Below are 144,179 nucleotides of genomic sequence, written 5' to 3' on the forward strand. Positions count from 1 at the left end.
GCCAAACAAGAGTAAGTTAATAAGCTTGCTAAGCATCTTGCCAGCATTATGGGTACCCAGGATATTGTTTCTTGAGATCTTCTGAAGTGGTTTCAGTTCTGGATTTGTTTTGCTGCGGCGTTTATTTGTGCTGGTCGCCAACTTTCACAACCAGTGTATATGATATGCTGCTTTGTTCCCTATATTTGCACTGGCGGCGAACTTTGATGCCCAGTGGATGTAATATGTGTAATAGCCGTGATAGCCTAGCATTAGTTGATTGCTTATTTATTTCCTTGTTGTCTTGTTTATTTGTTTGCTTGTAGTCATTGCAGTTCTTTTTCCGCGGTTAGCTAGTGGCTGCAATAACCTATTTTTTAAAACTAGGCCACAATAACCATGGGCTAATATTTACTGTAGTGACACTGGGCCTCCTACTAGCCGTAGAAACAATGGGCCTTCTACGGGCCGTAGAAACAATGGGCCTTCTACGGGCCGTAGAAACAATGGACCTTCTGCGGGCCGTATCATCAATGGGCCTTATACGGGCCGTATGATCGATTGGCCAAACATGGGCCAAACAGACCGCATTATGGTCATAAACGGGCTAGAGTTGGAATCGTCCGTTCATGGGCCTACCATAAAGGGCCATCGTTAATAGGTCGTATTTGATGACGCTATGAAAACGGCCCAACATATTAACAGACCACAAATGGGCCGACTGTAACCACGGGCTGAATTTGGCCCACAAGCAGAAAATGACAGTAACGGGCCGTAAGTAAACGAATGCTGGAAATGAGCCCAAGAATAAATGGGCTCTGAGAAGGCCGAAAGATAACATGGGCTGGAAACGGCCCAACGGAATAACGGGCCGTTAATGGGTATAAAGTGATACACTATTCATTACAGGCCAGTTTCACCACGGGCCATTAATGGGTGTAAAGTGATACACTGTTCATTACGGGCCAGTTTCACCACGGGCCGTTAATAGGCCAAGAGTTACATAGGGCCTCATATGGGCCGAAAGACATCATGGGCCATACATGGGCCAGAAGTGAAAACGGACTGGAATCATATTGGGTGGCCCAGATGACGCTACTGGCCCTAATTCGGATAGGGCGTAATGGGCCTTGGGTTAGCGGGCTATAAATGGGCTACATGTGAACATGTCGTTAACAGGCTTTACATGGGCCGGGCCGCCACCTTTTGACCAAGTCAAACGGGCCGGCCTTTTTGCAGGAATGGGCCTCTGTTGGGTCGTGCCACGTGTTGACGTATCATAGGTGCCTTCTGTCCAATGAGTGGATGACATCTGTCCCAACAATGACCCGACACATGTTTCCTCCAGCCAATGATGATTTTACACGTGGAAAATCCCCATTGGTCGGGGCTGTTAACGGGTTATCGGATCCAAAACCCGACCCGATAGCTTAACGGTGTTCCGTTACGGTGGATGCCACGTGTCGGTCACCCTTGACGAAAGCACTTCTGTGACGCGGGATTTATCGTCATGGAAGTGGACACTTCCGTGATGATAATTTTGGTAATGTCATGGAACACTTCTACGACAGCACAGGTATGACTATCTTGATTCTGTCATAAAATCGTCATGGATGTACATGCATGATAGAAAATGCAACCTACTGTGACAAACATGTATCATCATGGAAGTGTATTTTTTTTGTAGTGCCTAGATGCATCTAGAGGGGTGGGCGACGGCCAGGGGGGAGACTTGCCCCCCAAGCAAGGTGGGAGGCGCCCCCTCCCCCAAGGGTTTCCAACCCTAGGCGCCTTGGGCCCTTGGGGGCGCACCATCCCACTAGGGGACTGGTTCCCTCCCATATTCAGCTCATTAAGCCCCCCACGATAGGTGGCCCCACCCGGTGGACCCTCGGACACCTTTCGGTGGTCCCAGTACAATACCGATAACCCCCGAAACCATTCCAGCGACTGAAACTGGACTTCCCATATATAAATCTTTACCCCCTGACCATTCCGGAACTCCTTGTGACGTCCAGGATCTCATCCGGGACTCCGAACAACCTTCGGTAACCAAATACAATTTCCCATAACAACTCTAGCGTCACTGAACCTTGAGTGTGTAGACCCTACGGGTTCGCGAACCATGCAGACATGACCGACACATCTCTCCGGCCAATAACCAACAGCAGGATCTGAATACCCATGTTGGCTCCCACATGTTCCACGATGATCTCATTGGATGAACCACGATGTCGGGGATTCAATCAATCCCGTATACAATTCCCTTTGTCCATCGGTATGTTACTTGCTCGAGATTCAATCGTCGGTATCCCCATACCTTGTTCAATCTCGTTACCGGCAAGTCTCTTTACTCGTTCCATAACGCATGATCCCGTGGCTAACTCCTTAGTCACATTGAGCTCGCTATGATGATGCATTACTGAGTGGTCCTAGAGATACCTCTCCGTCATACGGAATGACAAATCCCAGTCTCGATTAGTGCCAACCCAACATACACTTTTGGAGATACATGTAGTGCACCTTTATAGTCACCCAGTTATGTTGTGACGTTTGATACACCCAAAGCACTCCTACGGCATCTAGGAGTTGCACAATCTCATGGTCTAAGGAAACGATACTTGACATTAGAAAAGCTCTAGCAAAAGAACTACATGATCTTGTGCTATGCTCTGGATTGGGTCTTGTCCATCACATCATTCTCCTAATGATGTGATCCCGTTATCAACAACATCCAATCTCCATGGTTTGGAAACCACAACCATCTATTGATCAATGAGCTAGTCAACTAGAGGCTCACTAGGGACATGTTGTGATCTATGTATTCACACATGTATTACGGTTTCTGGTTAATACAATTATAGCATGAACAATAGAAATTATCATGAACAAGGAAATATAATAATAACCATTTTATTATTGCCTCTAGGGTATATTTCCAACAGTCTCCCACTTGCACTAGAGTCAACAATCTAGTTAGATTGTGATGAATCGAACACCCATAGAGTTCTGGTGTTGATCATGTTTTGCTCATGGAAGGGGTTTAGTCAACGAATCTGCGACATTCAGATCCGTGTGCACTTTACAAATATCTATGTCTCCATCTTGAATATATTCACGAATGGAGTTGAAGCGACGCTTGATGTGTCTGGTCTTCTTGTGAAACCTGGGCTCCTTGGCAAGGGCAATAGCTCCAGTGTTGCCACCGAAGAGAGTCATCGGGCCTGACGCATTAGGAATAAATCCTAGGTCGGTGATGAATTCCTTCATCCAGACTGCTTCCTGCGCTGCCTCCGAGGCAGCTATGTACTCCGCTTCACATGTAGATCCCGCCATGATGCTTTGCTTGCAACTGCACTAGCTGACTGCCCCACCATTCAAAATGTACACGTATCCGGTGTGTGACTTGGAGTCATCCAGATCTGTGTCGAAGCTAGCATCGACGTAACCCTTTACGACGAGCTCTTCGTCACCTCCATAAGCGAGAAACATATCCTTAGTCCTTTTCATGTACTTCAAGATATTCTTGACCGCTGTCTAGTGCTCCATACCAGGATCACTTTGGTACCTCCCTACCAAACTTACGGCAAGGTTCACATCAGGTCTGGTACACAGCATGGTATACATAATAGAGCCTATGGCTGAGACATAGGGGATGACACTCATCTTTTCTCTATCTTCTACCGAGGTCGGGCATTGAGCCGTGCTCAATCTCACACCTTGCAATACAGGCAAGAACCCCTTCTTGGACTGATCCATATTGAACTTCTTCAATATCTTGTCAAGGTGCGTGCTTTGTGAAAGACCAATGATGCGTCTCGATCTATCTCTATAGATCTTGATGCCTAATATGTAAGCAGCTTCTCCAAGGTCCTTCATTGAAAAACACTTATTCAAGTAGGCCTTTATGCTTTCCAAAAGTTTTATATCATTTCCCATCAATAGTATGTAATCCACATATAATATGAGAAATGCTACAGAGATCTCACTCACTTTCTTGTAAACACGGGCTTCTCCATAAGTCTGCATAAACCCAAACGCTTTGATCATTTCATCAAAGTGAATGTTCCAAATCCGAGATGCTTGCACCAGCCCATAGATGGAGCGCCGGAGCTTGCATACCTTGTCAGCATTCTTAGGATTGACAAAAACTTCCGGCTGCATCATATACAATTCTTCCTTAAGGAAACCGTTAAGGAATGCCATTTTGACATCCATTTTCCATATCTCATAATCATAGAATGCGGCAATTGCTAACATGATTCGGACGGACTTCAGCTTTGCTACGGGTGAGAAGGTCTCATCGTAGTCAAGCCGTTGAACTTGTCGATAACCCTTAGCGACAAGCTGAGCCTTATAGACGGCCACGTTACCATCTGCGTCAGTCTTCTTCTTAAGGATCCACTTATTCCCTACGTCTTGCCGATCATCGGGCAATTCCGTCAAAGTCCATACTTTGTTTTCATACATGGATCCTATCTTGGATTTCATGCCTTCAAGCCATTTGTTGGAATCTAGGCCCGCCATCGCTTCTTCATAGTTCGAAGGTTCACCTTTGTCTAACAACATGATTTCCAGGATAGGGATGTCATACCACTATGGTGCAGAACGTGTCCTTGTGTACCTACGAAGTTCAGTAGCAACTTGATCCGAAGTTTCATGATCATTATCATTAACATCCTCTCTAGTCAGTGCAGGCACCACAGAAACATCTTCCTGAGTTGCGCTACTCTCCGGTTCAAGAGGGAATACCTCATCAAGTTCTACTTTCCTCCCACTTACTTCTTTCTAGGGAAACTCTTTCTCCAGAAAGGATCCATTCTTGGCAACAAAGACCTTGCCTTCAGATCTGAGGTAGAAGGTATACCCAATAGTTTCCTTACGTATCCTATGAAGACGCATTTTCCGATTTGGGTTCGAGCTTTTCAGGTTGAAGTTTCTTGACATAAGCATCGCATCCCCAAACTTTTAGAAACGACAACTTAGGTTTCTTCCCAAACCATAATTCGCATGGTCTCGTCTCAACGGATTTCAACAGAGCCCTATTTAAAGTGAATGTGGCAGTCTCTAAAGCATAACCCCAAAATGATAGCGGTAGATCGGTAAGAGACATCATAGATCGCACCATATCCAATAGAGTGTGATTACGACGTTCGGACACACTATTACGCTGAGGTGTTCCAGGCGGCGTTAGTTGTGAAACAATTCCACATTTCTTTAGGTGTGTGCCAAACTCATGACTCAAATATTCTCCTCCATGATCTGATCGTAAGAACTTTATTTTCCTGTCACGTTGATTCTCTACCTCACTATGAAATTCCTTGAACTTTTCAAAGGTCTCAGACTTGTGTTTCATTAAGTAGACATACCCATATCTACTAAAGTCATCAGTGAGGGTGAGAACATAACGATAGCCACCACAAGCATCAATGCTCATCCTTCGCCAGTCTCCGCTTATTCCACAGCTCCTGTTTTAAGTTACAAATATGAGCAACCACACCGGTATCAAATACCCAGGAGCTACTACGAGCGCTGGTAAGGTACACATCAATAACATGTAAATCACATATACCTTTGGCATTGTCGACCTTCTTATCTGCTAAGTACTTGGGGAAGTTCCGTTTCCAGTGACCATTTCCCTTGCAATAAAAGCAAGGAGTCTCAGGCTTGGGTCCATTCTTTGGCTTCTTCCCGGCAACTGATTTACCGGGCATGACAACTCCCTTGCTGTCCTTCTTGAAGTTCTTCCTACCCTTGCCTTTCTTGAAACTAGTGGTCTTATTCACCATCAACACTTGATGTTCCTTTTTGATCTCCACCTCTGCTGATTTCAGCATTGAATATAACCCAGGAATGGACTTCTCCATCCCTTGCATATTGTAGTTCATCACAAAGCTCTTGTAGCTAGGTAGAAGGGACTGGAGGATCTTGTCAATGACCGAGTCATCTGGAAGATTAACTCCTAGCTGAGACAAGCGGTTGTGCAATCCAAACATATTGAGTATATGCTCGCTGACAGAACTATTTTCCTCCATCTTACAACTATAGAACTTGTCGAAGACTTCATATCTCTCAACCTGGGCATGAGCTTGGAAAACCATTTTTAGCTCTAGGAACATCTCATATGCTCCGTGTTGCTCAAAACGCTTTTGGGGCCCCGGTTCTAAGCTATAAAGCATGTCGCACTGAACCAGGAAGTAATCATCACTACGCGACTGCCAGGCCTTCATAACATCTTGAGTTGCTGGGAAAATGGGTGCGTCACCTAGCGGTGCTTCAAGGACATATGCTTTCTTGGCAGCTATGATGATGATCCTCAAGTTACGGACCCAGTCCGTATAGTTGCTACCATCGTATTTCATCTTGGTTTTCTCTAGTAACGCATTGAAGTTGAGGGCAACATTAGCGTGGGCCATTTGATCTACAAGACATATTGTAAAGATATTTTAGACTAAGTTCATGATAATTAAGTTCATCTAAGCAAATTATTTAATGAACTCCCACTCAGATAGACATCCCTCTAGTCATCTAAGTGATACATGATCCGAATCAACTAGGCTGTGTCCGATCATCACGTGAGACGGACTAGTCATCAACGGTGAACATCTCCATGTTGATCACATCTACTATATGACTCATGTTTGACCTTTCGGTCTCTCGTGTTCCGAGGCCATGTCTGTACATGCTAGGCTCGTCAAGTCAACCTAAGTGTCTCGCATGTGTAAATCTAGCTTACACCCATTGTATGCGAACATTAGAATCTATCACACCCGATCATCGTGTGTTGCTTCGAAACAACGAACCTTCGCAACGGTGCCCAGTTAGGGGGAACACATCTCTTGAAATTTTAGTTGGGGATCATCTTATTTATGCTACCGCTGTTCTAAGCAAATAAGATGTAAACATGACAAACATCACATGCAAATCATTAAGTGACATGATATGGCCAATATCATCTTGCGCCTTTGATCTCCATCTTCGTGGCGCGGCATGATCACCTTCGTCACCGGCATGACACGATGATCTTCATCATCGTATCTTCATGAATTTGTCTCGAGAACCAATACTTCTACTACTATGGCTAATAGTTAGCAATAAAGTAAAGTAATTACATGGCGTTTATATTGACTCGCATGTCATAAAATAAATTAAGACAACTCCTATGGCTCCTGCTAGTTGTCATACTCATTGACATGCAAGTAGTGATTCCTATTACAAGAACATGATCAATCTCATACATCACATATATCATTCATCACATCCTTTTGTCCATATCACATCACATAGCATACCCTGCAAAAACAAGTTAGACATCCTCTAATTGTTGTTGCATGTTTTACGTGGCTGCTATGGGTTTCTAGCAAGAATGTTTCTTACCTACGTAGAAGCTAAAGGAAATATGCCCTTGAGGTAATAATAAAGCTGTTATTTATATTTCCTTATATCATGATAAATGTTTATTATTCATGCTAGAATTGTATTAACCGGAAACTTGATACATGTGTGGATACATAGACAAAACACCGTGTCCCTAGTAAGCCTCTACTAGACTAGCTCGTTAATCAAAGATGGTTAGGTTTCCTAACAATAAACATGTGTTGTCATTTGATGAACAGGATCACATCATTAGAAAATGATGTGATGGACTAGACCCATCCGTTAACTTAGCATTGTGATTGTTTAGTTTATTGCTAATGCTTTCTTCATGATTTATACATGTTCCTATGACTATGAGATTATGCAACTCATGAATACCGAAGGAACACCTTGTGTGCTATCAAACGTCAAAACGTAACTGGGTGACTATAAAGATGTTCTACAGGTGTCTCCGATGGTATTTGTTGAGTTGGCATAGATCGAGATTAGGATTTGTCACTCCGAGTATCGGAGATGTATCTCTGGGACCTCTCGGTAATGCACATCACTATGAGCCTTGCAAGCAATGTGACTAATGAGTTAGTCACGGGATGATGTATTACGGAACGAGTAAAGAGACTTGCCTGTGATGAGATTGAACTAGGTATGATGATACCGATGATCGAATCTCGGGCAAGTAACATACCGATGACAAAGGGAACAACGTATATGTTGTTGTTTGGTTTGACCGATAAAGATCTTCGTAGAATATGTAGGAACCAATATGAGCATCCAGGTTCCGCTATTGGTTATTGACCGGAGATGTGTCTCGATCATGTCTAGATAGTTCTCGAACTCGTAGGGTCCGCATGCTTAATGTTCGATGATGATATGTATATGAGTTATGTGATTTAATGAAATGAAGGTTGTTAGGAGCCCCGGATGAGATCACGGACATGAAGAGGAGTCTCGAAATGGTCGAGACATAAAGATTGATATATTGGAAGGTTATATTCGGACACCGAAATGGTTCCGAAGTGTATCGGGTATTTTCCGGAGTAGCGGGAGGTTACCGGAACCCCCGGGGGATTAATGGGCCACAATGGGTCTTAGTGGAGAAGAGAGAGGGCTGGCCAGAGGTGGCGCCCCCCCCCCTTGCCCAGTCTGAATTGGACAAGAGGAAGGGGGCACCCCCCCCCCTCCTTCCTTCTCTTCTCTCCTCTTTCCCTTCTTCTCCTTCTTGGACTAGGAAAGGGGGAAACCTACTCCTACTAGGAGTAGGATTCCTCCCCCCTTAGCGCACCCCTTGTGGCTGGCCGGCCTCCTCCTCCCCTCCTTTATATACGGGGAAGGGGGCACCCCATAAACACACAAGTTCATCTTTAGCCGTGTGTGGTGCCCCCCTCCACAGTTTTCCACCTCGGTCATATTGTCATAGTGCTTAGACGAAGCCCTGCGTCGGTAACTTCATCATCACCGTCAACACGCCGTCGTGCTGATGCATGATACGTATCCAACGTATCTATAATTTTTGATTGCTCCATGCTATATTATCTACTGTTTTGGACATTATTGGGCTTTATTATCCACTTTTATATTACTTTTGGGACTAACATATTAACCGGAGGCCCAGCCCAGAATTGATGTTTTTTTGCCTATTTTAGGGTTTCGAAGAAAAGGAATATCAAACAGAGTCCAAACGGAATAAAACCTTCGGGAACGTGATTTTCTCAACAAACGTGATCCAGGAGACTTGGACCCTACGCCAAGAAACAAAGGAGGATGCCACGAGGTAGGGGGTGCGCCTACCCCCCCCCCAGGCGCGCCCTCCACCCTCATGGGCCCCATGTTGCTCCACCAACGTACTCCTTCCTCCTATATATACCTACGTACCCCCAAACGACCAGATACGGAGCCGAAAACCTAATTCCACCGCCGCAACTTTCTGTATCCACGAGATCCCATCTTGGGGCCTGTTCTGGAGCTCCGCTGGAGGGGGCATCCATCACGGAGGGCTTCTACATCAACACCATAGCCTCTCCGATGAAGTGTGAGTAGTTTACCTCAGACCTTCGGGCCCATAGTTATTAGCTAGATGGCTTCTTCTCTCTTTTTGGATCTCAATACAAAGTTCTCCCCCTCTCTTGTGGAGATCTATTCGTTGTAATCTTCTTTTTGCGGTGTGTTTGTTGAGACAGATGAATTGTGGGTTTATGATCAAGATTATCTATGAACAATATTTGAATCTTCTCTGGATTCTTTTATGTATGATTGGTTATCTTTGCAAGTCTCTTCGAATTATCAGTTTGGTTTGGCCTACTAGATTGATCTTTCTTGCAATGGGAGAAGTGCTTAGCTTTGGGTTCAATCTTGCGGTGTCCTTTCCTAGTGACAGTAGGGGCAGCAAGGCACGTATTGTATTGTTGCCATCGAGGATAACAAGATGGGGTTTTTATCATATTGCATGAATTTTTCCCTCTACATCATGTCATCTTGCTTAAGGCGTTACTCTGTTTCCATGAACTTAATACTCTAGATGCATGTTGGATAGCGGTCGATGAGTGGAGTAATAGTAGTAGATGCAGGCAGGAGTCGGTCTACTTGTCTTGGACGTGATGCCTATATACATGATCATACCTAGATACTCTCATAACTATGCGTCAATTGCTCAACAGTAATTCGTTCACCCACCGTAAAATACTTATGCTCTTGAGAGAAGCCACTAGTGAAACTTATGGCCCCCGGGTCTATCTTCATCATATTAATCTTCCAATACCTATTTATTTACTTTGCTTTTATTTTACTTTGCATCTTTATAACAAAATTACCAAAAGTATTGTATTATCATATCTATCAGATCTCACTCTCGTGAGTGACCATGAAGGGATTGACACCCCCTTTTCGCGTTGGTTGCGGGGAGTTATTTGTTTTGTGCAGGTACAAGGGACTCGCGTGTAGCCTCCTACTGGATTGATACCTTGGTTCTCAAAAACTGAGGGAAATACTTACGCTATTTTGCTGCATCATCATTTCCTCTTCAAGGAAATCCAACTCAGTGCTCAAGAGGTAGCAAGAAGATTTCTGGCGCTGTTGCCAGGGAATCTACGCAAAATTCAACATACCAAGTACCCATCACATACCCTTATCTCTCTCATTACATTATTTGCCAGTTGCCTCTCATTTTCCTCTCCCCCACTTCACCCTTGCCGTTTTATTCGCCCTTTCTCTCTCTATCCTCCCTCTCTTTCTCTATTTGCCTCTTTTTGCCCGCTTGCTTTTTGTTTGCTTGTGTGTTGGATTGCTTGCTTGTCACGGTGGCTCAAGATAACACTAAATTGTGTGACCTTACCAATACCAACAACAATGATTTTATTAGCACTCCAATTGCTCCTCTTACTGATGTTGAATCTTGTGAAATTAATGTCGCTTTGCTGAATCTTGTCATGAAAGATCCGTTTTCCGGCCTTCCTAGTGAAGATGTCGCTACCCATCTAAATAGCTTCGTTGATTTGTGTGATATGCAAAAGAAGAAAGATGTGGACAATGATATTGTTAAATTGAAGCTATTTCCTTATTCGCTTAGAGATCGTGCTAAAGCTTGGTTTTCATCTTTGCCTAAAAATAGTATTGATTCTTGGAACAAGTGCAAAGATGCTTTTATCTCTAAGTATTTTCCTCCCGCTAAGATCATCTCTCTTAGAAACGATATTATGAATTTTAAGCAACTTGATCATGAACATGTTGCACAAGCTTGGGAGAGGATGAAATTTAATGATACGTAATTGCCCTACTCATGGTTTGAATTTGTGGATGATTATACAAAACTTTTATGCCGGATTGAATTTTGCTTCTAGAAATCTTTTAGATTCGGCCGCGGGAGGCACTTTTATGGAAATCACTTTAGGAGAAGCTACTAAACTCCTAGATAATATTATGGTTAATTATTCTCAATGGCATACTGAAAGATCTTCTAATAAAAAAGTGCATGTGATAGAAGAAATTAACGTTTTGAGTGGAAAGATGGATGAACTTATGAAATTATTTGCTAATAAAAGTGTTTCTTCTGATCCTAATGATATGCCTTTGTCTACTTTGATTGAGAATAATAATGAATCTTTGGATGTGAATTTTGTTGGTAGGAATAATTTTGGTAACAACGCGTATAGACGAAACTTTAATCCTAGGCCTTATCCTAGCAATTCATCAAATAATTATGGTAATTCCTACAACAATTCTTATGGAAATTTTAATAAGATACCCTCTGATTTTGAATCTAATATCAAAGAATTTATTACTTCGCAAAAGAATTTCAATGCTTTGATTGAAGAAAAATTGCTTAAGATTGATGATTTGGCTAGGAACGTTGATAGAATTTCTCTTGATGTTGATTCTTTAAAGCTTAGATCTATTCCTCCTAAGCATGATATCAATGATTCTCTCAAAGCCATGAGAATTTCCATTGATGATTGCAAAGAAAGAACCGCTAGGATGCGTGCTAAGAAAGATGCCTTTATAAGAGCGTGTTCTTCTAGTTCCTATGAAAATAAACATGAAGATCTAAAAGTTATTAATGTGTCCCCTATTAAATCTTTGTTTTGCAATATGAATCTTGATAATGATGGGACTGATTACGATCCACCTTTACCTAGAAGGCATTCCAAAAATTCAGAATTTTTAGATCTTGATGCTAAACTTGATGAAAGTGGAATTGAAGAAATCAAAACCCTAGATACTAATAATCCCACTATTTTGGATTTCAAGGAATTTAATTATGAAAATTTCTCTTTGACTGATTGTGTTTCCTTGTTGCAATCTGTGCTAAATTCTCCTCATGCTTATAGCCAAAATAAAGCATTTACTAAACATATCATTGATGTCTTGATGCAATCCTATGAAGAAAAACTTGAGTTGGAAGTTTCTATCCCTAGAAAACTTTATGATGAGTGGGAACCAACTATTAAAATTAAGATTAAAGATCATGAGTTCTATGCTTTGTGTGATTTGGGTGCTAGTGTTTCCACGATTCCAAAGACTTTGTGTGATTTGTTAGGTTTCCGTGATTTTGATGATTGCTCTTTAAACTTGCACCTTGCGGATTCCACTATTAAGAAACCTATGGGAAGAATCAATGATGTTCTTATTGTTGCAAATAGGAATTACATGCCCGTAGATTTTATTGTTCTTGACATAGATTGCAATCCTTCATGTCCTATTATTCTTGGTATACCTTTCCTTAGAACGATTGGTGCAATTATTGATATGAATGAAGGAAATATTAGATTCCAATTTCCGTTAAGGAAAGGCATGGAGCACTTTCCTAGAAAGAAAGTCAAATTACCTTATGAATCTATTATGAGATCCACTTATGGATTGCCTACCAAAGATGGCAATACCTAGATCTATCCTTGTTTTTTATGCCTAGCTAGGGGCGTTAAACGATAGCGCTTGTTGGGAGGCAACCCAATTTTATTTTTATTCCTTGCTTTTTGCTCCTGTTTAGTAAAAAATAATTTATCTATCCTCTGTTTCGGTTGTGTTTTTTTGTGTTTAATTAGTGTTTGTGCCAAGTAGAACCGTTGGGAAGACTTGGGGGAAAGTCTTGTTAATCTTGCTGTAAAAAACAGAAACTTTAGCACTCACGAGAACTGCTGCCATTTTTATTTGGGAAGTGATATTTAGTTAATTCTTTTTGCAGATGATTAATAGATAAATTCCTCACGTCCATCAATTTATTTTATAATTTTGGGGGTTTCAGATCTTGCGCTAGCTACAGATTACTACAGACTGTTCTGTTTTTGACAGATTCTGTTTTTCGTGTGTTTTGCTTATTTTGATGAATCTATGGCTAGTAAAATAGTTTATAAACCATAGAGAAGTTGTAATACAGTAGTTTTAACACCAATATAAATAAATAATGAGTTCATTACAGTACCTTGAAGTGGTCTTTTGTTTTCTTTCGCTAACGGAGCTCACGAGATTTTCTACTTTGAGTTTTGTGTTCTGAAGTTTTCAAGTTTTTGGGTAAAGATTTGATGGACTATGGAACAAGGAGTGGCAAGAGACTAAGCTTGGGAATGCTCATGGAACCCCGAAGATAATCTAAGGACACCTAAAAGCCAAAGCTTGGGGATGCCCCGGAAGGCATCCCCTCTTTCGTCTACTTCTATCGGTAACTTTACTTGGAGCTATATTTTTATTCACCACATGATATGTGTTTTGCTTGGAGCGTCTTGTATGATTTGAGTCTTTGATTTTTAGTTTACCACAATCATACTTGCTGTACATACCTTTTGAGAGAGCCATACATGATTTGGAATTTGTTAGAAAACTCTATGTGCTTCGCTTATATCTTTTGAGTTATATAATTTCGCTCTAGTACTTTACTTATATTTTTAGAGCACGGTGGTGGATTTGTTTTATAGAAACTATATCTCATGCTTCACTTAGATTATTTTGAGAGTATTAAATAGCATGGTAATTCTCTTAAATAATCATAATATTCTTGGTATGCAAGAATAGTAAAAGTTTCTTATGAGTGTGTTGAATACTATGAGAAGTTTGATACTTGATAATTGTTTTGAGATATGAAGATGGTGATATTAAAGTTGTGCTAGTTGAGTAGTTTTGAATTTGAGAAATACTTGTGTTCAATTTTGTGATTCCCGTAGCATGCACGTATGGTGAACCGTTATGTGATGAAGTTAGAGCATGATTTATTTTTTGATTGTCTTCCTTATGAGTGGCGGTCGGGGATGAGCGATGGTCTTTTCCTACCAATCTATCCCCCTAGGAGCATGTGCGTAATACTTTATTTGATGACTTGTAGATTTTTGCAATAAGTATATGAGTTCTTTATGACTAATGTTGAGTCCATGGATTATACGCACTTTTCTCCCTTCCACCATTGCTAGCCTCTCTAATACTGCGCACCTTTCACCGGTATCATACACCCACCATATAACTTCCTCAAAATAGCCACCATACCTACCTATTATGGCATTTCCATAGCCATTCCGAGATATATTGCCATGCAACTTTCCACCGTTTCGTTTATTATGACACGCTCCATCATTGTCATATTGCTTAGCATGATCATGTAGTTGACATCGTATTTGTGGCAAAGCCACCATTCAAAATTCTTTCATACATGTCACTCATGAGTCATTGCACATCCCGGTACACCACCGCAGGCATTCATATAGAGTCATATCGTGTTCTAAGTATTGAGTTGTAAGTAAATAAAAGTGTGATGATCATCATTATTAGGGCATTGTCCCAGTGAGGAAAGGATGATGGAGACTATGATTCCCCCCATAAGTCGGGATAAGACTCCGGACCAAAATAAATAAATAAAAGAGGCCAAAGAAGCCCAAATAAAAAAATGAGAGAAAAAGAGAGAAGGGAAAATGCTACTATCCTTTTACCACACTTGTGCTTCAAAGTAGCACCATGATCTTCATGATAGAGAGTCTCCTATGTTATCACTTTCATATACTAGTGGGAATTTTACATTATAGAACTTGGCTTGTATATTCCAATGATGGGCTTCCTCAAAATGCCCTAGGTCTTCGTGAGCAAGCGAGTTGGATGCACACCCACTAGTTTTTTTTGTTGAGCTTTCACACACTTATAGCTCTAGTGCATCCGTTGCATGGCAATCCCTACTCACTCACATTGATATCTATTGATGGGCATCTCCATAGCCCGTTGATACGCCTAGTTGATGTGAGACTATCTTCTCCATTTTTGTCTTGTCCACAACCACCATTCTATTCCACCTATAGTGCTATATCCATGGCTCACGCTCATGTATTGCGTGAAGATTGAAAAAGTTTGAGAATGTCAAATGTATGAAACAATTGCTTGGCTTGTCATCGGGGTTGTGCATGATTTAAATATTTTGTGTGGTGAAGATAGAGCATAGCCAGACTATATGATTTTGTAGGGATAAATTTCTTTGGCCATGTTATTTTGAGAAGACATGATTGCTTTGTCAGTATGCTTGAAGTATTATTATTTTTTATGTCAATATGAACTTTTATCTTGAATCTTTCGGATATGAATATTCATACCACAATTAAGAATAATTACATTGAAATTATGCCAAGTAGCACTCCACATCAAAAATTATATTTTTTTATCATTTACCAACTCGAGGACAAGCAGGAATTAAGCTTGGGGATGCTTGATACGTCTCCAACGTATCTATAATTTTTGATTGCTCCATGCTATATTATCTACTGTTTTGGACATTATTGGGCTTTATTAACCACTTTTATATTACTTTTGGGACTAACCTATTAACTGGAGGCCCAGCCCAGAATTGCTGTTTTTTGCCTATTTTAGGGTTTCGAAGAAAAGGAATATCAAACGGAGTACAAACGGAATGAAACCTTCGGGAACGTGATTTTCTCAACAAACGTGATCCAGGAGACTTGGACCCTACATAAAGACACAAAGGAGGAGGCCATGAGGTAGGGGCGCGCCTCCCCCCCCCCCCAAGCGCGCCCTCCACCCTCGTGGGGCCCCTGTTGCTCCACTAACGTACTCCTTCCTCCTATATATACCTACGTACCCCCAAAGGATCAGATACGGAGCCAAAAACCTAATTCAACCGCCTCAACTTTCTGTATCCACGAGATCCCATCTTAGGGCCTGTTTCGGAGCTCCGCCGGAGGGGGCATCCATCACGGAGGGCTTCTACATCAACACCATAGCCTCTCCGATGAAGTGTGAGTAGTTTACCTCAGACCTTTGGGTCCATAGTTATTAGCTAGATGGCTTCTTCTCTCTTTTTGGATCTCAATACAAAGTTCTCCCCCTCTCTTGTGGAGATCTATTCGATGTAATCTTCTTTTTGCGGTGTGTTTGTTGAGGCCGATGAATTGTGGGTTTATGATCAAGATTATCTATGAACAATATTTGAATCTTCTCTGAATTCTTTTATGTATGATTGGTTATCTTTGCAAGTCTCTTCGAATTATCAGTTTGGTTTGGCCTACTAGATTGATCTTTCTTCCAATGGGAGAAGTGCTTAGCTTTGGGTTCAATCTTGTGGTGTCCTTTCCCAGTGACAGTAGGGGCAGCAAGGCACGTATTGTATTGTTGCCATCGAGGATAACAAGATGGGTTTTTTTATCATATTGCATGAATTTATCCCTCTACATCATGTCATCTTGCTTAAGGCGTTACTCTGTTTCCATGAACTTAATACTCTAGATGCATGCTGGATAGCGGTTGATGAGTGGAGTTATAGTAGTAGATGCAGGCAGGAGTCGGTCTACTTGTCTTGGACGTGATGCCTATATACATGATCATACCTAGATACTCTCATAACTATGCTCAATTCTGTCAATTGCTCAACAGTAATTCGTTCACCCACCGTAAAATACTTATACTCTTGAGAGAAGCCACTAATGAAACCTATGGCCCCCGGGTCTATCTTCATCGTATTAATCTTCCAATACCTATTTATTTACTTTGCTTTTTACTTTGCTTTTATTTTACATTGCATCTTTATCACAAAATTACCAAAAATGTTATCTTATCATATCTATCAGATCTCACTCTCGTGAGTGACCGTGAAGGGATTGACACCCCCTTTTCGCATTGGTTGCAAGGAGTTATTTGTTTTGTGCAGGTACGAGGGACTCGCGCGTAGCCTCCTACTGTATTGATACCTTGGTTCTCAAAAACTGAGAGAAATACTTACGCTACTTTGCTGCATCATCCTTTCCTCTTCAAGGAAATCCAACGCAGTGCTCAAGAGGTAACAATGAAACTCACCCTCGGCCTCAACTGGATCAAGAGTACGAGGGACGTCACTGAGCTGAACGTGTGCAGATCACAGAGGTGACGTGCGTTTGGTACTTGATCGGTTGGATCACAAAGACGTTCGACTACATCAACCGTGTTACTAAACGCTTTCTCTTTTGGTCTACGAGGGTACGTAGACATACTCTCCCCTCTCATTGCTATGCATCTCCTAGATAGATCTTGCGTGATCGTAGGAAATTTTTTTGAAATACTGTGCTCCCCAACAGTGGCATCCTATCCAGGCCTATGCGTAGATGTTATATGCACGAGTAGAACACAAAGAGTTGTGGGCGATAATGGTCATACTGCTTACCAGCATGTCATACTTTGATTCGGTGGTATTGTTGGATGAAGCGTCCTAGAATGACATTACATGACCGCGTTCATGAGACTGGTTCTACCGACGTGCTTCGCACACAGGTGGCTAGTGGGTGTCTGTTTCGCTAACTTTAGTTGAATCGAGTGTGACTAGGCCCGGTCCTTGTTGAAGGTTAAAACAACACAGACCACAAGAAAAATCATTGTGGTTTTGATGCGTAGGTAAGAACGGTTCTTGCTAAGCCCGTAGCAGCCTCGTAAAACTTGCAACAACAAAGTAGAGGACGTCTAACTTGTTTTTGCAGGGCATGTTGTGATGTGATATGGTCAAGACGTGATTATATAAATTGTTGTATGAGATGATCAAGTTTTGTAACACAGTTTTCTGCAATTGGTAGGAGACATATGGTTGTCGCTTTATTGTATGAAATGCATCGCTATGTAATTGCTTTACTTTATCACTAAGCGGTAGCAATAGTCGTGGAAGCAATAGTTGGCGAGACGACAACGATGCTACGATGGAGATCAAGGTGTCAAGCCGGTGACGGTGGTGATCATGACGGTGCTTTGGAGATAGAAATCAAAGGCACAAGATGATGATGGCCATATCATATCACTTATATTGATTGCATGTGATGTTTATCCTTTATGCATCTTATTTTGCTTAGTGCGGTGGTAGCGTTATAAGATGATCTCTCACTAAATTTCAAGGTATAAGTGTTCTCCCTGAGTATGCACCGTTGCTACAGTTCGTCATGCCGAGACACCACGTGATGATCAGGTGTGATAAGCTCTACGTTCACATACAACGGGTGCAAGCCAGTTTTGCACAAGCAGAATACTCAGGTTAAACTTTACGAGCTTAGCATATACAGATATGGCCTCGGAACACTGAGACCGAAAGGTCGAGCGTGAATCATATAGTAGATATGATCAACATAGTGATGTTCACCATTGAAAACTACTCCATCTCACGTGATGATCGGACATGGTTTAGTTGATATGGATCACATGATCATTTAGATGACTAGAGGGATGTCTATCTAAGTGGGAGTTCTTAAGTAATATGATTAATTGAACTTTAATTTATCATGAACTTAGTACATGATGGTATTTTGCATGTCTATGTTGTTGTAGATAAATGGCCCGTGTTGTTGTTCCGTTGAATTTTAATGCGTTCCTAGAGAAAGCTAAGTTGAAATATGATGGTAGCAACTACATGGACTGGGTCCGTAACTTGAGGATTATCCTCATTGCTACACAGAAGAATTACGTCCTGAAATCACCACTAGGTGCAAAGCCCGCTGCAGGAGCAACACCAAATGTTATGAACGTCTGGCAGAGCAAACTGATGACTACTCAATAGTTCAGTGTGCCATGCTTTACGGCTTAGAATAGGGACTTCAACGACGTTTTAAACGTCATGGAGGATATGAGATATTCCAGGAGTTGAAGTTAATATTTCAAGCAAATGCCCAGACTGAGAGATATGAAGTCTCCAATAAGTTCTACAGCTGCAAGATGGAGGAAAATAGTTCTGTCAGTGAACATATACTCGGAATGTTTGGATACCACAACCACTTGACTCAGCTGGGAGTTAATCTTCCTGATGATATGTCATTGACAGAGTTCTTCAATCACTGCCACCAAGCTACAAAAGCTTCCTGATGAAATATAATATGCAGGGGATGGACAAGACAATTCCCGTGCTCTTCGCAATGCTTAAGGTTGCGGAGGTAGAAATCAAAATGGAGCATCAAGTGTTGATGGTTAACAAGACCACTAGTTTAAAGAAAAAGGGCAAAGGGAAGAAGGGGAACTTCAATAAGAACAGCAAGCAAGTTGCTGCTCAAGTGAAGAAGCCCAAGTCTGGACCTAAGCCTAAGACTGAGTGCTTCTACTGCAAAGGGACTGGTCACTCGAAGCGGAACTACCCCAAGTATTTGGCGGATAAGAAGGATGGCAAAGTGAAAGGTCTATTTGATATACATGTTATTGATGTGTACCTTACTAATGCTCGCAGTAGCGCATGGGTATTTGATACTGGTTCTGTTGCTCATATTTGCAAATCGAAACATGGGCTACGGATTAAGCGAAGATTGGCTAAGGACGAGGTGACGATGCACGTGGGAAATGGTTCCAAAGTCGATGTGATCGCCGTCGGCACGCTACCTCTACATCTACCTTCGGGATTAGTATTAGACCTGAATAATTGTTATTTGGTGCCAGCGTTAAGCATGAACAATATATCTGGATCTTGTTTGATGTGAGATGGTTATTCATTTAAATCATAGAATAATGGTTGTTCTATTTAAATGAGTAATATCTTTTATGGTCATGCACCCATGAAGAGTGGTCTATTTTTATTGAATCTCGATAGTAGTGATACACATATTCATAGTATTGAAGCCAAATGATATAAGTTTAATAATGATAGTGCAATTTATTTGTGGCACTGCCGTTTAGGTCATATTGGTGTAAAGCGCATGAAGAAACTCCATACCGATGGGCTTTTGGGATCACTTGATGCTTGCGAACCATGCCTCATGGGCAAGATGACTAAGACTCCGTTCTCCGGAACAATGGAACGAGAAATAGACTTATTGGAAATAATACATACTGATGTATGCGGTCCGATGAGTGTTGATGCTCATGGCGGGTATCGTTATTTTTTGACCTTCATAGATGATTTCAGCAGATATGGATAATATCTACTTGATGAAACATAAGTCTGAAACATTTGAAAGGTTCAAAGAATTTCAGAGTGAAGTAGAAAATCATCGTAACAAGAAAATTAAGTTTCTATGATCTGATCGTGGAGGTGAATATTTGAGTTATGAATTTGGTCTTCATTTGAAACAATGCGAAATAGTTTCGCAACTCACGCCACCTGGAACACCACAGCGTAATGGTGTGTCCGAACATCGTAACCACACTTTATTAGATATGGTGCGATCTATGATGTCTCTCACTGATTTACCACTATCATTTCGGGGTTATGCTTTAGAGACGGCTGCATTCACGTTAAATAGGGCACCATCGAAATCCGTTGAGATGACACCATATGAACTGTAGTTTGGCAAGAAACCCAAGTTGTCGTTTCTTAAAATTTGGGGCTGCGATGCTTATGTGAAAAAGCTTCAACCTGATAAGCCTGAACCCAAATCGGAGAAATGTGTCTTCATAGGATATCCAAAAGAGATTGTTGGGTACACCTTCTATCATAGATCCGAAGGCAAGATATTCGTTTCTAAGAATGGATCCTTTCTAGAGAAGGAGTTTCTCTCGAAAGAAGTGAGTGGCAGGAAAGTAGAACTTGATGAGGTAACTGTACCTTCTTCCTTATTGGAAAGTAGTTCATCACAGAAATCAGTTACAGTGATTCCTACACCAATTAGTGAGGAACCTAATGATGATGATCATGAAACTTCTGATCAAGTTACTACCGAACCTCGTAGGTCAACCAGAGTAAGATCCGCACCAGAGTGGTACGGTAATCCTGTTCTGGAAGTCATGTTACCTGACCATGACGAACCTACGAACTATGAGGAAGCGATGATGAGCCTAGATTCCGCAAAATGTCTTGAAGCCATTAAATCTGAGATGGGATCCATGTATGAGAACAAAGTGTGGACTTTTGTTGACTTGCCCGGTGATCGGCAAGCCATAGAGAATAAATGGATCTTCAAGAAGAAGAATAACGCTGACAGTAATGTTACTATCTACAAAGCTCGACTTGTTGTGAAAGGTTTTCGACAAGTTCAAGGAGTTGACTATGATGAGACCTTCTCACCCATAGCGATGCTTAAGTCCGTCCAAATCATGTTAGCAATTGCCGCATTTTATGATTATGAAATTTGGCAAATGGATGTCAAAACTGTATTCCTTCATGGATATCTTAAAGAAGAGTTGTATATACGGAAGGTTTTATCGATGCAAAAGGTTCTAACAAAGTGTGCAAGCTCCAGCGATCCATTTATGGACTGGTGCAATGCTACCTCTTGAGCATGCATTGGTTTTCCCTTGAAGAGGAAAGGGTGATGCAGCAAAGTAGCGTAAGTATTTCCCTTGGTTTTTGAGAACTAAGGTATCAATACAGTAGGAGACTACACGCAAATTGCCTAGTACCTGCACAAACAATCAAGAACCTTGCAACCAACGCAATAAAGGGGTTGCCAATCCCTTCACGACCACTTGCAAAAGTTAGATCTAATAAAGATAATAAGATAAATATTTTTGGTATTTTTGTATAGATTGGAAAATAAAGATTGCAAAATAAATAGTAAACTAAATTATAGATCGGAAACTTATATGATATGAAGTAGACCCGGGGCCATAGGTTTCACTAGTGGCTTCTCTCATGATAGCATATATTATGGTGGGCGAACAAATTACTGTCGAGCAATTGATAGAAAAGCGCATAGTTATGAGAATATCTAGGCATGATCATGAACATAGGCATCACGTCCGTGTCAAGTAGACCGAAACGATTCTTCATCTACTACTATTACTCCACACATCGACCGCTATCTAGCATGCATCTAGAGTATTATGTTCATAAGACAGAGTAACGCATTAGGCAAGATGACATGATGTAGAGGGATAAACTCAAGCTATATGATATAAAACCTATCTTTTTATCCTCGATGGCAACAATACAATACGTGTCGGTTCCCTTTCTGTCACTGGGATCGAGCACCGCAAGATTGAACCCAAAGCTAAGCACTTCTCCCATTGCAAGAAAGATCAATCTAGTAGGCCAAACTAAATCGATAATTGAAGAGACTTGCAAAGATATCAAATCATGAATATAAGAATTCAGAGAAGAATCAAATATTGTTCATAGATAATCTTGATCATAAACCCACAATTCATCGGATCTCAGCAAACACACCGCAAAAAGTATTACATCAAATAGATCTCCAAGAACATTGTATTGAGAACCAAAGAGAGAGAAGAAGCCATCTAGCTAATAACTATGGACCCGAAGGTATGTGGTAAACTACTCACACATCATCGGAGAGGCTATGGTGTTGGTGTAGAAGCCCTCCGTGATGGAATCCCCTCCGGCAGATCGCCAGAAAAGGCCCCAGATGGGATCTCACGGGTACAGAAGGTTGTGGCGGTGGAAAAGTGGTTTCGTGGTTCCCCTGGATGTTTTCAGGGTATAAGAGTATATATAGGCGAAAGAAGTAGGTCGGTGGAGCTACGAGGGGCCCATGAGGGTGGGGGCGCGCCTCCCTACCTCGTGGTCGCCTTGTTGCTTCCTTGGCCTCCACTCCAAGTCTCCTGGATTGCGTTTGTTCCAAAAAAGATCCTTGCGAAGGTTTTGTTCCGTTTGGATTCCGTTTGGATTCCGTTGGATATTCCTTTCCCGTGAAACACTGAAATAGGCAAAAAAACAGCAACTGGCACTGGGCCTCCGGTTAATAGGTTAGTCCCAAAAATAATATAAAAGTGCACATTAAAGCCCATTAAACATCCAAAATAGATAATATAATAGCATGGAACAATCAAAAATTATAGATACGTTGGAGACGTATCATGCAAGCATCTCGAAGTTGGAATATACGCTTTGATAGTGTGATCAAAGCATATGGTTTTATACAGACTTTTGGAGAAGCCTGTATTTACAAGAAAGTGAGTGGGAGCTCTGTAGCATTTCCGATATTATATGTGGATGACATATTATTGATCAGAAATGATACTAAATTTCTGAATAGCATAAAAGGATACTTGAATAAGAATTTTTCAATGAAAGACCTCGGTGAAGCTGCTTATATATTGGGCATCAAGATCTATAGAGATAGATCAAGACGCTTAATTGGACTTTCACAAAGCACATACCTTGATAAAGTTTTTAAGAAGTTCAAAATGGATCAAGCAAAGAAAGGGTTCTTGCCTGTGTTACAAGGTGTGAAGTTGAGTCAGATTCAATGCCCGACCACTGCAGAAGATAGAGAGAAAATGAAAGTCATTCCCTATGCCTCAGCCATAGGTTCTATCATGTATGCAATGCTGTGTACCAGACCTGATGTGTGCCTTGCTATTAGTTTAGCAGGGAGGTACCAATGTAATCCAGGAGTGGATCACTGGACAGCGGTCAAGAACATCTTGAAAAACCTGAAAAGGACTAAGGATATGTTTCTCATTTATGGAGGTGACAAAGAGCTCATCGTAAACGGTTACGTCGATGCAAGCTTTGACACTGATCCAGATGACTCTAAGTCACAAACCGGATACGAATTTTTATTGAATGGTGGAGCTGTCAGGTGGTGCACTTCTAAGCAGAGCGTCGTGGCGGGATCTACATGTGAAGCGGAATACGTAGTTGCTTCGGAAGCTGCAAATGAAGGAGTCTGGGTGAAGGACTTCATATCCGATCTAGGTGTAATACCTAGTGCATCGGGTCCAATGAAAATCTTTTGTAACAATACTGGTTCAATTGCCTTGGCAAAGGAATCCAGATTTCACAAGAGAACCAAGCACATCAAAAGACGCTTCAATTCCATCCGCGATCAAGTCAAGGAGGGAGACATAGAGATTTGCAAGATACATACAGATTTGAATGTTGCAGACCCGTTGACTAAGCGTCTCTCACGAGCAAAACATGATTAGCACCAAGACTCCATTGGTGTTAGAACCATTACTTTGTAATCTAGATTATTGACTCTAGTGCAAGTGGGAGACTGAAGGAAATATGCCCTAGAGGCAATAATAAAGTTATTATTTATATTTACTTATATCATGATAAATGTTTAATTATTATTCATGCTAGAATTGTATTAACCGGAAACTTAGTACATGTGTGAATACATAGACAAACAGAGTGTCCCTAGTATGCCTCTACTTGACTAGCTCGTTAATAAAAGATGGTTAAGTTTCCTAGCCATGGACATGTGTTGTAATTTGATGAACGGGATCACATCATTAGAGAATGGTGTGATGGACTAGACCCATCCGTTATCTTAGCACTGTGATCGTTTAGTTTATTGCTAATGCTTTCTTCATGACTTATACATGTTACTATGACTATGAGATTGTGCAACTTCCGAATACCGGAGGAACACCTTGTGTGCTATCAAAGGTCACAACGTAACTGGGTGACTATAAATATTCTCTACAGGTGTCTCCGATGGTATTTGTTGAGTTGGCATAGATCGAGATTAGGATTTGCACTCCATGTATCGAAGAGGTATCTCTGGGCCCTCTCGGTAATGCACATCGCTATGAGCCTTGCAAGAAATGTGACTAATGAGTTAGTCACAGGATGATGTATTACGGGATGAGTAAAGAGACTTGCCGGTAATGAGATTGAACTAGGTATGATGATACCGACGATCGAATCTCGGGCAAGTAACATACCGATGACAAAGGGAACAATGTATGTTGTTGTGCAGTTTGATCGATAAAGATCTTCGTAGAATATGTAGGAACCAATAGGAGCATGCAGGTTCCACTATTGGTTATTGACCGGAGATGTGTCTCGGTCATGTCTACATAGTTCTCGAACTCGTAGGGTATGCACGCTTAACGTTCGATGATGATATGTATTATGAGTTATGTGATTTGATGTACCGAAGATTGTTCGGAGTCCCAGATGAGATCACGGACATGACGAGGAGTCTTGAAATGGTCGAGACATAAAGATTGATATATTGGAAGGTTATATTCGGACACCGGAATGGTACCGAAGTGTATCAGGTATTTTCCAGAGTACCGGGAGGTTACCGGAACCCCCCGGGGGATTAATGAGCCACAATGGGACTTAGTGGAGAAGAGAGAGGGCCGGCCAGAGGTGATGCGTGCCCCCTTTCCCAGTCCGAATTAGACAAGGGGAATGGGGCGCCCCCCTTCCGTCCTTCTCTTCTCTCCTCTTTCCCTTCTTCTCCTTCTTGGACTAGGAAAGGGGGAAACCTACTCCTACTAGGAGTAGGATTCCTCCCCCCTTGGCACGCCCCTTGTGGCCGGCCGGCCTCCTCCTCCCCTCCTTTATATATGGGGGAGGGGGCACCCCATAAACACACAAGGTGATCTTTAGCCGTGTGTGGTGCCCCCTTCCACAGTTTTCCACCTCGGTCATATTGTCGTAGTGCTTAGGCGAAGCCCTGCATCGGTAACTTCATCATCACCGTCAACATGCCGTCGTGCTGACGCAACTCACCCTCGGCCTCAACTGGATCAAGAGTACGAGGGACGTCACTGAGCTGAACGTGTGCAAATCGCGAAGGTGTCGTGCATTCGGTACTTGATCGGTTGGATCGCGAAGACGTTCGACTACATCAACCGCATTACTAAACGCTTCCGCTTTCGGTCTATGAGGGTACGTAGACACGCTCTCCCTCTCATTGCTATGCATCTCCTAGACAGATCTTGCGTGATCGTAGGATTTTTTTTTGAAATATTGCGTTCCCCAACAGAAGCCACAACGGTGATATGCCAATTGCTATTTACCCTTCACAAGGACCCTCTTCATCAAATCCGATTCGACTAAAGCGGGAGAGACAGACACCCGCTAGCCACCTTATGCATCAAGTGCATGTCAGTCAGTGGAACCAGTCTCATGTAAGCATACGTGTAAGGTTGGTCCGGACCGCTTCATCCCACAATGCCGCCGAATCAAGATAAGACTAGTAACGGTAAGCAAATTGAACAAATCATCACCCACAACTACTTGTGTTCTACTCGTGCATAGAATCTACACATAGACCTAGCTCATGATGCCACTATTGGGGAACATAGTAATAATTCCAAATTTTCCTACGTGTCACCAAGATCAATCTAGGAGATACTAGCAACGAGAGAAAAGGAGTGCATCTTCATACCCTTGAAGATCGCTAAGCGGAAGTGTTACAAGAACGCGGTTGATGGAGTCGTACTCATGGCGATTCAAATCGTGGAAGATCTGATCCAAGCACCGAACGGACGGCGCCTCTGTGTTCAACAAACGTACAGACCGGGGACGTCTCCTCCTTCTTGATCCAGCAAGGGGAGAGGAGAAGTTGAGGGAGAACTCCGGCAGCACGACGGCGTGGTGGCGGTGGAGCTCGTGGTTCTCCGGTAGAGCTTCGCTAAGCACTACGAAGGAGGAGATGTTGGAGGAGGGAGGGGCTACGCCAGGGAAGGGGCGCGGCTGCCCTCCCACCCCCACTATTTATAGGGGGAAGGGAAGAGGGGGCCGGCCCCCCTAGATGCATCTAGAGGGGGGCGGCCAGGGGGGAGACTTGCTCCCCCCTCCCCCAAGGAAGGTGGGAGGCGCCCCCTCCCCCTAGGGTTTCCAACCCTAGGCGCCTTGGGCCCTTGGGGGGAGCACCAGCCCACTAGGGGGATGGTTCCCTCCCATATTCAGCCCATTAAGTCCCCCAGGGCAGATGGCCCCACCCAGTGGACCCCCGGACACCTTTCGGTGGTCCTAGTACATTACCGATAACCCCTAAAACCATTCTGGCGACTGAAACTGGACTTCCCATATATAAATCTTTACCTGCGGACCATTCCGGAACTCCTCATGACATCTAGGATCTCATCCAGGACTCCGAACAACCTTCGGTAACCACATACAATTTCCCATAACAACTCTAGCGTCACCCAACCTTAAGTGTGTAGACCCTATGGGTTCGGGAACCATGCAGACATGACCGAGACATCTCTCCGACCAATAACCAACAGCGGGATATGGATACCCATGTTGGCTCCCACATGTTCCATGATGATCTCATAGAATGAACCACGATGTCGGGGATTCAATCAATCTTGTATACAATTCCCTTTGTCCATCGGTATGTTACTTGTCCGAGATTCGATCCCGGTATCCCCATACCTCGTTCAATCTCATTACTGGCAAGTCTCTTTACTTGTTCCGTAACGCATGATCCCATGGCTAACTCCTTAGTCACATTGAGCTTGTTATGATGATGCATTACCGAGTCGGCCCAGAGATACCTCTCCGTCATACAGAGTGACAAATCCTAGTCTCGATTCGTGCCAACCCAACAGACATTTTCGGAGATACTTGTAGTGCACCTTTATAGTCACCTAGTTACGTTGTGACGTTTGAGACACACAAAGCACTCCTACGGTATCCGGGAGTTGCACAATCTCATGGTCTAAGGAAATGATACTTGACATTAGAAAAGCTCTAGCAAACGAACTACACGATCTTGTGCTATGCTCTAGATTGGGTCTTGTCCATCACATCATTCTCCTAATGATGTGATCCCTTTATCAACGACATCCAATGTCCATGGTTATGAAACCACAACCATCTATTGATCAACGAACTAGTCAACTAGAGGCTCACTAGGGACATGTTGTGATCTATGTATTCACACATGTATTATGATTTCCGGTTAATACAATTATAGCATGAACAGTAGACAAATATCATGAACAAGGAAATATAATAATAACCATTTTATTATTGCCTCTAGGACATATTTCCAACATACCCAAGGGAGGCAAGTCCTTCGTGGGCGATGGCCATGGTGGGATAGACAAGGTTGCTTGTTCGTGGACCCATCGTGGGTGGAGCCCTCTATGGACTCGCACAACTGTTACCCTTCGTGGGTTGAAGTCTCCATCAATGTGGAGTACGATAGCACCGCCTACGGAACCACGCAAAAAATCTCCATGTCTACATTGCGTTTGCTCCCTCCAAACTCCTCCCTTTACCTTCATATGCAATGATTTATATTCTGCTGCTATACTCTTAGAATCACATGTGTAGGTTGATTGCTTGACTTGTGATAAGTTGCTAAAATCTGCCAAGACTTAAAATTGGGAAAAGAATAGATTTTTATTTGGTCAAGTAGTCTAATCACCCCCCCCCCTCTAGACATACTTTCGATCCTACAAGTAGTGTTACTATCTACAAAGCTCGAGTTGTCGCAAAAAGGTTTTTGACAAGTTCAAGGTGTTGACTACGATTTTGTCACTCGTATAATGCTTAAAGTCTGTCTGAATCATGTTAGCAATTGCCGCATTTTATGAAATATGGCAAATGGATGTCAAAACTGCATTCCTTAATGGATAAAAGAAGAGTTGTATATGATGCAACCGGAAGGTTTTCTTAATCCTAAAGGTGCTAACAAAGTGTGCAAACTCCAGCGATCCATCTGTGGACTGGTGCAAGCATCTCGGAGTTGGAATATATGCTTTGATGAGTTGATCAAAGCATATAGTTTTATACAGACTTTGAGGTGAAGCCTGTATTTACAAGAAAGTGAGTGGGAGCACTACAACCTTTCTGATAAGTATATGTAAATGACATATTGTTGATCATAAGTGATGTAGAATTTTTTGGAAAGCATAAAGGAGTGTTTGAAAGGATTTTTTCAAAGAAAGACCTCAGTGAAGCTACTTACATATTGGGCATCAAGATCTATAAAGATAAATCAAGACGCTTGATAAGACTTTCAATGAGTACATACCTTTATAAGATTTTGAAGGAGTTCAAAATGGATCAGTCAAAGAAGGAGTTCTTGCCTGAGTTGTAAGGTATGAAGTTGAGTAAGACTCAAAACCCGACCACGGCAGAAGATAGAGAGAGAATGAAAGTCATTCCCTATGCCTCGGCCATAGGTTCTATAAAGTATGCCATGCTGTATACCAGACCTATTGTGTACCTTGCCATGAGTTTGGTAAAGGGGTACAATAGTGATCCAGGAGTAGATCACTGGACAACGGTCAAAATTATCCTTAGAGGACTAAGGAGATATTTCTTGGTTATGGAGGTGATAAAGAGTTCATCGTAAAGAGTTACGTCGATGCAAGCTTTAACACCGATCTGGATGACTCTGAGTCTCAATCTGAATACATATTGAAAGCGGGAGCAATTAGCTAGAGTAGCTCCACGCAGAGTATTGTAGACATAGAAATTTGCAAAATACATACGTATCTGAATGTGGCAGACCCGTTGACTAAACTTCTCTCACAAGCAAAACATGATCACACCTTAGTACTCTTTATGGTGTTAATCACATGGCGATGTGAACTAGATTATTGACTCTAGTAAACCCTTTGGGTGTTGGTCACATGGTGATGTGAACTATGGGTGTTAATCACATGGTGATGTGAACTATTGGTGTTAAATCACATGGCGATGTGAACTAGATTATTGACTCTAGTGCAAGTGGGAGACTGAAAGAAATATGCCGTAAAGGCAACAATAAAGTTGTTATTTTATATTTCCTTATATCATGATAAATGTTTATTATTCATGCTAGAATTGTATTAACCGGAAACTTGATACATGTGTGGATACATAGACAAAACACTGTGTCCCTAGTAAGCCTCTACTAGACTAGCTCGTTAATCAAAGATGGTTAAGTTTCCAAACCATAGACATGTGTTGTCATTTGATGAACGGGATCACATCATTAGGAGAATGATGTGATGGACAAGACCCATCCGTTAGCTCGGCATGTTGATCGTTCAGTTTTATTGCTATTGCTTTCTTCTTGTCATATACATATTCCTTTGACAATGAGATTATGCAACTCCCGGATATCGAAGGAATACCTTGTGTGCTATCAAAAGTCACAACGTAACTGGGTGATTATAAATATGCTCTACAGGTATCTCCGAAGGTGTTTGTTGGGTTGGCATAGATCGAGATTAGGATTTGTCACTCCGAGTATCCGAGAGGTATCTCTGGGCCCTCTCGGTAATGCACATCATGATAAGCCTTGCAAGCAATGTGACTAATGAGTTAGTTGTGGGATGATGCATTACAGAATGAGTAAAGAGACTTTCCGGTAATGAGATTGAACTAGGTATGAAGATACCGACGATTGAATCTCGGGCAAGTAACATACTGATGACAAAGGGAATAACGTATGTTGTCATTTCGATTTGACCGATAAAGATCTTTGTAGAATATGTAGGAACCAATATGAGCATCCAGGTTCTGCTATTGGTTATAGACCGAAGAGGTGTCTCGATCATGTCTACATAGGTCTCAAACCCGTAGGGTCCGCATGCTTAACGTTCGATGACGATTTTGTATTATATGAGTTATGTGACTTGGTGACCGAATGTTGTTTGGAGTCCCAGATGAGACCACGGACATGACGAGGAGTCTCGAAATGGTCGAGAGGTAAAGATCCATATATAGGATGATAGTATTCAGACACCGGAAGTGTTTTGGGGGTACCGGGTAAATATCGGGTCACCAGAAGGGGTTCCGGGCACCCCCCCCCCCCCCGCAAAGATATGGGCCTTATTGGGCCAAGGGCGGGACAGACCAGCCCCTAAGGGGCTGGTGCGCCCCCATATGGGCCGGCCTAAGTGGAGAAAGGAAAAGGGGAGGAGGAAAGGAAATAGAGGCAATAGGATTCCCCCTTCCTTTCCCCTCTCCCCTCTTTCGTTCCCCCCTCCGGAGACAAGGAAAGGGGGATGCCGAATTGGAGGAGGCCTCCTACTTGGGGCGCCCCATGGCTGTCCCCCTCCCCCTCCCACATATATATATGTGGGAAGGGGGCGCCTAGAACACAGAACAAACATTGTTAGCCGTGTGCGGTGCCCCCCTCCATAGTTTACGCCTTCGGTCATATTCACGTAGTGCTTAGGCGAAGCCCTGCACGGATCACTTCACCATCACCGTCACCACGCCGCCGTGCTGAAGGAACTCTCCCTCGTCACTTTGCTGGATCAAGAGTTCGAGGGACGTCATCGAGCTGAACGTGTGTAGAACTCGGAGGTGCCGTACATTCGGTGCTTGATCAGTTGGATCGAGAAGACGTTCGACTACATCAACCGCGTTAAGGTAACGCTTCCTATTTCGGTCTACGAGGGTACATGGACACACTCCCCCCCCCCTCGTTGCTATGTATCTCCTAGATAGATCTTGCGTGATCATAGGAATTTTTTTGAAATTGCATGCTACATTCACCAACAGTGCCTTGCTTCCTTCAGATGATGCTACAGAGTACCGCAGTATTGTTGGTGGCTTGCAGTACTTGACTATCACACGGCTGGACATCTCCTATGTGGTAAATCGTGTGTGCCAGTATCTTCATGCTCCTCGGACTTCACACACTGGTCAGCTGTGAAGCGTATCCTGCGTTATCTCTCTCATACTGTCTCCTATGGCTTGCATCTTCGGTCTACCTCCTCGAGTGCTCTCTCAGCGTTCTCTGATGCAGATTGGGCTGGGAGCCTGGATGACCGGCGATCAATAGGGGGTTATGCTGTCTTCTTTGGTCGCAACTTGATCGCCTGGAGTGCGCGCAAGCAGTCCACACTATCTCGGAGTAGCACTGAAGCAGAGTACAAGGCGGTTGCCAATGCCATGGCTGAGCTCATTTGGGTACAGTCTCTGTTGAGAGAGTTGGGAGTCTCTCAAGAGCAGCCACCGGTTCTTTGGCGTGATAACATTGGTGCAACGTACCTTTCATCCAAGCCAGTTTTTCATGCTCGTACCAAGCATATCGAAGTTGACTATCACTTTGTGATGGAACGTGTTGCACATAAGCTTCTTCATATCAAGTTTATCTCCTCCAAAGATCAACTTGCTGACATCTTCACGAAGCCTCTACCACAGCCTCAGTTTGTAGGTTGTACGCGCAATCTTAACTTGGTTTGTACCTCAGGACATAGTTAAGATTGAGGGAGAGTGTTAGACTATATTTATACCCGGCTTCGTATATGCCTTGTACATTGTATTGTTTACTTCTGTGTACCCCTTTATATATATGAGATAGCCACACCTGTTACGCGTGTCGTGCGGTTTCCCACAATACTATGTTTAACAGTTCGTGCGCTCCTTGCTAGAGTAGTGACTGGAGGCGACACAATGTCGAATTGTGCGGAAATGAAGAAGAAAGAAGTGTGCAAGCTTAGAAAGCCAATTGAGAGAATCAACAATGAAGTCCTAGAGAAAATATTAATCCAACTAGTGGGAGTAGTTATGAAAGTTGGATATCTATTAAAGTGTCTAATTGTTTTTTAAAATGGAGGAGGACCCCCGGCCTCTGCATCTGGACGATGCATGCAGCCACTTTATTAATTATTCACACAAGACCTTACAAAGTCATACAACAGTAAGACTGAAGCCACCGTCTAGGCAACAGAAGTGTCGTTACTCCTATCCAATTGATGAAGGGATGCTGATAGTCTGGGCCTAGTACCAAACATACCTCGCAGGCAAACCTGACATCTAAGACCTGAGGTCCCAACCAGGACGCCTGCCGGGCACCCACCAGTCCGGCGTGCTCCTCAACTAGGACGCCTGCCAGGTATGAGGCCGTCGCGGCCACCTGCCACCAATCCATCTTCAGAGCTGTACTGTTGCATGAACCTTGCCCGGTCTAGCTGCCGCCGATGCCACCACGATGCCACACAGCGTCGACCTCCTGCGCGAGTCCATTATCGCACATCAGATGCCTAATCTTCAGAGCGCCATGCCATCGAGATCTGACACCATCAATGTGTGTGATGAAGCACTGTTCCTCCTCTTGTCACCTCCAGCCATCACTTGCTCCAAAACGATGCCCCCATGAGGGAAAGCGCTATTAAGAACGCCATCATCGTCCGATCCGGGAGACCTAGATCTAGGGTTTCCCCCCGAGCATCCCGAGCATGATGACGCCAACTGCAACAACGATGCCTCGACAAGGAAACGACGTCAAAGACGCCGTCATCGTCCGCCATGACCGTAGTCGGCGCGATTTTTATCGGCAGTTGCGCCACCGGGCGTACGCCGCCGGCCTCACTGGTTCCTTCGACCGTAGCAAACTCCAAAACGATGCCCTAAATAGGGACTACGGCGCAAAAGCACCGCCATCGCTCGATCCCATGGAGATTTAGGGTTTCCCCCGGAGTTGCCCGGGTTGTCAAGGACCAGACAAAGATGGAATTCCACAGATCCGTCACGCTGCCGACGTGTTGCACTCGCCATCGCGCCGACCGTGACCCGGAGACCAAGCTCACGCCTGAGCCCAGATCTGGTCGCGCCGCTGCCGATCTGGTCACGTTGTCGTCGTCCCTGGCAACCGTGGCGCCCCAGATCTTGAAGTCGCCTGCCATGGGGAATGGGATTGCCGGAGCGCCGCCAGCCCCCGTCGTGACGTCCGGCCGCACGCCACGCTCTGGCCCGAGGGTGTCGGCCCACGCCAGCTCCTCACGAGCGGGAGGGCACCTAGTCCCCGCCGCCGCCGGCGACGGAAAGGCTTTGCCTGGCCACGCTCTCGGGCGGCGGCGAGGGAGGAGGAGGACGAGAGGGGGAGTCGGGGGCGACGGGATATGGGGGCCTCCCGGCCGCCGCAGGGGGGCGACTCGGGAGGACGGGGCCCTATGTAGATGTCTGTGGTTCTTGTTTTCTTTGATTTCGTTGTTTGCAGCGAAAAATTGATGAATTATGTACTCTGATGTATCAAATGTAGTTCAATGAAATAAAGAAAGTGCAAGACTAGGCTTCAGCCTGCAGGTTTATTTATGGGCATCAAACAAAGTGCGCCCGTGCAAAACAATTGGGGTATCGAATCGAATCTAATTATGGACGTCACACGAATGCCGGCCGGAATGCATACCCAGCACGCCTGCGGAGATTCAAACCCAACTGCAGGCCCAATCATATTTATAATTAGGATTTTCTTTCTTCTTCTCACGGGTGACAAAGTCCAAAACTTCATTATTGAAGAACACCAAAGGAAGGCAGATGGCTCAATCATAGAGTTGGTAATCAGATCGACATAACCTGCTGTTTTAGCCTCTAATTGCTCCACTCATTCACTCGGCCAAAGCACCATGCCAATTATTATTTTTCTCCTTTTTCAAATACCTGCAAAATCTTTCGGACACAGATATACAGTTGCTTTAATACCGATGATTGTTTGTTTGTTTGTTTGGTAATGGCCGTGCACCATCCATATAAAGAAATTGCTTACGAAGACATAAAGAGTAGAAGACAGTGATGTGCGGTGTTAACTAAGAGAGAACAAAATCCTGAAATTAGGGAGGCAAATATTGTCCCCAACCACTAGGCCTGGCGCCTAGGGGACACTGAGGTGACCCAATCAGCAGCCTGAAAACATCACAAGAGTAGTCTATACAAATTTTGAGGTATGTTAACATTATGGTGAGTATGCAGTGCACACATGAAAAGGTCACGCGGAGATGGATGTGGATGTGACCCTTGTGTTGTGCTCAAAAGCGCGCGACAATACCGTCTTTTTTGCCGGGTTTTATAGGGAAAGAAACATGTAGTAGTGCTGGGTGAACTGCCAAGGCGGTGTGGCAGTCCACATCCTGCTGATAAACACCAGCTGCTGCTTATTTGATCTCCATGGCCTTCTCAATTATGGCAGCCCATATAACAACCTAATTTTTGGATTGGCAACAAGTGACGTGAACATGAATTTGCACGTGTTCCGTTGTGATGCGCCACTCAATTTGTTGCGAGTATAGATGCATGCTTTATGAGATTGCTGAAGCAAATTATGATGATTTGTAGGGTAATGAAGTGGGCATGCTCATCTCCTAATACCCTTTGCGGCTGCTAAATGGCAGAACACGTGGAGAACTCAGGAGAGAAGTTAGAATAATATTCGATTTTAGGGGTCATTTGATCCTTGAACTTTGGCTTTCATTGATTTGTCATGTGACCCAATCAGATCTCTTGCTCTCTCATGCATGCCATGGAGCTCCTAAACAAGTGTGAAAGTTCATAAACCATGAAGGCTGCAAAATCATGGCCTGGTAGACACTGAAGCAGACAGATGCCCCCAAACTCAGTAATCAGGGCCCAGTAGTGGTCACTCTAGAAACTTGGGTTGCTAACTCTACTAGGCATTGCACTCTCGAAGCAAGCAACAAGTGACCACAGTATTTATTCTACTGGATTGCCTTTCTGCAGCTATCTTTAGCTGCCACAACAGAATGTTCCTGTCTTTACAGAGGGTCACTAGGGGTAAAAGTGCTAACCACAACCATTAGCACGTTTACCTTTTGACAGTGTAGCTAATCCACACAGCTTTTGAGGGCACATGCCCATCCTGTGCATGCAATACTAACACAAGCAAGCAGTGGTGCCATTAACTATTGGATGTCTTTTAACAGCGCTGTTGCTCCGCGCATCCACTGGATTTGGGGGCAACAGAGCTTTTATCCTTTCTGGATGATAATTTAACTACCCTAAGTACCACAGCTTCTTAGCAGCAGAATGTTCTGCGCTGACAGTGACAGGGGTCACATTCGGTAAAATGTAATAACAAAACAATAACGACTAGCTTCCCTTTTTAACAACGTACTGCTAGCTGCAAAAGATTATTCTCCGATTGGATCTATCCAAGCTGGTAAAGTAGGATCGACCATGTTCCGTAAATATTTTTAAAGGCGGCCGGGATCAGATCTTGGCGGCAACTAGGCCTGGAAAAATGCTCTGGGTGTCAGGGAACTAACGGAAGAATGAGATGTGAAAGAACATGCATTACAGCTCGAGCGAGGTACAAGTTCTATGCTAATCAAAACTTAACCATGTGCATGCATGGTAGCTCCATGTTGCCCTCACCTCGCGTCGCCACCCATCCTTGAGCTCTGATGCGATCTGAATCCAAATCACTCCCATGATGCTCCTCCAATGCTCGGTGATTACTCAAAGCCTTGTGGTTTGTGAGCCATGCATGCATGTGATGTGTGACACCTAATGTGTCCCCTAACTAACTACATGTGGCCACATGTTTAACCGAATGCAAGCTACAACTAACACTACATGTTTTACCTTATGCGTGTGAAAAAGATTTGACCAAATGCATGCTGGAGTCCATGCTTTTGTGGTGTTGTTACCTACCCCTTGATGGATGGCATTGACTAAATGCATGTCTTATAGCTAGCTAACAAGGAGTTGCTTAGGGAGGATTCATTCAGCTACTGGTAATCAACAACTGATTAACCAGACAACGGATAGATAGACTAAAACTACCGTGCCAAAACTTGTTATCTTAAGAACATGTTATCATCCCTGACAGTCAGTCCCTTGTACCCAAAGACATGCAGATGTTGTTTGTTGCCAAAAAGCTGAGATTCTTTCCGGTTACTTTCCTGCGTTTGCATGCCTCCCTCCCCGCTGTTATTCGGTTCTTTAGAACATTAGGCATGTGATGTGAACATGCACAAAATAGTACAGCATGGAAGATCCAGACAGAGTAATTTTTATTAAGACAGCCTCTGAATTAGTTTAACTGGTGTATTCTCTGTCCATGTGGAACAGTGAAAGAAGAATATGCCTGCGAAATCAAATGCTGCAGAGAATACCACACAGAGTGGAACATGACAGGACAGCCTGCTGCTGCTACTGTAAGTTTTACAGATCTGGAGAAAGAAGCTGCAGTGCAGGAGAAGAAGATGGATTATTATAAGGTTGGTTTCTTTGCTAGTGAGTAGTAGCCAGGTCATCAGTCCCAAGGAGGTTAGATTACCAAGAGCTCAGAGCATGTTCCTCCTGCATCACTGCTGCATCCCTGCAACATCTGCATGCCATCGTCAACAAGTAAATAAATCATAGGACATCAGAAAATGTACTGCCATGCTTAGCTTAACCTCTGGACATCAACCCAGTTCCAGCAGGTACAAAAGAAGAAAAAGTTTCACAGGTCCTAGAACACCGGCCGTACTTGCACAACAACGACAGCTTAATTAAAGTTGGATGGATTACTGAGAGAATTACAAAAGCACCGTAGCAGAACCCGAGGGATCGACCAGGGATGTTTTCACTCTCACCTCCTAACCTGGATTAACAATGAAAATAATCAGTGCATCAACTAGTAGTACTACCTAATGATGGCATCAAGAGCCACCTTCCCTCCATCTTCTCCTTGCTTAAACAAATGCCCATGTTCCTTCCTGATCCACAACTCCAAGAACAAAAAAATTCCACGCTCATCCAGTGTACTGCTCAGACAAACACTCACTCAGACAGTGCACCAAAAATCAAATCTCTAGCTCATTTATTTACTTATTAAAAAGAAGAATATCCTGCAAAAAGCATAGCTAAGCTATATCATTCATTCGGATCCAGATCTCCAGTGGCAAAACCTTTGCGCTATAAACAAACCTAACCCTGGCCGGGGTTTCCCTCCCACTCTACAACCTCGGCCCTCCCAATGCCACTACGATCGTAGGAGGTGCCAAGCCCGGCCTCACTCCACGGCCTACCAATGTCTCCTCCTCCTCCTCGGTTAGGCCTCGCCGCCGTCGCGACGTCGTGGCTGCTCCTCGCGGCGCTGTGCCTCCCGCCGGGCGCCTACGCCGTGAACGAGCAGGGCGAGGCGCTGCTGCGATGGAAGCGCTCGCTCACGAACGGCACGGGCGGGGCCGCGCTGGAGACGTGGAGGGACTCGGACGCGAGCCCGTGCCGGTGGTCCGGCGTGGCCTGCGACGCGCGCGGCAACGTCGTCTCGCTGCTCATCAAGTCGGTCGACCTCGGCGGGCCGGTGCCGGCGCGCGTGCTGCGCCCGCTCGCGCCGTCGCTCGAGACGCTGGTGCTCTCCGGTGCCAACCTCACGGGCGTCATCCCCGGGGAGCTCGGGGCGTACGCCGCGCTGACCACCGTCGACCTCAGCGGGAACGGCCTCTCCGGCGCGGTGCCGGCCGAGCTCTGCCGGCTCGGCAAGCTCCGGTCGCTCGCGCTCCACGGCAACTCGCTGCAGGGCGCCATCCCCGACGACATTGGCAACCTCACCGCCCTGACGTCGCTCACGCTCTACGACAATGATCTTAGTGGCGCCATCCCGGCGAGCATCGGGAAGTTGAAGAAGCTGCAGGTGCTGCGCGCCGGCGGCAACCCGGCGTTGAAGGGCCCGCTGCCGGCGGAGATCGGCGGGTGCACCGGCCTCACCATGCTCGGCCTCGCCGAGACCGGCATGTCTGGAAACCTCCCGGACACCATCGGGCAGCTCAAGAAGCTCCAGACCCTCGCCATCTACACCGCCATGCTCGCCGGCCCGATCCCGGCGAGCATCGGCAACTGCACCGAGCTCACTAGCCTCTATCTCTACCAGAATTCCCTCTCCGGTCCGGTGCCGCCGCAGCTCGGCCAGCTGCGCAAGCTGCAGACGGTGCTCCTGTGGCAGAACCAGCTCGTCGGCACCATACCCCCGGTGATCGGCAACTGCAAGGAGCTCCTGCTCATTGACCTCTCGCTCAACATGCTCACGGGCCCCATCCCGAGGAGCTTCGGCGGGCTGTCCAAGCTGCAGCAGCTGCAGCTCAGCACCAACAAGCTCACCGGCGTCATCCCGCCGGAGCTCTCCAACTGCACGTCGCTCACCGACGTCGAGGTGGACAACAACGAGCTGTCGGGAGCGATCGACGTCGACTTCCCGAGGCTGCGCAACCTCACGCTGTTCTACGCGTGGCAGAACCGGCTCACCGGCGGCGTGCCGGCGAGCCTGGCCCAGTGCGAGGGCTTGCAGTCGCTGGACCTCTCCTACAACAACCTCACCGGCCCCGTCCCGAGGGAGCTCTTCGCGCTCCAGAATTTGACCAAGCTGCTGCTCCTCAGCAACGAGCTCTCCGGCTTCATACCGCCGGAGATCGGCAACTGCACCAATCTCTACCGCCTCCGGCTCAACGGCAACCGGCTGTCGGGAGCCATACCCGCGGAGATCGGCAACCTAAAGAACCTCAATTTCCTCGACCTGGGAAGCAACCGCCTCGTCGGCCCACTGCCGGCTGCCATGTCGGGGTGCGACAACCTCGAGTTCGTCGACCTGCACTCCAATTCCCTCTCCGGCCCACTGCCGGACGAGCTGCCGCGCAGTCTCCAGTTCGTCGACATCTCCGACAACCGGCTCACCGGGCTGTTGGGGCCCGGCATCGGCAGGCTGCCTGAGCTGACGAAGCTTAGCCTCGGGAAGAACCGGATCTCCGGCGGCATCCCGCCGGAGCTCGGTTCTTGCGAGAAGCTGCAGCTGTTGGACCTCGGCGACAACGCTCTCTCCGGCGGAATCCCGCCGGAGCTCAGCATGCTGCCTTTCTTGGAGATTTCGCTTAACCTCAGCTGCAACCGCCTCTCCGGGGAGATACCGTCGCAATTCGGCACCCTCGACAAGCTCGGCTGCCTTGACCTGTCTTACAACCAGCTCTCCGGCAGTCTTGCGCCTCTAGCAAGGCTGGAGAACCTCGTCACGCTGAATATCTCGTACAACAGCTTCTCCGGCGAGCTCCCGGACACGCCCTTCTTTCAGAAGATCCCGCTCAGCAACATCGCCGGCAATCACCTGCTCGTCGTCGGCGCTGGCGCCGACGAGACCTCCCGTCGCGCGGCCATCTCGGCGTTGAAGCTCGCCATGACGATTCTCGTGGCGGTGAGCGCGTTCCTCCTCGTGACCGCCACGTACGTCCTCGCCCGCTCGCGCCGCCGGAACGGCGGTGCCATGCACGGCAACGCCGCGGAGGCGTGGGAGGTGACCCTGTACCAGAAGCTCGAGTTCTCGGTGGACGACGTGGTGCGCGGCCTTTCGTCGGCGAACGTGATCGGCACGGGGAGCTCGGGCGTGGTGTACCGGGTGGAGCTGCCCAACGGCGAGCCGCTGGCCGTGAAGAAGATGTGGTCCTCCGACGAGGCCGGCGCGTTCCGCAACGAGATCTCGGCGCTGGGGTCCATCCGGCACCGCAACATCGTGAGGCTGCTCGGGTGGGGCGCGAACCGGAGCACCAAGCTGCTCTTCTACACCTACCTCCCGAACGGCAGCCTGAGCGGCTTCCTCCACCGCGGCAGCGTCAAGGGCGCCGCCGACTGGGCCCCCCGGTACGAGGTGGCGCTCGGCGTCGCGCACGCCGTGGCTTACCTCCACCACGACTGCCTGCCGGCCATCCTGCACGGTGACATCAAGGCCATGAACGTCCTGCTCGGCCCGGCCAACGAGCCGTACCTCGCCGACTTCGGCCTGGCCCGCGTCCTCTCCGGCGTGGTCGAGCCCGGCAGCTCCGCCAAGCTGGACACGTCCAGGCCGCGCATCGCCGGATCATACGGCTACATCGCGCCAGGTAACAACAAAATTCTTCAAAATCTGTACCCTCTCTAACAGAAATTGTTCTTACTGATCGCGATATTCTTGTGGGAGCAGAGTACGCGTCCATGCAGAGGATCACGGAGAAGAGCGACGTGTACAGCTTCGGGGTGGTGGTGCTGGAGATCCTGACGGGGCGGCACCCGCTGGACCCGACGCTGCCCGGCGGGACGCACCTGGTGCAGTGGGTGCGGGAGCACATGCAGGCGAAGCGGGGGGTGGCGGAGCTCCTCGACCCGCGGCTGCGCGGGAAGCAGGAGGCGCAGGTGCAGGAGATGCTGCAGGTCTTCGCGGTGGCCATGCTCTGCATCAGCCACCGCGCCGACGACCGGCCGGCGATGAAGGACGTCGTCGCGCTGCTCAAGGAGGTCAGGCGGCCGCCCGAGAGCGCCGCCGACGAGGGCAAGGAGCAGCCGCGCGGTGCCCCGGCGCCTTGTCCGGCTGGCCAGCAGCGGTCGCCGGCCCGGAGCGCGCTGCCGATGGGCGGCTCTTCAAACTGCTCGTTTGCCATGTCTGATTACTCCAGCTGAGCTGCTTGATGCCGTTGCGAGATAGCAGCAGCCTTAGCGGGAAGGAAACTTTGTGTAGAAATTTTGGACACATATCAAGCAAGATCAGTAAATTTGTAGGTAATTATTTCCTGAAAATTACTTTAAGGTTGTATATTATGATTATTCAGATGTATTGTTCTTGTGTAAACTAACGGAAATAAATTAACAGACATGGGTGAGCAGTTGAGTTACGCTCTGATATGACTATTGAAAAAAAACAGGAAGAATCAAAAATTGACGTGTATGCATAGGAGCTAGAACAGAGGAACGCTCCCGTGCCGCTCCCGCGAGCGGCCCGGGAGAGAAAACCCTAGCCGCCGCCGGGCAGTTCCCTCCGCACCTGCTCCCCTCGCCGCCGCCGGTGAGCGCTGCCGGGCAAAGCCCGTGCAGCGTCGGCGGCGGCGGGGACGCGGGTTCCTCTCGCACAGGTAGAGCGGCGCGGGACGGCTCGATCTGGCGGGAGAGCGGGCTTGAGGCGCTGTTGGCCATGGTGCTTGGCGGCGTTGGGGCGGAGCCGCGTTCGTGCGGTGCTAGCGCGGTTGCTGGGAGTCAGTCCGCGCGGATCTGGGGGCTGCTGCGTTCCTGGCGGCGCTGTGGCCATGGGCGGCCGGAGGAGAGGGCAGGCACGGTCGCCAGAGCGGCCGGAGGAGAGGGCAGGTGCAATGGCCAGGGCGGCCTGCCGGAGGAGGCTGTGGCCCCGACGGGGCGGCGTGGAGGGGCGCGTGTGCGCTGGCGCGAGGTGGGCGCGTGGGTAGCAGGGCCAGGTCCGATCTGGGCTTTGGCGGCCCTGTTTGCTTGGCGCAGGGGGGATGCTTCCCCGGTGCGGATCTCCCGGGTGACTTGCCGGCGACCTTCGGGGCGCGGCGCGTGGTGCCAAGCAGGGATCTGGCTATTCTTCAGCCGGTCTGCTGCTTGTGCAGGTGGAGGCTCGGTTGGTGACTGATCTTCAAGCTGGATGTGTGGGGATTCCCGACGGGATGGTGGTCTGCGTTGGTGCAGGTTTCGAACCTTGCTTTGAGTCTTGCACCATCGGTGGTGCTCCTCTTGGCCAGTGATCTACATGTGAGAGGTGCTGGCTCTGGTCTGGTGGTGGTGAGTCGGGGACGCCTTCCTTGGCGTAGGTGCTCGTGTCCCCGGATGAAAGTCATGCCCGACATTGGTCGGGGCTGATGGCTAACGATACTTTTTGGGTGTGGTTTTCCTTGTTGGAGGCGCCATTGAGGGGATCCGACACCTTTCTTGATCAGCTCTTGTCTTCCGGTGAAAACCGTGTGTGATGGTGGCGTCTGTGGCGTCATTACTCTGTTGGGAGCATTGCGTTGGAGTCAAGTCTTGTGAGAGAGCACCAGGGTTAGTGGTGGGGTGGTTGATCAGGAGCAGGCAGCGTTGTGGTGAGCGGGGAGTCTTTGGTGGTGCATCCATTTGGGATTGGTCACTCGCTGATGATGGTGAGCAGCATGAGCACCCTCCACATGCTAGGAGCGCAAGGCAAGTTATGTCTGTAATGCTCGTGGGATCGGGGCAGCATATGTTTCGCTCTATCGGACATATCGTTCCTATCCGGTGCCGTCGAGGTTTGTGGATATGCTTGTGGCAGCCCGGACTAGTACGACGGTTCTCGGTGTGTACTTTGGTAGCAGCATAGGCGCTCGAGTGCCCGGCCGGGCGTGTAGTCGGGTGTTGGCCTTCTGGCGTTTTGTGTGTTTGGTGGTGCTTTAGGCCTAATTTAATTAGGCGTTGTTTAGGTTTTCGCTCGGTTTTCCTTAATAAACCGTGCAACCTCTTTTTTCATTTCTTCTTTTTTGGCACTCGTCTTTATACGATGCATTCCTCCTTTGGGGGTTTTATTTGTAATACTCTTTTCTAATCAATGAATTTGGCAGCTTTCCTGCCAACATTCCAAAAAAAACTATTGAAAATTTATGATAAAGGACATTTTTATTAGGGCAGCAACCTGCGCCTGCGCGCCGGCTCAAATTTGAGCCGGTCGGCCCGCAGCCGTCCGATTGGGGAGATGGGAACCGTCCGATGCACGTCATCTTCGTCAACGCACGCGTACGAAGAGAATCCCGGCGGCGCCGCACGCGTTTGCCCCCTCCGCCGCCCCACCTCCTTGCCTTGCGGCTGCACGCGTTCTCCCTTGGCCGCTCCTCGCTGGTCGTCCTATTCACCGGTCCTAGCCCTCACCGTCTGTCCTCGTCGCCGGTGGTCCTCGTCCCTTGCTTCTTCCCATGCAACACGCACCCTGCGGTTGCAACTCCTGTGGCAACCGTTGTAGCTTTGGTGGCGACAACTGAAGCTCGCCGGCGTGCTTGCTGTCGCTCATCCCCGATGCCGCGGCGTGTCGGCACACATGAAGCTTGCAATAAAATTTGAGTCGTCGGGGCAGGAGATGCCCAGTGTTACAACTGATGACTAAAAAAGCTTCATACGGCCAAGAAAAAAGCTTCAACCCGCTATGGATAAAGTTGCAAACCATATACAATAGAAGCTACGGACGACAAGAAAAGTTACAACCGGTTAAGCAAAAAGCTTCATCCTGATGAAAAAAGTTTCAACCTTCACAGCCCTAGAATACCTGAGTGTAATAGTTGCATCAGTGAGCATGCATCATGTTAAATTCAAGAAATTGAATTGAGGAATATTCAAAGCCTCAGAAATTATTTTAAAAAGAAGGGCAAGAACCCTTTAAATTGCATTCAGTGAATCCAAAATTCCCTAAAAATATTTTGTGAATTTTTGCAAGAGTTATTTACCAAACCAAAATTCTGCAACATTTTTAAGGAATTATTTGGCCTATGAATTTAAAACAATATTCTATTTGAATTTGAAAATGTATTCAAATATATGTGGGATATATTTTCAAATGCTCTGTGATAATTTATGTGCCTCTGGAAAAGTCCATGAAGCAACATAAAAATACTCAAAAGATGTTCCGATATTGTTTGAATTCGAAAACAGTGACAAAAGATTAAATGAAAGAAAAAAAAGAAGAAAAATAAAACAGAATAGAAACTTACCTATAGCTTACCTGGCCCAGCCCACCAGGAGCCCCACCGTCTTCAACCTCTACCCGTAGGCAGAGGCGTGTCGACACGCGCGCGCCCGAGCTCCACCTCCTGCTTCCCCCTCGCCCTGTCTTCGCGCCACAGGAACGGCCTCAACCCCTTCTGCCTCTCCCCTCACTCTGGAGCTCTCTCCCTCTCCTCTAGCTCACTCCCTGCAGCACCATCGAACATGCCGTCACCGCCACTGGCCGTTACCGCGGCCACCGGCAACCACACACCTCACCGATGAATCTTCGAGCTCCTCCGTGTCGTATTCAACCTACTCGTTGAGCTACGCGCCTCCGGACGCTTCAGAGCGCCCTCACCGCCGTCTTCTTCAACCTCGGGTCTCCGAGATCGCCGGCGATCGTGCACCCGCTCCCGACGCGTCCCCGAGCCCGCTGACCTTCTCCTCCGCCCCCCAGTGAGACCCTGGTCACTTTCCCCTGACCCCTTCTTAGATAGCACGCCCTAGCTAGCATCACCGTCGAGCCCGAGAGCTCACCGCCGCCGGCCATGTTGTCGTCGTCTTTGCAACCGCGCCTGAGCGCGTCACCGTGCTCAGCATGTCTGCATGAGCACGTAGCACCCCACCCCTCGACCTCCCGTGCACCACAACGCCGATTCCGAGCTTGACCGAACTCCAGCCGCCGCACCTGTCGACGCCGCTGTCGTTCTGGTCGACCCCAGCACGAACCAACTGCACCAGCGGACGCAGTGCTCGCCTAGCTGTCCTTAGAGCCCCTCCGCCGTCCTTTTGGTCGTTGGAGGACAAATCCTGAGCCCCTCTGCCGTCTCTGGCCTCCCCGGCGACGAGCGTGGGTCAACTCCGACGAGTTTGACCCGGGTTGACCCAGTTTGACTCCCCTCGAGTCACTGACATGTGGGGCCGGTCGCTGACCGTAATTAGTTTAGGATTTTAATCGGTGCTAATTACCACTATTAGAATCATGCGTTATTCATTGATAGAAGGATAGAAAAGCACGTCCGAAAACTACGGTAGGCTGCAAAATTCAATGGTTAACGTCTACAGCTAAGAAACAATAATACTACGCGTACAAATGAGTTACAGGGTTTCACAAAAAGAGTTAACTTAATTTGTTAATATGCGGGGAGACGGCTCACCCCTTTTATTAGAGGGAGCAAGTTTGTGATGGTTTAGTAGATGAAAAGAGTTTGTAAACTCATGTTGTGATGGTTTAGTAGATGAAAAGAGTTTGTAAACTCATGTGATTTGTTTGTATGTCTTGTATTTTTGGCTAAGAATTAGGCAACTCCATTTTGAATTTTATTAAGAGATCCAGCTGCAAATCTTCCTGTGATACAAAGAATCACGCGTATGTTCCTTCTTCAGAAACCAGACAGGAAGGCTCGGAGATTCCTCTCCAGCGTCCCGCCGGCGGCGAGCGCCTCCCTGGCCCGCTCCATCCATTTTGCCGCGCATGCTCGGATCTCCACTGCTGCTTCGCCGTCGCCCATGACCGTCTCCACGCACCTTTGGAGCTCGCCTCGCTCCGCCACCCCCTCGCCGTCCGCCTGCGCGCGAACCCCGACGCCCGCGCACTCCTCCACCAGCCACGCCACCGTCGGCTGGTCCGTCCACTGCGGCACGGCCACGACAGGCACGCCGCACGCGATGCTCTCCAGCGCCGAGTTCCACCCGCAGTGCGTCACGAAGCATCCCACTGCCGGGTGCGACAGCACGCGCACCTGGTCGCACCACTCCACCATGATCCCTCGCCCTCCGTCGGCGCCGCCACCCGCTCCCGCGCCGTCCAACTCTGCACCATCCTCTGCGACCTTGCGCGACACCCATAGGTACGGCCGGCCGGTGGCCTTGAGTCCTTGCAACGTCTCCAGCTCCTGCCGCTTGCTCGCCGCGAATATGGTCCCGAACGAGACGTACACCACAGAGCGCGCGGCCTTGGTGTCCAGCCACTCCATGTACCCATTCACGTCGTCGTCGTCGTCGTTGTCGCGCAGGGACAGATCTGTGGTGGACGGGGACGCGCCGTCCGGCACCACAGGCCCAACGGCGACGAGCTCAAGCCCCGGCACCGCACGGAGCGCGTCGGGCTCCAGCGCATCGAACGTGTTGACCAGCACCTTGGTCCTGTGCTCATCGTCATCGAGCGCCAGGAAGAGGTCCCGCAGCGTGCCGACCACCTCGTAGCCCCGCTGCTCCGGCGAGGTTAACGCCACGACGGACGGGAGCGCGCGGGGCCTGAGCGGCGGCAGCCCCGGCAGCTGGACGACGGCGTCGCGGTCCGGGTCGTTGGCGCAGGAAGCGAGCACGGCGTCGTGGCCGTGGAAGTAGTGGTAGTACACCGCGAACACGGCGGCCGGCTGGATCCAGAAGAGCGCCGAGGGGACGCCGCCGGCGCGCGCGACCTCGGGCACCCAGCCCACGAAGAAGGTGTACACGACGCACGTGACGGGGCGGCCGCGCTCGGCGAGGCGGGCGACGACGCCAGCGAGCGACTCGCGCCCGACGGCGCGGGCGCGCGCGGCGAAGGAGCGCATGTCGTGCACCCGTGGGTCGACCCCCTCGTCGTAGCCGTCGGAGAAGGGGGCGTGCAGCACGCCCGCGGCGTCGACGGCCTCCTCGCCGGGCGACGCGAGGGAGGGGAACATGCGGCGGTGGCCCGAGACGGCGGTGGAGACGGTGACCGCGGCGCCAGCTGCCGCGGCGCGGGCGGCGAGGCGGCGCACCGGGTTGATGTGGCCCTGCATTGGGCTGGTGACGAACAGCAGGTGCGGCGACGGCGCGCCACCGCGGCTCTCCATCGACTCGCCCGGCTTGGAGTTGGGCTGCACCTGCACGGGATCAATGAGTTTGTTAGACTCCGTGAGCTAGTGTTATTGCAGTGTCGCTGCATATTGGTTGAGTGGAGGTACCGGTGATCGCTCGGTGGGTGAGCAGTCAGCTTTGCTGTAGGCCTCCAATGGTACTACAACCATTGATGTCCAATGTTTGACAGGGAGTAGTAATTAATATGGCGTAACGCTAATGTAAGACCTAATCAGGGAGGCAAAAGGTGTTTATGCTGGTATTCAGTAACTCATCAGTACTGAGTACTGACTATGTTCTTGTGTGGCACTGTAGCAGTATAGATTTTTTTTTAGAAGAACAGTATAGATGTTCATACCGGAGCATCTCCATGGGCTACCCAATAAACCCTCCCACGGTTCAGATTCACTGACTCTAAGTAGGGGGACTTAGGCCTACAATGAGAGGTGCTTAGAGAGATGCTTAGAAAAATAAACCGGATTTTTTTGAAGCACCGGTGCCTATTCTATCCTGTACAAATAAGCACCGGTGCTTAAGAAAAGTTTGGTTTATTTCTCTAAGCACCTCCCATTGTACACAGCCTTAGGGTCATTGACGCGTGGGGACAGTTGGCCACCCTCTGGCCGCGAAGTGGGGGCGTGTGAGGGCAGTGGATCCCTAGCTGCATCATGTGTTCTTCGGAAGCTTCTAGATGAAAGCTGTTTCCTTAAAAAGATTTAGGCCTCCTTTGATTTGTAGAAATTTCATAGAATATGATTTGTATAGAAAAAATTTCTTTAAAGCCCTTTGGTTTGTAAGAATAGAATGCTATTGCTATGAAGAAATTCTTCTTATCTTTCACATTTCATAGGAAAATAAACATTAGCCTAGACTCAACGAAAAAAAATCCTATGATGTGAACCAAAGGGCATCTTCTTTTCTATTCCTATTCATAGGATTTCAGATACATGTCATCTTATTTCCTATGACTTTCTTATCCCTATAACTTTCATATCCTATGAACCAAAGGAGGCCTCAAAGTTTTTGGAGTGCTCGTGAAATAAAATTTTCTAAAAGATCCAGAAACCATGCAGAAAACAATAACTGATATTGGGGACTGAATTAGTAGGTTAGTTAAAAAATTGGTACCAAAACCATGTAAAAATGATAAACATAATATGAAAAAAATAAGAAAAGTATAAATACATTTCCAACGTATCAGTGGCCAGAAGTACCTCCATATGTCACCAAATCACACCTACAAGAAGAGCCCACCAGAACGCTGCATTATAAAAAAAACGTCCGCTACCATCTCCCTCATACATCAAATAAAAAAAATCCAGACAACACAAATGTCTGCGTATAACCCTTTTAATCCTCTATAGCACCATGCCCTCTCATTTTTAAAGTCGCACATTCAATTTAGAATTGGATCACTTGATTTTAACCGTGTCAACAATTTCTCAAAGAGTTCTCTAGTTTAATTTTATAATTTGCTATGCTAATTTTGAAGCTCTCTCATTTGACTAAGATATTCAATTTTGAAATTGGTTCACATTTTAACTGGGTCATCAATGGGTACCAACCGACGTATAAAAACATATCAACTCGGTGCAATTTCTCATCACGTAGAAAAAAGAAACATCAACATGTGATACACTGTTATTATATCACCAATATAATATATGCAACCACTAATGTAGAAAATTTCCTCACATAATTTTGGATGAATTTGCAGATAACATAAAATCACACCGCAAAAGGCCCACCAAAACACCTCATTATAAGCAAAACTAAAACACTCTCCACCATCTCGCCCACTCATCAGACCAAATATTCCCTCAATTTGAAAATATAAGTTAATTCATTTTTTCAACAGTGATTTTTCTTTAACTTTGACCAAGTTTAGAGCCAAATATATCGACACCCACAATACTAATTAAATAAAATATGAAAAAATCATTTCATGATTAATCTAGTGATACGATTTGATATTATTGATATTGATATATTTCTCTATAATTTTGGTCAAACTTAAAGAGGTTGGACCTTGTAAAAAACTAATCACCATGAATTTTGAAAAAACGAGTGTAAAAAAACCAGAAAACCCGCCGACACCAACTGTGTGGCAAAGCGCGCCCACCCCTTCTAGTGACTATGCTTCCTAATTTTAAGGCATCGCAATCAGTTGAGATTTTCTATTTGAAAATCGGGTCACTCGATTTTGATCGGGTCAACAATTTCTCAAGGAATGCTCTTATTCAATTCTTTCTGTTCACTATGCTCCCTAATTTTTGTGTTATCTCATTCGATTGAGCTATTTAATTTTCAATTTGGTTCATGATGTTGGCCGGGTCAACGGTTTTTAAAATCAAATGGCAACAACTAACTAAAAAACATATCAATCTCATGCACCCTATCATCATCTAGAAAAAAGAAATGCCAACATGTGATATTATAGCATCAATATAGTGTATACAACCACGGATGCAAAAACATCTTCACGTAAATATGAATTGATTAGCAAATAACACAGAATCTTACCACGAAAGGTCCCCCAAAACACTGCATTGTAATAAAATAAAATTAATCTAGTACGCCTAAGATAAATCTAGGGAGGTGCTTGGTTCGCTGATTTTGTAACATCACCTGTTTACGGTGATAAAGGATAACGTCAATTCTTGTTTGGATTGGCCCGACCTGTTTACGGTGATAAAGGATAACGTCAATTCTTGTTTGGATTGGCCCGACCTGTTTACGGTGATAAAGGATAACGTCGATTCTTGTTTGGATTGGCCTGACTGTAAGAGCATCTACAATTGAACCTAAATTCGACCCCCTAAATGTCCACATAAGCTCCCGGACACGTCCACGGACAATGAGCGGTCACCCCTTAAAAGACCGCTTCCACAACATACCTCATTAAAAAACTATATCTTTGCTGGCGCTTGTCCACCACGTTCTTGTTGTTCCCTTCCGTGCCCAGGTCCAACGGCCGTGTGACCCACAAAGTGAAGATCCAATCGCCAACGAAGAAGAGTAGGACATGGGACACAGACTGGCCCACATAGGACATGAGGCACCGTCGCTAGTAGAGGTGAGATCGATGATGGACGAGGACGAGCGGGCCTCGTTGCGAAGACAGGGGTGCCGGTCACCCGTTGCGGCTCCGCCTGTCCAGCGGCGTGCAACTCCACCTCTGCGGTGTCAGCCACGAGGACTGCCGCGACCTCCCACGCCCTCTGCCTTAGTCAGCGGGCACACCTCGTCCTCGCAGTGGACGGGCCATAGGCGTTTACCTCCGATTCAGAGCCGGACGCCACGGAGGGACGCGCCACCAAAGGAGATATGTTATCTCATTCGATTGAGGTATTTAATTTTGAATTTGGTTCAAGATGTTGACCAAGTCAACGGTTTTCTAAAATCAATCGCAACTAACCTAAAAAACATATCAATCTCATGCACCCTCTCATCACCTAAAAAAAAGAAATGCCAACATGTGATATTATAGCATCAATATAGTCCATGCAACCATGGATGCAAAAAACAGCTTCACATAAGTATGAGTTGATTAGCAAATAACAAAATCATACCACGAAGGACCTACCAAAACACTGCATTTTGTAAATAAACTAGAAACACTTCATCGTCTCTCTCACTTGCTGAACCAAATACTCCATCAGTTCTAATATATAAGGTGTTATTTAAAAAAATCAATTTCTTTAACTTTCACCAAGTTCGGAGCAAAAAAGTCTGACATCCGCAATACTAAATAAATGAAAATATAAAAGTTCATTTCATGATGAATACGATGATACCAAGTTGATATTGTGGAAATTGATATATTTCTCTAAATTTTGTCAAATCAAAAAGGTTTGACCCTTAAAAAAATACATCTTAAACACAATAACACCAACGAGCGCTCAACCCTTATATAAAGTTTCAAATGTCAAGTCGTGTCCATGCAAAGCCGCGAGTGTCTTTGTTCTGTTTGCGGCAACTCGGTCCACACATGGGACTAGAGTCTGTAGCGTAAACAGATTTTTCGCCAACCTGCAGCGGAATTACGCAATGATGACTAATCAACAACTCAACTGACCTCTGATCACCGACTAAATAACTTCTTGGCTACCCTAATAGCGTTTGTTTGTAAAAGAAGGTACTATATACAAGGTCATATAATCTTAACGTGACATAAGTGGTGGTGGAAATGTCGAGAAGGCAGCCTGCAAAGGCAAGTTTCTTCATTTCTGGAAAACCTTGTTCAGGACGCCCTGTATGGAGCCACCGATCCCTGCTCCCAGGGTTTCAGTTAGATAAGCGACCTGTACAGTCAGATCACAAGGTTAATGGTGCAAGGGGTTGGCAAAAATCTATAACAACTTATACAGTTAGATTTTGAGTGACTCGTACCTCCTTATAAGATTTCTGCAAATCAAGAGCATCTTTGATGCGGCGATTCACAAATGTCCATGTGTCGTGAAACTCTGACAAGCGCCAACAAAAATGAGAAATCATCAACAAGTCTATATTCCAATTTTTTTTGAGAAAATGTGGATTAATTTTTTTTGAGAAAAAAGAAAATGTGGATTCCGTAATATGTTGTCTAGGATATTAGTATAATAGTACGCCTAAGATAAATCTAGGGAGGTGCCTGGTTCACAGATTTGTAACGTCACATGTTTACGGTGGTAAAGGATAACGTCGATTCTTGTTTGGATTGGCCCGGCCGTAAGAGCATCTACAGCCGAACCTAGCTAATCTGACCCATAAACGTCCGCAGCCCCCCTAAAAAAAACCGCTTCCACAACCGGATACCTCATTAGAAAATCATCAAATCCATACAATTACATGCAACGAGTAAAACCTAGTCTATATCTTCGCCGGCACCCATCCTTTTGTTCCCTTCGGTGTCCATTTCCAGCGGCCGTGTGACCCACGAAGTGAAGATCCGATCGCCAGCGAGTAAGAGTAGGACACGGGACACGGACTAGCCCACATGGGACACGAGGCGCCGTCGTCCCCCATGCCCTACTCTTCCACATCGGAGCTCGTCGTCTGGACGTCGCTGGTAGAGGTGAGATCGATGATGGACGAGGACGAGCGGGCCTTCTCGACTCCTCGTTACGGCGCTAGGGGATGCCTGTCACCCGTTGCGGCTCTGCCTGGCCGGCGGCGTACGACTCGCCTCCGCGGCGTCAGCCACGAAGGCTGCCACGGCCTCCCGCATCCTCTGCCTCAGTCGGCGGGCACACCTCACCTCCGCAGCGGATGGGCCGTAGGCGTTTACCTCCGACTCAGAGCTGGACGCCACGGGAGGACGCGCCAGCAAAGGGGTTGCATCACCAACCCGGGTTGGGGTGCCAAACAGACCGCACCACATCCGGTGAGGCCACGATCGCACGCCTCGAGGGGGATCCAAGTGCCATTTACACGGACGCAATAGATTCCCGCCGAATCGAGTCCGACCGTGGTCAAGCAAACTCCTCCCGGGCGTGTCGGAGAGCTATGCGGACGACCATCTCCTCCTCAGGCCCGCATGGGATGAGATCCTAGTCAACGAATCGGGAGATCTCAAAGTCGGATCCGCTGCCTGTCATGCCGAAGATGGCCGGAGATCGCCGGAACGGAGCTTGGGGGCTGAGTGAAGTGGAATGCAGTGGAGTGGCTAGGGTTTGGTCCGGGATGTGGATGGGGACGAATATATGTGGGGTCGAGGTGGGCCAGCATGGGCCGAATCTGACGTGGAGGAAGTGCCTGGGGGCGTCCGGGCCTCCCCATATCCGCCCCAGATTTGGGCTGGACATGAGGGCTGCCGGTCAGCCCAGATGTATAGGGCCGGTTTGAGGCGCCCGGCTGGGTCACCTTTTTGTGAACAGGACCATCCGCCGTATAGGGCAGGTTTGGGAGCCTGGCTGTAGATGCTATAATCAGATAACGCGGTACCAGGTCCCAGCCTAGTTGTAATCTCATTACGCCCAATATCCTGTGTAATCGGAAACCGTCGCACGATGCTTCTCCCCAGCATCGTCTGCTCTGTGGCCTTCGCATGAAGCGCCACGAACTCTAATAATCTGATCTCACCTCTCGCGCCACTTGCTACCGTCCCACACGCCGCCGCGAAGCCACGTCCGCTATTGATGGATGTGTTGGCGTCGATGGCTAAGTCGGCCCCCAAGGCGGAGGCGTTGTCGCACTGGTACATGCTGGTCGGCTGGCTGCACGAGGAGGCTGGCCAGAAGCTGGTGGTGGACTGCACCGGGGAGGGTGCGGTTTTCATGGAGGCCGATGCGGACATCGCCATCGACGAGCTCAGCGACGCGTGGTGCCCGCCATTCCTGTACTTCGAGGAGTTCATCGGCTATGACCACGTCTAAAGGGCATCACCGCCTGGTGTGCTGCTAACCATGGTTGCCGACCAGCCCCTGGTGTACGTCCAGGTGACACGGCTCAAGTGCAGAGGCTTCACCATGGGTCGCCACGCTGCATCAGCGGCGTCCCAGGTGTGGCACAGTTCTGGACAGTTGTCTTGCCGCCCATCTGGATCAGAAAGATACTCGCCTCACGGCAGCCGCCAGGCCCTTCTTTTGGCGCCTCAGTACCGGGAGTCCGTCTCTCCGATCACGAGCACGCCAGAGTCCAGACCCGCAGAGGCAAGGAGTGCCACCATGGCTGCTCCTTTGAGATTTGTTAGCCTTTTTTCTTGTCTAGAGACGAATTGATTTCTTGCCTGCAACCAAACAAGTTTTGAGTTTTATTCGTTTACATTTACGGTATCAACGCAATTCCACTGCCTTTACGTTTGGGGTGTTTCTCTGGAACCAAACGTCTCCTAGGTTCAACTCCTTACCAAAGTAGAATGGTGGTGAAGATCATCTGAGATGGATTTGCATGTCACAGAACACATCAAACGAGGCAAGAAAAAAAGGAGGGACGGAGGGAGGGAGGAGAAACCCTCGCCACTTACCCTGTTTCTCCATCACTATGTTTTTCAAGATTGAAGAACCAGGAGACCAGCATTTTCTACTAAAAGAAATGAAGTGTCTTACAGGCTAACCCAGACAAAAACACAAGAGACAGGAGGGTGTATAAGTTATTAAGAACACGAGAAATTGCAGATATTTTGTTTTGTCATGTATACACTATTGCGTCGAGTCGCATAGCTCCGAAAACAACTCATAATCAAACCAGTTAAGTGTAAAAGCTTAATAATTCCAAACTGCCAGTTTCAACTTTCAAACTTAGCTTACTCCAGTTTCATTACACAGAACAATACATGGTCACAAAGCTTACTAAATTTGCTAATGTTGGTTTAGAATCAATTGTCAAGTAGAAAAAAAATGGGTTTTAAACTTAGAAAAGGTGCAAACCTGGAGAATTATCTGTTAACATGTACACCTCTGAGGCTGAGTAGATGCCACCAAGCACAGTACGTTTCACATACCAATCAATATCTGATCCAGAATCTCCAGCAGCATGCCAAATCTCATCAACAAGGACTGCTCTCTGCTTTAAGCTTGTTGAGACATTTGCTGGTTGGGACTGCCAAAAAAATTATATAATTGGGCATGTAGCCATCACATAATAATTTAGTTAAAACACATACGAGAGGGGAGGAAATGAAAGAAAGACAACGGGCCACCTGAATGCTCAGCGCTTGAGGCCACTTTGATATGTAAGGTGTCTGCATCTCAAGCCTCATCCGAACAAGTCTAGATAGTCTCTCAGTGAGCATCAAGTTTTTCAAAAGCTCTCCCTCACCAGCATCAACGCGATCCATGAGTTGTTGAAGGCAGTCATCCATGAAAAACTGCATTCACATACAAAAAAGAATTCATAAGTGTAGGCACACAAAGCATAGAAACACAAAATTTACTTAATATGTTTAATAAACAATAAACATCTTGCATCAATGAAGTGAAATGCCGAGTTCCATCATACACCGATGAAGTGGAAGAAAGGAAGTTTCAGTGTCTGCTAAGCGTAATGTCGATGCCCTGAGCCTCACTAAAAAATTCCCTCCGTATTTTTCTCCATGCTCCAGCACACTCCCTAAATCCAGCTGTCGGACAAAGGTAGAGGAGGCACGGGGAGGAAGAGCGGTAGGAGGGGGTTGGTCGGGTGGGGTGCTAGGCACGGTGAGGAAGGTGGGCATGGGTGGTGGGCATAGGGAGGAAGGTGGCTTGAGGTGTGTTCTTTTAGTTGCTATGTCCAGGTTTTGGGTAGGTTCGGGCCTGGTACAGGAGGGGTGGTTGCGGAATAGGTATTCTGCAACTCTTAAGAGTTGGTTGTAGAATAGAACCACCCTATATATATGACGATACTCCTGGGAGTATGTACCCCTGCTCCTCATATACCACATAGATACATTGATTATACCTTTTTATCAGTTTAAATATACTTCAAAAAAGGGCAGCCCGGTGCATGTAGCTCCCGCTTGCGCAGGGTCTGGGGAAGGGTCCGACCACTTTGGGTCTATAGTACGCAGCCTTTCCCGACATTTCTGCAAGAGGCTGTTTCCAGGACTCAAACCCATGACCTCATGGTCACAACTTCATCAATAACTAATTGATACCCTAAATGAGTTCCAAGAAAATTCCCATTTGAGACTGCATATTTTACATCATTTACCACCTGGGTGGCTGGTGCTGCCACAAACATGGGATGTACACTAATCACGTTGTAATTCACGCGTCCTTGGACGTCTCTAACTGAACTCCTCTTTTCAATGCAAAGAAATGCAAAGCTTTTGCATTTTCTCGAAAAAAAAACATCATTTACACATAAACTGTTTTTTGTACGTAAAATGGTATGCTGAATAATCCAAGGGCTCCGATGGCACTTTTTCGTAGAACTTGTATTGAGGTATCTTAAGAGTAATGAATAAGGTATACTGAGAATGATAAAGAGGTATAATAGGTTTTTTAAGAGGTATATACTGAATGTGGGAGTACATACTCCCAGGAGTATAGCTATTCTGCAACCACTTGTAGAATAACTATTTTGCAACCTTTTCATAACTGCTGGAAACAGCAAAAAGCTAACTGCACGTTCTTTTCTTGCTAACTGCCCTCAAACTTTCTCTGCCACTATTTTTTGGCTGCAACTTTCAAATCGTTTATCGAAATGATGCAAGTGATATAACGTTGGAAAGTTGTTGATAAGTAAAAACTTTTTCATCTGGAACATTTTCCCAAAATCCACAGAGTTTTAAGAGCAATTTTCAAATTACAAAACTTACATAAATCAACATTCAACGTATTTTGAATGGAAATTTCAAACCGTTTGACAGAATGTGGCAAATGATATATCATTGAAAGATATTAATTAGCCTTAACTTTTCATGTAGAACACTTTTCCAAATTCCCTATGGTTTAAGAGCAGTTTTGAAAATATACTAACAACATTCTCGTCCGTTTTTTGCCCGAACTGCAAAAGGTAGCACGCTAACTCTCCGACTGAAATAGCCAACTATCAAGTGATGAGCACGCTAACTGCGAAGACGTCATTTGGATTTTAGCCCAAACTAATATAGAACAGGCTAACTGCCCGTACTGAAGCTGCAAACTGCCTGGATTTTTTGGCTCGAACTACTACAGAACACGCTAACTGCTAATAATACTATAAGAGCTAACTGCGAGAAAGGAGTGAACTGTACATGGTGCTCCTCCCCTATGGAGAAAGCACATCATGCATGCAAGAACAGGATCTTCACCACATGCTGAGATCATTAACATTATTAGCACAATGCACGTGTCTTGCTACGAAACCATAAAATACGAGGAGTTGCATCACTGGCTTAGGAGGTCGTCAAATATGTTGTTGTCAGCGGCATTTGCACGCGGTTCACAATAAAAAGTGCGAAAATACAACGAAAGATCACGCGGCAGGCATTGGAGAATCTTAAGAGACCATAGTAGACCCTTTGCAAGACACAACATTTCAAATGCTGAAACATATGAGAATGGGCATTAGTAAGTTGACTGCACAAGGTTGTAGATCAGGTAGAAGGACAAGGTCTACCGTTTCTTTGGAATTACTATTTGTTCACTCTCTTGTTCTGTGATATAGAGAATAGAAGAACTTGGTTGGCAAGAGAAACTGCAAACAAGAGCATAATTTTGAGTTGAAGTCGCATTTCTGCATTTGTTATTTGTGCCTTCTATAAGTGTTGGTATCACATAAAAGTACTAGTACACTTGTTTATTTGTGTTAGGTCATACATGTGAGTAAAAGTACATTTGTTTACTTATGTCTCTTGGAAGGTTGCTAGTCCCACATGTGGTAGGGGTGTATTTGTTTATTGGTGAAGGTTGTTAGTCCCACATGTGAACTCATCCCCAACTCCAACCTTTCTAATAGGAAAGAATTGCCATGTTCCGACAAAAAAATTGCATCACCGGTTGCCAGATTAATAGTACGTGTTTGCCAGATTGTTTATGCTGAGTTACCAGATTATTTAATGCTGAGTTACCAGATCTTTTCTGCTAGTTACTAGATTATAGCACATGAAGAATGACATTCCATAATCACATAACGTAGTTATTATAAATCTCATAAGTGAAACAAATCTGGTAGCTACAGATGAAAAAAGAAGTAGTCAAAACATATCAACGTGGGTTCCAATTTCAAAAGTCTCATGGCAACGAAGCCATGGTGAAAGCAGATCATCAATTTAGTTAACGGTTTGACAGATAAAATATTTTTAGTGTAGTCCCCCACATAAGACACTGTAGACACCGTAGGGCACATCCACCCACACAGTACAGCCCATTTTACTTATAACAGGTATTGCCCTATGCTGCTATCCATGAGGCAAGGCATCCTAATGCTAGTGCCAGGGGAAACACGATACATTGATTTGTTCTTGAAACATCAGCCATGCGGATGTTTTTAGTGAAACAAGAAAAATTATGCAAGTGATAACACAAATACACAATATAATAGCATTGCTGTAAAATAAATACATGGTTTATGCAAATGAAGCTATTCACACAAATGATCTATTTTTCATGAGAGCATGTGGTGCATGCAAATATACAAACAAATGCCACAACATTCATAAATCTGATATAAATCAATCTATATAACAGCACTCTTCTTCTGAGCACGGATATACATCATCCATGTTTAACATCATTCTTCAACAGTGATCCAAAATAATTTATTCTTCAACAGCACTCCCTAATTTTGGAGACCTCTCATTTAATTGTGGTGTTCAATTTTGGATTTGGTTAACGATTTTGACCGGGTCAACGATTTCTTAAGGAGTTCCCTCGTACGATTGAGGTGTCCAATTTTGGATTTGATTCATGATTTTGATTAGATCATTTCTCAAATCAATCGGCAGTAACCAGCCTATAAAAATACATCAATCCCGCTCACCCTCTCATCACCTTGCAAAAAAAGAAGCGTCAACATGTGACACTGTAGCATCAATATAGTACATGTGGCCACCAATGCAAGAAACTTTCCCGCATACGTGTGAGTTGATTAGCAGATAAGACAGAATCGCACCTCCAGGAAGGGCCCATCAAAACACCGCACTATATAAAAAAGAAAACATACTCCATCACCCCCCCCCCCCCCCCACACACACACACACATGCCAAATCAAATAACAAAAAAAAAATATTAGATCACAACAACACAAACGGTGCAGCGAAGCGCGCACAACCCTTCTAGTACATCATAAAGTCCAAGGTAACTACCATAGATTGACACCAAACAATAAAAGGACAGACCCAGTGCATAGAAGCTCCCACACAAGGTGGGGTCTGGGGAGGGATTATAGGAACCTAGTCTTGCCCCTGCAAAGTGCAATGCAGAGAGGCTGGTTCGAACCCAGGACCTCTTGGCACAAGTGGGAGGACTTCACCACTGCGCCAGGCCTGCCCTCTATTCACACCAAACAATAACAACACTTGGAGATGTATATGGAGAGTAGGAACTGGAGAAAAAATCAACATTTGGCAGGACCCTTGGATTCCATCTAGTGCTAACCGTAAGGTGATCACACCAAGGGGATAAATTATGTTAACAAAAGTCGAGGAACTTATTGATCCGCATAGTGGGCGGTGGGACGAAACTCTAATTCAGGATGTTTTCAACCTGGTCAATGCACAACGTATCTTGCAAAAATCTCTGAATATGCAAGGGTTCGAAGATTTTGTCGCGTGACAGTACACTAAATCTGGCACTTTTTCGGTCAGGTCTGCTTATCACCGTGAATGGGAGCTTCGCTATGGTCAGCAGCTTTCTCAGACTGATGGGCAAGGATGGGTTCGAATAAACCCGGTCTGGCAAACAATCTGGAATCTCAGTGTGCCAGGGAAGATTAAAATTTTCATTTGGAAGGTCCTACATGGTATGCTTCCCTGTTTGGGAGTCCTTGCAAATAGACACGTTTCAACTAGTGCTCAATGCCCGATCTGCTCGTCAAGTGCAGATTGTTTGGCGAAGGAATGTTATGCATCTAAATCTCCGACCTTTTGGGACAACTCTGCCCCTGATTTTATCTCATCTTTGATTGCAAACGATATAGCTGTCATTTGATGAATAAAATCTTATTCCCGTAAAAAAAAATCATCATCCAAATATGCAATAGCTATCAAGAACTACGATCTGTTGGAAATATACTAATCAGATATAGCATCAAAATATGCAATAGCTATCATCAACTACGATCTCTTCATAACAGCTGGCTGCGTTAGTTTCCAATCCAACCAATGTGCATTCAAGGATTAATTCCTACAGTAATCTATGAAGCTTCCATATTCATCAAAATTCCAACCCGATGTAGCATTCAAAAAGTATTACTTTCTTGCGATGAAAATTGATCACCACATCGAGATCAGGCAACAAATCACAACAGAAAGAAATTGAAGGAGACGGTACCTCAACTAGCGCAGCCTCCTTCCTTGGGAAGGCACCGACGATGGCCGGCGACACGGACACGTCCCTCGCACCCGCGATCATGGCCGACTCGCTCCATCCCATCCTCGGCTAAAGCAAAACCGAAATAAAAAAAAATCACAAAATTGCAAAAACAGTAAAAACGCCGAAAGTGGAAGCAGATTTGGAGGGGAATTCGAGCCGCAACCACGTGGAGAAGCGACGCGCGGAGGACCTTCTGCTGCTCCTCCTCGTACCCCGCGCCACCAGATCGGCGACCCCCCGATGCAGCTCCCTGTCCAGTCCGGTAGGCCCCTCCAGCGCCGGAACCGGCGGAGAAGGAGGCTCCATCCTTCTTGGGAGGGTCGACCGCGGGCTCCAGAGGGGGGGCGGGAAGAGGCGGTGGGGGCGAGGCGTCGGTGGACAGCCAGCAGAGAGCAGCGGTGGCAGGAGGCGGCGGGGAAGTGCATGGGAGGAGGCGCCGGGCGGCGGCGGTGGAGAGGAGGCGGCGGGCGGCGAGGAAGGAGGCCATTGCGGAAGGGCCGGTCCCACGTACTACCACGTGTTCGACGAAATGGCGAGGCCGTATCGAAACAGAGTTTGCCGAACCAATTGGTGCCGTAAAGACTCTCAGTCGGGACGCGAAGTATCTTCTCGCGAGCTCATATGCTCCTGTATAAACAGTAAGCTTAAAAAATGTAAGAAAATCAAACAACTCTGAAAAAACCATTAGGAATTTTTAGTGTGTCTGCAAAGTTTCTTCATGAAATCACATTCGTAGAAATCATGGCAAAAAAATATAGATGCCCTAATAATGGTATTTTCAAACGCATTTTGAAGCTCTGATTTTTCTTTTGCCACAACTTTTACAAACGTTATTTCGCGATGAAACTTTATAAGCACTTCAAACATTCCTTAATGTTTGTCATAACAAACACAGAATGTTTTGAATTATTTCCAATATTCTTTGATTTTACTACTAATACCAATAGCATTTGAACTCGAGCTGAGAAAGTTACTTTTGACTCGGTCGTATTTACTGTCGCCATGATTTGCATATAAAGTGCCGAAAATACCCTAACAAACATGGTTATACATGAACCTGATAAAAAAAGTTTCTTGCAAAAAAGTTAGCAATTTAGGAAAAAGTAAAAAATCTTCAAAACTTTTTTGGAACAAACTTGGCCTACTGAAGTACCCCTATAAAAAAATTACAAAGGAAAACTCCCCGTAAAAAAATTAAGCAAAAAACAAAAATGTCAGGACAATGTGGAGTGAATAGTAACTCTAATATGGTGTTGATTTTGGCTTTTTGCCAACAATACCATAAAAATCATTTCTTCGCCCAAAAATTTATGCGAGTGTGACGCTTGAGCAAGTTTGTTGTAAAAAACATATTTTTAGCCATTTTTTAAATTACTTTTTTTTTTGAAGAAACAGGTGTATCTCTTCCGGGTTCATTCGTTCCCTCATATATAGTGTGTTCAGTAAATTTTAGAACTCAGTCGTCATATCTCAATCTTAAAAGATTCGGTTATACACCGCCCGCCGGAGCAAGGAAAAGGATACTTGCAAACGCCATCGTCATACCACCAAGCTTTAAAGACCACATAACCACTCACCGTTAGAAATGAGATCTACTACTAACAAATGAAGGAACATCATTTGGGGCATCACCCCACGCAAAAGCAGACTTACAATCATTCACCATCAGTCCAAGCGGTTGGAGAAATCAGGCCATGCCGAAGATTAACTTGAAAGGAGAGGTCAAAGTCCCCACACTAAAATTCAGCCAACTGCTTTGTCTTGCTTGACGTACTAAGTGTCAAGATCTTATGAGGGCCGACAAAACAGGTAACACCTACCCTCACAGACCATTCATAGACGCCTGACCGGACATTGTCAAGGTAGTGAGAGGCCAAAGAGGCCTTATTCCAGTGCGATGTCGCCACCACCTCATCGATGTTGCCTGGATAACTAAAAACCTAGGAGAAAAAGAACTAATAAAAACGGAAGGGACGGGTCCCCCACTCCTCTAGCTGCCAACAAGCCACCAAACAGGATAAAGGAAGGGGGGCGAGGCTTGGTGACAGCTAGAGTTAGGGATAGGAGGAGAGGTGATGGCAACTAGGGTTAGGGATAGGAGGAGATTGATTTTTGAAAAGGGTCGCTTTATTACTTACAAGATTTAAGCCTTACACCCGGCATCTGCATAAACCCCCTTAGTAACAGTAACAGGAGATTGATGACAGCTAGGATTAAGGATAAGAGGAGAAGTGCAACTTAAACCCCCTTAGTAACAATAGTTATTTAAGTAGACTGAAGTCCTATAATTTTACTTCTCGTTTGCCCAAATAAAGCATCGTCTTTTAAAGGAAGAAGAGTGTTACCCGGGCCCAAGAGCTCAACAAACTTGACTGCTTTACCGATCATGTGACATATATGATAAGCAATCCAAACTACTAAAAAAAAAACTTGACTGCTTTTACCGCTACTAGGCAACATGAAGATGTCCACAGCAGTGCAGGAACTTTAATTTTAAAGCTCATAATCTCGTCAAGTTCGCATCTAATCTGGATCTCATAATCTCGTCAAGTTTGCATCTAATCTGGACACAGGTCGTCATATTTGGTTGGGAACCCTCATATGATCCAACCATTATACCTATGGACATTTTGTTGAATTATTAATAAAGTTGGGCGAGAATTCTACAAAAAAAAATGTTCTGTGTCATCCTCCATCTTATATCCCAGGTATTACAGCACGTCGTACAACATCCAGTGTGTGGTTGCAGTCTTCACACCATCACTAACCAACGACTAGCAACTGCACATCTACCTGTCTGTTCCAGATTTCCTCCAGTCTCCCAACCCATTCCAAACATCGAACAAACTCTTCCACCGGAGCTCCTGCCCCGCGTGGCGTCTCGCTTCGGCCTGAGCTGCCGTTTCAGCCTCCATATCTTCACCCCCTGCAAATCATGCATGAACTTTCAGTCTCTGAACTTCACATGGTTTTCAGTTCGTAGGAATGAACAGCTGAATATACTACCGTTTGCGCCCCTGGAACTTTCCTGCCGCTCCTGCTTCTCGAGTTTCCTGGAGAAGTTCCTGGCCGCCGCGAACACGTCCTTAGGCCTCTCCCACCCGCCGCCGAACACGCCGTGCCCTTCCTTGGGCTGTGGACGTGCCATGAACTCCAGCACCGGGAGCTCTTCGCTCCCAACCCAGTGGATGCAGTTCACAGGGCAAGACTCCACAGCCACCTGCGATTAAGATCCCTGGATGTGTTTCAAACAGCTCAACTAGTGCCAACGTTGAGTCGGAAACTCGGACCATCTGGACTTACCTGGATCTGCTGCTCCACGTCGCCAAACTGGACTTCGACGTGCGCGCTTCCAAGAACATCGTCCATGGCAAATGTCTCCCCAGCATGGTGAACACACTCCCTACATCCTGCACACGGCAACCTCTATCTCTGAAGCACTGGTGTTCTTAGGTCAGAAATATCAGTACTACGTACCTATGCATTTGTTCTCATCCACGAAGAGAGCCTGGCTCCTGATAGGCCCATTCCAAGAACTGTACCCGTCCCCGGTGTAACCGCTCCCAAAGCCGCCTCTGCTCTTGCCAAATCCATCAGCTTTCCTGGATGAACTCCTCATCAACACCTCATACGCCTCATTCAGCAACAGCGCATGGTCATGGCCCTGAACAGAAAAACACCAATTCACAGTTTACCACGATGCAAGGGAAAGAACCGATCTGATATCTCACGACAAAACAGCTGCTCCTTGTCGAGATTTTTTTACCTTTTACCTGAATTTCTAAGAAACCAAAAACCAAAACCAAAAAGAAGAGTAAATCGAAGAACAGGCAGATGGATGCGCACCTTGTCGCCAGCAATATCAGGATGGTGTTGCTTCTGGAGTTTCCTGTAAGCTTCCTTGATCTCCTGAGGTGTGGAATGAGTTGCTACTCCAAGAACCTGGTAGTAGTCCCTTCTTGTCTTCCCCTTTGCTGTGCTGCAGCACCTGATCATGGTCCTTCTGTACTTGTTTGGTCTAATCAGTTCATGGTGAGCTGATCCAGATCTGAGCTGCAAACAATAGTGATCAGAAGCAGCACAGGTGCTGAAGAACCCTGCCATTTCTCACTTCAGGTTTTTTTTCCTGTGCCTGTGAGGTGAGGCTGTGACTCCTGAGCAACTGGAGATAAACTCTCTTCAGATATTTGCTGCTGACGAGTACAAGAAGCTGTCATTTTCAGAGAACAGATATTTACAGGATTTTTTTCACACCTTCTAGCTGTTGGACATAAAGGAGAGGACCAAAAAGCAAGCAGACTACCGATATTTACATTATAACAGCACGTGTAAATATAGATTGCTCAAAACGTTCTCCCCCGATGTTTTTAATAAGGTCATATTCCTGATCGTGCATACATGTTCTGGTACTCTAGGAAATACAGTATGTGATCAAAGCTTATTCTGAGCGTATATGCAAATAAATAACAACGTAGATGTGTTGTGCATCTATGAGTAGAACTATACATGCCAGCAAGGACCACATATCCTACTACTCTACAGCTTGAGCTGCCTATACATACATATTACATCTGTGGTCTTGTCTGGACCACGTAGATCTTCCCATCCTTCACTACTCCCTCAACATCCTGCGGTGACCCATAGAGCTCCTCGATGGCGTGGCCAGCCCGTGCAATGCTTGAGAGGATTGAGCTCCGGAATCCAGAGTCAGTGATGAGAGGGTCGGTCGTGTAGTCGAGTACAACTTCATCTTCCACATCCATAGGGACACTGAAACAGGCACACTCCTCAGCTGCAATGCTAAATGAATTTTTAAGGATTTGGGTAAACCACATCTCATGAAGGATTTACACTAACCTATCATACAGCCCTGCTCCAGCGTAACCTTCCAGATCCTCACCATTAGAGTCTGAACGGAAGATGATTGACCGCTTTATGAAGAGACCAATTGGCTTGCTAGGGTAACCCAGTACCTATTAATGCGCTACATTCAGCTCAGCAAGAATTTAACATGTGAAAAAACTAATATACTCAAGATATTCTCACCTTGGGAGAGTCAAGGTCATCTTTCTTACACACGAAGCTCATGGCACGGCCAGGATAAGCTCCCACAAGTGTCTCTCCAAGTCCTTTCACCACTTCAGCATATATCTCAGAAGAATCTCCAGATGACGGGTTCGTAGTATGAATGACAAAGGCATAGTCTGCGTTGACAATTTCTTGTACAAGAACAGCCATGGAAAGGTACTCATGATCGAGTTTCACCTTGCGTGTGCTAAAATATGCTCTTTCATTCCATTTTGATGCCCAAACCTAAAATAGAAATTATGTGAGATGTCAAAATCCCCAACTCAGAGCGAATTCACTCACCCACTAATTTATCATAATCAAATGCTCTGATCTCTATAATAGATATATCTAAGCTTTGGGGACAAATGATGCAAGAAGATCCAATTTATGTAGGTAAGTCCATGGCGTTTCTAATGACATCAAAACTCAGAGATGCGCATTCTGGATCCTTCACTGGTATGAGTGTCAGGAGAACAGACCTTTTTAATTGCCATCCAAGCTTGCTCCCAACGGTGGTCACTTTCATCTCCAGGCCAGGGCATTCCGGAGCTTAGCATCTTCTCCTTCAGCTCCTTAACCTGTAAAGGGAAGTAGAGAAAAAGTGAGATAAACAAGGTTTCAAATTGCAATGGATGCAAATAGAATTTATATTTATTTTTTGTTTAAGAAAACTGTGGGGAAAACCCCGACAATATAAATAGGAACCTAAATTTATGTCGTGAGGAGTGAGGACTTGAGCCCAGGTGGTGGGACTGTATCCACTCTCTTACTTCTTACTACCGCTGACAAAAAAAAATACTTTAGAGGACAGACCCAGTGCTAGAAGCTCCCACACCGGGTGGGGCCTGGGTAAGGATTATACGAGCCTTACCCCTGCACAGTGCAATGCAGAGAGGCCGCGTCAAACCCAGGACCTCTTGGCACAAGTGGGGAGTACTTCACCACTGCGTCAGGAATGTCCTTTAAAAAAACTTTATCGGCTTTAAATCTTTAACTTAATTCTTCTAAAGATCTGGGTACGTGGCGGCCCGTTCACCTCTTAAGTTTCTTATACTCTTAAAGATCTGAGTTGGTGGTGGCCCGTTCACCTCTTACGTTATTAAGAATCGTCACATTTGTCATCCATTTTATGAGGGATATACATATGGTTGGATTCAATTGATGTATATTCTGAGATTTTTTTTCTATTTTGTACAAACTTATGGACTAAGTGGCGCAAGCGTTTAAACAACTGATAATACTATATAACAAAATTAAATTCCATAGACAAAGCACAAGCATTTAGCTAGTTGCAATGTTATATCTTACCAGTTGAGTTGGAGCAGTTAGATTAAGAACAGTTTTCCGGATTTCTCCTAGAGCACTAAAATCTTCTTGAGCAAGTCTGCCCTTCAGCATCTGTATGTTTTGTGCTACTTCCTGCCATCAAAGGACGGAACAATCAGTTGGCTCATTGCCTGGAAGATCATTACTTATATCAAGTGTACTTTTGTGATAACATCATACCAATGAATGAGAATAATAAATTGAAAAATCATTATTATGCTAGCAACTTTTTGTGTTGGACAGGCAGATGAAACAGATTTCTCTAACCACTGTATAAACCGAGTGATACGGTGCTACCATTCACTTATTTAATTTCAAACAAGAACCACCAACCTTATTGGTCTCATCAGACAATATCTTCTCAAAGGTCCCAAATGGTATCGCAACTGATGTTGGGATACCAACCCATGAAGGTACTTTTCCTTTCAGGTATGCTATGTTGCGGGACTTTGCTCCAACCTGACAACAGAACGTGAGTACCCGAAAGTGCCAGGCAAGAAGAGAAGGAATCCAACAGAGCAACAATTTGTTTCCTGATTAATTCTGAAAGTAACATTTCGTAGTGCATTCTGTTATTACCATTTCATCAGAGAACTCTTCCGCTGATATTGCATATTTTCCGAGGAACTTTTTCTTGACTAATGATAAAGATGGTATTGCTTCACCACCTTGTGCATCTGAAGAAATTGAAAGTTCACTGTCCGATACCTCCCTACAAAGTGGTAGACACAAGATGTAATTGGTTGACATATAATCAAGGATAGAAGGAGGATTATCAAGACAAGTAAACTAGAAAATACTAAGCCAAGGGATTCCAGGTTGGCTGTGATATTACTGGTGATTGTTGAAAACTGAATGATAAGAAGCGCGAAATATGATCGTATGGCAATAGTTCAACTGGTGTTTAGCTACTTGTCACTTATATAGCAGAAGGTTTTCCCAGCCCTGTAAACTAATCAATCTTACTGACTATTGCTAACATAACTGGCGTTGGCCTTCGAAAAAAAAATTAGTAGCTCCCTGTACCAAGTTATTCTCCATGGATGTGACATGTGTTAAATAAAGGGCTACTCTGACAGAAGAAACTATTCATTAGATGTATGCAATTCATAACTAATAGTAAGAGCTACCTGTAGGTGACATCTGCAGAAGTAGTTTTGAAGGAAAACACCTTCCCTTCATGTCCTTGAAGTTCAGACAGGATGTTCGGGTCAAAGCATGTCGCAAACAACACCTTAGATAGAGAGAAGTGAGGCTGCTTTAGATCAACATAGGAAACATATCTTATCAAAACTAGAAATGTATTTGTGAAGACAAAAAAACCTTGCAATTCCTTGCTCGAACTGACACATGAGACAGAACATCTGGCATATCAGGTGTTATCACGCCAACAACACCATCTGGTATTTCTTCCTCTCCCTTGACACTCTTTGCCACAAGGATTGTTGGTTTATCATAAGTTTTGTTTTGAACAGAAAGCAACTTATCAACCACTACAATATAACCTGTTACTTCAACTGGGCTAATAACCTGCCAACTATTAAAAGGAGATGGACGTCAAGCACAGAGTAAAGGAATATAATACAATAAGATGTATAAACTGAATTGCTAAGTGACACCATTTCAAAATGACAGGTAATGCACAAGGAATCGTGGTGTAAAAAATTAAATAGCAACCATGGAATTCACAATTTTACCTTCCAAGGTGTGCGACATTTCTGAGAACAGGGTCAAATCGGTTCAGAAGAGCAGATAAAGTGGTAGCTGATCCACCACGAATTACTTCTTCTGTGAAGATGTCAACCTGCCAAAATGATATTTATGACTAGTTCCTAGAGGCCAAAATATGAACATAGATAAATAAAGCTGAAGTTCATAAAATACGTACTGCCCATTCCTCAACGTTGAGTAATGAGCCAAGATATTCAGCCGAGGGCTGCATCATATTGTAGTATTGTTCGCCCTTGCTCGCAAGGGCAAGTCTGGTTCTGTCAAGAAATGCTTTAGCGTAGAGGGCCCATTGGTCATCCTTTTGCTTAACCATGTCCATGGCTCGATTCCATCCCTTCAGGAAACACAGTAGAACAAAGTCACCATCCTTGAACTTGAACTTGAACTTGATACTTTTAGGTGGTGTTAAAAACTTGACATTGCTAAAGAGAAAGAACACATTACAAGCAATGGAGATACCCATAGGTGCAAGACAAAGAATAACTAATAAGTTGAAACAGAAAACAAGAAAAGGAAAATTGTGAGCAGCCACCCGACATACAAAAATAACTATATTATGGTTATGCATATCAAATTAGATGCAGACGAAAATATTTTGTCTCTAGAAAACTTGAAACAGATGATCAATTTACCTTTAAGCAATATAAGATGTCTTCGTTGTCGTCAGTGGACAAGGCAAGATTTTCAAGAACAAGACTGATGAAGTACATAATTTTCTGGACAAGGGGAAAACATGTTTGAATGAGAAACAACAAGATATAGTGAGCGAACAAGCACATATAGTGACATGACTAAAGCGATAATCGTGTAACCAACCTCCGGTGCTGCATCATTCAGCTCCTCATACGACCTTTCAACTGCTGTCCTGAAAGTAGAATCAAGAGCAATGTCCAAAAAGATAAGATCCTTCAAGCGTTCAGATGAGCCAGTGAGCAAAGGGCGTAGTTCAACACGAGCCTCCAATAACCCCTGCAAGGTAGCAATTAACATTGGCAACTCGTGATTCACATGGCAATCCAGCAGAATTGGTGAAATAGGCAAAAATCAATTAGTTCCAAGGAACATAATAATTTGATAGAGAAATAATCCTCACCTCAAGAAGTGGCTCTGCTGATTTATCCTCAACATGGTCAAGCACAAATTGAAGCAAATCCTAGTCACACAATGAATGCCATAAAATAAATTTACAACATAAAAAATGTAAACATGTTGAGAAAAAAGGTAAGGATTTTACAGGAAAACCAGATGATAAACCATTCACCGGGTTGATTTGAACACCAACCATGAAACCTTCACCCTGTACCCAACCAATTAATTCCATTAGATACGAGCACAGGTATCTAGTTTTACCAGAGTGATAACTGATGAGAATATTACCTCTGATTTGTATCCCATACATGTCGCAATAGCAGACTCAAGATCAGCACCAGAGTGCACAGCCTAAAGAAATAGAAGTAGAATAACATTTGATCACTGATAAACAAATGGCGCGTGATATTTTACTTAATTATTCTTGAACAGGGATAAGAATGCCACTCAAAATGATATATTTATTTTTGAAAATTGCCATCGGCTATGCGGCTGACAAGTTAAACCTTCCTCTAGGAAACGTGGAATTATCATGATCAGCAGGGCAACATCATATATTTTCCATAATAGCACAACTAGGATCTAAAGATAGATACTCCCTCCGATCCAAAATAAGTGTCGCAGTTTTGAACTAAGGTTTAGTTCAAAACTGCGACACTTATTTTGGATCGGAGGGAGTAATAGATAGTGATCAGGCTTTAATTCTAACTTGCCCCAGTTCATACATAATCAATAAGCTCGGTATAGTCGTCATAGAAATTTGGCATGGCTCCGACTAGTGAAAGTGTGTCACCAGTCTAGGTCAACAATGAAAGCGTACTACTGTCTAAGATTTGTGGCCGTAGCCAGTTTCTATGAGAAATGGTTTGCCCACGTCAAGCCGGCTTCCTCACCACGAGGTAGGATAGCCTTTAGGTCAGAGATGGCATGCTGAGGGATAACGGGTGAGCAGAGAAAGAAGACGCGATAATACATTGCATTCAAGCTGGATTGAATCAATGTGCGTGGCAGTCCTTACATAACAATCCAAATGAAGGACAATTTGACGATCTTATCTTCCTATTCGGCCAGAGAGGCTGCAGCTAGGGTTGAATATGGAGAGCCATGATAAGTGGAAACACACTCTCAAATCTCAACGAAAGACTATCCTTCTGATCATCTCTTTGGCTCCAGAAAATAGCCCATTATCGGAAGAGATGTGTTGACTCTGTCTGACTACAGAAGTAATGATTGCTAGATTATTTGAGATGACTAGAACCGGGAGGATAGCCAGAGCAGCATGACGTAAGGGATCGAGGTACAAACTAAGGATGAAAGGATAACGTGGGAAGGACTTCTCCAATTAAAACACAATCATATGAGGTAGGTAATCCTAACTAAAATAAAATAAATAAATAGTTAAAAAGGATAGTCACAGCTCATAGTAGTTGCCATGGACCCAGCAAAGGTGATTTCATGTGTAAGCTGTCATCAACTGAAAACTGACCCACACTTCTGAAAATGCCTCCCATTTTTTTAAATGTATACAAAACCCTGTAAAATAGTAAGGAGTTCTAATAAATTGACCCCATGGGATTTTAGGTCTGGCAAGTGGCACCACTACTGATGTTTGGCTTCGTTGACCTGGCTGAAGTGAAAGTTAAAAGATTATACTATTAGCAGAGAAAGGCAACGTTCTGCATATACCATCGCCCATATGCCATTGAGGATTGATCTAAATCATTTCTAAGCAACAGAAGAATATGTGCCTTCCGAAATTCTATAAGATTTTTCTACCGTAAGACCTTGGGAACCACCGAGTATCTGAATGGTAAGCAGACAAGGTTGTGTCACCAAGCACCAGGGTTCCAATACTACCTACCACTTAAGAATACATTGGAGGGGTTGCTTCCCCTGTTGGTTTATTCTTTTCCTATGGTAAGGCATTTGCAAAAGCCAAATTTCACATATACAAGCTACATAGGTTCTCTTTCCTTCTTTTTTTCACGACCGCTATTTTACATACCTTCAGGCTTCTCATATAGTTGCCCAAATCACGGAGTAACCCCTCTTTCTGGTCACTCCTGAATTTTGGTTCTGAATGAATTGCACGATCATAGCTCAACAGTCGTTCTTTGGTTATGCCATTTTTGTTCAAGGTGTCCCAGTAAACGTTGATATCGAAATCGCTCTTGATATAATCAATTATCGCCTGCCCACAGAGACATAACGATCAAATCCTCAAAGCCAAAATCTTTAATATGCTATGATGAACTCCAAACATCAATTACCTGGCATATGACTACATCATCTGGGCTTGTATTGTTGTGCAGTTTCTGGTGCCATTCTTCCATAATTCCACCTTTGCAGTCATTATTTCTCTACAAACCAACAAGCAAATTTTATTGACAACCCAAAAGTTTTATGAAGCAACAAATAAAAGGTAGTGGATAGTTTTTTAGGAGCATTAGCTTTTACCTGGATTACTAATATCTCATCACGGATACGCTGACCAACATCACCTTCACCTCCACGACCAACAGCAGACAATAACATTCTTAAGATCTCTCTGTACTGTGGGTAACTTTTGTACATATTCTCAAGGTCATCTGTAAACCTGTCTTGTGCTTGGCTTATCTCACTGCATGGTTATAGATCATTATGAGGTGCCATAGCAGATGCAACTGAGCTGTGGTTTCGTCCGATGTAATATTCAATAGTTCCCAGTCTACTAACTTGTGTTCTGTTTCCGTGTTTTCTTGAGTGAAAATCATGAAGAGGAAAGAAGTATGAGGTATCAGGTATGAAGTATGTACCGTGGTTTCACATTGTAGTTCTTGTTCCATATTAGTTGCCTGGTAGACATGAATCTAATCCAAACAAAAAGTCCAACGATACCCAATAGTCCAGCATCTCTGGCTTGGTCAACTAGATCCGCCGCAATATTAAATCTGCCGAGGAACATAGCTTGATTTCATGGATTTTTCAGGAAAGAACAAGTCATTCTTTAGTACAGATATTTGAGTGTCCAACCTGTGCATAAAAGATCGCTGGGCATCTTCCTCCAGATCTGCTATTCTTTCCAGGAAATCCTTTGCGGTGCCTTTACCGGCGTCACCCGTATCCTTTAGTTAAGAATAGATATAAGAGTTATTATTAATCCAAGAGTTGTACCAGAATTGAACAAAGAAATGTTACGAGTTGCAAAGGCGAAGTAGAAGAACAATTGCCTTTGATTTCTTGGTAACTTTGGTGTTGAAATCCAAATAGAAGTCAGAGTCGTTGTTCTTTATCCATGTTTCACCACGCCGGAGAACAAAGGGCATCCCCTTGTATCTGCCGTCATCAAGCTCTATCTCAACAACCTGGATATGATTAAGTCCTGAGTGTTTATATGAAGTCTGGAAGAGAACAAAAACAAAAATAGGACCCTCAAATAATATGTACCTGGTATTGCAAACCATCCAATTCAGACTCACCGAATGAAGTTTCACATGCCTTGTCGAGAACTGTTGAGCCAGAAGGCACTATGCTAGAAGGAGGTGCCTGCACAATTAAAAAAGACCTCGTTACTACGGACTATGTGTTTCTTTCAGATCTGAGCTTGCAGCTTAGATGCAATTTATTATTATTACTGTTGCACCTCCCATTCTCCAGGCTTTTTTGCCAGTGCCCAGTGAAGAATAAGTGGCTCCATACGGTTTGTTGCCAAGTGAACTCTGGTTTTACCTAGAGCATTTGTGGCAATTGCCTTCAGAACAGAGAAGTCCAATTAGTTTGGTCAAACCAAAGCTTAGAAATATGAAAGATTGGTCAGGCATGCTAACCAGTATCTCCTCATCACCGATCTTGAAAAGCTTCCTGCTTAGGACGTCACAGTTATCCCCCTCCTGCAAGGACTTTGTGAAGAGATCCAAAACAGTTGGTTGTTTGGGTGCAGCTTTTACTTGCTTTTCTGTAACCACAGGCTTATGTTTATTAAGAAGTTGCGTGATATCTCTGTTTCTGCGCTGAATCCTTTCTACTGAGAAGTACTTCTTCTTCTCCAGTTGCTTGGAAACTTTCTTTTCAAGGTTTCCTTTCACAATTTTCTTCCTTAATTGATCAACTGAGGCTCCATTATCCAACTCAGCCTGCAGTTCCTTCCTTGCTTCCTCAAACTCAACCTAGCAAATGCAAAATAAGAACTTATGTAAAGTGTTAACCAAAAATGGTCAGCTGAACTGAGAGTTGAGGATAGTTCGATGTGTTACCAGTTGCTTCTCTGGGGAATAATTTGGCTTGCCAGCTTTCTCCCATCTTAGGTAAGCCTGGACTTGTACAAGTTCCTCTGGGACACTGGTTATGGTAGTTTGAGATGCAGGAGCATCACTTCCACTCGACTCGGGCGTTTTTGTTAATCTAGCTCGCAGCTTCTCCAGTGGTACACCTCTGTTTAATTCCTCTATTAACTCTGCTCGTGCTGCTTCATACTCCACCTAGTGAAAGATGACAAAAAAAAAATCAGTTTGTGAAGTTCCTTTTAAGGTAAGATGCAAATTAATCATTGAACTTGCCTTCTCTTGGTCAGCTGTATAAGACTTCTTTCCATTCCTTTCCCAACGAAGGTAAGATTGGATCTGCACAAGATCCTCTGGCACCACAACAGCAGAAGCAGTAGCACCAGGTGCATCTTGCCCCTCATTACGGCTTGTCTGGAGTTGGATTAGGAAATTCTGGCCATTGTTTTTAAACCTGTCCAGAGTAGGGTGCTGCGTTGCTGATATCGTGTGCATTCAAACAAACAAGCAGGGCTACATGGTAATCCGACAGCAAAACTCACCATTTATTCCGTGCCTCGTCGAACACAAGGAACTCGATGGCTTGAACCGCGGGATCATCTATCTCAATTCTCAGCGTGGAATTGTCACCTGACTGCACAGTTACGGACAGAATAATACAAACCAAAAATACTCTGTTGTAACTTGTAAGACATAATGCATCTGTGCAAGACTGAAATACCTTTACAAAAGGTGACCTGAGGGCCTTGTTCTTGTACACTGTCGTTCCATCCGGTCTTCGGGACGGGAGGATCCATTCTCTGCAACCCAAGCAGCTGAATTAGCAAGTCTTCAAGTAAAACTGGATGCACAGCATGCGAGACAAGAAGGCGGGCAGATTCACCTCCTGTCCGGGCGGAGGGCGCCCCAATGCAGAACCAGGGAGCCGCTGGTGTTGGTCGCCTGGAGATTGATCTCGGCGACCGCACCCTGCGGCGCTGGGTTCAGAGTCACCTGCCACACAGAATGCATTACGACACATAGACAGAAACGAACAAATTTGTATAGCAAATAACTGATCCAGGCTACACCCCATATGCACGTGCTCCGACGTATACGGTTATATATCAGCACCTGGAGCTCGGAGTTGGACTCCAGCTTGAACCTTCCGACAACCTGCAGCAACGACAGCGGAAGCGAGATGAGCAAACCGTCGAACGGATGGCCGGCACTAAACCAAAACCGGGCAGAGCATGGTTGAGCGCCCGCGCGCGCGCACGTACTTCCGGGGAGGCGCGGTCGGTGGGCGCGGCGACGGCGCGGGGCACGAGGAGGCTGCGGCGGGAGACCGCGAGGGAGGCGGAGGCGGCGGCGCGGCGGGCGGGCAGCGGCCGCTGCGACCGCGGGCGCGGCGCCGGCGAGGACGGGGACGCGTGGATCCCGACCGCGCACCGCTCCGCCGCTGCAGCCGCAGAGAATCCGCCCATAGCACGAATCTCAACCACTCGCAACGCAGGCCTGATCCCCGCGCTACTGTCCGCACGCCGCCCCCTTCGTCCCTCCCACGGATCGCTCGCTTCTCCTCCTCGGCTCCTGCCGAGACGAACGGAGCAAAAATCAACAGAGCTACGTACGTGCGTGTGATCGAGCGGAATGCAGCGCTCGAGCAAGAGCCGGAGATCGAGCTGCGCGTTGGCCACTCACGGCCGCAGTCGACGGCGGAGCAAGCGGAACGGGAAGCGGGCCTAGGAGTGGGCGGTGGTGGCGGTGGTGGAGGGAGGGATGGGACGGAAGCGGAGCAGGGAAATGGGCGCGGGCGTCGGTGTCAGTGCCCGCGTCGTCTTCCCTCTCTCTTCGTCTTCACTCCCGCGCCTGGGAGTGTGAGCGTGGGTGTGCGTGTGGACGTGTGAATCTCATCGAGTGGCGCGGATGACGGGAGTTTTTTAATATCTTCTCGCTTGAGGCGAGGGCAAAACCGCCACACCTTTTTTTCTTAAAAAAGAAACGGTATAGGAGTACTTTGCATCCGCCTCCTTGCCCTTTTCGGCATTTCCCAACGGAGAACGGCGCGGGGCTGCCGACATGTGAACCACATCTAATCAAAATAAATCAAATTTTGATAATAATAAAATACTGATATATTTTTTGATAAAAAAGAGGTCACGGCTTGTTCGTCGTGAGCTGGTGCTTTTTTTGCGGGGATCGTGAGCTTGTGCTCATGGCAAGGGGACAAGGTGATAGATAGGTCAACACAGCGCATCCTTCAAACCATACAAATGGGCAAATATCTCGTGAAAATTGTCTTTTACAAAATCACAACATGTCGCTTTCTTAAGTAGCATGTGCATGAGCTTTTTCACAATAATCTCAAAATAAATTGTGACACTAGGGAAGGGTGTGTACAGTAGATCACCGTAAATTATCTTTTCCGAATGGGGTTCTCAACTTCAAAATCAGATTACAATAGATTAAATAATTGTATACAAAGAAAAAAAATAACATCCACAACAATTACACAAGATATACCATAAAAAAATGCAATGCATATCCAATTTTATTTTAAGCAACATATAATTTTATCGACGTTGAAGGTTGATTAAATTGTCACCAGGAAGAACGTATCACTTATAAAATGCAAGATTCCAATGTGGATGTGTTTCTTATGTGAACATTTGTAATGTTGGTAGTCAGTAAGTTAGATCGCCTGCTCTTGCTGAATATATGGTCTCATCTCTCTCAATCACATAATTAGAAACGTGGAACTTGGAAACAAAATACAAGAATAGAATGTCATGTACTATGAATCTCCTGCATGTAAAAGAAAATCACAATAGGTCTTGTAGTGATGACTTTGGATGGCTAGCATTAACTAGCTAGACTCTTGATTGTTGAAGCAATGAGAACAAAGATAGAAATGTGCGCATTGGATTTTCCAAAAGATAAAAGAGTAAACTAGACCATATTAGATTTCATATAGAATTTATGGGTGATGGTATTATCAAGATAACACTCATAGGAAAAATATATTGGATTCCTTATAGTAACTTTACATGAAAATCCTCGCCCCCAAATAGTTAGGGAAACCTTATCTGGCGAGCGTCGGTTAGGGACATTTCGCCAGTGAAGTGCCCCTGAACCGCACGATCTCCATCCGATGGATGGCATTTTCAGGAAAAAAATCCCCTGAAAAATCCTTAAAAGAAAGAATTGTCATAGAAGTTTTGCAAAATGCCACACCAATACACAAACAATTCCATCCAGGGGGTTCACAACTGCCACCCTAGTCGGTGAACATTCGCCAGCTTTTGGGGTCCAATAGTTAATGTAGTTTTCTTTAAGGGAGGTCACAACACAGAATAACTATTTTGTATCATCCAACTTCCCACATAAATAAATTTAAATAGATATAACTATTCTGAACTATCATTTCTTGCCCACCACCAATAGCTTCTCCTACATCGGGCATCATACGCCATGCCAAAAGAAAAAAATGGGAAGGCAAGGATTGGGATTCTCCTATCCCAGGTTGTGCACCACTCCTCGTGGATGCCATCAGCGGCATCCTCATCGTCAACGTAGGAAACGCCTGACAGATGCGCTAGCGACCGACAAGCGTAGGAGTTTCATGGATAAAGTGGTGAAGAAAATATGTACGAGTTACTGATTAGAGCAGGAACCATGAAGAATGCTCACTGTCGGTAATAAGCCTACATTATCATAATTTTCTTGGTAAAATGATCATTCAGTTACCTACAATGTCCATATCACCGCCTTAAGGTTAATTAGCATATAAACATATTTACTCAGGCCTCATGGGTATTACACATTTTACAACCAAATCTACAGTCTCACAGTTGTTTTAACCAAACAGCCTACAACTTTTCCATGGCAGCATTTTCACAGCAGCCTTTTCGGAATCAACAGCTCAACCAAACACAACATTAACTCCCAAAAGAAATTTATTGTGATCCTACCAAATTTCTTTTTGGCTACTAGAAGGTTATCAACTAGGGGGAAGTATTAGGTGATATCACCCACAAATGCTCCCGTGCTACTGATTTAAATTCTTTAAATTTAAACACTACAAAAAGTTCTAAAAAAATCATGCATGTTCACAACACATGTTTAGATAGCCCCTAAAAGTTCAGATCAAAATTTGAAATATACACTGAGAAACAAAAAAGGAGAAATGTGTCATGAATAGTGTCAAAAGAAGACTAAAGCTGAAATGACACTATTCATATCTGAATTTGTCTTTTTTGGTTCTTCATGTGTATTTCAAATTTTTATCCGGATTTTTTAGGGGTTGTCGAAATATGTGTTGTGAATGTCCATGATTTGTTTCAAAATTTTTTTGGAATGTTTTGATTTGAAATCTTCAACTTTGCAGCATGGAAGCATGTTAGTGTTGGTATCACTGGATATTTTCCCAATCAACTAGAAGATAGAAGATTTCCAGGACTAGAAGATGATAGACTGCCAAAACCATCCCCAAATTTGAGGTTTTTTGGGGAGCACGTCTTTTCTCTTCGTACAAGCTCTGCTCCCCGCAACGAGAAGCATCGGAGAGGCAAAGCAAAAGCTTCACGAGATCCAACCGCCGGCAGAGCCGGGGCCAAGCTGGGATCTCGAGGGCCAACGCTAGACCACCACGTATGCTGCCACCAAGTTCCTGACATGTGGACCAGACGTACAGTTTGCCCGCGTGGCGTGCATGGGGGACGCGTGCAGGCTTCTCGGTGCGGGCTGCGAGGTGAAAAAAATCTCTGGCGAACGAGATATGCAGTGAGCTCGCAGGCAGGATCACGTGTGACTTCTTTTATTATTTTCTGCAGAGGCTGAGGCCTGAAAGAGCGAAAGTTTTCATTTTAAAATATAAAAAATGGAGCATTCGCAGCCACCCATAATAGGAGTACAGTGGAAGAACAAAGAGACAAACATATCGCTGCGATTGTGATTCGTTTCGTTCAGATATTTTTCTTTTCTCCAGGAGAGCTTGAGTCGCTGTGCCGCACGTGTAATTTTGAGACAAAAAACAGCCGATGCTTTCTTTTTGCCAACAATCATACGAGAAAAACACAAATGCTAAACACGGTCTACGTGCGTAGCAACCCCTTTAACATGGCAAGCCTGAAGCGTATTCAGAGCTTCAGACTGCATCTGCTAGTTCAGATGGATTGTTAGGAACCCGGTGATGAATAGATCGGAAGTTTTCTCGCAAAAAAAAAAGAACCCGGCGGAAACGCACCGGTTTATTGCGCACGCATGCACACACATACAGGAAAAACAAGCACCGAAAATGCAGAAGTTTCAAACACTAACAACAACTAGCACAACTACATGTCAAAAAAAAAACTAGCACAACTATACCTATGTTTATTATTATCCCTCTGCTATCTTGGCATTAAACTGCTCAGTCATATAACTCAATGAGATTTGAATAACACATATACCATATGTAGGTTGAGACACTTATTTTGAGACGGAAGGAGTAGATAGGATTTGCGGAGCAGGCCCTGAACTTATCCGTCTCAAGAAACAAGGGCCAGAGTCTTGTGCAACAAAGCTTATAATAATCTGGAAAAAAGTTTACACGGTACAAAGATGCTTGCACAACGAGAAAAGGAACTGACTCGGAAAACAAGAGATTACGGAAACCAATCGATCGCCCACTAGGAAAGTGTAGCGTTAGCATAACCAATGGCGTGCATGCGAAGGAAGAAGGGGCAAGTGAAAGCTTTCCCACGAAAACCGTGACAAGGGTATCTTTCTAAGGGCATCTTCAACAGTTGTGAGATAGATGTTGATAAATTTGCTACCTAGAACATAATGATGATGTGGCATGTATTAAATACGGAAAGAGAGCAAAGTTGTATGTAGATTAACCAACAATCTTTGTACAAGCTTCAAGGTGAAATAGAGAGCAATCATATTTATTATCTCACCATCTATTGAATAGTTTACATACAACCCATTGGAGTAGTTGTATGATAACTTGTTGGTTGATGACATGGACATTTTACCAACAAGACTAACATGCAGCCTGTTGGAGATGCCCTAAGGCAAAAGTGAAGAAGATGAAGAATCGGTAAGGTGTCTTAAAAAGAAAAGAAAAAACTCCCTCAAAAAGAAAATCTCTCAAAGGCACGTGCAATTTTCTTGACAGCTGCTTTGCTTCCCGTCACGTCCCTTCACACGCCCAATAATTTGTTTGAGTATGCCGTTTGCATGGACGGCTGCAATTTTCCATCACGAGAAAAAAGAAATAAAGATTGATAATTTGAGGGTTCATAGCGGTCCTCAGTCGGAACAGTCCACACTACACCACACGGTCCCGTGAGCCCGTCCGCCCGTGTTACTGTACAGGACACGGCAAGGATTTTCTACTCGTGAAAAGGAGAACTCTAAGGCTGCAGAGATTTCTTGAGCACAACGGTCAAAATCTCCTTCGAAACAAAATAACCACCCATTAATTTTCGGTAATATTACTGTGCTGATGTTCTCTCGAAGGTCATGGCAAAACGAACAATTTTTGTAGCAATTTATGTAGTCGCAAGGATGGCAAATTCTTTCAAGAAGCAGGACAAATCCTAGAAAAAAGGAACTAGACGGATTTGCCATCCTCACTGACGAAAACTGCAACCCGCTGACAACAAAGTTTGCCATGCTCCCCAGCAAACGTTCGCTGGTTAAGCTGGTCCTCTCTTCTCCTTTTTTTATTTCCTCCCAAACAGTTTAACTAGTTGATTCATGTGCACCGCTACAGTTTATGCAGTAGCATCATATTTAGAGGGAGAGTTGTTTTTAGTTTACGTGTGTATTCAGTTATTGACCCGCCACCGCTACCGTAAAGGAGGTTTCTTCCTACATAAAACGTCTGATGTTACTTACCATGCACCTAGTGCCAAACCATACATCTACTTACTGCAGGTGCCTTGGTTCTACCACCATCCCGAGGGGTCAAACTCCCGCTTAAACCGCTCCATAGGTTGGGTTAGTAGTATTAGTACGTAGTTATGGACTTCCGCTGCCGGTGTGGTGTCTGTCAGTCATGCCATTCAGTCAGATCCATCCCACTCCCATGGAGGAGGTGCTGGCGATGGGGATCCTGCGCTGTATCGCGCTGAGGCCGTTGTAGAACTCCAACTCGTCCGTCAGGCTCCTCCGCTTCCGTTGCCACTCGCGGAGTTCACCCATCAACCTGTCCGCCTGTTCAGTGGCGATTGAGCACGTCAGCCTTTTGGAATCTAAGAGGATCAGGTGCCTCCATTTCCAACATTCAAAACACCAGAGCCATCTAAGTAGGTAATTTTTTACTTTTTTACTTCTAGATACGAGTACATTTTACCTCCCCGCAAAAAGTATGAAAAACTGCATTTTACCAGCAACTTACCTTGCTTCGGAGAGTCTGCCCGGCCGCCTCCAGCTCAGAACACCTTCTCGGCATTTTTTTGGCAACAATCATTACACATGGTTTACAAACAATGAACAAAACATATACAAACTATTTTACCTTGTGAATCTAAAAGAAAGTGCATGGACCCAGCAAAAAGGAAATTGCAGGGATGGCATACTTGTATATTTTTTTACCATCTCTGTGATACAAACTACGTACTAAAAGAAGCGCCTCTACAGTCCACAACCCACGTCCAGTAGATCAAACAATCAGCCCTTAACTACACTTTATCGTGCGGATCATTGCTGAAACTAAACAGAGCAAACTACTGCCACAGAAGTATGTGAATATACAGCATCCTAGAGAGAAAAGCGCAGGTCTATCAAGAAAGAAAAATGAATCCAGTTTTACAAGCTTTAGCTGACCCAGTGTATAACAATGAACTGTACTTTTGGTCCCTATAATGTGTTATCATGCCCAGTTTAGTTATCTACGTCCATTTTAGACATATATTCAAAGTTGCCTGTCAACTTGTAACTGTTATTATACGGATGAACGAAAGATGAGATGACCCAACCATAGGTTACCTACATGAGATAACGTACTATTATAGAGCACTAATATCCAACAGTACTAAGCCATAATCAACAAAGGACCAGATCCTTTTGCATCAAATATCAACTTTTTGTTCCAGTTGACTAGAGTAATCACTTCTGTGTGTGGTCACTCAATGTTCTAAACAGCCATCGAAAAAAAGGATCAACTAAGAAGCAATGCTAAAACTTAATGGTAGAAAATTTAAGCATGCGTGTTTGATTATACCCTTCTTTACCAAACTATGCCTACGGCTTAGCAATTTATGCCGTTATTTGGTTTGTCTTTGCCTTGCCCTATGGAACTTATCCATGCCTTAAGGGATCTCCCAAGTAGTCTGGTCAAATCATGGGGTGAGTAAATCCAGTCAATTTTTCATTCCCAAGCGTCCCACGTTGTTTCCCAATGACAAATAACAAGTGTCTGTCACGTTACCTTTCCAAATCATGCTTGCTCTTGTGATTATGTTACTTAATGATGAAAATTGGTTTCACGTCTCATACTTAGAGAATTATAGATTAATTCATATGATAAACCGGCTAATGATACCAAACCGTTTGCTTACCTATGCTATCGTCATTCTTTCATTGGGATTCAGTTAATGAAGCATCCTAATGGTCACACTAATATCATTAGCCGGTTGTTGTTTCAAATGTGGTATATGTAACCCATTAATTCATACATTATAATAGGTGTAAAATTAAATATGCAAATAATGGTGATTGTTGTTTCAAATGTGGTATATGTAACCCATAGAACTCAAAGTGGAATAAACAAAAGCTAAAATCATGCTAAGAAAGATTTCATTACTCACTCGGCCTTTAGCATCATGTTCTGACAAAGTAAGAGACTGCTCCTTTCCTCTCCTATCTACAAAAAATGCAATCAAAAAGTTAAAACTATTTATTACCATAAAAGTACTCCTAACAGATTTCTAACCTCAACAACATTGACGCTTCCAACGTGGTCAGCATCGCCATTCGTGTTGTGCCTTTTTTGGGCCCTCATTTCAATCATCGAGCCAGAGTTTCTTCTTTTGCACAGTTCTGCTTGGAGTAAACTAATCAGAAAAATATCAAGGGGATTCATTGAAGGGGGCGAAAGATATCTGAAACCAACCAGTTTGCTGGGGTGTGCTTGGCATATATAATGAAGTCCTCATATTTCTCCTTGCTAAAGAACATGCACCATAGTCCATTTGATCCCTCAAGGCACCAACGTGCAAAGGATTTAATGAGTTACCTCCATTGAAACGGGAGTTCAACACTCCAGATGCCTTGGCTCTTGAGTTCCTGGCATAAGTTGTTGCTGTAGCTTGGGCTACTGAGCTGTCATTGGTAGCAGCAATAGATGTATAATATGCTGGAGGAAGAGATTTTGTGACTGGCTGGTAGCCAATCAAATGAGCATGGTGCCTCCTGCCACAAATAGATGGTGGTTATAGTAGTCATATTTTTTCCAAGAAAATAACAGTACATATATAAGAATGATAGGAAGATATCAGAGCATGCATGCAGTAAAAGAAAAGGGAAGTGTGCATCTGGCTGGAAGGTGAATGTAATGTAAATATATCTGTAAATGACCAAAGGCTGGGAATACAGCTGTAAGCACTTTCAGAACTTACCAATACTCCATTGTCATGTCTTTTAATCTCGTCTCAAGTCTCTGAAAAAGTTCCGTCTTCTCAAAATCTTGCTTATCATGTGTAGGTCGTATGAAGTTCGCCTCCAAAACCCCTAGGAAATAATGTTTTATTCAACACTAAAAATACTCTGGTACTGAAATTATAGCGAAACCCAGCAACAAACTAAAAACTGCAATAGGAATTCATACCAGCAATGCCTCTGCCTCGACCTCTCTCAGAGCCTGCAGCCCAAAATGGCTGAACAAAGAAACTAATAGATTAAAATAATATGACATGCTAGTATTTTGCATGCTGAAAAGCATAAGTTAGAGAAGGTGGCTGAACTACCACGGTGAATAACATTTTTTTAATTTGCAATATCAGAAATTCAGAATATCCATCTGGAAGGAAATTTTGGTAACAAGGAAACACATTATAACAAAGATGATGAAATCACCCTAGATAAAAGAGGGATCATCTAAACACCCTATATGGTTTAAACGAACATCTATAAAACCCGCCTGAAAGGAAAGTCCCGCAATGAGGATCCTTTAAGGTGTACCCTCATTGTAATCAGCCCCTCTAGTAAGTTCTCAACTAATCTGTATTGGACATTAATATCGTCCATATAGTAACTAATCTGGAGTCTGTGCTTTTGTAATGCTTCTACTTAGCAATTGCATTATTATTATACAAATTTCTTGTTTCCTGAAACAACTTACAAGAACAAATACTATGCAACATATGACAAATTTAAAAGCAGTAGTACATGTGGATGAACTTATTTTACCAGAATAAGACGGTTCCTATGGTAGACATTAAATCCATAGATATCCAGGTGTGGAGCTCCTTTTAAGAAGCCAATTGAAGTAATGACATCAACCTGATTCAAAACAGATGCATTAGGTGCACTACATACTTTCCAATCATCCAAAATAATTGTACTTAGATGGGTGCAATCTATATTTCAAATAAAGTTCCCTGAGCAATGTCTAGAATGACCAATGAAATGCTCACTACTTAAAAAGAATGATGTTGCAGTTACTCATGAGCTTAAAAGTCGTTTTAGAACGCATGCAGTCACCATTTACAACTTTGGCCACCAGTGTAACCAAAATATTTGGATTTTTGCATGCAAATGTTTCTGAAAGAACTTGTGAAGTGCAAGTGTTATTACCAGACTTGTCATAAAATATTTTTCGTCACATCATATTTGATAAGTTTATTAACAATGTAATAGAATAAGTCATAGTCAAATATGCATACTGGAGATCATATCAATGCCCAATACAAGTACTCCCTCCGTTCACTATTATAAGATGTTTTGGATATTTCAATATGGACTATATACGGACTGAAATGAGTGAACAAACACACTAAAATGCGTCTATATACATCCGATTCAGAAAAAAGTCAGGACATCTTATAATAGTAAACGCAGGGAATACAAAATAGTACAGCTGGTAGTTAAGTTGCTCTGCAAAACTACCATTTTAGTATTAGAAAAGATGTGCATAATGTTAGTAGATGTACAGCTGAGATCAGTTCTAAACTAAGTTTTCTAGAACAAACTAACCTGTACGCTTGTTCCAACTTGTGGTCGATATTTGATACATTCACGGTATATGAGGTCCTTTATAATATGATGAGGTTCAACAGTTCGTCCACACAAGATGACTTTAAAGTGTTGTGGTAGACGAAGGTATAGTATAGATGCATAAACCTGGTCATGTTTAAGCTAGTCAGTCATTCCAAAGAAACAGATGTAAGTCTCGGATATATATTTTGTGTTTGGAACTTACACGAAGTGAATATCGAAAGCGATTTGCAATATGCATATGATTCAACCTTTTCACTTTCGCGCGTTCTTCTGGTATCTTAGGCGCTCCTGACATCATAATATCCTGCACCACCATGTGACAATGTTGTCCTTTAGTGAAAATTTGTACAAATGACTCGGAGAAAGGTAAAGCAAGCAGCACTGTGAAAGTGTGAATGAGTTACAGCTATAATTCATTTCCATACTGCATGAGAACAGTATATAGGATTACTGGTGGTGATTGTAGTCACAAGGGGTTCATGGTAGAATCAAGTACTCTACCAGGTCTAGGCCGTAGGTGGTAAGGGAAGGATGGAGGAGGGCGTGGCGAGGAACGGGCGCGCCGGCGGCAGGGCGCCGTCGCGAGCTAGGAGAAGGGCGGCGGCGGTTAGGGCTGTTGGCGGCTAGGGTTTCCGGCTCCTCGGGGAGCCGGGCAATAGGAGATAATATTCTTCTTATTGCTTGATCTCAAACGATGTCTTACACGAGTATTTATAACTTTAGCCTAAGATAACTTGCCTAAGATAACTTGTGGGCCAAGCCCCCTAACTACTGCCTGGTGGGCCTCTTCCGGATATAAACTAAGCCGGCCATAACACTTCTCCCCGCCTGCACAAACAGCTCGTCCTCGAGCTGTAGGGTGGGGATGCGCTTGCTGAACTCCTCGAGGTAATCAACCAGCGTCAAACACCTTCTCGACATCTGGGACGGCCAGGTCGGCGGCGATGGCGTCCTCCAGAATGTAGTCTGCAACGTCCAGGTAGAAGAGTCGCGGGCAGGCGTGGCCGGGCTTGTAGGGTTCGTCGCAGTTGAAGCACAACCCTTGGCGGCGACGCTCGAGTATCTCGGCTGAGGTGAGCCGGCGGAACGGGCGCGCCGCGGTCGCGGCGAGGGGTGCGGCGGAAGCCTGCGCAGGCCGACCCGGTGCGGAATCCGGCGAAGGTAGTGAGCCAGCGGCCCGGAACGGCGAGTCTTGCTGAATGGCCACCGCGCGGCGCTCGAACGCGCGGGCGTAGTACATGGCCGTCTGGAGATCGGGGGGATCCCGGAGCTCGACGTCCACGCGAATATGGTCCGGCAAACCGCCCACAAAGAGCTCGGCGCGCTGGGTCGCGGAGACGCCCGGCGCGTGGCACGCCAGGGCCTGGAAGCGGTCGGCGTAGTCCTGCACCGTAGATGTGAAAGGTAGACGGCCGAGGGCCGCCAGTCGGCTCCCGCGGATAGGAGGCCCAAAGCGGAGGAGACAAAGCTCCCGGAAGCGCTCCCATGGACGCATGCCGCCCTCGTCCTGCTCGAGAGCGTAGTACCAAGTTTGTGTTGCGCCTCTTAGATGATAGGAAGCGAGCCAGGTACGATCCGAAGCGAGCGTCCGTTGCCCTCGAAAGAACTGCTCGCACTGGTTGAGCCAGTTGAGGGGGTCCTCCGTGCCCTCGTAGGTGGCGAAGTCCAGCTTGGCGAAGCGAGGGGGTGGCGGCCCGCCGTGCCCGGGGGCGGCCGCAGTTGCCGGCAGCGCGTATGCCGGTTCGGAAAGCGCCGGGGCGTAGTTCGCTGAGCTGGAAGGGTGATCGAATCGCAGGGAGGGCGTCGGGTGTTCCAGCGCCGTGGAGTATACCGGGTCCGGAGACGAACCGGTCGCCCACGCGGGGATCGGCGATGGTGACGGTGGAAACTGCACCTGGTGCAGGGGCCGACCCATGGCCCGAGACGCGGGTGGTGGTGCTGACGATGGTGGTGGCGCCGGGTGGAGCTGCTGCACCGGCGCCTGCGTCGGGGGAGGGGGGCGGCGGTGGCGCCGGAAGAAACTGCTGGGTCGGGCCCCCAGCGGCGCGGTGGAGGCCAGCCACGCTGCCAAGGCTGTCCCGCCGCCGAGTAGTGCGGCAGCAGCGGCGGCGGCTGGGGCGCCCCTCCGGAGGGCGCCTGGAGGGCCGGGGCGGCCCACTGTAGCGGCGGCGGTCCGTAGACGGTGGTGACGGCGCTCGGTGACGGGGGCTGGTTCCCGGCGAGGTAGAGGGTAATACCCCTGACCGCCTAGACAAGCTCCCGCAGGGTGCCCGACACCTCCGGCGAGAGGAGCGGGGTGGATCCCCCGTAGTGGTGATGGCCGCTGGAGCGGAGGGGGCGGTGGTCCCGGACGCGATCTCCGTCATCGCCGTGGAAGTGGCCGGCGGCAGCGAGAGCTGGACGGAGGTGGATGGTAACGGCGGCGGTGATGGAGGGAGTGACATGATCGGCCTGGTGTCTCTGGATACCAAATTGGTAGAATCAAGTACTCTACCAGGTCTAGGCCATAGGTGGTAAGGGAAGGATGGAGGAGGGCGTGGCGAGGAACGGGCGCGCCGGCGGCAGGGCGCCGTCGCGAGCTAGGAGAAGGGCAGCGGCGGTTAGGGCTGTTGGCGGCTAGGGTTTCCGGCTCCTCAGGGAGCCGGGCAATAGGAGATAATATTCTTCTTATTGCTTGATCTCAAACGATGTCTTACACGAGTATTTATAACTTTAGCCTAAGATAACTTGCCTAAGATAACTTGCCTAAGATAACTTGCCTAAGATAACTTGTGGGCCAAGCCCCCTAACTACTGCCCGATGGGCCTCTTCCGGATATAAACTAAGCCGATCAATATCAGTGATTCGACATTTACTGAGCTAATTTCTTTGATGGTTGTTAGCCCGGCAGGGGCAATCAGGTGATACAAGTAAAAAAGTAAATATTTTATATATCTTCCAACAACAAAAAGGTGGAAGAATTCTATTCTTAAAGCAAATACTACAGCTTCCATGTCTATAAGATTAGAACATATGCAGCCTTTTAATCAAATATTTTTCAAGTGTTGCATGAACTAAGTAATGTTTATCCTTAGTTTTGAAGTACATCATAAAAACAAGGAATACTGAAATTTGAAATCTATGGAGTAGAGTCGCCGAGAGAAACAAATGTCACCTCATCGTCAGTTGTAAAGTCAAGCTCCATTTCATCCACATCATTGAGCCACAAGTTGAATACAACAATTTTTGTGCCATGGCATCCCATGTCCTCAAACTGTCAGCATGTGGACCAGAGTAAGTAGGAAGTAATCTTGTACAAACAAACCATTCCAGATATACAGAAGAAAAAAACTGTATAGCTATTGCATTTCAAAACGAAATCTAGATATTCACCATGAAAATATTGCTTTTAGGGTATAACACTACTAAGCAACCATAGAAGTAACCAGTTACTATCTGAGCACACCGACATACAATCAATTGGTTTTGGACAAATATTTTCAAGAGGAAGTCATGTCAGAATTGCAAAAAATGATTAACTGGATAGGTAGAGAGAGTAGTAACTTACTTGATTCAATAAATCATCTTCTGTAGAAAATTTAGACCACCTCAAAAGAGTGGACAAATTGGAAGAAAAATGTTTTTCACCACGGTCCATTATCCTCTTGAAATTGCGGGATGAAGGATCAAATTCATAGTCAACCTATAAGAAAAATAGCATTAGTTGTTTAGTAGGAAATAGCACGGTATCAAGGGTCTGTATCAGTTAAAATCCTACATCCACAATTCCACATGCTAATTAATCTTCAGAAGACATTATTACCAACTAGAAGCTATTATATTGGAAACAAATGTCAGTTCACTCTTGTCCAAATACTAAACAAAAACATGGTGATGTGGCTGTAGATGCTACATTAATAGTGTCATAAGTTAATAAGTTTAATAAACTGACCACTGGCACTAATATGTCATCGCAGCCGGTTCCTTTGAGGAATGTGTAAGAGAGCAGCCCAACACTTCGTGTCAATCTGCTGCCATATCAATGATTAAACTAAATGGTTACCACAATGTAGTAGATAAGTTTGGATAGCGAGTTAGCAAGACATCAGCAAAGATGCTCAACAGAATGACATAACAAGTTATATGCTAAAAGCCTTTGGATAGCGAGTTAGCAGGACACAGCAAAGATGCTCAACACAATGACATCATAAGTTATATGCTAAAAATTGGCAACTCCAATACTTGCCAATTTTACCAATTTTTGAGAATTGGCAAAGCAAGACGGTACCTAACCAAAATTTTCGCCAACCAGTTTTTGGTAACCATCCAATCATGCTCCTTTATATCTGTTATCTATATCTTCTATCTATCTATTATCTATTATCTATTATATCTATAGTGAAGAATAACTTTGAATAACAACCGTTGGATGAAGCCGTTCCGACAGTAGAGAGGTGGCAAATCCGAGTGTTGCTGGCCGTTGGATTTCTCTTATTAGAACAGATTCTGCCACATGTACTATCTAGAAAATTCTATGGTTGGGTTATGCCTTATGGACATTTTGCACAAAACTTAAAACACACTTCTACTTCATTCTAGACTTTCTTTGTTCAAGGCTATGGATGTAGCTTCATAAATCATATTTATCTTTGCAGATAGAGTAGCTATTGTTGTTATTTCCTATGAAAAATCGCAATATGAGATACCCAAAAAGACGCCTAGACAGAAGCACTCGATATATTTTACCCGAGTTTTACATCTTATAATTTATGCATATAGCTCAAAATTTTCATTTGCCCACTATAATGCATGCTGATCTTTGATTGTAATTTTATTATCTGAGCTCTCATGTGCATTAACTTGATAGTACATTTTAGGATGGGAGGTTTAACAGAAAAACAAAGTACAATCAATTTGTTCCATATTGCATTTTATCATGATAATTTAGAGTGTCGAATCAAAGTTCCCATATTTGCTAATGTCAGAAAGTGGATAGGAAAGATGCTGCATTGCTAAAGTAGGACAAACCTATTAGCTTTTCTGCAGCTGAATATGATAGCATCTGCCCCAAGCCTCATTGTGCTGGTTTTGAAGCCATTTCCATCTGTAAATGTAACCACAAGTCAGTGACTATTTAGCAATGGAATAATCAACATTTTTAAGCGAGTTCACAAAAACTATTACATTGTCCAATTGATGAATTCGTGCATTTATTGGAGAATCCGAAGCTCAAACAGTGTCGAAGATACTCAGGACTCATACCGCCTCCATCATCTTGAAAATAGGATTCAAGAAATAAGCTACAGAAAATACTATATAAAAATTATATAGCCAGTGCAATTTGATAGTACATATCTATCTGTATGCTACCTTGTATCATTAACGAATACTCTCCAACAGGAGAATATTTCATTTTATCTATTTTCACATAGGTTGCCCCGTTCTGCACCTACTCCACGTTCCAATGCAAAACAGAGGAATCAAGAAACAAAATAAAGCATGAGAATCACAGATAAAGGTGATACTATTTAGTGTTCATATATTTGAAGCAAAAACCTCATCAACAGCGTTGTCGAGCAGTTCTGCAATAGCTGTAGAAAAAGAGTTAAGCATACATCAATCTAGAGTCCAGATTTCACTAGAAGGGGCATAGACATACAAAAGCAGAAGTGAAGTGCCAGCTTTACAGATATCACTACGACGTACCACCAAATACCCACTTGTGTGACGTAGCATTCGAGTGAAGAAACTTGGGATTAATCCTTAAGCAGTTCTGGCCATCTAATCAAATTGCAAAATTAAATGGTAAGAAGTAAGAACAAATAGAAAATGGAGATGATGTGCATGCAGATAGGATGCTGTTGATGCTAACACGCATATAAATAGATGTTCCCCACTGCTTGCTCCTCTTACCTGAATGGGGCCATATTGAACCTGCCAGTGCAGGTTTTCCTCTATTTTTTATGTTAATACAACAGAGAAAGAGGCTGGGGAAAACACTTTAAACAGAAGACCCTTAATTCATTCATGCATAATGAACTCTGGATACAACCTCCCAATTTTAGGGATGCCTTATCACCTTATGTAATAGACTATTTAATAGATGGAAACATCTCTCTATTTTGTGGAATATATTCAACGAAAATAAACCAAACTATAACAATGAAATAAACCAACTAAAGATTAAAGTAAACAACTTGGTAGCCAAGGTAAACCATGAAGGACTCTTGCATCAGTGGCAGTGTAGGTTGGATGCAGCTCTGCCATATTATACAAAAATACAGCAAACTAATAATAATCTAACTAGTAGATACTCTGAGACATGTAAATGTAATACAGCAAACTTTTTTACTTAACGTAAACACAATTCTCAGTTCCATCTTTCATGTAACAGGGAACTGCATGTGAGCAAGTTTCAGTCCACCAATGGGAGAGCGGAGTGGACAAGCAGGGGAATCCACCCAACCTGCCATGATGGACACTCTAAATGGGACAGGCAATGTTTATTGGTGGGACTGTTAAATAGAGTCCTAGGCTAGGAAGAGAATAAGAACATACTGTTGATGGAAGCTCGGGAAGCAACCTTGTACTCCCCAGCCTTCCAGAATTGCCGGGGAAAAGGCGCCACAGTTGCGATGGGAGGGGAATCTATCAATGCATCTCTCTTGTGACTCTGTTGCGCTGTCCTTAGTGAGGATGTAGTAGCACCTTGTTCTGTCATTGACAAGGATGATGAAGCAGCTTGTCGTGTCATTGACGAGCATTCAGCAGCTTTGTCTTCATGGTTATACTGCATAGCCTCTTCAGCAAAATCACCTGCTGCTACACCTTCTGTAAACGATGATGGGGCACCTTCGACTGCATTTCCAGACTGCATAGCCTCTTCTGCGCAATCAACTGCTGCGACAAAATCCTGCTTTCCAGACTGCATAGCCTCTTCACTGCAATCGCCTGCTACAACACCTTGTCCAGTAGACGATAATGGCCCAGCTTCAGCTGCATTCTCGGACTGCATGGCCTCTTCTGCGTAATCAACTGCTGCAGAAAAATCCTGATTTCCGGGCTGCAAAGCTTCTTCACTGCAGTCGCCTGCTGCAACACCTTGCTCTGTAAACGACGATGGGCCAGCTTCAGCTGCATTTTCAGACTGCATGGCCTCTTCTGCACAATCAACTGCTGCAGCAAAATCCTGATTTCCAAGCTGCATAGCCTCTTCACCGCAATCACCTGCCGTGGCACCTTGTTCTGTAAACAATGATGGGCCAGCTTCAGCTGCATTTTCAGACTTCATGGCCTCTTCTGCGCAATCAACTGCTGCAGAAAAATCCTGATTTCCGGGCTGCAAAGCTTCTTCACTGCAGTCGCCTGCTGCAACACCTTGCTCTGTAAACGACGATGGGCCAGCTTCAGCTGCATTTTCAGACTGCATGGCCTCTTCTGCACAATCAACTGCTGCAGCAAAATCCTGATTTCCAGGCTGCATAGCCTCTTCACCGCAATCACCTGCCGCGGCACCTTGTTCTGTAAACAATGATGGGCCAGCTTCAGCTGCATTTTCAGACTTCATGGCCTCTTCTGCGCAATCAACTGCTGCAGAAAAATCCTGAATTCCGGGCTGCAAAGCTTCTTCACTGCAGTCGCCTGCTGCAACACCTTGCTCTGTAAACGACGATGGGCCAGCTTCAGCTGCATTTTCAGACTGCATGGCCTCTTCTGCACAATCAACTGCTGCAGCAAAATCCTGATTTCCAGGCTGCATAGCCTCTTCACCGCAATCACCTGCCGCGGCACCTTGTTCTGTAAACAATGATGGGCCAGCTTCATCTGCATTTTCAGAATGCGTGGCCTCTTCTGCGCAATCAACTGCTGCAGCAAAATCCTGATTTCCAGACTGCATAGCCTCTTGTGCAACATCACCTATTACAAGAAACTCTTCCACACCATTAGCAGCAGCAAGAAACTCTTGTCTTGGTACCACTGTCTGAGCTGCCTCGCCTTGTCCATGAGGTGCAAGAAACTGTTGTCTATGTGATGTTGTTGCCCCCTGAGCAGCATCCCCTTTCCCGTGAGCATTCCTATCCTCTTCAACGTCAGCTTCTTCTATGGTTAAATCAACAATTTCTACTTCCAACTGCGCTGTCCCATGTATATGAGTATCCAGTTCTTCTTTCACTCTTGTGGGAGGAAATTCTTCTTTGACATTTGTTGGAGGAAATTCTTCTTTGACTTTTTCTGGAGGAAGTTTTTCTTTGACTGTCACCTCCTCGTCATCAGACAACTCAATCCAGTCCAACAATGCCATTGCTTAACCTGAAGCAACCAGATCGAGTGAGCAACAAGCATGCCAAGCAAAGGACAAACACACAATCCAGTTCATCAAACAATTAAATGTAATAAATGGTCATGAAAACAAAGGGCACGCCACATTTCCAATGGTAACTCTATCCTACCATCCTTTTGGTAACCCAAAAAACATTGAGTTAGTGGTGATTGGGGCTTCACCTTGCTGGATGTTATGTGATTGATCTGTGAAATGTGAGGACATGTGAATCGGCTAGTACAATTATCAATTTTCCACAGAATTTACAGATCTGGGCAAAATCATGTCCGCACGCCGCAGGCGCTCATATTATTTGTGTACTATGATGGATTTCATATGGTCTTTCGGGGCTTCAATTTTTGAAGCTGCTGCGAGTACGAAGTTATGGAGATCCGTGTGGCCAATCAGAGCAAAGTCAGCTAAATGTGATCAGCGCGCAATAATTGGGACCGATCTGTACAGGTGTCAACCAATCAGGGCAAAGCTAGCTAAACGCGATCAGCGCGTAATAATCAGTCGCGCTCGTGACGAATAAGACGATGGAGACGGAAAAATCCATTTCAACCCCTCTCACACAGGAACAGAGGAAATCAGCGAGAGCAGAGCAGAGAGTTCAGTAACAAAACAAAAAAAAACACCCCCAAATCCAGCAGCAAAAACAGAAGCGGAGCTCCATGAAACCCTCGAGTTTGGGGAAAAGCAGGAATCGGCGCCCCCGCTCGCCTAACCTCCCAGAAATGGAAAGGAAAAAAAATACTGGCACAAATGCTCCTCCACACGACAACCAACAACAGCAATCCGGGAGAAAAGCGGCGGGCTGGACGGGTTCCGATTCATCGTCAATCGCACAGGGAAAAGGGTGGGCCGATTGCTTCGCGGCGCGCAGAGCAAACAATCGAGAAAAAAAAAGCTAGGGTTCCTCACCCCGAAACAAATCAATGCAGGTCCGGGTCGTCGTCGTCGCCGGCCCGCTGAGGCGAGCGGAGGGAAGGGGAGGAAGAATAGCGACGGCGAGAGGAATCCGGCGGAGGTGGCTTGCTTGCGAAGGCGGAGGAGAGGGTTTTGTTGGGAGGGGTTAGCGGAGAAAACGCAACACACACTCTGTTTGTTGTGGGCTGTGGGGTGGTGGGTGTGGACGGGACTGAGCGTTGATGAATGACTGAAGGGAGGGAGGTAAAAGCGTGTGTGAAGCGGCGTACTAGTAAAAAAGAAGAGGTAATATCACCGGTGGTCATACAACTTGCGTTGGATGTGCAGTTTAGTGCTAGAACTATTAAAATACGTTTTTCTGGTCATACGACTTGCACTTTGGTGCAGATACGATCATTCCCTCCGTATGCGCCGCTGGCGTGGCATGCCACGTAAGCACGGGGCCACTGTCAGTGACAGAAAACGTCCTGGAGCCACCCGCGCATGGTAAAGTTGCACGGACCCCCCTCAACTTGTTACTATGTGCACAAAAAAGTCCCTACAAAGGCGGGAACAAGCAGGTGTGTGTATTTGCGAGCGGCACTCTAAAATCGCTGGCGCTTCAATTCGACTCCCCACCGTTTCGTGTCCTGATCATACAGAGGCGGAGGCGGAGGTGGAGGAGCCGGCACGTCACGGCGGCCGTCGTCGGAGGAGATGAGTGAACCGCGCCGTCCACGTCCGGGGGAAGCAGCACCGTCAAATGGTACGTCTGCCCCCTCGTTGGTCTCCGCCATCTCGTTTTTTTCCTCTGCTCCCCGCCATCTTCTTTGTGCCGCCGTCTTTTGTTGTGCCGCGCTAGGTCGGTGTCTGCCTCCTTAGGGTTCTTGACAGATGTTCGGTCACGCTACGGTTCAGCTCCTCTGTAGCCATTAGATTACGACGGTGAAGCTCCCCTGTTCGCATATCGACCTAGGGTTTAGGAAGGGGTTATGAAAGGATGCAGTTTTATGTGTGTAAAAGTATGATAAATTCGTTGTTTTGGCTATGGTTTATGACATGCTCCTGTTTGGTTGGATTATGTGGTTGAAATTGTGTGATGTTTTCGAGATGCAAATAATGTTGTATGTATTCTGAATTTCTGAAAAAAAAACTGCAGTAAACTGGACTTTTTTGACACTAAGGGCGTGTACTATGAATTTGGCACTTAAATTGCTATGTCAAGTATGTGTGCTGCAGTAAACTGAATTTCTGGAAAAAAACCTGTAGTAAACTAAATTTTTTTTACACTGAGGGTGTGTACTATGAATTTGGCACTTAAATTGCTATGTCAAGTATGTGTGTTGTAGTAAACTAAATTTCTGAAGAAAAAAAACTGTAGTAAATTGAATTTTTTTGACACTGAGGGCGTGTACTCTGAATTTGGCACTTAAATTGCTAGCAGCCGCCGTCGCCCGCCTAGGGTTCTTTTTTCGGAAGACTACAGATTTGGGAATCAGGGGGATTTGCAAACAGAGAGACCACCAGGCCACTTAACAGGTTATGCTGGGGCCACTGTATGCAGGGACTTTTGACGCGAATAATTATTTTCCGAGGAGGGTCCGTGCAAGTTTACCACACACGCGGATGGCTCCAGGACGTTTTCTGTCACTGACAGTGGCCCCGTACTTACGTGGCATGCCACGCCAGCGGCGGATATGGAGGGAATGACCGTATCTGCACCAAAGTGCAAGTTGTATGACCAGAAAACATATTTTGATAGTTCTAGCACTAAACTGCACATCCAACGCAAGTTGTATGATCACCAGTGATATTACCTCAAAAAAGAAGACCAAACCAGGAGTGTGGGAGTAAAAGCGCGAGAACTTTCGCGGAAGCCGCCCGCCGGTCATAAAAAATTCAACCGACTTTCTTCTCCGTCCATCCCAGATTTTTGAGCCGTGCACGCCTACCTTGTCCCTGTTTGGATACTCTAACTAAGTTAGAGGTTAGAGTTATATTTTAACCCTAAACTAATCATAAACTAACTCTAAACAAAGAGATGTTTGGATGGTAGGGTTAGATTGACAATAAATATTCTTTCTTAATCATTTGACTACTTTGGACCCTATTTGAATGGGAGAGGTAATTTTTTTTTACTATTTTTTAGTGGGCCCAGAAGAACTAACCCAAATAATCTCCTCTAGTGTGGGCTAGTTTTTTGAGGTGAGTTAGATCCAACTAATCCAAACTAACCCACCATGTTTGGATACTTTTGGGTTATTTGAGCCCCAACTAACTAAAACTAACTCTAATCTAGGAATCCAAACAGAGTTGTTTTCTTAAACACGGTACGGACAAACACACTCATCTTTATGTACGCACTCATACACATTATATCCGTATAAGCACCTTGAAGAGATTGAGTCGGCACATTATTTTGAAATTGACGAAGTTGTACGTCTCCTTCCGTGAACCAACTTGTGATTGAATGGTTAGATGGATTATGGTATCCCAGCCCATCAGGATTCAAATCTTGGTGCTCGTATTTATTTCAGGATTTTTTGGCGATGCACATTTCATAGGAATAGGGTATGTGTGTGTACGTTTATAGGGTTGAGTGTATGTACGTGTATATAAGCGATTGCGTTTGTACTGTGTTAAAAAAAGATACATCTCCTTCTATAAAAGTACATCGTTAAAAGACCTGAAATAAATTCAGAAAAATGTAAGCACTAATGTTAAATTTATGTCTTGAAATTTGATGAGTGGAGGATATCATTATCCTCTTAACCATCCACCTACAAATTTGTTCGCATCAATGCTATTTTTGTTTTACTTGTCTCAAGCATCTCGACCGGTCACATGAATAAATATCGAACAGCCACATAGGGCTACATTTATTCTTAGAATACGGAAGAGTAAATAAAATTCAAAGCCGCAGCGGGCAATTTATCTAGTTACTCTAACAAATTCAAAATATCGAACAGCCAGGAAATCATGAACAGCCACATATGTCATCAAAATGCAACATCTAACCGGCTGGAGGATTCACAGTCCTCAAGTGTAATAATTTTTCAGATCACGCAGACAGAAAGACTTCAGTGATGCCTAACACTCTTTGGCTCTGGGTGTTTAGGGCTTTGTCATCGCAAGGATTTCTCTCTCAAAGGCTTCGAAGGTGGGTTGCTCTCAAACGATAAAAGTCGTGCACTAACTCTGAGCAGCCACCAAATTATGGTGTAGGGGGTGGGCTATTTATAGCCAGGAGGCAACCCGACCTGATTTGTCTGAAATGACCCTGGGTCACTAAGGAACCGACACTCCAACGGTCAGATTTCAAACACGCGCGGCAGCTTGACTTGGGCTACAAGTAAAGCTGACTTATCCAGCTCTGAATAAGATTTGCTCTCATTGTCTTCGCTCGAAGACATAGGATTTGGTTGAGCATCACTTCAGTCACTCTGACTTTGTTTACTTGGACCCCACTTAACAGTATAGTGGTTCCTATGACTCAACAAAGAAGAAAAGGAAACTACGAAACAACTACTCCGCAATCCATAGTCTTCATGCGATGTCTTCTCATGTCATAGTCTTCAACGTGAATCTCTTCACAGATCACCATTGTCTTCAATGTCTTCACACATTTTTAGGGGTCATCTCTGGTAGGTAAACCGAATCAATGAGGGACTACTACATGTGCTATCCTACAATTCTCACAAACACATTAGTCACTCAACCAAGTTTGTCGTCAATACTCCAAAACCAACTAGGTGTGGCACTAGATGCACTTACAGCTGCCCGCGACCAAGCCGCCGCCCCGAGCCCCCACCCCACCGCCGCCGCCCAGATTTGACCGTCGGCACCCCCCCCCCCCGCGGGTTGTCACCATGCCGCCGAAGAAGACCCCGAAGACTAGGTGGGGTTCTTCGGCGTGCGGGCGAAGCCGTCCGGCAACCTCGGCATGGAGTTCTACGATGAGGGACGCCACTTCTGGCTTGGCACGTACTCCACCGCCGACGAGGTCGCGCGTGCTTACATTGGAAGCAAGGAGTCGATGGGAAACATGCAATGTTAGCAATTTACTCTCTTGCATCCAACGAGAGTGTAACTATGATTAGATTTACCATTCTATTCTTCCATTTTTCTAATATTCTGCATCTAACAAGCATTGAGCAAGAAATTAATCTCGGGCGTATTGAACAAAGCTCACACAATAATTGTTCATTAATTTAGCTAGATGGATACTTTTATAAAAACGTTTAAACTTGATTGTCACTGCTATATAGCAAAATTAAATGACAATTACACACAACGAGCCAACCAATTGAAATAGACCACATACAAAATAAACATAGGGGACTTAACCCACAAATAGGCGCGGCAAAGCGTGCGTCATGCTCTAGTAGTTTCGATACATGACTAATGACATGGAAAGAAATGGCCACGTGGCGCCCAAATAGCTTCCCACACGATGATGATGAAGATAAGTTGCCAACGCCTAGCAGGAAGGATAGGTCACCCTAGCCCGAGGCATCCGTCCTGTCCTAGTGACATAAGGGCATCTCTAACGTCGACCCGCAAATTCCCTCCAGCATTGGAAGAAAATTGTGGCAAAAATAAGAAATAATTGAAAGATGGCAAGTTTGTCATGATTGAGAAACTTTTAGAATTTGCCATCTTTTAGACAAGAGCAAAAATACATTTGCAATGTGACAATGGTCCCAAAATCTACCATGCCAATATGTATTAAGTTGCCATGGCAAAACACATCATAGTTTCGAAAACTATATCATAGTTAAGTTGCCATCGTGCTTGTACTCGACTTGTCATGGTCCATAAAAAAGTTTAACATGGTCCATTTAATAAGGTTGCCGTGTTAGAGAAAATAAAAAAAATAACATACATTTGAAGATGGTGGAAATTTTAATTTTTTGAAGGGTGGCATTGTCATGTTTTAGAAACTTTTAGAATTTTTCATGTTTTAGAGAAGAGCAAAAATACATTTGCCATGTGACAACTATTGGGGAACGCAATAATTTCAAAAAAAATCCTACGCACACGCAAGATCATGGTGATGCATAGCAACGAGAGGGGAGAGTGTCTTCCACGTACCCTCGTAGACCGTAAGCGGAAGCGTTATGCGAACGTGGTTGATGTAGTCGTACGTCTTCACGATCCGACCGATTCAAGTACCGAACGTACGGTGCCTCCAAGTTCAGCACACGTTCAGCTCTGTGACGTCCCACGAACTCCGATCCAGCAGAGCTTCGAGGGAGCGTTCCGTCAGCACGACGGCGTGATGACAGTGATGATGATGCTACCGACGCAGGGCTTTCTCTCTCAAAGGCTTCGGAGGTGGGTTGCTCTCAAACGATAAAAGTCGTGCACTAACTCTGAGCAGCCACCAATTTATGGTGTAGGGGGTGGGCTATTTATAGCCAGGAGGCAACCCGACCTGATTTGTCTGAAATGACCCTGGGTCACTAAGGAACCGACACGTGTCCAACGGTCAGATTTCAAACACGCGCGGCAGCTTGACTTAGGCTACAAGTAAAGCTAACTTATCCAGCTCTGAATAAGATTTGCTCTCATTGTCTTCGCTCGAAGACATAGGATTTGGTTGAGAATCACTTCAGTCACTCTGACTTTGTTTACTTGGACCCCACTTAACAGTATAGTGGTTCCTATGACTCAACAAAGAAGAAAAGGAAACTACGAAACAACTATGTCTCCGCAATCCATAGTCTTCATGCGATGTCTTCTCATGTCATAGTCTTCAACGTGAATCTCTTCACATACCCCCATTGTCTTCAATGTCTTCACACATTTTTAGGGGTCATCTCTGGTAGGTAAACCGAATCAATGAGGGAGTACTACCTGTGTTATCCTACAATTCTCACAAACACATTAGTCCCTCAACCAAGTTTGTCGTCAATACTCCAAAACCAACTAGGTGTGGCACTAGATGCACTTACAGCTGCCCGCGACCAAGCCGCCGCCCCGAGCCCCCACCCCACCGCCGCCGCCCAGATTTGACCGTCGGCAGCCCCCCCCCCCCCCCCGCGGGTTGTCACCATACCGCCGAAGAAGACCCCGAAGACTAGATGGGGTTCTTCGGCGTGCGGGCGAAGCCGTCCGGTAACCTCGGCATGGAGTTCTACTATGAGGGACGCCACTTCTGGCTTGGCACGTACTCCACCGCCAACGAGGTCGCGCGTGCTTACATTGGAAGCAAGGAGTCGATGGGAAACATGCAAAGTTAGCAATTTACTCTCTTGCATCCAACGAGAGTGTAACTATGATTAGATTTACCATTCTATTCTTCCATTTTTCTAATATTCTGCATCTAACAAGCATTGAGCAAGAAATTAATCTCGGGCGTATTGAACAAAGCTCACACAATAATTGTTCATTAATTTAGCTAGATGGATACTTTTATAAAAACGTTTAAACTTGATTGTCACTGCTATATAGCAAAATTAAATGACAATTACACACAACGAGCCAACCAATTGAAATAGACCACATACAAAATAAACATAGGGGACTTAACCCACAAATAGGCACGGCAAAGCGCGCGTCATGCTCTAGTAGTTTCGATACATGACTAATGACATGGAAAGAAATGGCCACGTGGCGCCCAAATAGCTTCCCACACGATGATGATGAAGATAAGTTGCCAACGCCTAGCAGGAAGGATAGGTCACCCTAGCCCGAGGCATCCGTCCTGTCCTAGTGACATAAGGGCATCTCTAACGTCAACCCGCAAATTCCCTCCAGCATTGGAAGAAAATGGTGGCAAAAATAAGAAATAATTGAAAGATGGCAAGTTTGTCATGATTGAGAAACTTTTAGAATTTGCCATCTTTTAGACAAGAGCAAAAATATATTTGCAATGTGACAATGGTCCCCAAAATCTACCATGCCAATATGTGTTAAGTTGCCATGGCAAAACACATCATAGTTTCGAAAACTATATCATAGTTAAGTTGCCATCGTGCTTGTACTCGACTTGTCATGGTCCATAAAAAAGTTTAACATGGTCCATTTAATAAGGTTGCCGTGTTAGAGAAAATAAAAAAATAACATACATTTGAAGATGGTGGCAATTTTAATTTTTTTGAAGGGTGGCATGTCATGTTTTAGAAACTTTTAGAATTTTTCATGTTTTAGAGAAGAGCAAAAATACATTTGCCATGTGACGACTATTGGGGAACGCAATAATTTCAAAAAAATTCCTACGCACACGCAAGATCATGGTGATGCATAGCAACGAGAGGGGAGAGTGTCTTCCACGTACCCTCGTAGACCGTAAGCGGAAGCGTTATGAGAACGCAGTTGATGTAGTCGTACGTCTTCACGATCCGACCGATCCAAGTACCGAACGTACGACACCTCCGAGTTCAGCACACGTTCAGCTCTGTGACGTCCCACGAACTCCGATCCAGCAGAGCTTCGAGGGAGAGTTCCGTCAGCACGACGGCGTGATGACGGTGATGATGATGCTACCGACGCAGGGCTTCGCCTAAGCACCGCTACAATATAACTGAGGTGGATTATAGTGGAGGGGGCACCGCACACGGCTAAAAGATCGACTGATCAACTTGTGTGTCTTGGGGGTGTCCCCTGCCCCCGTATATAAAGGAGCAAGGGGGGAGGCCGGCCGGCCCTAGTAGGGCGCGCTAGGAGGAGGAGTCCTCCTCCTAGTGGGAGTAGGACTCCCCTTTCCTAGTCCCACTAGGAGGGGGGAGGAAGGAGTGGGAGAGGGGAAAGGAAAGGGGGGGGGGCGCCCCCCTTCCTTGTCCTATTCGGAATAAAGGGGAGGGCGCGCGGCCCTGCCCTGGTCGGCCCCTCTCTCTCTCCACTAGGGCCCAACAAGGCCCATTAACCCCTGGGGGGTTCCGGTAACCCCCCCGGCACTCCGGTAAAATCCCGATTTCAGCCGGAACTATTCCGATGTCCAAATATAGGCTTCCATTATACCAATCTTTATGTTTCGACCATTTCGAGACTCCTCTTCATGTCCGTGATCATATTCGGGACTCCGAAATACCTTCGGTACATCAAAACACATAAACTCATATTACCGACCATCACCGAACTTTAAGCGTGCGGACCCTACGGGTTTGAGAACTATGTAGACATGACCGAGACTCGTCTCCGGTCAATAACCAATAGCGGAACCTAGATGCTCATATTGGTTCCTACATATTCTACGAAGATCTTTATTGGTCAAACCGCATAACAACATACGTTGTTCCCTTCGTCATCGGTATGTTACTTGCCCGAGATTCAATCGTCGATATCCTCATACCTAGTTCAATCTCATTACCGGCAAGTCTCTTTACTCGTTCCGTAATGCATCATCCCGCAACTAACTCATTAGTCACAATGCTTGCAAGGCTTATAGTGATGTGCATTATCGAGAGGGCCCAGAGATACCTCTCCGACAATCGGAGCGACTAATCCTAATCTCGATCTATGCCAGGGCCCAGAGATACCTCTCCGACAATCGGAGTGACTAATCCTAATCTCGATCTATGCCAACTCAACAAGTACCATCGGAGACACCTGTAGAGCACCTTTATAATCACCCAGTTACGTTGTGACGTTTGGTAGCACACAAAGTGTTCCTCTGGTACTTGGGAGTTGCATAATCTCATAGTTATAGGAACATGTATAAGTCATGAAGAAAGCAATAGCAACAAACTAAACGATTATCGTGCTAAGCTAACAGATGGGTCAAGTCAATCACATCATTCTCAAATGATGTGATCCCGTTAATCAAATGACAACTCATGTCTATGGTTAGGAAACATAACCATCATTGATTCAACGAGCTAGTCAAGTAGAGGCAAATTAGTGACACTCTATTTGTCTATGTATTCACACATGTACTAAGTTTCCGGTTACTACAATTCTAGCATGAATAATAAACATTTATCATGATATAAGGAAATATAAATAACAACTTTATTATTGCCTCTAGGGCATATTTCCTTCAGTCTCCCACTTGCACTACAGTCAATAATCTAGATTACACAGTAATGATTCTAACACCCAGATGACCCACAAGTATAGGGGATCTATCGTAGTCCTTTCGATAAGTAAGAGTGTTGAACCCAACGAGGAGCAGAAGGAAATGATAAGCGGTTTCCAGCAAGGTATTCTCTGCAAGTACTGAAATAAGTGGTAATAGATAGTTTTGTGCTAAGATAATTTGTAACGAGCAACAAGTAACAAAAGTAAATAAGGTGTGGCAAGGTGGCCCAATCCTTTTTGTAGCAAAGGACAAGCCTGGAAAAACTCTTATAAGATGTAAAGCGCTCCCGAGGACACATGGGAATATCGTCAAGCTAGTTTTCATCACGTTCATATGATTCGCGTTCGGTACTTTGATAATTTGGTATGTGGGTGGACCGGTGCTTGGGTGCTGCCCTTACTTGGACAAGCATCCCACTTATGATTAACCTCTATTGCAAGCATCCGCAACTACAACAAAAGTATTAAGGTAAACCTAACCATAGCATGAAACATATGGATCCAAATCAGCCCCTTACGAAGCAACGCATAAACTAGGGTTTAAGCTTCTGTCACTCTAGCAACCCATCATCTACTTATTACTTCCCAATGCCTTCCTCTAGGCCCAAATAATGGTGAAGTGTCATGTAGTCGACGTTCACATAACACCACTAGAGGAGAGACAACATACATCTCATCAAAATATCGAACGAATACCAAATTCACATGACTACTAATAGCAAGACTTCTCCCATGTCCTCAGGAACAAAAGTAACTACTCACAAAGCATAAACATGTTCATAATCAGAGGGGTATTAATATGCATATAGGATCTGAACATATGATCTTCCACCAATTAAACCAACTAGCATCAACTACAAGGAGTAATCAACACTACTAGCAACCTACTAGCACCAATCCCGGACTTGGAGACAAGAATTGGATACAAGAGATGAACTAGGGTTTGAGATGAGATGGTGCTGATGAAGATGTTGATGGAGATTGCCCTCTCCCGATGAGAGGAGCGTTGGTGATGACGATGGCGATGATTTCCCCCTCCGGGAGAGAAGTTTCCCTGGCAGAACAGCTCCGCCAGAGCCCTAGATTGGTTCCGCCAAGGTTCCGCCTCGTGGCGGCGGAGTTTCGTCCGAGAAGATGGCTTATGATTTTTTTCCCATCGAAAGACTCCATATAGCAGAAGATGGCCACCGGAGGGCCACCAGGGGGCCCACGAGGTAGGGGGCGCGCCCAGAGGGGTAGGGCGCGCCCCCACCCTCGTGGGCAGGGTGTGGCCCCCCTGGTGAAGTTCTTGCTCTCAGTATTTTTATATATTTGGAAAACATCTTTCGTGAAGTTTCAAGACTTTTGGAGCTGTGCAGAATAGGTCTCTAATATTTGCTCCTTTTCCAGCCCAGAATCCCAGCTGTCGGCATTCTCCCTCTTTATGTAAACCTTGTAAAATAAGAGAGAATAGGCATAAGTATTGTGACATAATGTGCAATAACAGCCCATAATGTAATAAATATTGATATAAAAGCATGATGCAAAATGGACGTATCAACTCCCCCAAGCTTAGACCTCGCTTGTCCTCAAGCGAAAAGCCAAAATCGAAAAATATGTCCACATGTTTAGAGATAGAGGTGTCGGTAAAAATAAAATACGGACATGAGGACATCATGATCATTCTTAGAACAACAACTTATATAATTCTTGTCATATGATCTCTAATGCTAGAGTAATAATTCAATCACAATATCAAGTATGAATCGTAAACTTCATTGAAAACTAACAAACTACAATCTCAGTCATTGAAGCAATTGCAATTTATCATAACATAGGAAAGAGTCAATGTATAAGAGCTTTTCAGCAAGTCCACATACTCAACTATCATATAATCTTTCACAATTGCTGACACTCACGCAATACTTATGGGTATGGAGTTTTAATCGGACACAGAGAAAGATAGGGGCTTATAGTTTTGCCTCCCAACGTTTTACCTCAAGGGTAATGTCAACAGTAATAGTTCATGAAAACTCACATCCAATTAGCCATATATACCAGGATCTTTCCAACATATTGTGCTTGCCAAAGGATAAAGTGTAAAAGGAAGGGTGAAAGTCACCATGACTCTTATGCAATGTAGGAGATAAAAGTAAAAGATAGGCCCTTCGCAGAGGGAAGCAGAGGTTGTCATGCGCTTTTATGGTTGGATGCACAAAATCTTAATGCGAAAGAACATCACTTTATATTGCCCCTTGTGATATGGACCTTTATTATGCATTCTGTCACTTTTATTACTTCCATATCACACGATAGTATAAAGCTTATTTCCTCCACACCAATCAATCATACATATTTAGAGAGCAATTTTTATTGCTTGCACCGATGACAACTTACTTGATGGATCTTACTCAATACATAGGTAGATATGGTGGGCTCTTATGGCAAGACTAGTTTAAGGGTATTTGGAAGCACAAGTAGTATCTCTACTTGGTGCAATGAATTTGGCTAGCATGAGGGGGAAAGGCAAGCTCATCATGTTGGAAGATCCAAGACAATATAATTCATCTCAGATGTAAGAAAATATAACCCATTATGTTGTCTTCCTTGTCCAATGTCAACTCTTTAGCATGTCATATTTTAATGAGTGCTCACAATCATAAAAGATGTCCAATATAGTATATTTATATGTGAAGACCTCTCTTTCTATATTACTTCCTATTAATCGCAACGATGACCAAAACTGTGTTTGTCAACCCTCAACAACTTTTATTCATCATACTCTTTCTATGTGAGCTCATTACTCTCCATAAGATTCACATGATCTCTTTGTTTCTTTTTATTTCTTTCTCTTTTCTTTTATTCACTTAGGATCATGGCAAAATAATCAAGCCCTTGACTCAACACTAATCTTTATTATATAGCTCACGGACTCGATTACATAGAAGGATAATAAAGCAAAACTCACAACTAGATCATACTAAGAACTTTTATTCTACTAGATCAGGATATTACCAAAAGGATCGAACTAAGAAAAACGGTAAAGATAGAAGTGATGGTGATACGACACCGGGGCACTCCCCCAAGCTTGGCAGTTGCCAAGTGGAGTGCCCATACCAGATACTCAATTCTTCTTTGTTGGTGAAGAAGGTGGAGTTGTTGATGATGGATAGTCGCACATCGAGCGTAGGAGGTCTTCTAACTTGCGGATAATGCCCTTGAGTGCGATGATATGCTCCTTCAACAAAAAAATTTCACGTGTGAGATACTTATTTTGTATACGAGCCAACTCAATCATCTTGAAAGCTTCGATTTCTGTTGGGGTAAGAAGATTGTGATCCAGTTGAAGGGTGTCTTCTATTGCTGGAACTTGGTCCTCCATGGCCTTCTTGATCCCTTCATCCTTGTTGATCTCCATAGGTTCTTCTCTCTTCAGCTCTATCTTCATTAGCCAAGCATCGTTGCCCTCATGGTTGGAGGAGGAGGGAGACGGCATAGTGCCTGGCCTTGACAACTCTGACAGAAAACAACTCAAAACAAAGACATGAGATTTTTGCGTGATACGGGAGTCAAAACCCCCGGGAGATTATATAATGAATGTTTAGCGACCAAAATACGTGTCGTGTATGAAAACGGAGTCCGGAGAGCACACGAGGTGCCCACGAGGTAGGGGGCGCGCCCTCCACCCTCGTGGAGCCCTCGTGTCCTTCCCGGACTGCTGCTTATTTTTCTGTTTTTCTAAATATTCCAAAACGGAGTAATATTGCCTTAAAAACTGTTTTGGAGTCGGTTTACTTACCGTACCACATACCTATTCCTTTTCGGAGTCTGTAACATTCCGGAAAGTGTCCCTTATGTATTCCTCCAGGGTTACGGTTTCAATAACATTGGTTTCAACATTTATGGGATTACCTGAGATATAGTGTTTGATTCTTTGACCGTTCACCACCTTCGGATTTGTGCCTTCGAAGTTGTTGATTTTTATGGCACCGGAACGGTAGACCTCCTCAATAACGTAAGGACCTTCCCATTTAGAGAGTTTTCCTGCAAAAAAATCTTAAACGAGAGTTGTATATCAATACATAATCACCTACATTAAACTCACGCTTTTGTATCCTTTTGTCATGCCATCTTTTAATTTTTTCTTTAAACAACTTGGCATTTTCGTAGGCTTGGGTTCTCCATTCATCAAGTGAGCTAATATCAAATAACCTCTTCTCACCGGCAAGTTTAAAATCATAATTAAGTTCTTTAATAGCCCAATAAGCCTTGTGTTCTATTTCGAGAGGTAAGTGACATGCTTTTCCATAGACCATTTTATACGGAGACATACCCATAGGATTTTTATATGCAGTTCTATAGGCCCATAATGCATCATAAAGTTTCTTAGACCAATTCTTTCTAGACCTATTAACAGTCTTTTGCAAAATTAATTTGAGTTCTCTATTACTCAATTCTACTTGACCACTAGACTGAGGGTGATAAGGAGATGCAATTCTATGATTAACATCATATTTAGCAAGCATTTTAGGGAAAGCACCATGAATAAAATGTGAACCACCATCAGTCATTAAATATATAGGGACTCCACATCTTGGAAAAATAACTTCTTTAAGCATTTTAATAGAAGATTTATGACCAGCACTACTAGTTGGAATAGCTTCTACCCACTTAGTAACGTAATCAACAACAACTAAAATATGTGTATATCCATTAGAGGAAGGAAAAGGTCCCATATAGTCAAAGCCCCAAACATCAAATGGTTCAATAACAAGTGAATAATTCATAGGCATTTCTTGACGTCTACTAATATTACCAATTCTTTGACATTAATCACAAGATAAGACAAACTTACGGGCATCCTTGAAGAGAGTAGGCCAATAAAAACTAGATTGCAGTACCTTATGTGCAGTTCTATCTCCAGCATGGTGCCCTCCATGAGCTTCGGAGTGACACTTGTGTAGGATCTGTTCCTATTCATGCTCGGGTACACAACGTCTAATAACACCATCTACTCCTTCTTTATAAAGATGTGGGTCATCCCAAAAGTAATGCCTCAAATCATAGAAGAACTTTTTCTTTTGCTGGTATGTGAAACTAGGTGGTATAAAGTTAGCAACAATGTAATTAGCATAATCAGCATACCATGGAGCAGTATGAGAAGCATTTATGACATTTAATTGCTCATCAGGAAAGCTATCATCAATAGGTAGTGGGTCATCAAGCACATTTTCTAACCTAGACAAGTTGTCTGCAACGGGGTTCTTAGCTCCTTTTCTATCAACAATGTGCAAATCAAATTCTTGTAGCAAGAGAATCCATCTAATAACTCTAGATTTAGCATCTTTCTTTTCCATAAGATATTTAATAGCAGCATGATCAGTGTGAATAGTTACTTTAGAATCAACAATATAAGGTCTAAACTTATCACAAGCAAATACAACTGCTAAGAATTCTTTTTCAGTAGTAGCATAATTTCTTTGAGCATTGTCTAGAGTTTTACTAGCATATTGAATAACATTTAGTTTCTTACCAACTCTTTGTCCTAGAACAGCACCCACAGCATAATCACTAGCATCACACATAATTTCATAGGGTAAATTCCAATCAGGTGGCTGAACAATAGGTGCAGAGATCAATGCTTTCTTAAGTATTTCAAATCCTTCTACACAATCATCATCAAAAAACAAATGGTATATATTTTTGTAATAAATTAGTCAGAGGCCAAGAAATTTTGGAGAAGTCCTTAATGAACCTCCTATAAAACCCGGCATGACCAAGGAAACTTCTTATACCTTTGATGTCCTTGGGACATGGCATCTTTTCAATAGCATCAACCTTGGCTTTATCAACCTCAATACCTCTTTCAGAAACTTTATGCCCCAAGACAATACCTTCATTAACCATAAAGTGGCACTTTTCCCAATTCAAGACAAGATTAGTTTCTTCACATCTCTGCAAAACTCGATCAAGGTTGCTCAAGCAATCATCAAAAGAAGATCCATAAACGGAGAAATCGTCCATGAAAACCTCACAAATCTTTTCACAAAAGTCAGAGAATATAGCCATCATGCATCTTTGAAAGGTAGCAGGTGCATTACATAGACCAAAAGGCATACGTCTATAAGCAAAAGTACCAAAAGGGCATGTAAAAGCAGTCTTTGATTGATCTTTGGCTGACATAGGTATTTGAGAGAAACCAGAATAACCATCTAGAAAGCAAAAATGTGTATGTTTGGATAATCTTTCTAGCATTTGATCGATAAAAGGTAAGGGGTAATGATCCTTTTTAGTGGCCTTATTTAGTTTACGGAAATCAGTTACCATCCTATAACCTGTAATAATTCTTTGAGGAATCAATTCATCTTTATCATTAGGAACGACAGTAATACCTCCCTTCTTAGGGACACAATGGACAGGGCTTACCCATTGACTATCAGCAACGGGATAAATTATACCTGCCTCAAGGAGCTTTAGTATCTCCTTTCTTACCACTTCTTTCATTTTAGGATTTAGCCGGTGTTGATGATCATGAACTGGTTTAGCATCTTCTTCCAAATTAATTTTATGTTGACATAGAGTGGGACTAATGCCCTTAAGATCATCAAGAGTGTACCCAATAGCAGCACGGTGCTTCTTCAAAGTTTTCAATAATCTCTCTTCTTCATGTTCTGAAAGGTTAGCACTAATAATAACAGGATATATCTTTTTCTCATCAAGATAAGCATATTTAAGAGTATCAGGTAACGGTTTAAGCTCAAACACGGGATCACCCTTGGGTGGAGGAGGATCCCCCAGGATTTCAACATGTAAATTGTTTTTCAGAATAGGTTCCTGTTTAAAGAATACTTCATCTAATTCCCTTCTCTCATTCATAAACATATCGTTTTCATGGTCTAGTAGGTATTGTTCTAAAGGATCACTAGGAGGTACGACAATAGAAGCAAGACCAATAATTTCATCCTTACTAGGTAATTCTTCTTCACGGTGTTGTCTACTAAATTTAGAAAAATTAAATTCATGAGTCATATCATCTAAACCGATAGTAACAACATCTCTTTTGCAATCTATGGTAGCATTAACAGTATTTAAGAAGGGTCTACCAAATATAATGGGACAAAAGCTATCTTGTGGGGAACCAAGAACAACAAAATCAGCAGGATATTTAGTTTTCCCACACAAGACTTCAACATCTCTAACAATTCCCATTGGTGAAATAGTATCTCTATTGGCAAGTTTAATTGTGACATCAATATCTTCCATCTCAGCAGGTGCAATATCATGCATAACTTCTTGGTATAAAGAATAAGGTATTGCACTAGCACTAGCACCCGTATCACATAAGCCATGATAACAATGATCTCCTATTTTAACAGAAATAATAGGCATGCCTACCACAGGTCTAGGTTTATCTTTATCACAAGGTTTAGCAATTCTAGCAGTTTCATCACAGAAATAAATAACATGCCCATCTATATTATCAGACAAGAGATCTTTAACAATAGCAACATTAGGTTCAACTTTAACTTGCTCAGGAGGTGTATATGTTTTAATATTGCTTTTTACGAACCACAGTTGAAGCTTTAGCATGATCCTTTATCATAACAGGGAAAGGTGATTTCTCAACATAAGAAGTAGGAACAATAGGATCATTATAAGTGATAGTCTTTTTTTCAACTTTAATATGTGCAGCTACTTTTACTTCTATGGGAGGATGATATTTAAACCACTTCTCCTTGGGGAGATCAACATAGGCAGCAAAAGATTCACAAAAAGAAGCTACTATCTCAGAGTCAAGTCCATATTTAGTGCTAAATTTACGAAAAATATCGGTATCCATAAAAGATTTAACACAATCAAAACTAGGTGTCATACCTGACTCCTTACCATTGTCGAGGTCCTAATCTTCAGAGTTACGTTTAATTCTTTCCAATAAGTCCCATTTGAATTCAATAGTCTTCATCATAAAAGAGCCAACACAAGAAGTATCAAGCATGGTGCGATTGTTACCAGAAAGCCGAGCATAAAAATTTTGAATAATCATTTATCTTGAGAGCTCATGATTGGGGCATGAATATAACATTGACTTAAGCCTCCCCCAAGCTTGAGTGATGCTTTCTCCTTCGCGAGGCCAAAAATTATATATAATTGTGATCACGATGAACAAGATGCATAGGATAAAACTTCTGACGAAATTCCAATTTCAATCATTTGTAATTCCAAGACTTCATATCATCACATAGCCTATACCATGTCGATGCATCTCCCCTCAAAGATAAAGGGAAGACCTTCTTCTTAACAACATCTCCGGGTACACCTGCAAGCTTAAATAATCCACAAAATTCATCCACATATATCAGATGTTCATCAGGATGTTTTGTTCCATCTCCTAAAAAAGGATTAGCTAGCAGTTTTTCTATCATACCCGAAGGAACTTCAAAGCAAGCATTTTCATCTTCATTTTCATTTTCAGTAGGTTCAGTAGGTTGAGGAGCAACTCTTTGCTCTACTGGTCGGGGTGAAGATACCCCGAACAAGCCCCTCAGAGGATTACTTTCCATGGTGACAAGTGACAGTAAATTTAAGCATGCTATATAAATTTTTCCTTACCAAATTCCACCTACCAAAGGCGCTTCACTCCCCGGCAACGGCGCCAGAAAAGAGTCTTGATGACCCACAAGTATAGGGGATCTATCGTAGTCCTTTCAATAAGTAAGAGTGTCGAACCCAACGAGGAGCAGAAGGAAATGATAAGCGGTTTCCAGCAAGGTATTCTCTGCAAGTACTGAAATAAGTGGTAACAGATAGTTTTCTGATAAGATAATTTGTAACGAGCAACAAGTAACAAAAGTAAATAAGGTGTAGCAAGGTGGCCCAATCCTTTTTGTAGCAAAGGACAAGCCTGGAAAAACTCTTATAAGATGTAAAGCGCTCCCGAGGACACATGGGAATATCGTCAAGCTAGTTTTCATCACGTTCATATGATTCGTGTTCGGTACTTTGATAATTTGGTATGTGGGTGGACCAGTGCTTGGGTGCTGCACTTACTTGGACAAGCATCCCACTTATGATTAACCTCTATTGCAAGCATCCGCAACTACAACAAAAATATTAAGGTAAACCTAACCATAGCATGAAACATATGGATCCAAATCAGCCCCTTACGAAGCAACGCATAAACTAGGGTTTAAGCTTCTGTCACTCTAGCAACCCATCATCTACTTATTACTTCCAAATGCCTTCCTCTAGGCCCAAATAATGGTGAAGTGTCATGTAGTCGACGTTCACATAACACCACTAGAGGAGAGACAACATACATCTCATCAAAATATCGAACGAATACCAAATTCACATGACTACTAATAGCAAGACTTCTCCCATGTCCTCAGGAACAAAAGTAACTACTCACAAAGCATAAACATGTTCATAATCAGAGGGGTATTAATATGCATATAGGATCTGAACATATGATCTTCCACCAATTAAACCAACTAGCATCAACTACAAGGAGTAATCAACACTACTAGCAACCTACTAGCACCAATCCCGGACTTGGAGACAAGAATTGGATACAAGAGATGAACTAGGGTTTTGAGATGAGATGGTGCTGATGAAGATGTTGATGGAGATTGCCCTCTCCCGATGAGAGGAGAGTTGGTGATGACGATGGCGATGATTTCCCCCTCCGGGAGGGAAGTTTCCCTGGCAGAACAGCTCCGCCAGAGCCCTAGATTGTTTTCGCCAAGGTTCCGCCTCGTGGCGGCGGAGTTTTGTCCGAGAAGATGGCTTATGATTTTTTTCCCATCGAAAGACTCCATATAGCAGAAGATGGCCACCAGAGGGCCACCAGGGGGCCCACAAGGTAGGGGGAGCGCCCAGAGGGGTAGGGCGCGCCCCCACCCTCGTGGGCAGGGTGTGGCCCCCCTGGTGAAGTTCTTGCTCTCAGTATTTTTTATATATTTGGAAAACATCTTCCGTGAAGTTTTAGGACTTTTGGAGCTGTGCAGAATAGGTCTCTAATATTTGCTCATTTTCCAGCCCAGAATCCCAGCTGCCGGCATTCTCCCTCTTTATGCAAACCTTGTAAAATAAGAGAGAATAGGCATAAGTATTGTGACATAATGTGCAATAACAGCCCATAATGTAATAAATATTGATATAAAAGCATGATGCAAAATGGACATATCACACCCATGGAGTCTTGGTGGTGATCATGTTTTGCTCGTGAGAGAGGCTTAGTCAATGGGTCTGCAACATTTAGTTCCGTATGTATCTTGCAAATCTCTATGTCTCCCTCCTTGAATTGATCGCGGATGGAATTGAAGCATCTCTTGATGTGCTTGGTTCTTTTGAAAATCTGGATTCCTTTGTCAAGGCAATTGCACCAGTATTGTCACAAAAGATTTTCATTGAACCCGATGCACTAGGTATGACACCTAGATCGTATATGAACACCTTCATCCAGACTCCTTCATTTGCTGCTTCTGAAGCAGCTATGTACTCCGCTTCACACGTAGATCCTGCCACGACGCTTTGCTTAGAACTGCACCAACTGACAGCTCCACTGTTCAATAAAAACATGTATCCGGTTTGTGACTTAGAGTCATCCAGATCAGTGTTAAAGCTTGCATCGACGTAACCATTTACCATGAGCTCTTTGTCACATCCATAAACGAGAAACATATCCTTGGTCCTTTTTAGGTATTTCAGAATGTTCTTGACCGCTGTCCAGTGATCCACTCCTAGATTACTTTGGTACCTCCCTGCTAAACTAATATCAAGGCACACATTAGGTCTGGTACATGATACATCTCCAACGTATCTACAATTTTTTATTGTTCCATGCTATTATATTATCGACCTTGGATGTTTTATATGCATTTATATGCTATTTTATATGATTTTTGGGACTAACCTATTAACCCAGAGCCCAGTGCCAGTTTATGTTTTTTCCTTGTTTTAGAGTATCGCAGAAAAGGAAAATCAAACGGCGTCCAATTGACCTGAAACTTCATGGAACTTATTTTTGGAAGGAAAGCAACCCGCAAGACTTTGAGTCCACGTAAGGGAAGCAATGAGGAAGCCACGAGGCAGGGGGGCGCGCCCACCCCCTGGGCGCGCCCTCCACCCTCGTGGGCCCCTCGTGGCTCCCCTGACGTATCTCTTCCTCCTATATATATATCCATATACCCTAAAAACATCCGGGAGCACAATAGATCGGGAGTTCTACCGCCAGAAGCCTCCGTAGCCACCGAAAGCCAATCTAGACCCGTTTTGGCACCCTGCCAGAGGGGGAAATCCCTCTCCGGTGGCTATCTTCATCATCCCGGTGCTCTCCATGATGAGGAGGGAGTAGTTCTCCCTCGGGGCTGAGGGTATGTGCCAGTAGCTATGTGTTTGATCTCTCTCTCTCTCTCTCTCGTGTTCTTGAGGTGATACGATCTTGATGTATCGCGAGCTTTGGTATTATAGTTGGATCTTATGATGTTTTCTTCCCCCTCTACTCTCTTGTAATGGATTGAGTTTCCCCTTTGAAGTTATCTCATCGGATTGAGTCTTTAAAGATTTGAGAACACTTGATGTATGTCTTGCCGTGCGTATCTGTGGTGACAATGGGATACCATGTGATTCACTTGATGATGTGTTTTGGTGATCAACTTGTGGGTTCCGCCCATGAACCTATGCATAGGGGTTGGCACACGTTTTCGTCGTGATTCTCCGGTAGAAACATTGGGGCACTCTGTGAGGTCCTATGTGTTGGTTGAATAGATGAATCTGAGATTGTGTGATGCATATCGTATAATCATACCCACGGATACTTGAGGTGACATTGGAGTATCTAGGTGACATTAGGGTTTTGGTTGATTTGTGTCTTAAGGTGTTATTCTAGTACGAACTCTAGGGCTTGATAACCCACAAGTATAGGGGATCGCAACAATTTTCGATAAGTAAGAGTGTCGAACCCAACGAGGAGCTAAAGGTAGAACAAATATTCCCTCAAGTTCTATCGACCACCGATACAACTCTACGCACGCTTGACGTTCACTTTACCTAGAACAAGTATGAAACTAGAAGTATTTTGTAGGTGTTGTTGGATAGGTTTGCAAGATAATAAAGAGTATGTAAATAAAAAGTAGGGGCTGTTGTAAGTAAAGAAATAATAAAGTAAATATAGCAAGTGTGGAAAAGTGGTGGTAGGAGTTGCGAAATTGCCCCTAAGCAATTGACTACTTTACTAGACCGATAGCAAGTATTATGTGGGAGAGGCCACTGCTAGCATGTCATCCCTGACTTGGAATTCTATGCACTTATGATTGGAACTATTAGCAAGCATCCACAACTACTAATGTTCATTAAGGTAAAACCCAACCATAGCATTAAGATATATTGGTCCCCCTTCAATCCCGTATGCATCAATTTCTATGCTAGGTTGAAGCTTCTATCACTCTTGCCCTCCAATACATAGTCCTATCAACATACAACTAACCCTAGGGTGTGATCCACGCGCGCAATCATATGATGGGCACCAAAGGACAGCAATATAACCACAAGAAAATTAAATCAATCATAGCAATTCATCAACCACCGATAGGACAACGAAAATCTACTCAGACATCATAGGATGGCAACACATCATTGGATAATAATATGAAGCATAAAGCACCATGTTCAAGTAGAGGGTACAGCGGGTTGCGGGAGAGTGGACCGCTGTAGATAGACAGGGGAAGGTGATGGAGATGTTGGTGAAGATGGCGGAGGTGTTGGTGTAGATCGCGGTGATGATGATGGCCCCCGGCGGCGTTCCGGCGCCACCGGAAGCGAGGGGGAGAGAGCCCCCCATCATTCTTCTTCTTCCTTGACCTCCTCCCTAGATGGGAGAAGGGTTTCCCCTCTGGTCCATGGCCTCCATGGCATGGGAGGGGCGAGAGCCCCTCCGAGATTGGATCTGTCTCTCTGTCTCTCTCTGTTTCTGCGTTCTCAGATTCTTCCCTTTCACCGTTTCTTATATTCCCGGAGATCCGTAACTCCGATTGGGCTGGAATTTTAACATGATCTCTATCCAGATATTAGCTTTCTTGCGGCAAAAGAAGGGCATCAAATGCCTTACGAGGTGGCCACGAGGGTCAGGGGCGCGCCTGCCTCCCTCGGGCGCACCCCCTACCTCGTGGGCCCCTCGAGCATCGTATTGCATGGATTTTTCTTCCCAAAAATCATATATATTCCAAAAAAATCCCCGTCAGTTTTTATTCCATTTGGACTCCGTTTGATATGGATATTCTGCAAAACAAAAACCATGCAACAAACAGGAACTGGCACTGGGCACTGAATCAACATGTTAGTCCCAAAAATAGTATAAATAGTTGTCAAAAGTATATGAAAGTTGAATAATATTGGCATGGAACAATCAAAAATTATATATACGACGGAGACGTATCAGCATCCCCAAGCTTAATTCCTGCTCGTCCTCGAGTAGGTAAATGAAAAAAAAGATAATTTTTGATGTGGAATGCTACCTAGCATAATCTTGATCATATGTCTAATCATGGCATGAATATTAAGACACGAGTGATTCAAAGCAATAGCCTATCATTTGACATAAAAACAATAATACTTCAAGCCTACTAATAAAGCAATCACGTCTTTTCAAAATAACAAGGCCAAAGAAAGTTATCCCTACAAAATCATATAGTCTGGCTATGCTCCATCTTCACCACACAAAATATTCACATCATGCACAACCCCGATGACAAGCCAAGCAATTGTTTCATACTTTTGACGTTCTCAAACCTTTTCAACTTTCACGCAATACATGAGCGTGAGCCATGGACATAGCACTATAGGTGGAATAGAATATGATGGTGGAGAAGACAAAAATGAGAAGATAGTCTCACATCAACTAGGCGTATCAACGGGCTATGGAGATGCCAATCAATAGATATCAATGTGAGTGAGTAGGGATTGCCATGCAACGGATGCACTAGAGATATAAGTGTATGAAAGCTCAGACTGAAAACTAAGTGGGTGTGCATCCAACTTGCTTGCTCATGAAGACCTCAGGCATTTGAGGAATCCCATCATCGGAATATACAAGCCAAGTTCTATAATGAAAATTCCCACTAGTATATGAAAGTGATAACTCAAGAGACTCTCTATATGAAGAAGATGGTGCTACTTTGAAGCACAGGTGTGGAAAAAGGATAGTAGCATTGCCCCTTCTCTCTTTTTCTCTCATTTTTTTTTGTTTTTTTGGTGGGCTTCTTTGGCCTCTTTTTTATTTGGGCTTCTTTGGCCTCTTTTATTTTTTGTAAAGTCCAGAGTCTCATCCCAACTTATGGGGGAATCATAGTCTCCATCATCCTTTCCTCACCGGGGCTATGCTCTAATAATGATGATCATCACACTTTTATTTACTTACAACTCAATATTACAACTCGATACTAGAACAAAGATATGTCTCTATATGAATGCCTCCGGCGGTGTACTGGGATGTGCAATGATCTAGCGTAGCAATGACATCAAAAAACGGACAAGCCGTGAAAACATCATGCTAGCTATCTTACGATCATGCAAAGCAATATGACAATGAATGCTCAAGTCATGTGTATGATGATGATGGAAGTTGCATGGCAATATATCTCGGAATGGCTATGGAAATGCCATGATAGGTAGGTATGGTGGCTGTTTTGAGGAAGGTATATGGTGGGTTTAAGGTACCGGCGAAAGTTGCGCGATACTAGAGAGGCTAGCAATGATGGAAGGGTGAGAGTGCGTATAATCCATGGACTCAACATTAGTCATAAAGAACTCACATACTTATTGCAAAAATCTATTAGTAATCGAAACAAAGTACTATGCGCATGCTCCTAGGGGGGTAGATTGGTAGGAAAAGACCATCGCTCGTCCCAGACCGCCACTCATAAGGAAGACAATCAATAAATAAATCATGCCCCGACTTCTTTACATAACGGTTTACCATACGTGCATGCTACGGGAATCACAAACCTCAACACAAGTATTTCTACAATCCACAACTACCCACTAGCATGAATCTAATATCACCATCTTTATATCGCAAAACTATTGGAAGGAATCAAACATATCATATTCAGTGATCTACAAGTTTTATGTAGGATTTTATGACTAACCATGTGAATGACCAGTTCCTGTCATCTCTCCAAATAGATATAAGTGGAGCAAGAGAGTTTAATTCTTTCTACAAAATATATGCCCGTTCTCTAACAAATCTAAGTGAAGCAAAAGAGCATTCTACAAGTGGCGGTTTTCTATGTAAAGAGAAACAGGCAATCCAAACTTCAAATGATATAAGCGAATCACATGAAGCATTCTATAAAGCCATACTCAAAAGATATAAGTGAAGTGCAATGATAATTCTATAAATCAACCAAGGACTATCTCATACCAGCATGGTTCATAAAATAAAGATGAAAACTAAATGCAAAAGACGCTCCAAGATTGCACATATCACATGAACGAAACGAATCCGAAAACATACCGATACTTGTTGAAGAAAGAGGGGATGCCTTCCGGGGCATCCCCAAGCTTAGACACTTGAGTCTCCTTGAATATTTACTTGGGGTGCCTCGGGTATCCCCAATCTTGAGCTCTTGCCTCTCTTCCTTCTTCTCACATCGAGACCTTCTCGATCATCGAACACTTCATCCACACAAAACTTCAACAGAAAACTCGGTAAGATTCGTTAGTATAATAAAGCAAATCACTACTCTAAGTACTGTAGCAAACCAATTCATATTTTGTTTTTGCATTGTGTCTACTGTAGTATAATTTTTTCATGGCTTAATCCACTAGTATAAATTGACAGTTTCATCAAAACAAGCAAACTATGCATCAAAAACAGAATCTGTCTAAAACAGAACAGTCTGTAATAATCTGAACATTCACCATACTTATGATACTTGAAAATTCTACCAAAATTAGGAAAAATAAAAAATTTGTATAGTAAGACATTGCAAAAAGAATCAGAACCATTTGACATTCTAGATAAAAATGTAAAATCGCGCACTACAGCCAAAGTTTCTGTCCTGCACCGTACAAACCATCAAGCAAATGTAAACATCCTAAAGGCAAGCCTTGGCACATTATTTTTATAATACAATGGAATTTTACAAGGGGATAATTATTTTTGCTGAAAATTTTCTGTAATCAAGATTCACAAAGTTTTCATGAGCATGAACAAAGTCCAAGGCTAGCTCCCACTTCAACAATGCTTGTCTCTCTCACTTTCACTTTCCTTTTTGAAAAAGTTTTGGGTTCCCCTCTTTATTTTTGTTGTTTTTAAACTATATAAAAGCACTCAACAGAAATAAATGACTCTCTAAAACTTCCGGGTTGTCTCCCTGGCAGCGCTTTCTTTAAAGCCATTAAGCTAGGCATATAGTGCTCAAGTAATGGATCCACCCGGATCCCAAGGTATATCAAAGCCAATTTTAATTAACAATGATTTATAATTTAGTAGTGAGCACAAAGTAACATATATCATGCAATAACAAAGTCTAACTCTCTTCCTATGCATCGGCATGTCATAAAAGAACAATTCATGCACACAAAGTAAAGGCCAATGCATAATATAAACAGTTTCTTGCAATTTTATCATATTGGAAACATAGAGAGGTGGAGATATAGTTCCTCTCTCATAATAATTGCAAGTAGGAGCAGCAAGCACATGCATATTATATTCATCAAAATCATCATGTGCAACGGTAAAAGGCAACCCATCAATATAATCCTTAATAAGAGCAAACTTCTCCGATATAGTGTAGTTTGGAGAATTCAAAAAGATAATAGGACTATCATGTGTGGGTGCAATAGCAACAATTTCATGTTTAACATAAGGAACTATAGAAAGTTCATCTCCATAATCATAATTCATATTGGCATCTTGGCCACAAGCATAGCAAGCATCATCAAAAAGGGATATTTCAAGAGAATCAACGGGATCATAACAATCATCATAGCAATCATCCTCCGGTAAGCACGAAGGGAAATTAAACAATGTATGAGTTGAAGAGTTACTCTCATTAGAAGGTGGGCACGGGTAGCTAATCCGCTCTTTCTCCTTTTGTTCTTCGCTCTCCTCATCATCTTTTTCATCCAATGAGCTCACAGTTTCATCAATTTCTTCTTCCATAGACTCCTGCAAAATATTAGTCTCTTCTTGGACAGTGGAGTAGTACTCAATATATGGTTCAACATAGGCATTAGAAGCATAATTATCATAGCAATATTTAAGTATGGCAAATTTTTCATATTTGTAAAGAGTAGCATCATACTTTTCAATCAAAGAAGCAATTTCGTAGGCACCCTTAAAAGCAACAAATTCTTCAATTTTTTGAACATCATAGTAACTATAAACACCCTTAGCATAATAGGATATGATTCCATTATCACTAAACAAACATGGGTAGGGAAGGTGTTTCTTAGGGTCTTCAAAACAACAAGTATAATCATATATTTCACATAAATTCCAAGCATAGCACTGCAAACGATGAATTTGATCCAGTAAAGTTTTCCCTTTTTCAGATATTCGATGTCGCACATAACAAGCATGCTCATCTAAAGATTTGCCCTCTACTAAGCTAGTTTGGGTTTCAGCACGAGCACATAGGGGTCGAAGATGATCCAAGTAATAGGCTTCAGCAGTGTGATAGATTTTGAGTGGTTCTTCAACCATTGATTCAGTAGGTACAACTAATTTTTTTGGTATTTTGCGTTTCCTACCCATAACTAAAGATAGAAAACAATTAAGAACAACAAATAAAAATTACTTAGTGATAAAGCAAACAAGCACACACGAGAATATTCACCCCACACTATTGCTCCCCGGCAACGGCGCCAGAAAAAGGTCTTGATAACCCACAAGTATAGGGGATCGCAACAGTTTTCGATAAGTAAGAGTGTCGAGCCCAACGAGGAGCTAAAGGTAGAACAAATATTCCCTCAAGTTCTATCGACCACCGATACAACTCTACGCATGCTTGACGTTCGCTTTACCTAGAACAAGTATGGAACTAGAAGTATTTTGTAGGTGTTGTTGGATAGGTTTGCAAGATAATAAAGAGTACGTAAATAAAAAGTAGGGGCTGTTGTAAGTAAAGAAATAATAAAGTAAAAAATAGCGAGTGTGGAAAAGTGGTGGTAGGAGTTGCGAAATTGCCCCTAAGCAATTGACTACTTTACTAGACCGATAGCAAGTATTATGTGGGAGAGGCCACTGCTAGCATGTCATCCCTGACTTGGAATTCTATGCACTTATGATTGGAACTATTAGCAAGCATCCGCAACTACTAATGTCCATTAAGGTAAAACCCAACCATATCATTAAGATATATTGGTCCCCCTTCAATCCCGTATGCATCAATTTCTATGCTAGGTTGAAGCTTTTGTCACTCTTGCCCTCCAATACATAGTCCTATCAACATACAACTAACCCTAGGGTGTGATCCACACACGCAATCATATGATGGGCACCAAAGGACAGCAACATAACCACAGGCAAATTAAATCAATCATAGCAATTCATCAACCACCGATAGGACAACGAAAATCTACTCAGACATCATAGGATGGCAACACATCATTGGATAATAATATGAAGCATAAAGCACCATGTTCAAGTAGAGGGTACAACGGGTTGCGGGAGAGTGGACCGCTGTAGATAGATGGGGGAAGATGATGGAGATGTTGGTGAAGATGGCGGAGGTGTTGGTGTAGATCGCGGTGATGATGATGGCCCCCGGCGGCGTTCTGGCGCCACCGGAAGCGAGGGGGAGAGAGCCCCCTCCTTCTTCTTCTTCCTTGACCTCCTCCCTAGATGGGAGAAGGGTTTCCCCTCTGGTCCATGGCCTCCATGGCATGGGAGGGGCGAGAGCCCCTTCGAGATTGGATCTGTCTCTCTGTCTCTCTATTTCTGCGTTCTCAGATTCTTTCCTTTCACCGTTTCTTATATTCCCGGAGATCCTTTACTCCGATTGGGCTGAAATTTTAACACGATCTCTATCCGGATATTAGCTTTCTTGCAGCGAAAGAAGGGCATCAACCGCCTTACAGGGTGGCCACGAGGGTCAGGGGCGCGCTTGCCTCCCTGGGGCGCGCCCCCTACCTCGTGGGCCCCTCAAGCATCGTCTTGCGTGGATTTTTCTTCCCAAAAATCATATATATTTCAAAAAAATCTCCGTCAATTTTTATTCCGTTTGGACTCCGTTTGATATGGATATTCTGTGAAACAAAAACCATGCAACAAACAGGAACTGGCACTGGGCACTGGATCAATATGTTAGTCCCAAAAATAGTATAAAAAGTTGCCAAAATTATATGAAAGTTGAATAATATTGGCATGGAACAATAAAAAATTATAGATACAACGGGGACGTATCAGGGCTGTTTGTGACACTTATAGGAATAGCCCAACGGATTGATTGGAAAGAATAACTTTGAGGTGGTTTCGTACCCTACCATAATCTCTTCGTTCGTTCTCCGCTATTAGTGACTTTGGAGTGACTCTTTGTTGAATGTTGAGGGATAGTTATTTGATCCAATTATGTTATTATTGTTGAGGGAACTTTCACTAGCGAAAGTATGAACCCTAGGCCTTGTTTCCTATCATTGCAATACCGTTTATGCTCACTTTTATCACTTGCTACCTTGCTGTTTTTATAATTTCAGATTACAAATACTCATATCTACTATCCATATACCACTTGTATCACCATCTCTTCGCCGAACTAGTGCACCTATACAATTTACCATTGTATTGGGTGAGTTGGGGACACAAGAGACTCTTTGCTATTTGGTTGCAGGGTTGCTTGAGAGAGACCATCTTCATCCTACGCCTCCCACGGATTGATAAACCTTAGGTCATCCACTTGAGGGAAATTTGCTACTGTCCTACAAACCTTTGCACTTGGAGGCCCAACAACGTCTACAAGAAGAAGGTTGTGTAGTAGACATCAAGCTCTTTTCTGGCGTCGTTGCCGGGGAGGTGAGTGCTTGAAGGTATATCTTTAGATCTTGCAATCGAATCTTTTGTTTCTTGTTTTATCACTAGTTTAGTTTATAAAAGAAAACTACAAAAAATGGAATTAAGGATGCCTCATATGCTTCATCTTTTTAATGTCTTTCGTGAGAATAAGGATTCCGATAATTGTGCTCAAGTGCTAGAAGAAGAGTGCATTAGAATGTTTGGCACTAAATATTTGAATGATGAGCATGATTGCAATGTTGTTAGTATGAATTCCTTGAATATCCATGATGCTAATGATATGCAAAGCCACAAGCTTGGAGAAGCTATGTTCGATGAAGATGAAATTTTTTGTTCCCCAAGTTTTGATGAGCAAATTTATTATGATGAAAGCATGCCTCCTATTTATGATGATTATATTGATGAAAGTGGATTTGGAGAGGTCATGACTTTATTTTGTGATGAATCCACTATTTCGGAAGAGGTTCCAATTGATTATGAGAACAAAGTTGCTATCTATGATGATTATTGTGATGACTTGTATGCTATAAAGAATAATGATATCCATGAAACTTGTCATCATGATTTTAGTTTTCAATTGGATTATGCCTCACATGATAATTATTTTGTTGAGTTTGCTCCCACTATAATTCATGGGAAGAATTTTGCTTGTGTGGAGAGTAATAAAATTTCTATGCATGTAGATCATGAAAAGAATGCTTTAGGTGCTGGTTATATTGTTGAATTCATTCATGATGCTACTGAAAATTATTATGAGGGAGGAATATATGCTTGTAGGAGTTGCAATAATATCAAGTTTCCTCTCTATGTGCTTAATGTTTTGAAGTTATCCTTGTTTTACCTTCCTTTGCAAGTTGATTCTTGTTCCCACAAGTTGTTTGCTCACAAAATCACTATCCATAGGAAGTGGGTTAGACTTAAATGTGCTAGTCATACTCTTCATGATGCTCTCTTTATGTTTCAATTCTTATCTTTTATGTGAGCATCATTGAAATCATCATGCCTAGCTAGGGGCATTAAACGATAGCGCTTGTTGGGAGGCAACCCAATTTTATTTTTGTTCCTTGCTTTTTGTTCCTGTTTAGTAATAAATAATCCATCTAGCCTCTGTTTAGATGTGGTTTTATGCTTTTAATTAGTGTTTGTGCCAAGTAGAACCTTTGGGAAGACTTGGGGAAAGTCTTGTTGATCTTGCTGTAAAAAACATAAACTTTAGCGCTCACGAGAATTGCTGCCATTTTTATTTGGAGAGTGATATTTAGTTAATTATTTTTGCAGATGATTAATGGATAAATTCCTCATGTACAGCAATTTATTTGAGAATTTTTTGAGTTCTAGAAGTATACGTTTGATCCAGATTACTACAGACTGTTCTGTTTTTGACAGATTCTGTTTTCATTGTGTTGTTTGCTTATTTTGATGAATCTATGAGTAGTATTGGAGGGTATGAACCATAGAGAAGTTGGAATACAGTATATATCACACCAATATGAATTTAGAATGAGTTCATTACAGTACCTTATGATGGCGATTTTCTTTCTTATACTAACGGAGCTTACGAGTTTTCTATTAAGTTTTGTGTTGTGAAGTTTTCAAGTTTTGGGTAAAGATTCGATGGACTATGGAATAAGGAGTGGCAAGAGCCTAACCTTGTGGATGCCCAAGGCACCCCAAGGTAATATGCAAGGACAACCAAGAGCCTAAGATTGGGGATGCCCCGGAAGGCATCCCCTCTTTCGTCTTCGTTCATCGGTAACTTTACTTGGAGCTATATTTTTATTCGCCACATGATATGTGTTTTGCTTGGAGCGTCATTTTATTTTCTTTAGTTTTGCTTTCTGTTTGAATAAAATACCAAGATCTGAAATTATTAAATGTTAGAGAGTCTTCATATAGTTGCATAATTATTCAACTACTCATTGATCTTCACTTATATCTTTCGGAGTAGTTTGTTGTTTGCTCTAGTACTTCACTTATATATTTTAGAGCATGGTAGTAGTTTTATTTGGAAGAAATAGATGAACTCTAGTGCTTCACTTATATTATTTTGAGAGTCTTTAGAACAGCATGGTAGTTTGCTTTGGTTATGAATCTAGTCCTAATATGATAGGCATCCAAGATGGGTATAATAAAAACTTTCATATAGAGTGCATTGAATACTAAGAGAAGTTTGATACTTGATGATTGTTTTGAGATATGAGATAGTGATATAAAAGTTGTGCTAGTTGAGTAGTTGTGAATTTGAGGAATACTTGTGTTGAAGTTTGCAAGTCCCGTAGCATGCACGTATGGTAAACGTTGTGTAACAAATTTGAAACATGAGGTGTTATTTGATTGTCTTCCTTATGAGTGGCGGTCAGGGACGAGCGATGGTCTTTTCCTACCAATCTATCCCCCTAGGAGCATGCGCGTAGTGCCGAGGTTTTTGATGACTTGTAGACTTTTGCAATAAGTATGTGAGTTCTTTATGACTAATGTTGAGTCCATGGATTATACGCACTCTCACCCTTCCATCATTGCTAGCCTCTTCGGTACCGTGCATTTCCCTTTCTCACATTGAGAGTTGGTGCAAACTTCGCCGGTGCATCCAAACCCCGTGATATGATACGCTCTATCACACATAAACCTCCTTACATTTTCCTCAAAACAGCCACCATACCTACCTATTATGGCATTTCCATAGCCATTCCGAGATATATTGTCATGCAACTTTTCACCATTCCGTTTATCATGACACATTCATCATTGTCATATTGCTTAGCATGATCATGTAGTTGACATAGTATTTGTGGCAAAGCCACCGTTCATAATTCTTTCATACATGTCACTCTTGGTTCATTGCATATCCCGGTACACCGCCGGAGGCATTCATATAGAGTCATACTTTGTTCTAGTATTGAGTTGTAATCTTGAGTTGTAAATAAATAGAAGTGTGATGATCATCATTTTCTGGAGCATTGTCCCATAAAAAAGAGAAGGCCCAAAAAAGAAAGAAAGAGAAAGGCCATAAAAAGAGAAAGGCCATAAAAAGGCCCAAAAAATAGAGAAAAAGAGAGAAGGGACAATGCAACTATCCTTTGCCACACTTGTGCTTCAAAGTAGCACCATAATCCTCATGATAGAGAGTCTCTTGTTTTGTCATGATACGTCTCCAACGTATCTATAATTTTTGATTGCTCCATGCTATATTATCTACTGTTTTGGACATTATTGGGCTTTATTATCCAGTTTTATATTATTTTTGGGACTAACCTATTAACCGGATGCCCAGCCCAGAATTGCTGTTTTTTGCCTGTTTTAGGGTTTCGAAGGAAAGGAATATCAAACGGAGTCCAAACTGAATGAAACCTTCGGGAATGTGATTTTCTCAACGAACAAGACCCAGGAGACTTGGACCCTACGTCAAGACACAAACGAGGAGGCCACGAGGTAGGGGGCGCGCCCCCACCCTCGTGGGCCCCCTGTTGCTCCACCGATGTACTCCTTCCTCCTATATATACCTACGTACCCCCAAACGATCAGATACGGAGCCAAAACCCTAATTCCACCGACGTAAGTTTCTGTATCCACGAGATCCCATCTTGGGGCCTATTCCGGAGCTCCGCCGGAGGGGGCATCGATCTCGGAGGGCTTCTACATCAACACCATAGCCCCTCTGATGAAGTGTGAGTAGTTTACCTCAGACCTACGGGTCCATAGTTAGTAGCTAGATGGCTTCTTCTCTCTTTTTGGATCTCAATACAATGTCCCCCTCTCTCTTGTGGAGAACTATTTGATGTAATCTTCTTTTTGCGGTGTGTTTGTTGAGACCGATGAATTGTGGGTTTATGATCAAGTTTATCTATGAAAAATATTTGAATCTTCTCTGAATTCTTTTATGTATGATTGGTTATCTTTGCAAGTCTCTTTGAATTATCAGTTTGGTTGGGCCTACTAGATTGATCTTTCTTGCAATGGGAGAAGTGCTTAGCTTTGGGTTCAATCTTGTGGTGTCCTTTCCCAGTGATAGTAGGGGCAGCAAGGCATGTATTGTATTGTTGCCATCGAGGATAACAAGATGGGGTTTTCATCATATTGCATGACTTTATAGCTCTACATCATGTCATCTTGCTTAAGGCGTTACTCTGTTTTCATGAACTTAATACTCTAGATGCATGCTGGATAGCAGTCGATGAGTGGAGTAATAGTAGTAGATGCAGGCATGAGTCGGTCTACTTGTCTCGGACGTGATGCCTATATACATGATCATACCTAGATATTCTCATAACTATGCTCAATTCTGTCAATTGCTCAACAATAATTTGTTCACCCACCATAGATGCTCTCGAGAGAAGCCACTAGTGAAACCTATGGCCCCTGGGTCTATCTTCATCATATTAATCTCCCAATACTTAGTTATTTCCTTTGCTTTTACTTTGCTTTTATTTTACTTTGCATCTTTATCAAAAAAATACCAAAAATATTATCTTATCATATCTATCAGATCTCACTCTCATAAGTGGCCATGTAGGGATTGACAACCCCTTATCGCGTTGGTTGCGAGGATTTATTTGTTTTGTGCAGGTACGAGGGACTGGCGCGTAGCCTCCTACTATATTGATACCTTGGTTCTCAAAAACTAAGGGAAATACTTACTCTACTTTGCTGCATCATCCCTTCCTCTTCAGGGAAAACCAACGCAGTGCTCAAGAGGTAGCAAGAAGGATTTCTGGCGCCGTTGCTGGGGAGGTCTACGCAAAAGTCAATATACCAAGTACCCATCACATACCCTTATCTCCCACATTGCCTTATTTGCCATTTGCCTCTCGTTTTCCTCTCCCCCACTTCACCCTTGCCGTTTTATTCGCCCTCTCTCTCTATCCTCCCTCTCTTTCTCTATTTGCCTCTTTTTGCCCGCTTGCTTTTTGTTTGCTTGTGTGTTAGTTTGCTTACTTGTCACGATGGCTCAAGATAACACTAAATTGTGTGACTTCACCAATACCAACAGTAATGATTTTATTAGCACTCCGATTTGCTCCTCTTACCGATGTTGAATCTTGTGAAATTAATATTACTTTGCTGAATCTTGTCATGAAAGATCCGTTTTCCGGCCTTCCTAGTGAAGATGCCGCTACCCATATAAATAGCTTCGTTGATTTGTGTGATATGCAAAAGAAGAAAGATGTGGATAATGATATTGTTAAATTGAAGCTATTTCCTTTTTCGCTTAGAGATCGTGCTAAAGCTTGGTTTTCGTCTTTGCCTAAAAATAGTATTGATTCATGGAACAAGTGCAAAGATGCTTTTATCTCTAAGTATTTTCCTTCCGCTAAGATCATCTCTCTTAGAAACGATATTATGAATTTTAAGCAACTTGATCATGAACATGTTGCACAAGCTTGGGAGAGAATGAAACTAATGATACGTAATTGCCCTACTCATGGTTTAAATTTGTGGATAATTATACAAAATTTTATGCCGGGTTGAATTTTGCTTCTAGAAATCTTTTAGATTCGGCCGCGGGAGGCACTTCTATGGAAATCACTTTAGGAGAAGCTACTAAACTCCTAGATAATATTATGATTAATTATTCTCAATGGCATAGTGAAAGATCTACTAATAAAAAGGTGCATGCGGTAGAAGAAATTAATGTTTTGAGTGGAAAGATGGATGAACTTATGAAATTATTTGCTAGTAAGAGTGTTTCTTCTGATCCTAATGATATGCCATTGTCTACTTTGATTGAGAATAATAATGAATCTATGGATGTGAATTTTGTTGGTAGGAACAATTTTGGTAACAACGCGTATAGAGGAAATTTTAATCCTAGGCCTTATCCTAGTAATCCCTCTAATAATTATGGTAATTCCTACAACAATTCTTATGGAAATTATAATAAGATGCCCTCTGATTTTGAATCTAATATTAAAGAATTTATTACTTCGCAAAAGAATTTCAATGCTTTGATTGAAGAAAAAATACTTAAGATTGATGAGTTGGCTAGGAACGTTGATAGGATTTCTCTTGATGTTGATTCTTTGAAACTTGGATCTATTCCACCTAAGCATGATATCAATGAGTCTCTCAATGCCATGAGAATTTCCATTGATGAGTGCAAAGAAAGAACCGCTAGGATGCGTCCTAAGAAAGATGCCTTTATAAGAGCGTGTTCTTCTAGTTCCTATGAAAATAAAGATGAAGATCTAAAAGTTATTGATGTGTCCCCTATTAAATCTTTGTTTTGCAATATGAATCTTGATAATGATGGAACTGAATATGATCCACCTTTACCTAGAAGGTGTTCCAAGAATTCGCGCGTAGCCTCCTACTGGATTGATACCTTGGTTCTCAAAAACTGAGGGAAATACTTACGCTACTTTGCTGCATCATCCCTTCCTCTTCAGGGAAAACCAACGCAGTGCTCAAGAGGTAGCATGTCACTTTCATATACTAGTGGGAATTTTTCATTATAGAACTTGGCTTGTATATTCCAACAATGGGCCTCCTCAAGTGCCCTAGGTCTTCGTGAGCAAGCAAGTTGGATGCACACCCACTTAGTTTCTTTTGTTGAGATTTCATACATTTATAGCTCTTGTGCATCCGTTGCATGGCAATCCCTACTCCTTGCATTAACATCAATCGATGGGCATCTCCATAGCCCATTGATTAGCCTCGTTGATGTGAGACTTTCTCCTTATTGTCTTCTCCACATAACCCCCATCATCATATTCTATTCCACCCATAGTGCTATGTCCATGGCCCGCGCTCATATATTGCCTGAAAGTTTATAGGTTTGAGATTACTAAAGTATGAAACAATTGCTTGGCTTGTTATCGGGGTTGTGCATGATGAGAGCATTCTTGCATTCTTGTGTGACGAAAATGGAGCATGACCAAACTATATGATTTTGTAGGGATGAACTTTCTTTGGCCATGTTATTTTGAGAAGACATGATTGCTTAGTTAGTATGCTTTAAGTATTATTGTTTCTATGTCAATATTAAACTTTTGTCTTGAATCTTATGGATCTGAACATTTATGCCAAAATAAAGAATAATTACTTAGAGAAATATGTTAGGTAGCATTCCACATCAAAAATTCTGTTTTTATCATTTACCTACTCGAGGACGAGCAGGAATTAAGCTTGGGGATGCTGATACGTCTCCAACGTATCTATAATTTTTGATTGTTCCATGCTATTATATTATCAACCTTGGATGTTTTATATGCTATTTTATATGATTTTTGGGACTAACCTATTAACCCAGAGCCCAGTGCCAGTTTCTGTTGCCGGAGGGGGAAATCCCTCTCGGTGGCTATCTTCATCATCCCGGTGCTCTCCATGACGAGGAGGGAGTAGTTCTCCCTCAGGGCTGAGGGTATGTACCAATAGCTATGTGTTTGATCTCTCTCTCTCTCGTGTTCTTGAGGTGATACGATCTTGATGTATCGCGAGCTTTGCTATTATAGTTGGATCTTATGATGTTTTCTCCCCCCTCTACTCTCTTGTAATGGATTGAGTTTCCCCTTTAAAGTTATCTTATCGGATTGAGTCTTTAAAGATTTGAGAACACTTGATGTATGTCTTGCCGTGCGTATCTGTGGTGACAATGGGATACCACGTGATTCACTTGATGTATGTTTTGGTGATCAACTTGCGGGTTCCGCCCATGAACCTATGCATAGGGGTTGGCACACGTTTTCGTCGTGATTCTCCGGTAAAAACTTTGGGGCACTCTTTGAGGTCCTATGTGTTGGTTAAATAGATGAATCTGAGATTGTGTGATGCATATCGTATAATCATACCCACGGATACTTGAGGTGACATTGGAGTATCTAGGTGACATTAGGGTTTTGGTTGATTTTTGTCTTAAGGTGTTATTCTAGTACGAACTCTAGGGCTGTTTGTGACACTTATAGGAATAGCCCAACGGATTGATTGGAAAGAATAACTTTGAGGTGGTTTCGTACCCTACTATAATCTCTTCGTTTGTTCTCCGCTATTAGTGACTTTGGAGTGACTCTTTGTTGCATGTTAAGGGATAGTTATTTGATCCAATTATGTTATTATTGTTGAGGGAACTTGCACTAGCGAAAGTATGAACCCTAGGCCTTGTTTCCTATCATTGAAATACCGTTTATGCTCACTTTTATCACTTGCTACCTTGCTGTTTTTATAATTTCAGATTACAAATACTCATATCTACTATCCATATACCACTTGTATCACCATCTCTTCGCCGAACTAGTGCACCTATACAATTTACCATTGTATTGGGTGTGTTGGGGACACAAGAGACTCTTTGCTATTTAGTTGCAAGGTTGCTTGAGAGAGACCATCTTTATCCTATGCCTCCCACGGATTGATAAACCTTAGGTCATCCACTTGAGGGAAATTTGCTACTGTCCTACAAACCTCTGCACTTGGAGGCCCAACAACGTCTACAAGAAGAAGGTTGTGTAGTAGACATCAGTACACAGCATTGCATACATGATAGAGCCTATGGCTGAAGCATAGGGAACATCTTTCATTTTCTCTCTATCTTCTGCAGTGGTCGGGCATTGAGTCTGACTCAATTTCACACCTTGTAACACAGGCAAGAACCCTTTCTTTGCTTGATCCATTTTAAACTTCTTCAAAACTTTATCAAGGTATGTGCTTTGTGAAACTCCAATTAAGCGTCTTGATCTATCTCTATAGATCTTGATGCCCAATATATAAGCAGCTTCACCGAGGTCTTTCATTGAAAAACTCTTATTCAAGTATCCTTTTATGCTATCCAGAAATTCTATATCATTTCCAATCAGCAATATGTCATCCACATATAATATTAGAAATGCTAAAGAGCTCCCACTCACTTTCTTGTAATTACATGCTTCTCCAAAAGTCTGTATAAAACCATATGCTTTGATCACACTATCAAAACGTTTATTCCAACTCCGAGATGCTTGCACCAGTCCATAGATGGATCGCTGGAGCTTGCACACTTTGTTAGCACCCTTTGGATCGATAAAACCTTCAGGTTGCATCATATACAACTCTTCTTCCAGAAATCCATTCAGGAATGCAGTCTTTACATCCATTTGCCAAATTTCATAATCGTAAAATGCGGCAATTGCAAACATGATTCAGACGGACTTAAGCATCGCTATGGGTGAGAAAGTCTCATCGTAGTCAACTCCTTGAACTTGTCGAAAACCTTTCGCAACAAGTCGAGCTTTGTAGACAGTAACATTACCGTCAGCGTCAATCTTCTTCTTGAAGATCCATTTATTCTCGATGGCTTGCCGATCATCGGGAAAGTCAACCAAAGTCCACACTTTGTTATCATACATGGATCCCATCTCAGATTTCATGGCCTCAAGCCATTTTGCGGAATCTGGGCTCATCATCGCTTCCTCATAGTTCATAGGTTCGTCATGGTCAAGTAACATGACCTCCAGAACAGGATTACCGTACCACTCTGGTGCGGATCTTACTCTGGTTGACCTACGAGGTTCTGTAGTAACTTGATCTGAAGTTACGTGATCTTCATCATTAGCTTCCTCACTAATTGGTGTAGGAGTCACAAGAACAGATTTCTGTGATGAACTACTTTCCAATAAGGGAGAAGGTATAGTTACTAAAGGAAATATGCCCTAGAGGCAATAATAAAGTTATTATTTATTTCCTTATATCATGATAAATGTTTATTATTCATGCTAGAATTGTATTAACCGGAAACATGATACATGTGTGAATACATAGACAAACAGAGTGTCACTAGTATGCCTCTACTTGACTAGCTCGTTGATCAAAGATGGTTATGTTTCCTAGCCATAGACAAAGAGTTGTCATTTGATTAATGGGATCACATCATTAGGAGAATGATGTGATTAACTTGACCCATTCCGTTAGTTTAGCACTTGATCGTTTAGTTTGTTGCTATTGCTTTCTTCATGACTTATACATGTCCGTATGACTATGAGATTATGCAACTCCCGTTTACCGGAGGAACACTTTGTGTGCTACCAAACGTCACAACGTGACTGGGTGATTATAAAGGTGCTCTACAGGTGTCTCCAAAGGTACTTGTTGGGTTGGCGTATTTCGAGATTAGGATTTGTCACTCCGATTGTCGGATGGGTATCTCTGGGCCCACTCGGTAATACACATCATTTAAGCCTTGCAAGCATTGCAACTAATGAGTTAGAAGAGGGATGATGTATTACGGAACGAGTAAAGAGACTTGCCGGTAACGAGATTGAACTAGGTATTGAGATACTGACGATCGAATCTCGGGCAAGTAACATACCGATGACAAAGGGAACAAACGTATGCTGTTATGTGGTTTGACCGATAAAGATCTTCGTAGAATATGTAGGAGCCAATATGAGCATCCAGGTTCTGCTATTGGTTATTTGCCGGAGACGTGTCTCGGTCATGTCTACATAGTTCTCGAAACCGTAGGGTCCGCACGCTTAAAATTCGATGACGGTTATATTATGAGTTTATGTGTTTTGATGTACCGAAGGTAGTTCAGAGTCCCGGATGAGATTGGGGACATGACGAGGAGTCTCGAAATGGTCGAGACGTAAAGATCGATATATTGGACGACTATATTCGGACATCGGAAAGGTTCCGAGTGATTCGGGTATTTTCGGAGTACCGAGGAGTTACGGGAATTCACCGGGAGAAGTATTGGGCCTTATTGGGCCATACGGGAATAGAGGAGAGAGGCCAAAAGGAAGGAGCCCCGCCCCCCTCTTGTCCGAATTGGACAAGGGGTGCAACCCCTTTTTCATTCTCCCTCTCCCCCTCTTTCCTTCTCTCCTACTCCGGAAAGGAAAGGGGAATCCTACTAGGACTAGGGAGTCCTAGTAGGACTCCCCACACTTGGCGCCCCCCCTCTAGGGCCGGCCTCTCCCTCCCTCCTTTATATACATGGCCAGGGGACACCCCATAAACACAACAATTGATCTCTTAGATCTTTTAGCCGTGTGCGGTGCCCCCCTCCACCATAATCCACCTCGATCATATCGTAGTGGTGCTTAGGCAAAGCCCTGCGTCGGTAGAACATCATCATCGTCACCACGCCGTCGTGCTGACGGAACTCTCCCTCAAAGCTCGGCTGGATCGGAGTTCGAGGGACGTCATCGAGTTGAACGTGTGCAAAACTCGGAGGTGCCGTGCGTTCGGTGTTTGATCGGTCGGATCGTGAAGACGTACGAGAAATCAACCGCATTGTGCTAACGCTTCCACTTTCGGTCTACGAGGGTATGTGGACACACCCTCCCCTCTCGTTGCTATGCATCACCATGATCTTGTGTGTGCGTAGGAATTTTTTGAAATTACTACGTTCCCCAACAGTGGCATCCGAGCCAGGTTTTATGCGTAGATGTTATATGCACGAGTAGAACACGAGTGAGTTGTGGGCGATATAAGTGATACTGCTTACCAGCATGTCATACTTTGGTTCAGCGGTATTGTTGGATGAAGCGGCCCGGACTGACATTACGCGTACGCTTATGCGAGACTGGTTCTACCGACGAGCTTTGCACACAGGTGGCTGGCGGGTGTCAGTTTCTCCAACTTTAGTTGAACCAAGTGTGGCTATGCCCGGTCCTTGAGAAGGTTAAAACAACACTAACTTGACAAACTATCGTTGTGGTTTTGATGCGTAGGTAAGAACGGTTCTTGCTCATCCCATAGCAGCCACGTAAAACTTGCAACAACAAAGTAGAAGACGTCTAACTTGTTTTTGCAGGGCATGTTGTGATGTGATATGGTCAAGGCATGATGCTATATTTTATTGTATGAGATGATCATGTTTTGTAACCAAGTTATTGGCAACTGGAAGGAGCCACATGGTTGTCGCTTTATTGTATGCAATGCAATCACCCTATAATGCTTTACTTTATCACTAAGCGGTAGCGATAGTCGTAGAAGCATAAGTTGGCGAGACAACCACGATGCTACGATGGAGATCAAAGTGTCGCGCCGGTGACAATGGTGATCATGATGGTGCTTCGGAGATGAAGATCACAAGCACAAGATGATGATGGCCATATCATATCACTTATATTGATTGCATGTGATGTTTATCTTTTATGCATCTTATCTTGCTTTGATTGACGGTAGCATTATAAGATGATCTCTCACTAAAATTATCAAGGTATAAGTGTTCTCCCTGAGTATGCACTGTTGCGAAAGTTCTTCGTGCCGAGACACCACATGATGATCGGGTGTGATAGGCTCTACATTCAAATACAATGAGTGCAAAACAGTTGCACACGCGGAATACTCAGGTTAAACTTGACGAGCCTAGCATATGCAGATATGGCCTCGGAACACTGAGACCGAAAGGTCGAGCGTGAATCATATAGTAGATATGATCAACATAGTGATGTTCACCATTGAAACTACTCCATCCCACGTGATGATCGGACATGGTTTAGTTGATTTGGATCACGTGATCACTTAGAGGATTAGAGGGATGTCTATCTAAGCGGGAGTTCTTAAGTAATATGATCAATTGAACTTTAATTTATCATGAACTTAGTCCTGGTAGTATTAGCATATCTATGTTGTAGATCAATAGCTCGCGTTTAGCTCCTCTGTTTTATTTTTGATATGTTCCTAGAGAAAACTAAGTTGAAAAATGTTAGTAGCAATGATGCGGATTGGATCCGTGATCTGAGGATTATCCTCATTGCTGCACAGAAGAATTATGTCCTTGATGCACCGCTAGGTGACACACCTATTGCAGGAGCAGATGCAGACATCATGAACGTTTGGCTAGATCAATATGATGTCTACTTGATACTTTAGTGCACCATGCTTAACAGCTTAGAATCGGGACTTCAAAGATGTTTTGAACGTCATGGATCATATGAGATGTTCCAGGAGTTGAAGTTAATATTTCAAGCAAATACCCGAGTTGAGAGATATGAAGTCTCCAACAAGTTCTATAGCTAAAAGATGGAGGAGAATAACTCAAGCAGTGAGCATGTGTTCAGATTGTCTGGGTACTACAATCGCTTGAATCAAGTGGGAGTTAATCTTCCAGATAAAATAGTGATTGACAGAATTCTCTAGTCACCATCACCAAGTTAGTAGAACTTCGTGATGAACTATAGTATGCAAGGGATGACGAAAATGATTCCCGAGCTTTTCATGATGATGAAATCGATGAAGGTAGAAATCAAGAAAGAGCATCAAGTGTTGATGATTAACAAGACCACTAGTTTCAAGAAAAGGGCAAAGGGAAAGAAAGGGAACTTCAAGAAGAACGGCAAGCAAGTTGCTGCTCAAGTGAAGAAGCCCAAGTCTGGACCTAAGCCTGAGACTAAGTGCTTCTACTACAAAGGGACTGGTCACTGGAAGCGGAACTGCCCTAAGTATTTGGCGGATAAGAAGGGTGGCAAAGTGAACAATGCTATATTTGACATACATGTTATTGATGTGTACTTTACTATAGAAACCCCTCGGTATTTGATACTAGTTCAGTTGCTAAGAGTAGTAACTCGAAATGGGAGTTGCAGAATGAACAGAGACTAGTTAAGGGTGAAGTGACGATGTGTGTTGGAAGTGGTTCCAAGATTGATATGATCATCATCGCACACTCCCTATACTTTCGGGATTAGTGTTAAACCTAAATAAATGTTATTTGGTGTTTGTGTTGAGCATGAATATGATTTGATCATGTTTATTGCAAAACGGTTATTCATTTAAGTTAGAGAATAATTGTTGTTCTATTTACATGAATAAAACCTTCTATGGTCATACACCCAATGAAAATGGTTCGTTGGATCTCGATCGTAGTGATACACATATTCATAATATTGAAGCCAAAAGATGCAAAGTTAATAATGATAGTGCAACTTATTTGTGGCACTGCCATTTAGGTCATATTGGTGTAAAGCGCATGAAGAAAATCCATGCTGATGGGATTTTGGAATCACTTGATTATGAATCATTTTGATGCTTGCGAACCATGCCTCATGGGAAAGATGACTAAGACTCCGTTCTCCGGAACAATGGAGCGAGCAACTGACTTATTGGAAATAATACATACTGATGTATGCAGTCCGATGGGTGTTGAGGCTCGCGGCGGGTATTGTTATTTTCTGACCTTCACAGATGATTTGAGAAGATATGGGTATATCTACTTGATGAAACATAAGTCTGAAACATTTGAAAAGTTCAAAGAACTTCAGAGTGAAGTGAAAAATCATCGTGACAAGAAAATAAAATTTCTACGATCTGATCGCAGAGACAAATATTTGAGGTACGAATTTGGTCTTCAATTAAAACAATGTGGAATAGTTTCACAAAATCATGCCACCTGGAACACCACCGCATAATGGTGTGTCCGAACGTCATAACTGTACTATTATTGGATATAGTGCAACCTATGATGTTTCTTACCGATTAACCACTATAGTTTTGGGATTATGCATTAGAGACAGCTGCATTCACATTAAAAAGGGCACCATCTAAATCCGTTGAGACGACACCGTATGAACTGTGGTTTGGCAAGAAACCAAAGTTGTCATTTCTTAAAGTTTGGGGTTGCGATGCTTATAAGAAAAGGTTTCATCCTGATAAGTTCAAACCCAAATTGGAGAAATGTGTCTTCATGGGATACCCAAAGGAGACAGTTGGGTACATCTTCTATCACAGATCCGAAGGCAAGACATTCATTGCTGAGAATGGATCCTTTCTAGAGGAGTTTCTCTTGAAAGAAGTGAGTGGGAGGAAAGTAGAACTTGATGAGGTAACTGTACCTGCTCCCTTATTGGAAAGTAGATCATCACAGATCTGTTTCTGTGACTCCTACACCAATTAGTAAGGAAGCTAATGATGATGATCATGTAACTTCAGATCAAGTTACTACCAAACCTCGTAGGTCAACCAGAGTAAGATCCGCACTAGAGTGTTACGATAATCCTGTTCTGGAGGTCATGTTAATTGACCATGACGAACCTATGAACTATGAGGAAGCGATGATGAGCCCAAATTCCGCGAAATGGCTTGAGGCCATGAAATCTGAGATTGGATCCATGTATGAGAACAAAGTATGGACTTTGATTGACTTGCCCGATGATCGGTGAGTCATTAAGAATAAATGGATCTTCAAGAGGAAGACGGACGCTGATAGTAGTGTTACTATCTACAAAGCTCGAATTGTCGCAAAGTGTTTTCGACAAGTTCAAGGTGTTGACCATGATGAGATTTTCTCACTCATATCGATGCTTAAAAGTCTGCCCGAATCATGTTAGCAGTTGCCGCATTTTATGAAATCTGGCAAATGGATGTCAAAACTGTATTCCTTCATGGATTTCTTAAAAGGAAGAGTTGTATATGATGCAACCAGAAGGTTTTGTCGACCCTAAAGGTGCTAACAAAGTGAGCAAGCTCCAGCGATCCATCTATGGACTAGTGCAAGCATCTCGGAGTTGGAATATATTCTTTGATAAAGTGATCAAAGTATATGGTTTTATACAGACTTGCGGTGAAGCCTGTATTTACAAGAAAGTGAGTGGGAGCACTACAACATTTCTGATAAGTATATGTGAATGACATATTGTTGATCGGAAAGAATGTAGAATTTTATGGAAAGCATAAAGGAGTATTTGAAAGGAGTTTTTCAAAGAAAGACCTCAATGAAGCTGCTTACACATTGAGTATCAAGATCTATAGAGATAGATCAAGATGCTTGATAAGTTATTTCAATGAGTACATACCTTGACAAGATTTTGAAGTAGTTCAAAATGGAACAGTCAAAGAAGGAGTTCTTTTTCCTGTGTTGCAAGGTGTGAGGTTGAGTAAAGACTCAAAACCCGACCACAACAGAAAATAGAAAGAGAATGATAAGTCATTCCCTATGACACAGTCATAGGTTCTATAAAGTATGCTATGCTGTTTACCAGTCCTATTGTATACCTTAGCATCTTTCTAGCAAGGGAGTACAATAGTGATCTAGGAGTAGATCACTGGGCAGCGGTCAAAATTATCCTTAGAGGACTAAGGAAATATTTCTCAGTTATGGAGGTGATAAAAGAGTTCGTCGTAAAGAGTTACGTCGATGCAAGCTTTCTACATCGATCTAAGATGACTCTAAGTCTCAATCTGGATACATATTGAAAGTGGGAGCAATTAGCTAGAGCAGCTCCGTGCAGAGCATTGTAGACATAGAAATTTGCGAAATACATACGGATCTGAATCTTGCAGACCCGTAAACTAAACTTCTCTCACAAGCGAAACATGATCACTCTTTGGGTGTTAATCACATAGCGATGTGAACTAGATTATAGACTCTAGTAAACCCTTTGGGTATTAGTCACATGTTGATGTGAACTAATCACATAAAGATGTGAACTAGATTATTGACTCTAGTGCAAGTGGGAGACTGAAGGAAATATGCCCTAGAGGCAATAATAAAGTTATTATTTATTTCCTTATATCATGATAAATGTTTATTATTCATGCTAGAATTGTATTAACCGGAAACATGATACATGTGTGAATACATAGACAAACAGAGTGTCACTAGTATGCCTCTACTTGACTAGCTCGTTGATCAAAGATGGTTATGTTTCCTAGCCATAGACAAAGAGTTGTCATTTGATTAATGGGATCACATCATTAGGAGAATGATGTGATTGACTTGACCCATTCCGTTAGCTTAGCACTCGATCGTTTAGTTTGTTCCTACTGCTTTCTTCATGACTTATACATGTTCCTATGACTATGAGAATATGCAACTATCGTTTACCGGAGGAACACTCTGTGTGCTACCAAACGTCACAACGTAACTGGGTGATTATAAAGGTGCTCTATAGGTGTCTCCGAAGGTACTTGTTGGGTTGGCGTATTTCGAAATTAGGATTTGTCACTTCTACCTCTTGAGCACTGCGTTGGATCGAGGAAAGGATGATGCAACAAAGTAGCGTAAGTATTTCCCTCAGTTTTTGAGAACCAAGGTATCAATCCAGTAGGAGGCTATGCGTGAGTCCCTCGTACCTGCACAAAGCAAATAACTCCTCTCAACCAACGCGATAAGGGGTTGTCAATCCCTTCATGGTCACTTACGAGAGTGAGGTATGATAGATATGATAAGATAATATTTTTGGTGTTTTTGTGATAAAGATGCAAAGTAAAATAAAAGTAAAGTAAAAAAGCAAAGGAAATAACTAAGTATTGGAAGATTAATATGATGAAGATAGACCCTGGGGCCATAGGTTTCACTAGTGGCTTCTCTCAAGAGCATAAGTATTTTACGGTGGGTGAACGAATTACTGTTGAGCAATTGACAGAATTGAGCATAGTTATGAGAATATCTAGGTATGATCATGTATATAGGCATCACGTCCGAGACAAGTAGACCGACTCATGCCTGCATCTACTACTATTACTCCACTCATCGACCGCTATCCAGCATGCATCTAGAGTATTAAGTTCATGAAAACAGAGTAACGCCTTAAGCAAGATGACATGATGTAGAGGGATAAATTTATGCAATATGATAAAAACCCCATCTTGTTATCCTCGATGGCAACAATACAATATGTGCCTTGCTGCCCCTACTGTCACTGGGAAAGGACACCGCAAGATTGAACCCAAAGCTAAGCACTTCTCCCATTGCAAGAAAGATCAATCTAGTAGGCCAAACCAAACTGATAATTCGAAGAGACTTGCAAAGATAACCAATCATACATAAAAGAATTCAGAGAAGATTCAAATATTGTTCATAGATAAACTTGATCATAAACCCACAATTCATCGGTCTCAACAAACACACCGCAAAAAGAAGATTACATTGAATATATCTCCACAAGAGAGGGGGAGAACATTGTATTGAGATCCAAAAAGAGAAAATAAGCCATCTAGCTAATAACTATGGACCCGAAGGTCTTAGGTAAACTACTCACACTTCATCGGAGGGGCTATGATGTTGATGTAGAAGCCCTCCGTGATGGATGCCCCCTTCGGCGGAGCTCCGGAACAGGCCCCAAGATGGGATCTCGTGGATACAGAAAGTTACGACGGTGGAATTAGGGTTTTGGCTCCGTATCTGATCGTTTGGGGGTACGTAGGTATATATAGGAGGAAGGAATACATCGGTGGAGCAACAGGGGGGCCACGAGGGTGGAGGGCGCGCTTGGGGGGGGGGGGGGTAGGCGCGCCCCCTACCTTGTGGCCTCCTCCTTTATTTCTTGACGTAGGGTCCAAGTCTCCTGGATCATGTTCGGTCAGAAAATCACGTTCCCGAAGGTTTCATTCTCCGTTTGATATTCCTTTTCTTCGAAACCCTAAAATAGGCAAAAACAACAATTCTGGGATGGGGCTCCGGTTAATAGGTTAGTCCCAAAAATAATATAAAAGTGGATAATAAAGCCCAATAATGTCCAAAACAGTAGATAATATAACATGGAGCAATCAAAAATTATAGATACGTTGGAGACGTATCAAGCATCCCCAAGCTTAATTCCTGCTCGTCCTCAAGTTGGTAAATGATAAAAACAGAATATTTGATGCGGAGTGCTACTTGGCATAATTTTAATGTAATTATTCTTAATTGTGGTATGAATATTAAGATCCGAAAGATTCAAGATAGAAGTTCATATTGACATAAAAATAATAATACTTCAAGCATACTAACTAAGCAATTATGTCTTCTCAAAATAACATGGCCAAAGAAAGTTCATCCCTACAAAATCATATAGTTTAGTCATGCTCCATTTTCGTCACACAAGAATGCTCTCATCATGCACAACCCCGATAACAAGCCAAGCAATTGTTTCATACTTTAGTAATCTCAAACCTATAAACTTTCAGGCAATATATGAGCGCGGGCCATGGACATAGCACTATGGGTGGAATAGAATATGATGATGGGGGTTATGTGGAGAAGACAATAAGGAGAAAGTCTCACATCAACGAGGCTAATCAATGGGCTATGGAGATGCCCATCGATTGATGTTAATGCAAGGAGTAGGGATTGCCATGCAACGGATGCACAAGAGCTATAAATGTATGAAATCTCAACAAAAGAAACTAAGTGGGTGTGCATCCAACTTGCTTGCTCACGAAGACCTAGGGCACTTGAGGAGGCCCATTGTTGGAATATACAAGCCAAGTTCTATAATGAAAAATTCCCACTAGTATATGAAAGTGACATGCTACCTCTTGAGCACTGCGTTGGTTTTCCCCGAAGAGGAAGGGATGATGCAGCAAAGTAGCGTAAGTATTTCCCTCAGTTTTTGAGAACCAAGGTATCAATCCAGTAGGAGGCTACGCGCGAATTCTTGGAACACCTTCTAGGTAAAGGTGGATCATATTCAGTTCCATCATTATCAAGATTCATATTGCAAAACAAAGATTTAATAGGGGACACATCAATAACTTTTAGATCTTCATCTTTATTTTCATAGGAACTAGAAGAACACGCTCTTATAAAGGCATCTTTCTTAGGACGCATCCTAGCGGTTCTTTCTTTGCACTCATCAATGGAAATTCTCATGGCATTGAGAGACTCATTGATATCATGCTTAGGTGGAATAGATCCAAGTTTCAAAGAATCAACATCAAGAGAAATCCTATCAACGTTCCTAGCCAACTCATCAATCTTAAGTATTTTTTCTTCAATCAAAGCATTGAAATTCTTTTGCGAAGTAATAAATTCTTTAATATTAGATTCAAAATCAGAGGGCATCTTATTATAATTTCCATAAGAATTGTTGTAGGAATTACCATAATTATTAGAGGGATTACTAGGATAAGGCCTAGGATTAAAATTTCCTCTATACGCGTTGTTACCAAAATTGTTCCTACCAACAAAATTCACATCCATAGATTCATTATTATTCTCAATCAAAGTAGACAAGGGCATATCATTAGGATCAGAAGAAACACTCTTACTAGCAAATAATTTCATAAGTTCATCCATCTTTCCACTCAAAACATTAATTTCTTCTACCGCATGCACCTTTTTATTAGTAGATCTTTCACTATGCCATTGAGAATAATTAATCATAATATTATCTAGGAGTTTAGTAGCTTCTCCTAAAGTGATTTCCATAGAAGTGCCTCCCGCGGCCGAATCTAAAAGATTTCTAGAAGCAAAATTCAACCCGGCATAAAATTTTGTATAATTATCCACAAATTTAAACCATGAGTAGGGCAATTACGTATCATTAGTTTCATTCTCTCCCAAGCTTGTGCAACATGTTCATGATCAAGTTGCTTAAAATTCATAATATCGTTTCTAAGAGAGATGATCTTAGCGGAAGGAAAATACTTAGAGATAAAAGCATCTTTGCACTTGTTCCATGAATCAATACTATTTTTAGGCAAAGACGAAAACCAAGCTTTAGCACGATCTCTAAGCAAAAAAGGAAATAGCTTCAATTTAACAATATCATTATCCACATCTTTCTTCTTTTGCATATCACACAAATCAACGAAGCTATTTATATGGGTAGCGGCATCTTCACTAGGAAGGCCGGAAAACGGATCTTTCATGACAAGATTCAGCAAAGTAATATTAATTTCACAAGATTCAACATCGGTAAGAGGAGCAAATCGGAGTGCTAATAAAATCATTACTGTTGGTATTGGTGAAGTCACACAATTTAGTGTTATCTTGAGCCATCGTGACAAGTAAGCAAACTAACACACAAGCAAACAAAAAGCAAGCGGGCAAAAAGAGGCAAATAGAGAAAGAGAGGGAGGATAGAGAGAGAGGGCGAATAAAACGGCAAGGGTGAAGTGGGGGAGAGGAAAACGAGAGGCAAATGGCAAATAAGGCAATGTGGGAGATAAGGGTATGTGATGGGTACTTGGTATATTGACTTTTGCGTAGACCTCCCCAGCAACGGCGCCAGAAATCCTTCTTGCTACCTCTTGAGCACTGCGTTGGTTTTCCCTGAAGAGGAAGGGATGATGCAACAAAGTAGAGTAAGTATTTCCCTTAGTTTTTGAGAACCAAGGTATCAATATAGTAGGAGGCTACGCGCCAGTCCCTCGTACCTGCACAAAACAAATAAATCCTCGCAACCAACGCGATAAGGGGTTGTCAATCCCTACATGGCCACTTATGAGAGTGAGATCTGATAGATATGATAAGATAATATTTTTGGTATTTTTTTGATAAAGATGCAAAGTAAAATAAAAGCAAAGTAAAAGCAAAGTAAATAACTAAGTATTGGGAGATTAATATGATGAAGATAGACCCAGGGGCCATAGGTTTCACTAGTGGCTTCTCTCGAGAGCATCTATGGTGGGTGAACAAATTATTGTTGAGCAATTGACAGAATTGAGCATAGTTATGAGAATATCTAGGTATGATCATGTATATAGGCATCACGTCCGAGACAAGTAGACCGACTCATGCCTGCATCTACTACTATTACTCCACTCATCGACTGCTATCCAGCATGCATCTAGAGTATTAAGTTAATGAAAACAGAGTAACGCCTTAAGCAAGATGACATGATGTAGAGCTATAAAGTCATGCAATATGATGAAAACCCC

The 144,179-nt window shown here is 43.6% G+C and overlaps 6 protein-coding genes across 9 annotated transcripts; 1 reads left to right on the top strand and 5 right to left on the bottom strand.

Moving 5' to 3' along the window:
- Positions 1-37,382: 37,382 nt before the first annotated feature.
- Positions 37,383-41,220, top strand: LOC125520135 (uncharacterized). The gene is made up of 2 exons (XM_048684964.2): positions 37,383-40,455; positions 40,536-41,220. The coding sequence occupies exons 1-2, from the start codon at positions 37,623-37,625 to the stop codon at positions 41,006-41,008; spliced, it is 3,306 nt and encodes a 1,101-aa protein (XP_048540921.2). The 5' UTR covers positions 37,383-37,622; the 3' UTR covers positions 41,009-41,220.
- Positions 41,221-45,342: 4,122 nt separating this feature from the next.
- LOC125520723 (cyanidin 3-O-rutinoside 5-O-glucosyltransferase-like) lies at positions 45,343-47,253 on the bottom strand. The gene is made up of 2 exons (XM_048685713.2): positions 46,975-47,253; positions 45,343-46,893 (listed from the first exon to the last, which is right to left on the bottom strand). Exons 1-2 carry the CDS (start codon positions 47,035-47,037, stop codon positions 45,427-45,429), a joined length of 1,530 nt encoding a protein of 509 aa, XP_048541670.2. The 5' UTR covers positions 47,038-47,253; the 3' UTR covers positions 45,343-45,426.
- Positions 47,254-50,753: 3,500 nt separating this feature from the next.
- LOC125519957 (ubiquinone biosynthesis COQ9-like protein) lies at positions 50,754-60,368 on the bottom strand. Its single transcript, XM_048684740.2, has 6 exons — positions 59,949-60,368; positions 59,744-59,851; positions 54,489-54,656; positions 54,217-54,388; positions 51,260-51,333; positions 50,754-51,171 (listed from the first exon to the last, which is right to left on the bottom strand). Exons 1-6 carry the CDS (start codon positions 60,270-60,272, stop codon positions 51,091-51,093), a joined length of 927 nt encoding a protein of 308 aa, XP_048540697.1. The 5' UTR covers positions 60,273-60,368; the 3' UTR covers positions 50,754-51,090.
- A 2,019-nt stretch (positions 60,369-62,387) lies between these two features.
- LOC125519637 (chaperone protein dnaJ C76, chloroplastic) lies at positions 62,388-63,946 on the bottom strand. The gene is made up of 5 exons (XM_048684375.2): positions 63,632-63,946; positions 63,263-63,449; positions 63,089-63,195; positions 62,792-63,005; positions 62,388-62,711 (listed from the first exon to the last, which is right to left on the bottom strand). The coding sequence occupies exons 1-5, from the start codon at positions 63,887-63,889 to the stop codon at positions 62,575-62,577; spliced, it is 903 nt and encodes a 300-aa protein (XP_048540332.1). The 5' UTR covers positions 63,890-63,946; the 3' UTR covers positions 62,388-62,574.
- Positions 63,947-64,120: 174 nt separating this feature from the next.
- On the bottom strand, positions 64,121-75,161 carry SEX1 (Pyruvate phosphate dikinase, PEP/pyruvate binding domain-containing protein). Of its 3 annotated transcripts, none has more exons than XM_087537531.1 (32): positions 74,944-75,161; positions 74,523-74,832; positions 74,374-74,415; positions 74,144-74,253; positions 73,803-74,060; positions 73,537-73,714; positions 73,234-73,458; positions 72,808-73,146; positions 72,624-72,731; positions 72,428-72,526; positions 72,211-72,345; positions 72,014-72,105; positions 71,797-71,931; positions 71,459-71,621; positions 71,272-71,361; positions 71,007-71,192; positions 69,290-69,352; positions 69,147-69,209; positions 69,006-69,065; positions 68,729-68,881; positions 68,545-68,628; positions 68,070-68,246; positions 67,879-67,985; positions 67,505-67,718; positions 67,312-67,415; positions 66,761-66,893; positions 66,515-66,640; positions 66,164-66,274; positions 65,335-65,433; positions 64,832-65,098; positions 64,643-64,758; positions 64,121-64,555 (listed from the first exon to the last, which is right to left on the bottom strand). In XM_087537531.1, the coding sequence occupies exons 2-32, from the start codon at positions 74,724-74,726 to the stop codon at positions 64,351-64,353; spliced, it is 4,446 nt and encodes a 1,481-aa protein (XP_087393657.1). In that variant the 5' UTR covers positions 74,727-74,832; positions 74,944-75,161; the 3' UTR covers positions 64,121-64,350. The 3 variants fall into 3 exon arrangements, with proteins under 3 accessions (XP_087393657.1, XP_087393658.1, XP_087393655.1); XM_087537532.1 differs by having other exon boundaries at positions 73,803-73,894; positions 73,982-74,060; positions 74,523-75,154; XM_087537529.1 differs by having other exon boundaries at positions 74,523-75,154.
- A 3,995-nt stretch (positions 75,162-79,156) lies between these two features.
- Positions 79,157-93,899, bottom strand: LOC125520583 (uncharacterized). Of its 2 annotated transcripts, none has more exons than XM_048685537.2 (20): positions 93,677-93,899; positions 90,991-92,742; positions 90,139-90,213; positions 89,989-90,023; positions 89,803-89,881; positions 89,617-89,706; positions 89,461-89,536; positions 88,385-88,460; positions 88,001-88,135; positions 87,608-87,706; positions 84,656-84,757; positions 84,430-84,576; positions 83,644-83,736; positions 83,063-83,111; positions 82,854-82,965; positions 82,349-82,647; positions 82,169-82,275; positions 82,044-82,099; positions 80,633-80,675; positions 79,157-80,448 (listed from the first exon to the last, which is right to left on the bottom strand). In XM_048685537.2, the coding sequence occupies exons 2-20, from the start codon at positions 92,732-92,734 to the stop codon at positions 80,302-80,304; spliced, it is 3,564 nt and encodes a 1,187-aa protein (XP_048541494.2). In that variant the 5' UTR covers positions 92,735-92,742; positions 93,677-93,899; the 3' UTR covers positions 79,157-80,301. The 2 variants fall into 2 exon arrangements, with proteins under 2 accessions (XP_048541494.2, XP_048541493.2); XM_048685536.2 differs by having other exon boundaries at positions 88,385-88,463.
- Positions 93,900-144,179: the final 50,280 nt, after the last annotated feature.

Source organism: Triticum urartu, chromosome 7A (assembly GCF_056163025.1).
Source record: "Triticum urartu cultivar PI428250 chromosome 7A, HENAU_Tu73, whole genome shotgun sequence".
Lineage (NCBI taxonomy): Eukaryota > Viridiplantae > Streptophyta > Magnoliopsida > Poales > Poaceae > Triticum > Triticum urartu.

Coding starts and splice junctions, on each gene's coding strand:
- LOC125520723 (XM_048685713.2), bottom strand. CDS start 47,037: ATGGTTGTAGTACCATTGGAGGCCTACAGCAAAGCTGACTGCTCACCC. Junction 46,894..46,974: donor CACCCACCGAGCGATCACCG/GTACCTCCACTC, acceptor GATCCCGTGCAG/GTGCAGCCCAACTCCAAGCC.
- SEX1 (XM_087537531.1), bottom strand. CDS start 74,726: ATGGGCGGATTCTCTGCGGCTGCAGCGGCGGAGCGGTGCGCGGTCGGG. Junction 73,459..73,536: donor ATACAGCTGACCAAGAGAAG/GCAAGTTCAATG, acceptor ATCTTTCACTAG/GTGGAGTATGAAGCAGCACG. Junction 65,099..65,334: donor CTTGGATGGCAATTAAAAAG/GTCTGTTCTCCT, acceptor TTTCTATTTTAG/GTTTGGGCATCAAAATGGAA.
- LOC125520583 (XM_048685536.2), bottom strand. CDS start 92,734: ATGGCATTGTTGGACTGGATTGAGTTGTCTGATGACGAGGAGGTGACA. Junction 82,276..82,348: donor AAGCACACCCCAGCAAACTG/GTTGGTTTCAGA, acceptor TACTCCAAGCAG/AACTGTGCAAAAGAAGAAAC. Junction 80,676..82,043: donor AACATGATGCTAAAGGCCGA/GTGAGTAATGAA, acceptor AATGCCGAGAAG/GTGTTCTGAGCTGGAGGCGG.
- LOC125520135 (XM_048684964.2), top strand. CDS start 37,623: ATGTCTCCTCCTCCTCCTCGGTTAGGCCTCGCCGCCGTCGCGACGTCG. Junction 40,456..40,535: donor ATACGGCTACATCGCGCCAG/GTAACAACAAAA, acceptor TTGTGGGAGCAG/AGTACGCGTCCATGCAGAGG.
- LOC125519957 (XM_048684740.2), bottom strand. CDS start 60,272: ATGGCCTCCTTCCTCGCCGCCCGCCGCCTCCTCTCCACCGCCGCCGCC. Junction 54,657..59,743: donor AGGAGGCTGCGCTAGTTGAG/GTACCGTCTCCT, acceptor ATGTGAATGCAG/TTTTTCATGGATGACTGCCT. Junction 51,334..54,216: donor GTTAACAGATAATTCTCCAG/GTTTGCACCTTT, acceptor GGCGCTTGTCAG/AGTTTCACGACACATGGACA.
- LOC125519637 (XM_048684375.2), bottom strand. CDS start 63,889: ATGGCAGGGTTCTTCAGCACCTGTGCTGCTTCTGATCACTATTGTTTG. Junction 63,006..63,088: donor ACGTGGAGCAGCAGATCCAG/GTAAGTCCAGAT, acceptor TCTTAATCGCAG/GTGGCTGTGGAGTCTTGCCC. Junction 62,712..62,791: donor AAGTTCCAGGGGCGCAAACG/GTAGTATATTCA, acceptor CATGATTTGCAG/GGGGTGAAGATATGGAGGCT.